The sequence below is a fragment of the Salminus brasiliensis genome, chromosome 19, assembly GCF_030463535.1.
Source record: "Salminus brasiliensis chromosome 19, fSalBra1.hap2, whole genome shotgun sequence".
In the NCBI taxonomy this organism is placed as follows: Eukaryota; Metazoa; Chordata; class Actinopteri; order Characiformes; family Bryconidae; genus Salminus; species Salminus brasiliensis.
This window is the reverse complement of record NC_132896.1, coordinates 20,840,844-20,985,022: the sequence shown is the minus strand read 5'-3', so window position 1 is coordinate 20,985,022 and position 144,179 is coordinate 20,840,844. Positions and strand designations below refer to the sequence as shown.

At 40.5% G+C, this 144,179-nt stretch overlaps 7 protein-coding genes and 1 non-coding gene across 15 annotated transcripts; 3 read left to right on the top strand and 5 right to left on the bottom strand.

The window, feature by feature from the left end:
• Positions 1-31,595: 31,595 nt before the first annotated feature.
• On the bottom strand, positions 31,596-47,798 carry cenpi (centromere protein I). Its single transcript, XM_072663421.1, has 20 exons — positions 47,600-47,798; positions 46,723-46,860; positions 46,446-46,564; positions 46,218-46,325; positions 46,077-46,125; positions 45,948-45,994; positions 45,745-45,834; positions 44,660-44,791; positions 43,631-43,756; positions 40,461-40,581; positions 40,212-40,306; positions 39,856-39,973; positions 39,349-39,413; positions 39,006-39,115; positions 37,061-37,196; positions 36,849-36,973; positions 35,765-35,813; positions 34,928-35,146; positions 32,446-32,487; positions 31,596-32,280 (listed from the first exon to the last, which is right to left on the bottom strand). The coding sequence occupies exons 1-20, from the start codon at positions 47,754-47,756 to the stop codon at positions 32,131-32,133; spliced, it is 2,196 nt and encodes a 731-aa protein (XP_072519522.1). The 5' UTR covers positions 47,757-47,798; the 3' UTR covers positions 31,596-32,130.
• Positions 47,799-49,913: 2,115 nt separating this feature from the next.
• tmem35 (transmembrane protein 35) lies at positions 49,914-52,418 on the bottom strand. The gene is made up of 2 exons (XM_072663722.1): positions 52,162-52,418; positions 49,914-51,143 (listed from the first exon to the last, which is right to left on the bottom strand). Exons 1-2 carry the CDS (start codon positions 52,279-52,281, stop codon positions 50,781-50,783), a joined length of 483 nt encoding a protein of 160 aa, XP_072519823.1. The 5' UTR covers positions 52,282-52,418; the 3' UTR covers positions 49,914-50,780.
• Positions 52,419-53,099: 681 nt separating this feature from the next.
• arl13a (ADP-ribosylation factor-like 13A) lies at positions 53,100-58,876 on the bottom strand. Its single transcript, XM_072663777.1, has 10 exons — positions 58,818-58,876; positions 56,473-56,586; positions 56,266-56,336; positions 55,894-56,143; positions 55,668-55,773; positions 55,285-55,490; positions 55,077-55,179; positions 54,702-54,987; positions 53,671-53,787; positions 53,100-53,555 (listed from the first exon to the last, which is right to left on the bottom strand). Exons 1-10 carry the CDS (start codon positions 58,841-58,843, stop codon positions 53,488-53,490), a joined length of 1,347 nt encoding a protein of 448 aa, XP_072519878.1. The 5' UTR covers positions 58,844-58,876; the 3' UTR covers positions 53,100-53,487.
• A 9,073-nt stretch (positions 58,877-67,949) lies between these two features.
• On the top strand, positions 67,950-77,316 carry xkrx (XK related X-linked). Its single transcript, XM_072663253.1, has 4 exons — positions 67,950-68,033; positions 68,463-68,892; positions 74,253-74,518; positions 75,735-77,316. The coding sequence occupies exons 2-4, from the start codon at positions 68,501-68,503 to the stop codon at positions 76,535-76,537; spliced, it is 1,461 nt and encodes a 486-aa protein (XP_072519354.1). The 5' UTR covers positions 67,950-68,033; positions 68,463-68,500; the 3' UTR covers positions 76,538-77,316.
• A 315-nt stretch (positions 77,317-77,631) lies between these two features.
• nox1 (NADPH oxidase 1) lies at positions 77,632-82,670 on the top strand. The gene is made up of 13 exons (XM_072662950.1): positions 77,632-77,711; positions 77,952-78,047; positions 78,333-78,443; positions 78,615-78,699; positions 79,297-79,454; positions 79,903-80,084; positions 80,186-80,312; positions 80,400-80,492; positions 80,574-80,815; positions 80,931-81,093; positions 81,261-81,407; positions 81,536-81,660; positions 81,752-82,670. Exons 1-13 carry the CDS (start codon positions 77,667-77,669, stop codon positions 81,876-81,878), a joined length of 1,701 nt encoding a protein of 566 aa, XP_072519051.1. The 5' UTR covers positions 77,632-77,666; the 3' UTR covers positions 81,879-82,670.
• On the bottom strand, positions 82,331-93,788 carry cstf2 (cleavage stimulation factor, 3' pre-RNA, subunit 2). Of its 2 annotated transcripts, XM_072662951.1 has the most exons (15): positions 93,645-93,788; positions 93,068-93,146; positions 92,810-92,979; positions 92,582-92,718; positions 91,942-92,061; positions 91,590-91,718; positions 91,101-91,275; positions 90,928-90,990; positions 90,466-90,525; positions 89,766-89,910; positions 89,020-89,177; positions 85,231-85,367; positions 85,103-85,141; positions 84,801-84,939; positions 82,331-82,867 (listed from the first exon to the last, which is right to left on the bottom strand). In XM_072662951.1, exons 1-14 carry the CDS (start codon positions 93,721-93,723, stop codon positions 84,817-84,819), a joined length of 1,614 nt encoding a protein of 537 aa, XP_072519052.1. In that variant the 5' UTR covers positions 93,724-93,788; the 3' UTR covers positions 82,331-82,867; positions 84,801-84,816. The 2 variants fall into 2 exon arrangements, with proteins under 2 accessions (XP_072519052.1, XP_072519053.1); XM_072662952.1 differs by lacking the exons at positions 90,466-90,525; positions 90,928-90,990 and having other exon boundaries at positions 82,332-82,867.
• A 3,161-nt stretch (positions 93,789-96,949) lies between these two features.
• On the bottom strand, positions 96,950-97,022 carry trnav-uac (transfer RNA valine (anticodon UAC)). Its single transcript has one exon. It is a non-coding gene; the product is annotated as a tRNA-Val (tRNA).
• Positions 97,023-97,138: 116 nt separating this feature from the next.
• bcorl1 (BCL6 corepressor-like 1) lies at positions 97,139-131,793 on the top strand. Of its 7 annotated transcripts, none has more exons than XM_072663732.1 (12): positions 97,139-97,359; positions 120,515-120,600; positions 120,693-123,338; positions 123,532-123,667; positions 124,614-125,081; positions 125,220-125,428; positions 125,690-125,953; positions 126,176-126,342; positions 127,753-127,898; positions 128,482-128,559; positions 128,804-128,978; positions 129,914-131,793. In XM_072663732.1, the coding sequence occupies exons 2-12, from the start codon at positions 120,595-120,597 to the stop codon at positions 130,227-130,229; spliced, it is 4,611 nt and encodes a 1,536-aa protein (XP_072519833.1). In that variant the 5' UTR covers positions 97,139-97,359; positions 120,515-120,594; the 3' UTR covers positions 130,230-131,793. The 7 variants fall into 7 exon arrangements, 6 of the variants coding, with proteins under 6 accessions (XP_072519833.1, XP_072519831.1, XP_072519829.1 ...); XM_072663730.1 differs by lacking the exon at positions 97,139-97,359 and adding an exon at positions 98,709-99,508; XM_072663728.1 differs by lacking the exon at positions 97,139-97,359 and adding an exon at positions 111,236-111,401.
• Positions 131,794-144,179: the final 12,386 nt, after the last annotated feature.

Here is a 144,179-nt window from a genome sequence, read left to right as displayed (position 1 = left end):
TTTGACTACTTGTCTTGGAAGAATCGGTAGAGTTCAATTCAATTTGACTAATTTTCTAGCATGGGCCCAACTTTTTAATATGTTTCTGATAAGGTTACAGTCTGGGCTTTGGAAAGGCAGTTACAAAACGGTAATCTTAACCTGCCATATCCACTCTACAATCACCTTTGATGTGTGCTGGGGTCACTGTCCTGTTGGACAGCAGGGGTTTTTTTTGCCAGCAGCCTCTTAGGCCCTAGTGATGGCTATAGATGTGACAGGCTTAAGCCTTGATGGTTCTTGGGTTGTTCCTGATCATCCAAACCAATTCTATATTCTAACGGTGACAGTTTGAGTCTTCTGCAAGGCTTTGGCCAAGTGACTACACCTCCAAACTTGTACATACATAGGATTGTTTTGAACTAATGATCTTGGGATGTGTAGTTGTTTTAAAAAATGGCTTCAACATTCCAGAGTGTAAATCTACAGTTATCCTTCTCAGATCACCACTGAGCTTCTTGAACATTCCCATTGTACTATTTGTTAATCCATTGAGTGCTGTCAAGCAAGCCATTGTAATGTGGGCACAGGGATGCTACCAGCTGCAGTAAATCATGATCACTAACAGAAAGTTAAGAATCCTTGGCCTTAGAAAGAATGTATATTTTTGGTCCCTTATGTAAAATTTTCTCTTGTGTTGATTATAAAAACATCCACTTGTGCATCAAATTTTTTTTAAATGAACAATATATGTTGAACACTCATTCTGTTCCATAAAATTCATGTCCATCATGAGTGTACATAAAATGTTAACTATGACTGTATGTACCAAAAACCACATGTTTTTTACACAAACATGATTGGATGCTTAATTCAAAAAGCAGCCCAGGCTAAAACTTTAAGTCATCACTTTATAGCTGCAATGTAAATGAGTGATGATACTTTTATGATACTGTTCCCTTGAACTGGTTGTGCTTCCTACTCCGACTTGCTGTTGCCTTCTATACACGGACCATTTTACTATATGAAACATGGACATGAGTTGTTTTTTAGTGAAACATATATTAAGTTACCAACCCACATCAAGAATGAAGTTACACATAAGCATGTTTATGTTCTCCAGTTTAAGCAGGCTTCTTTGTGGTGTTTACCCCATTATCTGTTGTGCAGAAATGGCTGACTGGTGAAAGGTGCCTTCTCAGAAAGGGCTGACAGTATTCAGTGCACAGATCTCAAGGGCAGAAATTTGAATAACTCTGCTAATGCTCCAACACTTCATGTCTGCTTCCTGTCCACAAATAAGAACGAACAGACTCTGCTCCTTTTTCCTTTAACGCTTCCTGTGCCAAGGCAGCATTACTGCAAGGTCCTTGAAATGCCACTGGGGAACGTTAGGCTAGCTGTGGTGATGCAGGGCTAAGTGTGTGCTGACAGAAACACTCCCTCTCAGAGGGCTCCCTTTCTCCCTCCTCCACCCCCCACCTACATCGAGTGGCATTTCAGAAATGAATGATATTTAGAGTTGATGGAAGTTCATATGAGAAATCAAATTACTCAAGGTTAAAGAAAGAAAGCAAAAAGCAATCATGGTATTGATTTTAATTGATTTTTTCCCCAGACAAGAAAAACATACAGTCCTTGAGAAGAAGTAGCAAGAGTGGTAGAATAAAATGGTATGAAATAGGTTGTGAAGTTTTAGAAATGAATTACAGAAAAATGCCCATAAGCTGGCTTTTATAGAAGCTGAAGGGAATCCAAGCTGGGCTAGAGTAATAAGTGGAAATGTATTTTTTAACTTTTATGCAGAGGTTTCAGAATGTAAGAACTGATTATGATCATAATTATTGTGTGCTTTTTGGCAAAAGAGGCTATTTATAAGTAGAAACATCCATGAAATCCAGATCTACTTTCAAAGATCATCAGATGTGGGGCAGAAACAAACAGAAGGACAAACAGAGGTTAAGCTAGTAATGGCTAACATTAGCTCTTCAGTGTCTAGATTTAGTAAAAACTCAAAATTCAACTAGATTTAGTCAAACAAAATTCAAATATCCACAGTTGTTCTCCAAAATCGTGTCCAGTGCCTTTAAGGCTAGTGTGATTAGACAATCAAAACAAATACACCCCTCCTCTCCATGCTCTTTCAGAAGCTAAGTCAGTGTTATCCACCTATCGAGCAGGAACCGACCACCATCCTCATCCCTTTTTTATTTTGAAGCCCTAGTTTTTCTTGTCAACTGTTCTGTAAACGCTAGTGTGCACTCAGTGTATTTTTAAAAATAATTCTGAATAAAAATCAATGTATTTAAAATGTGAGAGTATCTGAAGAGTAGTTTTGAAGAATATGACATTACTAATGTGTTTAGTGCGTGATTTGTGATGTTTTGTTTTTGTGAAAATGTCTTTAAATATTTTGATAAAGTATTTTTACCATATTGTCCAGCCCTAATTTATAGAAATATATAGTTAGAAAAATTTAATATACAAGAAATCATGTTGAAAATAAGGCCAACGGGTTCAACAGACTTCCAGCCTTAGACAGAAATTACAGGAGCAAAAGTAAGTCAGAGAGAGAGAGAGAGAGAGAGAGAGAGAGAGACAGCATTTTGCTCAGGTCCTGATTGTGATAGCTGTAATCACTCTAAAGCAGCTGATCAAAGAAAGAAGTGAAGGAACACTTTCTACTTGAGTTATTCTGTCCCAAAGTTTGTGAAGAGTCAGGTACTTTCTCAAGTCTTTAGCCATCAGTCTTTCCAAGAGCACAGGACTGGCAATGTTCTCCTACCTGTCACCTCATGAGATCTCACCACCGCTTCCAATCGACACTGTCTCCTCTATCGGTTTCCAGCCTGACAAGCTGTTCTTCCACCCCTAAGCAAATCCATCACAGACAAATGAGCCTTTCCACAAACAAACATTCAGGCAGGTTCCACTACAAATGATGTACAACTGCCAAGGACATAAAAATGATGACCTGAATAGTAGTAAAAAGTTTTTGGGAAAAATTAAAAACAACATGGCTTTTGGCACGCACCTTGCTCGGACCTCTGTGATTTTTATTTTCATGAATTCAGTGAAAAAATCTATCCATCCATCTTCTCAGACTGCTGTGAGTATGGAATGACTGGGCGCAAGGCAAGAATACACCAGGCCATCACAGGGTACCACATACACCCACACCAATTCACCAACCAGTATGTTTTTGGGCGGTGGGGAGGACTCCTCACAGCCAGAGACAGATTTAACCCACAACCTGGGCCTGGAGACCTGGAACTGTGCAGCACAAACACTATTTGCCACTTACTGACAAAAAAAAATGCAAAATACAATATTAAACAAATCACTTGTGGCCTGTTCAAGCATTTAATGAAGTCTCTCTTATATCAAAGTGACCTCTTATCAGCAGGATATAAAATAGACAGTAAGCATAAAAACCCTTCTGGGCCAGAGCCTCATAAGATTCACATCAATGGTCTTTTTCTTTTAAAAAACATATACACTGCTTACAAGTATAAAACTATTGAAAATCTGCACCCAGGAGCCCAGACGCCTTTGAGAAGAATAGAATCTCCACCGCCAATCCCATAAAGCCTGCGCAGCAAATTTCACACAAGCGCTTTGCACTGTGCTGATAAAACACTTTAGGAGCCCAATGACACAGACAATGTACAGAGATGGGGCAGGGGCATGACTGAGTTTCTCTCCACACCTGAATCCTGGGCTGAACAGAACGTAAATGAACAAAGGCACACTTACTCCAGTAGCCAAATCTTCTTTGCCAATGCGTAATACAAATGTACTTGGCTTTAAAAAAAAAAAAAACAACTGCTCTTTAGGTCCAATCTCAAATTATACAACAAAGAAATTGGCACCATGAAAACCAGACACATTAAACAGTGAACCATGAACTGTCGACCAGAAAGTTACAATATGCTGCTGTCTTGTCCTTGCCCCATCTCTTTGTGTTCCTAAATTGCACCTGGTGTGCAAGGCCTTTACTGATGACTGAGAGGACAAGGGTGTGAGTGCTTCTGCTTTTAAAACCTAATGTGAGAGAAAATGAGATAGATTACAGAGTCAGGTTAGTGTAAATCATGTTCACCGTCTGCTTCATTAACTTCGCTCTCCTCAGGAGAAAAAAAAGACCACCCAATAATGAAGACCTTCAGCTCAGATCTCGTCTGCAAAACGTCATGCTTGCAGGCCACTCAACACAGGCGGCAAAGCCGGGGCGTAAACCACAGCGTGAGTATGGCACACAGGAGCTCATTGGATTGCACTACTGATCTGTCTTCAGGGCAGCCACTAAAATCATAACCATACTCCATATCACTAAACTCGCTGGCTCATTTATATTAAAACCAATAAAAACAGAAGAGACTGATTGGACTGAGAGAACTTCCTCCCTGCAAAAGCTGTGGGCTGCACTGCAATTATTGGCAGTGGCATCTGTTATTGCACGTTACAGATGTTCAGGTTTGCATCTTGCAACTGTGCAAATATAAAGACATGACCCGGACCATTGTGCAAGGACACAGGTTATATGCGGAAGCAATGAGTAGTGTTTTTTGATGTTGCTCATGGTGTATTCTCACCTTTTATATTCTCTTATGCTGTATATTTGAATTTACTGTGCCTAACTGACACTACATAACTTTCTAAATCTACATTTCGCAGGACAACGGTATCGCAAATGATGTCTGAAAGGCTTTTCCTTTCCTTTTCCTACCCTAACTACAATGGCCACTCAATATTCAATATTCACAGCAGCTTTCTTCAATAACCGCTTTGCCATGTTTGCTGTGGTGCCGGTTGCTTATTCCTTGCTTGCCTAGAGTTTTGTCTCACACGCTCACAGTCAGTTATTTATTTGTTCCACTACTGTTATTACAACTTGTTCAAGAGAAAAAGTAGGACACTATATCATCACTAAGATTGTTAAACACACTTGAAAATATCAGGTTTTAATTAAAAAGTTAATCGTGAAACCATTCACATTACATGAGTGTCCACAGATGGAGTTGCTGTTCAGTGATAAGAAATATAGATCTGCTATCTGATAAACTATGTAAAACCTTGTTAAAACATCCTAGCTACAGCCAACTACTCATGTTCATTAAAATCAAAATTTTAGTTTTGATTTTGAAAAGTGATTTGAAAATGATCTTAGCATCTTAAATATAATCAAAATAAAACAATGTGTGCTTTCAAACAGTCACGTAAAAAGTACCCTACGCTGTCGAATAGTGTTCTTCTCCAGCGGCACATGAATGACGCATGGCATCATTCAGATTTTTTAATGTTTAGAATTCACAAATCAAAAAGTAGCAGTGACTCATGTGGTTCGAACAAGTATTATTTTAATGTATTATTCTAATTTGAATAATTATTCTAATTAAAAAAAAAATGATTTTATTTATCAAGTCGTATTTTAATGGGTCAGGTAGCGGTATTTTGTTTTTACAGTTATAGCAGAATGCTCTCTGCCGGTGCGAGTTTCATCCGGAAACCGATTTAGTGCACTTCCAATGTGCTCATGTTAGCAGTGCGCACATGCTTAAATATTATTGTATTATAACTGTATCAATGTGTATATTTTCCTTTTGTAAAAGGGTTATCATGTAATTTTGGTATCGCAGTGGCCTTTAGTCAGAGCATGCATCTAACTCTTGTTTAGCACATTTCGAGTTTTTGGTTGCATAGTGTGTTTTTTTGCCCACAGCGACACAGCGATACAGTCTAAACTCACAAGAATTCAGTCCTGGGCGATGCTTTTTAAAACAGGGTTTCTCAGGTACCTAAAACACATGTGCTTGTGTCATTGCTAAAATTATAATTATTGTTTAATATTATCGTTTAGTTTTAAACTTTTAAGAGAAGATAAGAAAAAAAATAATACTCCTTTTAATGAACACAAAGTCTATATACTCCCAAGTTAACCTTAAACACTAGAAATGATCCATACACTGTCATTTACAAGCCCATCACCTTCATAATCAGCATTACCAACCAGGAATACAGAACTAGCCACAGCTGTTCATGGTGCAGACTATTTTAGTTGTCTTAGATGTCTTGTGAGTTGCATTTACATTTTCAGATAGTTAAATGAAAGTTCACACTGAAAGTGATACAAGAGTACAAAAAGTCCAGATGCAGTGTCACAGGCAAACACACTGCAGTCAACAAGGTCTGTATACAAAAATAAGTATACTGGCTAATATTTCAAGCAGTTTTCTTGAGCTCCAACATTTTGTAATGTTATCAAGCAAGCACTATCTCCAGAAACTAAAGCATATCTCAGCTACTACAGACAGCCCACCTCAGCTCTGATTGTTTCTCTTGTACTCTATAGTCAATAGTAAAAATAATGCCAATCTGGATTTGGCACGTGTCAAAAACCTGTCACACTTTGAATCTTACTTGAAATCACCTGATGTTTTGAACACTATATTTTCCTACACTTTATTTTACCTTCTTTCCATTTTAAGGATATTTGGTTTTATTCTATTCTGGACAAAGTCAGTCACCTGATCTGTATCACACTGAGCTGGTTTAAACAAGCAATCTGATAATGTCTCAGTGTCACAAACTTTAAACAAATGGACATGCAAAGGATATGTTACAGACTACAGTAAAAAAGTAAAAACATGACTAATTTACTGCACTTCTCACTGCTATGTCCCAAACATTGCGGTACTTTAGAATGAGAGCAATGTATAAAAAACGTGTAAAACTGCAAAGAAAAATATTAAGAAGGACACTGTAGCAGTATTTTGTTAAGTAAAGAAAAGAGGGGAGTGGAAAAACACATTTGACCTGGTTTGTGCTAAAAGACCAGGCCCTCAGAAACTCCAGATGTTATCAGCAGCTGCTGATGAGTTTTCTTGAAGTCCTGCATTTGCATTTTATATTTTATCAGTTTGCTTGATAATGTTTAATAAAATAAATGGTGTGATCTGGTAGTGCTGATGGTAGCTGAACTAATCTAACGAGTGCCTTGGAAATAAATGTGCCGGATGTACAGAAAATACTGCCTGTCTATTCTCAGCCCCACGCATGGCAACAGGAAATTATAACTTCCACAGGGTAACAATAAATTAGAATGTCCACAGGGCCATAGAATATCAAATAGCTGGAGAGTGGTCAGGCCAGAATAAGAGAGAGCAAATATCAAATATGTGCTAACCACCAAAAGCAATAGCTGAAATGGTGACAGTGAATATATGAAAGTCCTCAGGACAGCTAGCGCAACCTGATAAAAAGCAATACCATTCTTGAGTAGTGCAACTATCCAAGCTTTGTCCATCATTGGAAGATTCCCAGTGATGCAACATCTATTTGGGGCCTGGAGTCCAAAACCCTTCACTCAGCCTCTTAGCCAATATGGGCATTGTTTGCTTACATTAGTGTTCTTCTCCAAGCATGCTGTTGAGTAACATTCCAATACCATTGTGTTAACAGAATCTTTTAAAAGATATGGTGTCTGACTTCTTGTCTGACTGAAACTCTGACTGAAAACATGCATGTGCTAGCAAGTACTTCTTAAGGTGGAATAGAGAGCTTTTGTTTTGGCCACCAACTGGCACATTAGTTAAAATTAAGCTCCGTTTTGTTTTGCTCTTTCTGCTACAGCAAACCTAAAGATTGGAGGTGGATCAGAACCTTAAAAGTCGATACACGTCCATTAAAACTAAGTAAGTTACCTAAGTAGTTACTAAGTTACTAAGACAAATAGAGTCATGAGGAAACCAACAGTGGAGATGCCCCTAAAGGGAAATGCAATATACAAAAAAATTTTATGTATGACTATGTATGTATTTATGTATTTATGTATTTATTTATTTATTTATTTATTGTACAAAACTTGTCATATGTTTGTAATACCATCGAAACAACATTTTCTTTCACACTAAATCTAAAATATTGTACCTTATTCCAGTGTTTTTATTAACTGAAGTGTACTGTATTTGAGATCATTTTTATTTCAACATTTCTAATAGTTCTAAAGGTTATATAGTTATAGTAACTACTGAATATGTAATAGTTTATATCAAGCATGCCCTACAATCTACTACTACTTTTTTTCACATTGTAAAGTATCTTTACAAGCTCCAGTTCCCCTTTAGATTATGGCTTATTGCTATAAAAATAAATAAATGATTAGAATTAGACACATTTTATTTGATGATTTTCTGTTGGATCCATGCTGTACAGCAAATTTGTGAGTGTTAAATTTAACAATATAGCCGTTTTCATATTTTAACAGGTTGATTGAACAGCGCCAATCAACCCAATCTGGGGTGCACTATCTAGGGTGTAGGGATCTAGGGAGCATGGATATATTTGATATGGATATGGATATATATGGATATATAACAGTGGCCAATTTAATAAGGGGTCAAGTTGCCTTCCTATTTTTCTGCTGCACACCACAACTGAGGGAGTGTCATCACAGATAACAGCTCTGATAGACATGCTCCCACTTAGTCTTTTTTCATCACTGATTTTTCACCTTTTCTTCCTTATCAATAGCAAATTATTTATCTAATCTAAGTGGAAAAATATATATATTTTTGCAATATCTGACTATTAAATCCAGTTTCAGGTGCATTTTCAAAATCTACATACGGTGGACAGAAAACCTGCTAATGTCACAGACACTGAGGTAAATTTACTTCAAATCAATAAATAATTGCATCAGAAACACTTGTGTACTTGTGTGTTAGTGTGTTTGCATGTGTTTTAGTATTCTCTCAATATGAACTTGAAACAGACTGAAAATGTGTACTGAAAATCCTTATTCTATCCTTATTCTTCTGTGGGGAATTAAGTGTGTGAATTAGATATTAATTCATTTTTGCTGTTCCTGAAATGTTGTTTCATCAGCTTCAGTAAAAAGAAGGCAAAGTTACATTTATTTATTCATCTATTTATTTATAAATATTGCCTGATTTTTCAGCCACTTTCTCCCCAATTTAGGCCGCCAATTACCAACCCGTACATAATCTGATTCTGATTGTATTTAATAACATCAGAAGAAATCAGAAGTAGGCAAATGTAATGTTAGGAGGTCTTAAACAATGACTTTTACTGGTATCACATGTTGTGCTTGCCCATGTAGGTACTGAAACAGTGTGTCACATGGAGGTCAGTGCAGTGGTGTTCCCCATAACTAGTGCAAATGTGCCCAGTCTTGGTCCTGGAGCTCTACGACCCTGCAGTGTTTAAAACATGCATGTGTGAATCCAACAGGTGTAAGTTACCTCTTTTTCTGTAAAAAATATTTGATAAACTATTTGCTAACAGCTAATAATTTGGACTTGGACTGGGATGTCCGGATCAAGTTTTTTTTTTTACCCTGATCCGAGTGTCTTAATGCTGACTATCGTCCGATACCGATCCAGTCCAATCTATAAATATATATATAATTTAATCTAATAAATATATTATAAATAATACAACCTCACAATTTAGTGCAAATGTGCCCAGTCCTGGTCCTGGAGCTCTACAATCCTGCAGTGTTTAGCTCCAATCACAATCTAACACACCTAATACAGGTAAGGCCTTCAGGGGCATCTGAATATTAGAGCCAAGTGTGTCAGTTCTGGACTCTTCAGGGTGGCAGATTTCCAAGACCAGCATGAGCAACTCTGCTCTACGCAATACCAGTCAACTGTACATCTACAGACATGTTGTGTAAAAACATAAAACTGGTGCAATCAATGATTGAGAGAGAGCACATAGCAATTCAGAGCAGTAAAGTTTCAAACTGAAGCATGCCGCCTTAACCTCTCAGTAATAATACTCCTACCTTCCAAAACCATTCATTTAATTTAAAGAGAAGGAATTTCTACTGACAGAGCTAAACTGCTGTGGCCCAGGAGCATGATTCTGCACACAGTGGGGTGGAGGGTTTTCCGGACCTGGATTTAGCACTGTAATTTTGCTCGATTTTTTACTAGCTGAGAGTGACTTAGTATAGCCAATGACAATGATGACAGGCCATTAGCTGCGAGAGAGTTCCCCTAATGGATTTTGATGGAGTAGACAAGGCTCATGAATTTCCTGATTGAGCTGAGGTTGACTGGGTCAAGTGTACCACTCTGCCTGACAGAGAGTCACGGCAGCAACACACAAACAAAGCCGCTCCCTGTCGCCAAGCCTCATGTTCTTACCTTGCTTCCCAAAAAGCTCTCGGACAATCAAACACGAACATGATGGCAGGATAACAGGACAGCAACAGGAAAGTTGGGATGCTTGGCTGAACAGTACAGCAAAAAGCAATCATTTTAAAATTTCAATCACATAGAAATGCTTAAGTAACTTAAAAATTTAACATTTTGGAATGTGAGTAATGCTTCCTGGCAAGTGCAAACAACTCTGTAATAAAGCACAAATATTTGCTATGTTTTGCAGGAATGTCCTCCAAGAAAACTTTTTTACACTACAGACAAAATATTTCTGTGTCAATGCAGCCAATCACAAATACATGAAAAGACATCACTGCAAACCAATGACATTTCATTTCAAAGCATTAGTAAAGAACGTAGCAGATGTGCACTCATGGCCATTTCTCTAGGAGTAACTCAGTAACTTTCTATCATCTAACATCTTTAAAGCCCAATAAAACCCAATAAAGGCACAGGGAACAGTTCACTGTGGCCTCCATATTTCAGATGAACTCATTTCAAATAATGGTTGCAGTTTCCCAATCAATAGCAACAGGAACCCAGTGTTAAATGACACTTTCCAGGATGACTGTGAAACAAGTGAACAATTGCAAAGCCAATTCTGGAGCATTTACCTTTGATGAGTAGCTATAACTCAAGTCAAAGTCCAATAAAGTAATGAACACTGACCATAACCCACAGACCATGAGGAGTGAATCATAGGAGCCTGTCGGTAGTCCCTGAAAACTTCACACTTTAGGCTGTTTTTCATTCACATATCCGTGAAACGTCAGGCTTTTCAGCAGCTCACAAAAATTGAGCTGCATACTTGTCTTGACCTCGGGCGAGAGCGACAACAAAGTGCCCTGTCATTTTCACACTGCGGCGAGCAGGCGTAATCTGCGGGGAGCGTTAACAGCAGCAAGCGCGGCGCTGGAAGGGCCTACAGAGCACCTGCTCTTATTAAAACTCCACCAACAACTCTTCGACCCCCCACACCACGTTTAATTCCTTTGCACTATCAGACACCGTTTCAGTGTTGAGGAATGGAGGCGGCACAGGAACAAATTGCTTTCATGTTACAGAGAGCATCCCCCTGGATAGAGACGAGAACAAGGCACCTCCTCTAATTAAAATCCCCCCTTGTGTTTAAAATGATAAGATGTAATTAGAATGTTTTAGTTCCATTGAAAATGCTTCATTTCTAGCCTTGTATGGAAAACCAAAAAAAAAATAAAAAAAAAAATAAAAAGTTTTAGCCTGGGTCGATGTTAAGGAAGAAGAGGAGTTGCTATAGAGATGACCATCATGGCAGTGCGAGCCAGAGGATGGTTGCTTTCAGCTGAGCAGCAGCACAAAGACATGCATTCATACTCACACATATGCACACAAGCCACCTCCACCATCCACTATTCCTCGCCTCCTCTCACCACATGATACCACCCCCTCCCTACACACACAAAAAAACACTCTCTTAACTAAAAAAGCTCTCAAAATGTGCATGTCACAAAAAGCTTCACAGGTGTCATCCACACAGAAGCCAGTAATATCTGCATATGGGCTTCTAGGAGAAGCAGCAGCAAAAAACTATGCATCATTTCCTGTAATATTCATCTTAGAGGCTCTGCATTAAACTGACAGATTGATACTTTCTTTAAAACAATCAGCAGAATGATTAATCATGGTTATGATTATGAAATCACAACAGAGCTATTATTGTAATGAAGCATTATTACCAGCGATTTAAAAGGGGGAAATGTACCCCAGCAACAACATTCCCATCATGTGCCTGAAAATGAGTTTGACCAGTCAGAAGAAAATAACTTCTGAATCATATAAAGATTACAACAGGGGTACAACTGCTTAACAGGTCGTCTGATAGAGTGAACATGTGTCCTCTTTTTGGGATGTAAAAAATATATATGCCAATATATATGCCTGGACGAACTTTCCTAAATTGTGTAAAATATCCAAGTTTTTGCATTAAATTCATGTCAGCATTTGCTTCTACAGTCATCAAATGTTCTATATACGGATCTTTACAGTGTAAAACATGGTTCATCCCACCTTCTTGCCCGCCGCTACTTATACACTACATATATCTACGCAATCATTGGGCAAACTGCCTCCCAGAGAGAGAGATCAGGAGATTCATCAACAAGAGCAGAAAAAGGTTCTAAACGCAAATGTAAAACATATTTACAGAAAAAGAAATCCTGTGGTTTTGTCTCAATGGAACAAAGTGAAGCAAATGATCTATAATACAAAAGGTACAAATCAATGTCACACACACACAGTTACAGTCTGCTGGACACACGCAGATATGAATCCCATGCAGATATTATTTATATAAGGGAGAAAATAAAAAACAGCATCATACTGTTGAAGATTACCTAACATAAGATACATAAAATCAGCTAGCTTAGGGTAGATGTGTCCATGTTGTTGAAAGTAAAAATAGAGAGCTGCATGCAAGAAGAACAGGATCCTGAGGCAACATAAATAATGCACACTGAGCAGGCATGGTCGTAATTTAGCTACAATGTACCTGTAATCCCAATTTAGGATCTGCCTTTGTGGATTCATTCATAACATAGCAGTAGACACAGTAGAGGTCAGAATTAAGAAATGAATGGAATTATCAAATTATCAATTATCAAACTCTATAATAACAGAGGATCCACTGATGTACAGGAGGAAAATGTATAAATGTATAGTGTTCTGAATGGGGCTGGGCAATTAATCAGAAAGTAATCAAAACCTTCAGACATGTAGGATCTCTAATCAATGCACTCTCACCCATAGTGATCTTTTTTTTTGTTTTATTTTATGTTACATTTTTTTATGTTATTACTTTCCTCACTGTGTATGTTCATGTACTCTCCCCTTAAAAACATTGCACTGCTTGTGTAGTCATGTGACTCTGCCCTGTCCAATCTGCAACATGGAGGTAACACTAGCAGCTTATATAATAATTTATTTATCATAATTACAGTGTAATGCAATCGTCATGGTAGGGGGGTCAAGGCTCCGTGAATGCAGAGGAACAGAGAAAATGGTAATTTCATGAGCATGCGTGGCACCTGGAAACCTTAAGCTGTAAGCCGTTGGATTTGCATGATACTGTGGGAAATGTAGTGGTTTAGGAGTACTGCTATAGTAACCACTGTCTTGTTTGTCTGCCTGCCCCTCCTCCTCCTCCCTCTCATCACTCTGCCTCTCGCCTTGTTTAAAGTAAGAGCGAGAGAGATTCAGATGCTCATTTTTCTCTCTCTTTATTCTTTATCTCTCACTATGTAATCTTTGGATTTAATACGCCTGAAAACAAATAGTTTGCTAAAATTCAGAAATTTACCAACTTATGTCAACTCATCATCATGGTGGACTGGACGAGGACTGCATGACAGCGTTTTTGGGTGCGTGTGTGGAAACACATCGAACATGGTAATTGTCACACATTACTGTTTCTTTTACCCACTACAGGCTGTATGAACTATGTTTGTGGTTTTTCCATTATACCGTCATTTTTTGAAACCTCAATTACTTTTTGCATAATATAGGCATAACACTCACTAAAGAACGACATAGAACTTCAGCAGCATACTGTGTTTTCTGTCAACTCCTCATACCATGCAAACTAACTCTAACTTTCCTGGTTCAGGTCCAACCTTGAGAATTATGCTCATTCACAGGAAACGAGGATGAATGTGACCTCCCAAGTGGTGTTGGACCAATTTAAAATTCACAGAATGTTGCTGAGCAATAAATAAAAAAGAAATACATAAAAAACTCAACAGACGTTTTAACATAGCTTTTTTAAACACTGGATGGATGTCTGTAATGGCTGATTTGGTCATTAGTAAAAGGGGAAAAGTCAAACGTTTAGCCTTTATTACAGCTGCTTGAACACATTTTGATCAATTATTCATTAATCTAAAGGCTCTTTTTGCAAAAGCTCAGAACTGTCTCCACATTTTAATTTGCCATGTGAAATTGATGAAAAAGCAAGCATCGTTACAGGAGATGTGTGCTGTTTGATAGGTTTGGAAATGCCTGCAAATAGAAAGTGTGTTAATAAAGTTATTTGAATGAAGAGACTAATGAGCTTGCCCTTGTTCAGAGCTAATGTTTGCCCTGACCATGTGTGTGCAATGGCTATGTGAAGTTCGAAAAGAGAACTACAACACAGCTGGTGTACTTTCAGATTATAATGGGGATATTACATAAATAAAACATGCTTTGTAAAAGTTGATATTCAGCTCATTAGTGCACGCCAGTGGACAGATGTGTGTGTGTGTGTGTTTTCACATGCAAATGCACTTGCATTGGCAAGGAACATGCTGGTGTGAGTAGGCGTCGTGCTAGATGCTGACTAGCTGCTGTTTAAATCCTCCTCTTTTCTGTTAGGCTGTCAGGACATTCCTGGATTAAATTCAAGTTGTCGCCATCATCCCGCCACCCAGGCAGGGGAAGCGGTTCAGGTGGCTTTGACATAGGAACATCTCTCCTCTGGAGCGGAGACACGCAGTAGTAAGCAGAGCCTTGAGGCCGTCTCCCATCAGGGATGCCTGGAGCCCACAGATTCACACTTAATAGAGGGGAAGCAACTGCTCACAGGCTTCCCCTTTTAAACACAAAGTACAAGCCATCACTGGTGAAGCAATCCGTGAGGGCTTTCTGCAGTCATCCGCAAAACACGCCCCCTTGAGTCATCCTGCTCCGGCTTCTGTCTGAAACCACAATGGTGAAACAACTCCTGTTACCTGCGCATTTAACTGTACCCTGTCATAGCCCACGAGCCCTTACTTGGTCATTTCTACTTAAGCCTTACGTTTGAATGCTCACTCTGAGTGAAAAACTAAACAGTGTATCAAACAACAAAAGCTAACTTTGGAAAAACAACAAACATGACAAACCATATTACACACTTGATACTTTACTGGACCATAGACCAAGCCATGCCCAAGCTTCCACCCAACTCAGAAAGTGAATTACAAACTGTATTGCAACTTTTACTTATACAGTTGTTGAAAACGAGGGTTTCCACGCTGTGTGGCGCATTTTGGACCTGAGATACAACAGCGTCCCATCTTGAAGAGACACATGATGTGCAGACATCCATTACCACAGACTCTTTTGTCACCATAACTACGCATTTTATCACCAATGATCGGCAGCTAGCTATCTCATGTGCTCTAAAACAAGAGCAGTGAATGGGAGCCGTAGCAGAATGTAGCAGAGGAACGAGTTTAGTTTCTGTTACTGATAACGTTCCAACATGGTTATTTCTGCTGAACTAGGTAAATTAATACATGTTAAATGCTATCCCCACACGCTAAACCTGGCCTCTCAGTGAGCACTCAAGTTGCGCACTTTGTTGAGGCATTTTTCCACTGCATCCTCACTGATTCTCAGCAGATTTAAACCAGATTTAGTTGGAGGAATGGCCACTGCAGGCCACTACCTGTAGAAAGAGGATGGGAGGTCAAACTGGGTTCCTTCTGGGCTACAGCTCTGCAGTGTTTACTGTTTTAAACAACTAACAATTATTTATGTTTTTATTATTAGTTTATGTTTAATAATAATATAGAGCTGCATAATAAAATCTGATGAAATCAAGCCCTTAAATTGGTTACTCAAATGCAGCTTAAGTACAGTGTCGATTCTGCAGTAACAAAGAAAAATCTGAGTGACAACCTTTCTCAGCATCCAGTGTTGCCCAAACGAGGACCAAATGAACACACGAACACCACTCACAAATCTCACAAATTTTATTTGGGCTATGCGCCACTACAAGCTGCACAACATACTCCTGAAGCACTGGCCACATATTCTGCTTTGCTACTGTGCACATTGCTTTTGGTATAACAGTGAGCAGGTAAGGGCAACCTGGACCTGCCAATGGGTCCTTAGGGTTGAAGCGGTTGCATTAATGTTTTGATTATGCTACTTTTACGACAGGGGTATGACGAGCTGCCGCTCCAGGAAAAGAAGCATGAGACTGCAACACAGATGGCTAGGTCAGTCCGACTGGCGGGATGCAGGCAAGCTGTGCAGGTTGTGGGGTAATGTCGAGTTTAATCAGTCAGCAGGGCCTGCGGCCTCATTACTCAGCGAGCAGGAGAAGCGATTCGCTCCACTTCGGTCCCAGAGTGCTGCAGCAGGACTTTGATAAGGGCACACCTACCCCCTAGTGATAACTCCCCCCCCCCCTTTTTTTTAAACCCCTACTCACTCACTCTTGTCCCCTCCATATCCCCCACCTCTTCCCCAATCACCTCACAGCCAGAGATCTGAGGGGCGATGATGATAAAGAAGGTCTTCTTGTTAGAGCTGACCCCGGTTCCACAGACGGCTCTCACGCTTTGCTCAATCGATACTATTTCGCTTGATATCTCTGATCCATGGTGCAGCAATTAAGAACCTGCTTCAGTAGTCCTGCCACAGACTTCCAGCACATCGACGCTCCAGGCTTTCATTAGACAGCGACATGGTCAAATCAGACCTATTAATAGCGTAAACTGCGATGACAGGGTAATGTAGTGTAAATGTGTGGGGGATGCCATTAAGAAATCCTTTGCATGCCCGATGACACCAGCAGCCTTTACATAAAACTGCCAAGCATAAACCTGTAACATACTATCAGTCAACTCATGGCAACTACTTTTAATGAACTGAAGAAAGGCATTACACCAGCCATAAAGAGTTTATTGTTATCAGAGCAAGCTCAGCGGGAATTGTATCCCTCTAATGAGCAAACACTGGTACACAAATGAATCTTTGATTTACATGAAACAGTGGCACAGCAGAATGACAAATGACCTCAGTAAATCAGTCGTTTGTCTTTGCTATTGCCTGTTTACTTAGGTTCATCAGGTATGTGATAATGTTATTAGAGAACACCTACACATAAATCATGGATCCACAAAAGTAATTACAGAACAATGAATCATGTCCACACACAGGAAGAGGATGTGACATACTGAAAAGCCCTTTTTTTTGGTAATAATCTCTGAGTGCTTCAAAACTGGATGAAAGAAAGGAAAATAAGCATTACTACCCTCTTTGATACATGTCTCGCAGGTCTTTGTTCTTCAGTCCAATTTTAGCATTCACATTTCACTCACGCAATTTTCTTTTAAGACTTGTTTGAAAAGCAGCACTTACGCCAACGTAAAACACCCCACCTAAACAGGAAAGTCGCCCATTTTGAGCTGTCTGCTCGTAAGCAGTCCGCCCCCATAATCATGCTCCAGCAAAGGACACTCCATTACTCATGTTGTTTAGTGCCACCTATGAGTAGGCCTCCTTAGGATGGTCCCCTCTCTCACCACACCAGCCCTTCCCCTTCAATGCTGCAGGTGCCGGGGACACCTGCTCGCTCTGGCCAGCACCTGGCTATCCTTGGGGACCATCACTGCACAAACAAACTCCAGCTCACGCTGGTTCATCAATGTCGAGCCAGCAAGCAGGCGGGCAAATGCGAAGAGACACACACACACGCCTTCTGCCTTCTTTAAATCTATATCTGCTCCACATTAGAGTGCCACTGTGAAGCAAGAACTGCCAAGGCTCTGAACTGTATTATTGCATGAAAGGCGACAGATAAGGGCTGACAGGCTGAATTTCAGAGATAAGTTTTGATGCATGGTCTGTGTCTAAGGGTGATGCAATCAAAGCAGGGTGAAATGGCATGGAAACAAGGCCGGTGTTTAAAAAAAACGCATTGGGAATGAACAAATCCAACCTCAGCAATGATACCTGTACCGTCACTTATGCTACAGGCATAATTATTATTTGTACTACCACAGCTGTTCTACAAATAGAAGACTAATTTGGAAGCAGGTTATCTAAGGTAGTTATTTGCATTTAAATTCAGGTTAAATGCTAAAAGCGTATCGGTCTGATGCTCCTAAAGGCTAGAATAAATGTGAAACCTCGAATAATTCTGCAGAATGTTGCACACTGTTTTACATAATGTTTGGAATGGATGGTACATATCCAGTGATAAGCCAAAAAAGCTCCCTTTACAAGACCCTCTGAAGGTCACCTGTGGTATCTGGAACCAAGACACTTAAATTAGCAGACCATAAAGCCAAGTACCCTAAGTTGTGAGGTGGAGATGCCACAAGTTGACTCATTCTAGCACATCTCACAGCCGTCCACATGATGCAAAAGGAAACTTGTTGGACAAGGCAATCTTCTTCCATTGCCCCAAGGTCCACTCAGCATGGCCACACTGACCAGTCTGCAGCGACACAGCCCCTATGCAGCATTGTGCAAGTCACTGTGGTTGTTGTAGCATGACCAAGATAAAGGCTTCAGCCAAATGCTGTAAATGTAAAAGCTTGAAACATTCCTCTTGTGATAATTCTTAATCATTTCTAAAAATCTGTTCCTCAAAGCCCTGCCACCGGTTAGACATTTCACCCTTGTCAAAGTCCCTCAGATATTTGCATATTCTCCTGTACTCAACGTGTCTATTACAATAATAAATTGACCTCATGTCACCCTGTTCTATAATAGTCAGGTCTTCACAGGGCCATTACTGACCATGTATTATTTGCGTGGTAGGTCATTCTCAGCACTGTAGTGCTGGAGTTTTTAAACAACTCATCATCACTGCTAACCACCAACCAGCGCAACACAAACTAACACGGCATCACCATGTCAGTGTCACTGCAGTGCTGAGAATGACCCACCATCCAAATGATACCTGCTCTGTGAGAACAAGGTGAAAAGAGGCTAACAAAGTATGCAAAGAAACAGGTGGGCTACAATGTGGAATTATAGATCTACAAAATGCTCCTATATGGGAAGTGGAGCTGATTTAATGGGCTGAGATAATTTCAAACCAGGGGTGGTCAGACTGTTCTGATATGACTGACAGTTGTGTTGTTATGAGATAATAATGTGCTTCACTTCACCTATCTAATGTGTGTAAGTTAATATCACAATGTTTTGGCTTATTGATGTAACAACAGTACAAGCCAAAACATAGAAAAAGTTAAACCTTCTGCTCTGTATTGCTGATCTTCACTCACAGTAGAAATGACAAAAACAGGACTGTCAAATGCCCTGAAAATGACTGCCAAGCATTAGCTTATGAATCCTGCAAATGTCAGTGTTCATTTAGCATGTACTGCAACTGCTGGCAAACCCAATACATAATGATAAGCAGCAGTTAAGTGGACATAATTGATCAATTATATAGCCTACGGCCGATCAAAGGTACCCTTGCAGCACATTCAGTTCAGTTAAAGTTTCTAATTAAACAAGCTCAAATGTACAAAATCCCTCCTGAGTCTTGCACTGTCATGCCCCCAAGATGTGGGGATCTAGTCAGAATGATGAAGTAGAAAGCATGTTCAGAAGTGTTCCCTCTATGAGGCAAAGGCAGGCATATTTGATTCAATTTGAACATCAGATATAAAAACAGATAATGTGTCAACTTGTCCCACAGAATCACAATATACACTGCTCAAAAAAATAAAGGGAGCACTCAAATAACACATCCTAAATCTGAATGAATGAAATATTCTCATTGAATACTTTGTTCTGTACAAAGTTGAATGTGTTGACAACAAAATCACACAAAAATCATCAATGGAAATCAAGTTTATTAACCAATGGAGGCCTGGATTTGGATTCACACACAAAATGAAAGTGGAAAAACACACCACAGGCTGATCCAACTTTGATGTAATGTCCTTAAAACAAGTCAAAATGAGGCTCATTGTTGTGTATGGCCTCCACATGCCTGTATGAACGCCTGGGCATGCTCCTGATGAGGATCTCCTCCCAGACCTGGACTAAAGCATCCACCAACTCCTGGACAGTCTGTGGTGCAACGTGGCGTTGGTGGATGGAGCGAGACATGATGTCCCAGATGTACTCAATCGGATTCAGGTCTGGGGAACGGGCGGGCCAGTCCATAGCTTCAATGCCTTCAGGAACTGCTTACACACTCCAGCCACATGAGGTCTAGCATTGTCCTGCATTAGGAGGAACCCAGGGCCAACCGCACCAGCATATGGTCTCACAAGGGGTCTGAGGATCTCATCTCGGTACCTAATGGCAGTCAGGCTACCTCTGGCAAGCACATGGAGGGCTGTGCGGCCCTCCAAAGAAATGCCACCCCACACTATTACTGACCCACTGCCAAACCGGTCATGCTGAAGGATGTTGCAGGCAGCAGATCGCTCTCCACAGCGTCTCCAGACTCCGTCACGTCTGTCACATGTGCTCAGTGTGAACCTGCTTTCATCTGTGAAGAGCACAGGGGCCAGTGGCGAATTTGCCAATCCTGGTGTTCTCTGGCAAATGCCAAGCATCCTGCACGGTGTTGAGCTGTGAGCACAACCCCAATCTGTGGACGTCGGTTTCTAACCGTTTGTGCAGACACATGCACATTTGTGGCCTGCTGGAGGTCATTTTGCAGGGCTCTGGCAGTGCTCCTCCTGTTCCTCCTTGCACAAAGGCGGAGGTAGCGGTCCTGCTGCTGGGTTGTCCTCCTACGGCCTCCTCCACGTCTCCTGGTGTACTGACAGACACAGCAAACCTTCTTGCCACAGCTCACATTGATGTGCCATCCTGGATGAGCTGCACTACCTGAGTCAATTGTGTGGGTTGTAGAGTCTCATGCTACCACAAGTGTGAAAGCACCACCAACATTCAAAAGTAATCAAAATATCAGCCAGAAAGCATAGGTACTGAGAAGTGGTCTGTGGTCCCCACCTGCAGAACCACTTCCTTTTTTTTTTCTTTTTTTTTGCTAATTGCAAATAATTTCCACCTGTTGTCTATTCCATTTGCACAACAGCATGTGAAATTGATTGTCAATCAGTGTTGCTTCCTAAATGGACAGTTTGATTTCACAGAAGTTTGATTTCCTTGGAGTTATATTGTGTTGTTTAAGTGTTCCCTTTATTTTTTTGAGCAGTGTATAAAGCAACCATTTTGAGAGAGAGAGGCATTTGTCATGGATGTTGAAAATCTTTTCATTGCATTGAAAATATTAGTATTAAAAGAGTTGGTAAGGTGTATTTGTAGTGAGTGTTTTACCCAGGAGACTGACAACAGGGGTTTGCTAGAACTAGTCGTTCTAACACCAATGTCCCGGTGAACATATTCTCAACAGGGGCAAAAACAGCGGTTCTGGTAAGAAACACATCAAGCTGGGTTTCGTCTAATGGAAGAAACACACATACCACAAAGACACTAGATTTGATGCACTGTACTCTTCTGCCAGGTTCACATTATTCCACTTCCTGTGACTCACTGCTTCCTCTTCGAAAGGAGAGAGACCGGGAGCGCAAGAGAGGGAGAGACTCTGAGGGGATCAGCTCTAAAAATAAAGTGGACGAGGCTTGATTAGCATACCTTCACATACTGTACTTCCTGCCCTCGCTGATGCCAATGTCTCAGCAGACAGAAGGTGGCAGATTGTTGAAAATCCCCACCCTATCTGAAGCGCCGCAGTCTGTGGCAAAATGTGGCACTGCCCTCCATGTCCTCCACATGATCTGAGCTGTGACCTCGCAAAAGTCATTCTAGGTGTTTGGGAGAGAAACTTTGTGTAGGAGAGGGGGAAAAAGGGCTTTGTTCCACATTATCGAGGCTCTTTATTTTAAGCCAACTTCCATCATCCACAGGCATTTGAAAAGGTCAAAGTCATTCCAACAAAAAAAAGGTCAGCCTTTGACATAATCACACAGCTGAATCATTTGGATCAGGTCCAGCAAACAGCTCACAGGCTTTCTGAATCAAAACCCCAGGCAAAAAGGGAGAAGGTCAGAGCCCTGTGCCACAGAAGAAAACCCAAGGTTTAACCAGAACACTATCTGCAAGTGGAAAGATTGTGCAGTCTAAAATTCCTTGTACAATTGAACTGGCCAGAATAATGATTAGCTTGAACCCTTGTGCGCACACTGTTTCCATAGGAACAATATCTAACAAGGCGGATATCATACTTCTCATGCAGCAGTGATGTGAAAGACAGGAACATCCAACAGGATATAATGAAAACACAATGTTCTGAATGAAGAAAACGAATAATTTTTTACTGAGTCAGTGTAACACAGAGCAAATGGCTCACAACCTAATGCGTTTTGTGGGTAACTGTGAGATATTCTTAATGTTCCTTTAGTATTCTTTATAGCAGGTGCAGAATATGAAATATAATCACACATGATAAAAGCAAAAAAAGTGAAATGAGCAGTGGTATAAGCATAACACATCAATCAGCCATACCATTAAAACCACTGATAAGTTAATGTGTTGAAATCAGGATATTAGCGACATTCACAAGGACCAAATTGTGAAGGCTAAGTTTTATTGGGGGTCCCTGGGAAGCAGTGGTTAGTACCTACCAAGTTCCAAGTAAGAACAACCTCTAAACCGGCGACAGGGTCATGAGCACCCAAGGCTTACTGATGCGATCCATGGAGGCCCCACTTCACAGCACAAAGATCTGCTGTTGCATATTGGTGCCATATACCACAGAACACTTTCAGAGGTCTTGTGAAATCCCCTTTGACTATGTGAACAAACTGCATGAGCAAAGACTGATGCTTCAGGTTAATTGACAATTTTCTAGCACTGACCATATAGGCCAAAAACAGAAAACAAAGATCAAATGCCCCTGACAAATGCATTCCACCTTACAGAGGGAAGAGTTCTTCTCATTGTACTATAGTCTCTATTTCTAGACTTGTATGGACACAAATGGAATCAATTGTTCTGTATAAGTAGGAATAACTGTCAAACCATAATTACCTTTGCAAACAAAATGCTGCAATCTCATGTTGAAAAAGATCTGATACAGGCTGATTAGAGAGGACAGATTAACCTCTACAGTCTGCTAAACAACAGTAGCACCTACATCACCTATGGACATGTGCTCCATAAGAGGTTGTATTGCCCTTGGATTTCTGCACAAGCCTCCACACTAAAAAGAAAACAGCGGCATGTGCCACTAATGGAGAAGACACTCCCATGCAGAGCCCTGAACAAAACAAGACAGAATTAATTACAGCAGGGCAGAGTGACCTTTTTAACTTGATAAATCATAAAGCCGGGGAGAGCGGCGTTAGGCCAGCGGATGTGAGATGTCTTGGTTTGATAAACGATCTTTTCCCGGACTCTGGAGGTACATTGACCCCTCGGGAGTGTGCGGCATACACATCAGCAAACAGAACTCTGTTTGAGAGCTGCTGTCTATCCTGACCCACCGACAGAATCCTTTCTTTGAGCTGGTCAAACATTTCATCCCAGACAGAAAAGTGCTTCCCTGGACCGCTCAATGAAGCTATCGCTCTTCCCCACACCCGCAATAAAGCGTTAACCTCTTCTCTTTGGCAAATGTGCATTGCAGAGGAGGAGTACACTACGAAGGAGAGCCATCAAACAGTCAAAAGTCCTTACAAAGTACTCTTACAAAGGCAGAATGTTCTGCATGTCTCCTCATTACAGTTGGCCTTTGAATAAAACATTTCAATCACCAACCTATTCAGTGAAGTGATAATAGACTAGAATGGAAGAGAGTCTAGACACTTGACACTCGGCTAGATGAGTTTTTAATAATCCAAAAGTACAGAAGTTGCAAAAATGCCAGTTATTGTCAATAACCTTTAAATGGTGGTAATAGGGGTGCAACAACTGATCCACTTAGTTGACTTAAACCGACAACCAAATTACTAATTTAACTCATTTACTAATTTAATAGTTGATTAATTAGTGACGGCTAAATAGGAATGGTTCTGGGCGTACATGGACTGTGGATTAAAATTACATTACATTACATTACAATAACAGTGTGTAATTCAGTTTTATTGTCACTGTTACTTTTTACAGTAATAATTCCCTCAATCTGGATACAGACTGAGCAGCTGTCTGTCATATGAATGGAGCGTGTGGATAAAACTGTTATGGAGCCAAATCACTTTGGTGTGTGAGTGAAGAGTAGAAGTACATCTGTGAGGTGTGGGAGTCTCATGTAAACACGGGCTGAGTGTAAAAGGCAATAATTTACGGTTAATTTACTGTTAGAGATGAATAGACAATCACTGATGGAAATATAAATGGCAACATGGCATCTGTTTATGGCTAAAGTCTCGCTCTTTACAATACAGAGTCAGCTTACTGGTTACAGATAAAGCCCTGTCCTTCAACAAAAAGAGACAATCATCTTACTGGTTATGAGCAGAGGAGGGTCAACAATATTGTGGCTCTGGCCAGATAATGTCATAAAATAAAAGTCACTAATACAAATGATGCAGGAACACAAAATACTTTTAAACTGAAAGCTAAAATGACTCTCATATATGTTTTCATTTTTCTTTTTTATCTTTTATATTTGCAGCAAAGTTCATTAAAACACATTTCTGAACAGGTTTGTCTTCATTGTTTCTTAACAAATTTGGATTTTTTCTAGCAATTCATAATCCGAATAATCGATTATTCACTTCATGGATTAAAAAATTTAAATAAAATAAAAACAGTTGTTTGTTTCAGTCCTAGTGGCATATATTTGGTATGACATGCATTGTCATCCATCACCATCAGATTTAGTTAAAGTAAAGCTCTTAGTAAACTAAACTAAAGCTCTTACTGTCTTAAGACAACAACTGTTCTGCCAAGTTTCAATTCAATATCATTTCATCCTACTAACCTAAAAACCTGAACGAATGCTTTAGAACAAACTCTCACTACCTGTCAGTAAGGACACATTTCTATCAGGAATTTCTACAAGATATTTGTCTTTCACATTAACAGGAATGTGCTTTTTGAGCATTAACAGGAATGTGCCGCTGGTCATTGAAGCAGCTTTAGACCAAAAGTCAGCAATTGTTTCCTCCTTGCAATTTATTAAAAAAAAAAAAAAAAAAAAAAAAAAAACATTTACCCTGAGAACAAAGCCAAAGGGAAGATACATATTAATTTAGTCCAGCACTCCCCCACACAGAGCAAACCCTGCATATTACTTAACTGTGCAATATGCATATGACAGGCAGGGAGGGGTGGTTACTAAATGCGTTAAAATATGTGGAGGATGAAGAAAAGGCAGACACCGCTGTAACCATTATACTGCAGTGTGTTGTGTAAAGCTGTTGAAAAATGATCCCTTCCAGACATGCCCCCCCCAACACATACACATCCCAGTGGTTTCTTTAACTATTCATATGCGTTTGTGCATTAATAGATTGATATATATATATATATATATATATATAAATAAATAAAAGAATTTGAGCATTCGAGGGACCATTAAGACAAATCAAAAGCAAGAGACATCAGGCTGCCATAATGCATTAATACCATTGATTCCAAGTCCAGCTGTAAAAAGTAATGGACCACATGTACTTTAGTTACTGGATTTATTTAATCTCTGCTTTTAGTTTAATGTCTTTTTCAAGGGTATTTAAAAAGCAGTGATTCTGCTGACGTTTGCTGCTTTTTATAGATCACAACATTTTCTCTTACTGTATAACATCAGTAAGTGTACAGGTGATATTCCAGTTTTAAAGATGGCAATTTTCATATCATTTTGACATTTTGTATGCTGTCCCTTGATCTACCAGCAAACGCAAGACAGTAAGGTTCATTTTGAGTACTTGCGTCGTTTCACAGCAACGTAGTGCTAAATGATTCATTCTTAAACTGAACTCATTTTCCTCTTTCTTTACTTCTGCATACACTACCATAATGGCTGCAGCCACAGATCTAAACAGAGGCATTTACATAAGCTATGAGGAAGGAACTGACATCAAAATATGTTGTAAGGGGTTCTGACATTTTTGGTGCATTAATCAAAGAACACAATATAATCACAAGTAAAAGATGCCCAACTTAACTGGCTCATTTAGCATCCAAGCACGAGAACATCTGCAGTTATCATTCATGCTCTTCATGCACAATCAGTTCTAGGTTTAATCTGCCTGGCTTTCCAAAGGATTGTTTTAACAAACATTCACTCAAGGATAAGAGACAATACTTTTTCTCCGCCGTGTTCAGGTAATGTCTGACAAACCAGAAGACCAAAGACGCATGCAGGCATCTCTGTATGTCAGAATGACAGGAAAAAACAACTGTAGCTGCTCTTCAGTGAAATACAAAGACCTTCAGGCTGACAGGCTGTTCTGAACGTGCGACCTCTTTCGGAGCACACACCCGTAACACAGAGAGACAGTGCTACCTTACTGCACAGACACAGAAGATAAAAGAGAAAAAATCACCAGTATGTGGGCAGAGCCAGCCAATGGAACAAACACTTCCCTTAAATCAGCTTCATCCGTGAACTATTAACCTTGACATCTGCTTTTTTCCTTTGTTGGACAGAATTAAACAAGGCAGCGCTTTCTGTCTACAGCCTTGTGGGCATTTCACAAAGACTCTGTCGTTTAAGGAAGGGCAGCATATGACTTAACAAAGATCGATGCGGAGGTGGGACTCTGGCCATGTAGCAGCTTCCAAACGTTTAAAAAAGAACTGAACACCTGCTGACTGAAAGCACAGACTGGTGTCTTTCCTGCTCAAACAACCCTGATTCAACTCATCTGTTATTTACCAGCTGTGGTTGACGTGTTTGAGCAGAGATATCACCAAATCCACAGAACCAGAATGCTGCTGTCATTGCTATGATGCCCTTGAGTGGGGTGCTTATTACTACGCTGCAAACATTTTACATACAAGTCACTAAATGACATTCTCCAACACAGACTCAATAGTTTCCACAATGGCTCTTTAAAAGTCAAATCTAGTCAAGTCTTGTCATTTCTCAAAAGACTAATTATGTAGGATATAATTTGCAAACTGCCAAGGTTACTAATATGTTGACATACAATTTTTTTAACAGTTTTGTCAGGCGATGTTGAAGGAGTGCTGCAAAATAGCCTCAAAAGCAGAGACTACTCCATAGATGTCCCCATCAGTGGCCCCATCACAAAGAAAGCATCTTAGAGCTGAACTGTAATGACCCAACTAACAGAACATTACGAACCAATCACAATCACACCTCCTTAATACAGAATATTTTCCTTCATATGAAACCAATCAGCGTTATCTTTGCTCTCACATTCGGAGTGTAGATGAGCTAGATATGGTCTCAAGCTCGTGCAAGCTGTGTAATTACACTCTAATTATATAACTAAAGCTCCTGCAAGAAATCGGTTTTATGATTCTTTACATTTCAGTTCATTAAAACTTGATGATTAATGATGAGATAATGAATTCATAATCTACTGACCTGAAGTACACTGAAAGCAGATTAACCAACCATTAGTGAATCCCCCTTCAGCATATTTAGAGAACAGCACATAGCATAAGCAAGAACATAAACTAAACTTTCTCTGTGACAGGACCCCCCCCCCAATGTACTTTTGATAAATTGTGACTTTATCAATCCACAGCACTTGTTTCCAACAAGTAGGTTATCTAGGTGTTCTGTAACATAATTACTGTTGAGTTTTGGGACACAGTTCACAGTATTCTTTTTTTTATTGAATCCTTTGAATCCTGGAGGCCAAGGGAGTCCAAACTTGCATGTATATAGAAAGTGTATTAGCATATTTAACAGGAAATATTGTAAAATAAATGTCACCAAAAAAATGAACCTCGATATGGAAATTCTGTCATTTGAAAAGCTGCTTAGGTAGGAGTGAAAGGCTTAGAAAGGGGCTCACAGAGCCCAGCACTAGTAAAGACAACAAGCAGCTCAAACCATTATACTGGCACCTACAAGAGTGAAGATTGAAAATGTAAAACAAGTGTAGGAAAACAAAGCCATGTGAAAATGTAGTGCAAAACAATAGCTAAGAAACACAAAAGGCACACAAAATGAGGTCAAATTAAACCAAATTCCAGGTGGGAAGTTAAGTAACCAAGTTCAAAACACAAAAGTGCAACAGCCTTGTGAGCACTGGCTCCTCTTCTTCCAATTCAAGCATCTCAAAAACTGAGTCACACAGGCACACCTTATTAATCCCTGCAACAGCAAGGCTGTGTCTGCGCTCAGCATCATTCTGCCCTGGCTTCATGGGCTCGGAGAGCAAGGCCCCGCTGTGCCACGCTGTAAATAAACCACATAAACGTGTCACCATAGACAACCAGCAGACAACAACCTATTCAATGTTAATAGGAAAGCATCGGTTACCGGATTTTAAATAACGGTCCCCAGCCTCCATTTCTGGGGTCAGGGACCCTGACTGGCTGGATTTATAGAGTTAGCAAATTGCTTTTCTATCCTGGTTCTTTTCCCCCTCTTTCTCTCAATTCTGTCCCTCTTTCAACACAGTGAGTGGATGATGGAAAGGGCAGGGGGTGATTGCCCCCTTTTTTCGCAGATGCCGAGAGCAGCACCTGTCTCTAGGCAAGTAAAAAGCACAGAAGGACGCTCATCAAAGCCAGGAAGCTCCCAACACGTTCCATTAGTGTGGCGTTTTCTTACGCTGTCTTGACACTGCATTATCACGCTTCACACTGCCACGGCCGGTCTGCAAGTACGTCGGTGCCCGCTCTGTCAGTCAGACTGATTATGATGACTAAGAAATGTGGCTCAGCCTCCTCTCCAGGGGCTCGGGGCCTGTTTGGCATTCCCTGTTTGACTACTGCTTTACAAAGGCAGCATGCACACAGACCACGACAAACCTACAGGGGAGGGGGATTAAGGGAGGGAGACAGAGAGAAAGAAACAGAGCACATCACTAGCTCATGATTGAGATTCATCACCAATGATCCAGGCTCCGTCTAGGGCTCTGATCAAAAGGTACCATCTCAAGAGAAGAGACAACATCATTTAATGTTCTGGCTTATTCCCATCAGCAGGTAGACACCCCTGATTAAAGAAGGGCAGTGTTCCATCTGACTAACACTGTTTGATATGTCCACATAACTATCTACCCCATGCTTACCACTATACCAGATAAGCATACGCTCACAAGACCAGGAGGCAGCGAGCGCTGACATTTTTAGATCGCTGCTCTCAGTGAAGTGTGAGAAAACAAACAGGGTAAACTTCCCCAGACGTTCCCATGTGTACACACTGCAGACACAAAGATGTGCTGTATTAAGACGCCAGCCAAAAAGGGGGTGTATTTGTGATCAGATGATGAGCACAGAGCAAAGGGAACAGGTTAACATCCAGAGGTAAAAATGGCACACAGTGTAAAACAGTCCTGTCACAACAGCACTGGAATCATGAGACAGCAGTGTCAGCGGGTAACACACTGAATTATAAGTATTTGTGTGTGTGTGTGTGTGTGTTCAAATTAGGCTAAATGAGAGGAAAATATTCAAGATCGGCTCATCAAAATGGTGACTGCAGGGAGATGAGCTTGGGGGGGGGGCACAATGACAAAGTTTGAACACACATGGGTGTAGTGAATATTAAAAAGCCAGAAGAAAAAAGGAGGGGGGGGGGTGTGTTCTGAACGGAATGGAAATGAGGAGGCGGTGTTTAAAGTGTCGTACAGGTTCATTTCTGTTGCTCTTCTCAGTCCTCACACCCTTTCTCACGGCGGTTCTCAACTGGCAAGCTGGCGCTAGCGGAGGGGTCATAGGGAGCGACACTGATTATTAGTTTAACAGAAAAAAAAAATACCAGCAAACCACCAGCGCCAAACCTCAAAACTGTGAACAACTCGGAACAACTATAAACACACAAGAGATTTTTCTGTTTGTCTATAAATCTGCAAAGCCCTTTTTGAATGTGCTGAGGAGAGTTTGGGCCGTATATCTGAAGGCGGACTGAAGTAGCCTCAGCCTCCTCCAGTCACGCTACTGTGTCCTACAGTCACATCATCACTCTTTGAACAGCCCACAGTTCACAAAGACACGAGGAGAGCAGCCTGAATGTCCATTTACATTGTCCAATATAGTGCCAGAATATACTGGGGTTAATATGGCGACACACTGTGACACACACTGCAGGGGAGACCCGGCTTGGTGACAATTTCCCCGAAGAGGATGCTAAATAAACACAGAGGCGGTTCTCTCCGGCAGTGATGAAGCTCAGTGTCTTCAGAGCACTCGCGAATACGAACACGGCCAGCACGTAGAGGGGTTTAACGTCTCGGTCTAGTTCAACATAACGACACACTTGTCATTTAAAGTCTTACCTTTTTCTCCCACTGTGAGAAACAGCCCCGGAGAAAAGCGCTTGAACCGTCCACGGAATTGCCGATGGCTCAGCGGAGACGTCGTCCGAGCCGGGCGAAGAATCGAGTAATGAGGGGCGACAGAACCGAGCAGCTTTCAGCTGTGAGGAGCGCAGACTCTCCGGAGAGCCTCTCACACACTGACGCTGCCATCGGCCACTGGAGGTGCTGGGCAGCTGAGACAGCCGCGCTGCTCTGTGGGTTTGGGTTTGGATTAAAACGCGCCTGAGAGAAAACACGAGCGACCATCCAACCGTTACTGAGAGAGGAGCGCGCGCAAAACCGCTCCACACTGAGGGGGGGGAAGCGCGAAAAACAAATAGCGTGAGATGAGCGGACCCCCTCCACCCGCACATACACTCGCCCCTCATCGCCCCTAACCCCAACAAGTTCGGACACACACTAAATAAAAAGGTCCATCACAAATGTCCGCGTGTGGCTTTATAACACGTGACAGCTCGACAATGGAAGTAATTCCCGCCAGGCAGGAGAAACCACCATTCCCAATATTTTGATCTAGTAGCAGCGCATCAAACGTCAGACTTAATGTAATGTATTTTCTCATATTACCATGGCATAATTACATGCTAACTCAAATCTTTGAGATGCTGGTATGCAAAATGTTGCCTATTGTCCTAAAATGTGCGATCACAACAACAAACAATATATAAATTTAAATCAAATTGATTTCTTATAGATGCAGTCAAATTCACTGATGCAATGCCTCAAAAATAAAGGTATGTGTGAAATTTACTTTGCATCTTAACATTTCGGTTTCAAGTGAATATTTCAAGAAAGGCCACAAGAAGCCAACATTTAAACATTTGTTTCCAGGCACAGAGAAAGAAAAGTAACAGGCATTTTTTTGTCCAGGCTGGTGAGAATAGGTATCCATAAGTTTCAGACTTTGGGACACATTAAAAAAAATAGTTTTTTTTAACATTCCTTACTGACATCAAATCTAATCCACATTGAAGTCTTACAAAGGTGATAGTTTACAAGGTGTGTCACTCTTATCTCTACCCCTCTAGCTGAAGAGCTACTTTCCTGTGGTTTCAACTCCAAAATCTAACACACCCCATTCATAAAATCAAGGTCATCTAAAGGCAGTAAGTAGTTTGATAAGGTAGGGTGGATTAGGGTTGGATCTAAAGTCTGTGAAAAGGTAGCACTCCAAGAGCAGGATTTGAAACCACTTCTGTAGAATAAAATGGTTAGTGACCTAGAGCACAACAGAATAACTTATAGCTGGGTAAGGGAGCTCAGACAGCTTTCCACAGAATTTTAATGGGAAATAAAGATAAAAACACTGTTTGAGGGACGTTAAAAAAGACAAAACTGGATAAGCCCTTTTATACTTGTACTAGTGCATTACTTATGTAAGTATTTAAAAATAATAATAAAATTGAGAATGTGAGAAGATTGATCATAATTATTTTGAAAACAAAATACAAAAAAAAAAGAAAAAAGTCTTTCTATCCAGCGCTGTGTAATCATCAAATGCATTACACTTGTCAGGGTCCAAAACATTAGCAATACTTGAAAGCCAAGATGCATTATGTAAAAATCACACAAAAGAAATTAAATTAACTAAGCAACAGTTTAAAAGGAGCATAATGAACAAAAGAAGCACAACCCAAGCAGAAATGGCATACTTGGACACAGACAAGTAATATACAGTTCTATTTACAAATTTACTACGGTTTCCTCTGAAAGTCCTTTCAGAGGAGATTATAAAATATGTACAAGACCACTGAAACAAGGAGCCACACGTGCAGCCAATGGAGTGTCTTTGCAGCCTTTCCAGGTAATGCAAGGTCTCCCAACAATCAGCTGGGCTGGTTCCTTTGATGACCACCACCTTGGCCACTAGAGCCGGAGGAGCTGCTGTGGCCAGTGTTAATCTGGATGAAGTCACTGAGACCATCAAAGCCCTGGCTGAAGAGGAATTCCACATACCAGTTCCAGTATTTCCCAACCTGATGACAGAATATATGCAAAAGTTATGTATTTTCATGAACAATTCAGGACACTCTGGAGAAAAGGGAGAAAGAGGGGCCTTGCAGTGCAATCCGGTGACATTAAGGTGATAAACACTTCAACAGGCATCAGTGCTCTTGTTAATAAAATGGAAATTGTATTACCTTTATGGAGGCCAGGTCCACAGCATTCCTCGCTGGCCAGCACTGATAAAGAGAAAGCATAAATATTTATAATTTCTTCTTTAAATCTCAGAAAAACAGAGCTGGTTGGTGGAGTTGGACCAAAAAGTTACTTGTATTATTAAACATGATTAGAAGTCTCATACCGCTCACATAAAGAACAAAATGTGATTCTGTATTAACGGATCTTACATAAAAGATGCATACATATTATATTCATCTCCTTGTTCAACCTTAAAGGAACAAGCATTTATGCTTTGCATTCACATTTGCATACCAGCACAACTAACAAAACTAACAAAAAAACAGCGATATCCAGCAAGTACCTTGCATTGCCAGAGACCACTGTGTACATTATTTCTATTTATTTTTATTTATTTATTTAAAAAAAAAACTCAACAAGAAACATGCTAAAACAAGAGCTAGCCAACGACCTAACTAACTAGTAACCAACTACCTAATTAACTACCTAGTAGTTACAAACTCATAAGGCTCCTTTGAAGAAACCTATTCAACAGCAAATACACTTTACCATTCTCACTGGGGGGGGGGGTGTAAAGATGCACATAGTCATGGTTTGGTGCATGCAGTCCCACTGAGAATATGTAGTACACTGAAAGCTCTGAGCATAGCATTTAGGGGTGGATGAGGATTGGCAAATTTAATGTGTTACTAAAAGTCACAAGCACAAGTTCCACTAGGAAACCTTAAGCTGTCTATCCCCTGCCCTCTCTTTTGTACTGGTCGTTACACACAAGGGAAACTATTCTGAAAATATTCTGTCCTTTTTCCATAGTACTATTTTTTAAATCAAATTTAAATTAAATTAAATTAATGAAATCAAGGTGGATCAGACGAAGACTGTATCTGCACCCTCGATTATTGTAAGGTGTGCAAACATAACACATTACATGCTGTTTGTGTACCTCAGGGGAGATTGAGTCACTAGGTGTTAAAAACTGTTATTGCTGCTTAAGGAAAAGAAACCAAGCCTTTTGCCTTTGGGAGGCTGCTGCCTTTTTTTGCTTGCTGTACCAAACTCATATTGCAACACTACATATCAAGGTACTATCACATATCACTTATACAGTTTTAGTGGTTTGAGACTGGGATGGAGGGTAACCTTCCAACAAGATGATGACCCAAAGCATACTGCTAAAGCAACACTTGAGTGGTTTAAGGCAAAACATCTAAACGTATTGGAATGGCTGAGTCAGTGCCCAGTCCTTAATACAACTGAGTGGACTTCTGTGGTCAGACTTTCTGTTCACTAGCGGAAACCATCTAACTTGAAGGAGGAATGGGCAAAAATCCCAGTGGCAAGATGTGGCAAGCTCATCCAAAGATGAAAAACAAATCATTCATGGCTGTTGGCTTACTTAACTGTTAGAACTAATGTTTATTAAATAATGCACCTTTATCTTTTTAGTACAGTAGAGAGAAGTAAAAGAGAATAAAGCAGACACTGCAGTCAAGGCTCTACAAAGATTAGTCAAAGGACAATCTTAGCAGCATTATGCAAGAATTGGGATTTCTTGTTCCTGGGCTCCCTCTAAAGTAGGGAAGTGGAGTTCGCACTTTGAGTCACCACTAATTGGCACACAGTTCTGGACAAGCTGAGAGATACACAACAGTCACAGAGAGTGAAAGAAGCATGAAAAGTAATATCCAGACTTTATAGTAAGATGTCTCCGGCCTACGAGTTTCATAGTGTACTTTCTGTTATTTGGAGCTCAGAGCAGCAACAGGGCGCTGCTCTCCCTATTTTTAACATCCGTGTTCATGTAAAAGAATAAACAAGAGAAGAGGGATGCTTTGCTGCCTCAATCCATAGCATTGACCAAATTCCAATTGTACAAGAGAATGTCAAGGCACCTGTGAGATATATACAGCTATATCAAAATAATGCAAAACACAAAAACAACTTAAAGGCACTGCAATAGTCTTGTATAGAATAGGTAAATATCTCTGACCACTGTAGTTTATCAATTATCTTGTGTACATTGTTGACAACTAACACCAGAAGGCATTAAAGGCATTAAATGTGAACCAGAAATCCTCCGTAAAAGTGTTTCTTGCTTTTGACATTTAAAACCATACTCTCAATTAATCAGAGTGGAGAGAGAAGGCATTAGTGCAAATTCTATAATGCAGGCCAATTTACTACATTAGTGTATATAAAGATTTCATCCTAAGTCAAGGGGTTTCCTTCAAAGGGTAGGGGTAGAGTTACTCATTTGTTCTACATTCTGTAGCTAAAGTGTACTGGGCCATTGGGCCTCCAAGATTAAGAAGGGCCAAGTCTGTGCTTTTGATCGAACACTGTGGCCTCATATCTCCAGAGATGAAGACTTAAAGTCACTGTAATTTAAGTGACTGACAGTTAAACCATGATCCCTGACCCTCCATGATGTTAATTCTAATAAAGCAATTACAAGTTCACAAAACTCAATCTCACACTCACCTTCTGGTGAAATTCAATGGCGTACTTGAAGAAGGCTGGATGGTGAACAAGGTCAAAATGCCTCCAGTGCTCAGGCACTTTGGTCTGCATGAGCATGTGCTCATCAATCTCAATGCCTGTGCCAGGCAAGAATGACTTGGAGTTCCACAGACAGCTCACCATGGCCACTAGGTGCTGGTTGAACTCTTTGTATGTATTTCGGCTTATGTGAAATGTTTGCTGAAATTTAAGCAGAGCAGACCAATTAAAACTTCTTTGTTCCTCTCATTGTACTATATTGCAAGCCGATCTAGATTTATATCATCCTTAGGTCTTCAGAGTATTTCTGTTGATGAAGGGACTTGATAGCAACGTACCAGCGTAGAGAATGAATAATCAATTAATGAAAATGATACTGAACTAGGAAACTTATTTGACAACTTGATTTCATTTGTTAGAGACAGGTTAGTCAGGCAACAGTGTGAAAGAATAAACTACTCTTGGCTTGACACTTGACATTGCATTGACATTGACTAAGAGGAACCTGGATAATGTAAAACGTTCTTCAACACAACACAAAATGACCTGGTGCCATTTTATTCACTGGGATGAACATGCTATGCCCCAAGGACTCTCTGGGACACTATCTGGTGCTTTTACTCCTTTTATCATCACCAGGAAGAACAGCAACTATATCAACAGCCTGAAATACATTTATTACAGACTCTTAAAACACAGCTTGAAGGTCTTTCTAATTCTCCCATTATTAGCAAATTATTCAAAAACAAAACCCTTGCAGTCACACGACTTTGTATTCACTGCATAACTCCACATTGCTTTTAACACATCTTTTATTACCTCACTCTGCTGCTCCTGTTTTTTAGCCAAGGTCAGATTTTTCCGGTATCTATAAAAATAAAACGAGGTGAGTCTTGTAAGAAAAACAAACAAAGTGCTTTTGTTAAAAAACAAAGCAAAACCCATATGTACTGTTGTGAAATATTGAAATTGCTAGTGAATCCTGGTTATTAATGGATATGGTAAAGCCTATTTAATGCCTGATTCTTTCACACTCAAACATAAAAAATAAAGGTGCCACAAATGGTTCTTTGAGGGATGCCGTAGAAGAATGTTTGTCATGAAGACGTGACCTTTAAATTGATTAAAAATTCTTTACAATCACATATTTGACAAACCTGGTCCTTAATAAAACAAACATTGGTTCTTCTTTGGCACTCAAAGAACCATTTGCAGCACCATTATTTTATTTATTTTTTTAAGAGTGTACCATAAACCTCAAACATTGCTGTCTTCACAGAACAAATCTAGCATAACCATAACAGGGCAGTTAAACAGACAAATTCCCCCAAAAAAGATATGGTATTTTTGACTAGTTATAGTCAATTTTCTGATACAAGCAGCACATCACCACCAGTGACTCCATCAGCGTGTTTCTTTTAGAAGCTGTTTTCACACTGAATGCGGTATGCACAGCACTTGCCGCTTAGGTACACAGATGATGTGGTCAACAATACTTGAGATACATGCAACACGTGCCGGTGGGGCACATAAGTAGGACGCGCTCTCTGAAGCGAAAAAAAGAAAGAGGGATTTGTTTTTACAAAACAATTTGAAAAAAGGTTTTCAGACTGCCCTCAGCTCCCAGTGTTCAGCAACAGATAAAACTAGCTTTTCCTTAATGTTGGAGGGAACTACCAAGCACACGCTCTCCGACTGGACACACCGAGACTCCACTATGAGCAGGCATATAAAATCTTTTTTTCCCCTCACTCCAACCAAAGTCACATATTTACTATATAAATATACATTAAAAATGACTTCAAATACTGAGTCAACCAATTTTATGGCACATTGAAATAAAACGCCCTGTTTTGAGCTTTTGCCAGTTTATTTGGACTCAATGTAAGCTTTTTATATTTACCTGTACATGATGTATCCGAGCCGATCCACAGACAGCGAGTCTGTTGCAAGGAGAGCAGGATAAAACACACCAGCCGGGGGCATGATGACCAGAGGCAAGCCATATTTCACAAACATATCACACACCTAGATACAAGAAAACACACACACGCACACAATAAATACAACTCAACTGAGAATCCTGACTGTATAGGTAAAAAGGCACTGGCCTACCGTCTCATAGAAGGTGAGCGTTTGGCTGAGAAGCAGAACATGGCAGTTCTCCAGCCGCAGACCCTCAGAAGCCAGACGTCCAGCAAACCGCACAAGCTCTATGACTGTATCCATAAAGCCAGACAGGGTCATAGTACTGGAGAAGAGAAAAGGTATGTAGATATTAATACTTTCATAATCTAGTTAAAGTGACTGTGCATATCTGCCTCATCACAAACTTGTGTGGTTTAGAGAGGACCTGACGGGGTAACAATATGCCGAACTGCACCAAACACTCTCCGATGGTGCTCCGAGTGGTCCGCACAGGCTCTCTAGGGTATGAAGGCAGAGGTTGTTTCTGCCAAAGACCGTTTTGGGGTTTTTTGGGGGTTTTTTTGGTGGTGCCGATGCATTCGCTCGTTCTATCTTTCACTACCAGCATCTCTTTGAGTGCGTAGTTTCGTCTACTCATTGACATGACTCCATGTTTTTATTTGTCTTTTAAGGGAGACTCCCTTGTCAGAAAGCTAATCTTGATTTTTATTCCTCCGTCTGAAGTGCACCTCAGTAATGTAATAAAAAAAACTAAACTAAAATCAGCAGGCAGTGTCAGGCAATACACTGAGGCAAAGGAAACATCCACCACACTTCATTACACACAATTCCACAGAATAATATGTAGAGATAGAAAGTTCAGACAGGCCTTGACCATGACTCATACTGACTACTTTAGAGGTGATGATAATAGAGAAAAATACTAAAGTCAAAGACAACCCTGACTAAAAGGCTTAAAAGAACAATCAAAAATGTCCTAAAGCTTCAAAACTATTAACATGACATTAGGCATGTCCCAATGGGATCCAGTGCATCAGTGCCAATACAGGCATATTTTAATGAATGAAGTATCTGCTATTTTAATCTCAACCACGCTCAGAACACTTTCTGGTCTTTTCAAGGCACCATTAACGAATCATTGTTGCCCAGCTGGCAGCACAAGAGAGCATTCTCAGAAGGTAAATAAAACGTATAGTAGTTGGAGTCTGCAGTGTGAAACTATTTTACAGTGGAACATGACAACATAATATCTGAAACTATATAAAACCATTTTACTGGCAGGAAAACTATGCGCCTGAACAAGTCAAGTCAGATTTATTTGTATAGCGCTTTTTACAACTGTTGTCGTCACAAAGCCGCTTTACATAAATAATGATTAATAAAAGACAGAGACAAAGAAGAAAGAAGAAATAACGTAAGAACAGTGTGTTCAAAACTGAGTGGAAGCTAATACTAATGCACACTATATAAACCCAAATCACAGCACATTCCCCCCACTATAAAACAGTTATTTCACATCAGTAGTCGACAAAGAACAATGGATATAAGCCAGTGTTGTACCACATCCCCACCCCAATGTCTACATGACAACATTGCGATAAATATCATACCGTAAAAAAATCTTTAAATATCAGGATATGATTGTTTTCTATATCGTCCAGCTTTAGTAGCACATTTTATCTAAACTGTGTGGATGTTTTATTTATACAAATACAAAGACCAGATTGGTATCTGCTGATATTTAGCATTTAGAGACTTTGATCAGATCGGGGGAGAGGGGGATGCAGAATAATGTAATCGACATCCCTACATAACATTTCAAGCAATTTTCAACAGTAGTAAATATTTCCTTTACAAACTCGATTTCTGTGACATCATGATTAATTTCAGCACATCACCAAATCAGTTTGAACCCTGCAGTGCCCCCAGATTTTTTTTGTAATCCAAGCAGATAAGAGATTCATTTGACAGCTTGACAATGTTAATTCTGTTGACAGAATGCTCCTTTAACTAAACTTAGGTTATTATAGCGCTAGCGCCATTTAGTCCTTATTTGAGGACTGTGCAGTGTGAATGGAAGCAATATCGAACAGGACAAAACAGGAGTAGAAATAATGTAAAAGATACTCACACTGTTCCATTGCTGTTGAGGCTAATGTCCAGGCCGTCCTCTAGAGCGTTGACGGAATGCCAGGTCAGCCACTTCACCAGCATGTTATTGAGACACTCAATAACACTACACTGAAGAGTACAATGAAGATTAGCACACTTAGATAAAGGCTGGAGAATGGCATACATGCAACATAAGAAACACGTAAAAATGCTGCAGCCTCTGCAAGTGTGTTTGTAACACCAACACTTGCATAGCTACCAAAAGAAGAGTATATACTGTCTGCCATCTGTACAAGTATTGGCATTAGGCCTGATAACAGATGCTACATATAAGTATGAAAACAAAAAGAACAGACACATACCTTAAAGAACACAGCAGAGGTGAAGTAGAGTTGCATCAGTGGCTCAAAAACAAGAATTTTGATATCTGCAAGCAATGGGCAGAAAAAAAAAATTGTAGGTAAACCAAAACTGCATTAAACAGATATTTTGAAGTTAGACAGATCTACAGGACTCAACACATACTTAGGAAACTTCACTTGGATAGTTGCCCAGCATTTGTTCCAACCCAGCCAACAACAATGATGGATTGCTATATTCTGCCAAAGTTGATTTTTCAAGTCAAGCATCATAAATTTCATTTAATCATTTCAAATCAAATCATTTAAATTTGATTTATTGGAGATATTACACAGATCCCGTAAACATCCTCTTTTTAAGGCTGCCTAAAAAATTTACCCAAATAAAATGCTGAAATTATCTAAACCCTGCAGCATAGTTACAGAACATGCCCTGCAGTGAAGAGCAAAAGGCCATACGACAATACTTGAGGAGAGTATGCTTTGAAAGAACAGCGAGGTTGTACTCACAGTGGCTGGGCATCAAAGGAATGTGACTAAGCAGATCCAAGACTTGGGTACGCAGCAGCGAGCCATCCCACACACTCAGGAACTTATAGAGGAAGCTCTCAGTGCTGAAGAAACCCTCCTGAGAACCAAACATAGTATACAGACACCTCAGAAGTCTGGAATATATTTTATTAATTAAAAAAGGGAGCAGAGGTATGTGTGTTAAGATCTGACAGAAGCACCAAGAGAAAAGAAAAGGGGGGGGGAATGATGGAGAGGAAACACCTTAGGAGCGCACAGTGGTTTTTAACAGATTTCATTTAGAAGAACAGCTCTTATAACATAGCTGTGCCACTGCTGTGCCACTGCAGTCTCACCTGGAGGAACTGTTGTGAAGAGAGGACAGTACTTAGAAATCGTGAGGCTTCAGCTAAGCTGTCCGAGCTCCCATCAGCAGGACACAGAAGGAATTCTGCCCAAAAACAGAAAGCCTGCATTTGTACAACCAACGGGTGAAAACATTGGCTAGAGCACAGCACAATGAGCGCAGAAGACAGCACAAAACTATTGAGTGTTGAAAGATATGCTCATCTGAACAAGCTTGGGTCAAAAGGTCAATTTTTTACCCTCCTGTAGTGAGTGTCCCAGCCAGAAGTTGAGGCGCAAGAAAGCAGACTCATCTTGTACACAGTCCAGAAAGTGGAGGGCTAGAGAGGATCCCAGGAGAGAACCCATTTGGGCTGGCAGCTGTAACGAAAGGCATGCCCTGAACTGTGTGACTGAATCTCTACATTTCCACTGCAGTGCACTCAACAACGGTATCACTACCAAAAGATGTCACAAAGTAAATCAATCAATCAATGACTAGCTTAATTACAGCAAGATATTAACAGAAATGTTAACTACAATTTCCACATTCCGTAACGTTCAGAAATTATTCCTTGCTTTGTCATTTCTGTCATGTGGACAGCTGCTTCTCAATATGGAGACTTGAGCACATAAATAAATAATATGCAGTGACAGATTGTCAACGGACATGGCTCAGTCTTTCTATAATTAAGGAGCAAATGTATCATTTATCAGAAAAATGACAAGTTTTAATGATTGGGAGCTTTAGCAAGAAGAAATCAATGATCCTTTGCTGTGGCAATTGCAGATTTGGCTTAATTGTGTCAAGGCTAGTTTTTAGGGTTTTGTCACACTTGCCTTGCTAAACTGCAGCACCAACCAATTTATAAAAGTCAGGTCAGAACACCTTGTCGCACATGTTGGCTAGGCACACTGAGGGCAAATGTTATCTACCATAACATGTAACCATCCACAGACTGTTTAGAAAGATTTACACTATCGCGTTTTACCAGGTCAGTGGATCTGCCAGACAGACACTATTTGTGAACAACTAGCTGTAACTGTGCACTTCAAGGTATGTTTAGTAGGAGGTTGGTGATTCCCATGGCCTTGTTGCAAATGATCTCCTAAGCTTAAGTACAACAAATCAAATAAAAAAAAAAGGAGGAAAACCAGCCAAAAACAAAAATGAAAAGGCTGAAATGTTCCAACACAGTCACACCTCATACGTATAGACACAACAGCATGGTTGTGCAGCTGTCTATACACTGCAGTGATGACAGAGCTCCACCATGAGACCAAAGAACAAAACTGCAGAACACATCTCATCCTTTGACCTGCTGTGGGTAAGACAGTCTTTTGTTTCCATAGCTTTCCACAGCTTAAATGCTCAGATGATTTCTGAATTCCTCCTCGCTCATTTCAATTCAAATTGACTGGTGTACCTAGAGTTGGCAAAATTCCTGGTCACTGCCTGCCTTTGTGACCACCATAACTGCATCTGGGATACCTCACTTTACACAAGAAAGGTCAGCTGCAATAACATCTGTAAATCACCATGCTGTATGTATTAGTCAATATAAACCAGAAATAATTTCCCTTCTGTATTACGACAGTAATAAAACCTTTAAACAGAAACCAATTTAGCTGCACAAAACCAAGAACTGGGACCTGGTATTGTAATATTTGTAACAACAGATTTTCCAAGTACAGAAATATTTTCCAATGCAAGTGTGTAACTCTTGATGGCTGCTAATACTTTTTTTTAGCTATATAACATTCTCTGCTCTAAAACATCAAACTAACTCTTGGCTAAAAGCGAACACTAGCCAGACAGCTTTTACTGAGTTTTTAAAACAAAGCTAACCTTACAGCTAGGAAGCACCAGTTTATCAGCAATACTTGAGAAAGCCAACCGCAGAGAAGCAACTTTAAAAGCAGGCTAAGATATCTTTAGTTTGCTAAAAGCACACTGCACCAAGAGGACAACCAGGAAAGCAACACTATCTAAAAAGAGTCAGAAGTAATCAATGTGTTTTTCCAAAACTATGTCATCACATGCTGCTCCTGTGGGCCGCTGCCATAAACCAGACAAATACATAAAAAAAACAGCATTTCATTCTGGGGCAAAATAAGTGTCTAAGGGGTGTAAAGCACAAAATCTCACAGAACTAGAAGCCTGTTGCAAGAAAGAATGGCAGAATTTAGCACCAAGTTTATGAGAGCCAAATGTGAGAGAAATTGTTCCATATACATTTTCCCAGTTAAATTATAAAAAAAAAAAATCATATTAAGAAAACTGTTTTTCACACCGCAGAGAAAGCTTTTTTTGTTTTTTTTTAAACAAGATATGTTCAGTTCATGGAACAGTGAGCAGGTGTTGCACCAAACTGCTCATTGCCACCATGTGGTCAAATTTAAAATTGCATCTTTCAACAGAACCAAACTAAAAGGTACAGACTATAGAAAATCTAAAATCTTTTTTCAAATCAAATCTATTAGAGATAAAATGGTATTTTAAGGAACACAACAGACAATATTATTTATTATTTATTATTATTAATTTTCGGCAAGTTTGAATTATAAATTTAGTGACTATTTAGTCACTATGTAAAAGCTTCATTCAGTATGACCTTTACCGTTACATAATTGGAGACCTGTTAAGTAGAAATCACTAATACCTGCATTGTAAGCTGCAATAATGCAGCATAAACACTTAAGATTTATGCAAGCTAGACATGAATTCTTACATTTACAGGTCATTAGTGTATTAGTAATTGGAAGCACTCTGATTTGTGTGTGTTCTAGGTATTGCCTTATTCATCATGGCTTTACATCTAACAGGAGTCTAAAAACTCACTAATACATCAAGACAAGCTCTGTATTCTAAAGTTCCTCATCACTAATGGAAGACTAATATGCACTAAATAAGTATTCAATGCATTAGTATTGCATTACATATTAAGTATCTATTCATATTACCATTAATATTTCAGTTACACACAAAAAAAACACTACAAATCTGTTTGTATAATAATCGATTTTAGGAGCTAGAGGTTATACTCCTCAGTATTGCATAACAGGGTCTTAAAGAACTTATTTGAAAACCTTTTTTTTTGTTCTGAGAATGCAAAATAACACACCTCCAGTTATGTACCTTTAAAATGTTAGCACGAATAAAACTGTGCATAGTTTTACTCAACAGAACATTTCATGTTTCATTAGGCAAGAGTTGACCTTTCTTGCTTCTGGGCCCAGGTATTACAGGTCAGTGTAGCATCAACATGATTTCGAAGCAGTCATTTTAACTACATACTGCTAAATAATGCTGTTTTAAAATACTAACGGGGAAAAAATAACCTTTTATAATAAGGGAAAAGAAACCTTAAACCCATATCCTAGGCGTGATAAATATTTCACATGAAAAGGGCTGTTTATCTAGCATTACCTCTATGTTGTGGATGTTCTGCAAAAGCCCTTTAAAGGAGCGCAGTTCCTGCAGACGGAAGACTTTCCTCTCAGAGTTGGTATCAAAGGCAGAGCTCAGAGCAGGCACCTCCAGGTGATGCAGTTTCTGTGATTAGTCATACAAAAAGTGAGTTAGTCCACAGTCTTACAAAGTTAAGGCCGCCTTTGCCAAAGAATACATGGTAGATTTTTATTTGTTTTGTTTTTAAATTCAGTGTAAACAAGAGTGTAACTAAAATATAGTTCACAAGAAGAAAAAATTGTCCATCTGAGAAAGAGAGTCCATAAAAGTTATTTAATAGAATAACTAAAAAAAAAAACTGCATTTCAGGTGGCGATCTAGCTCTAACAGGTGATATTGATCAGGGGTGGATCTGGGTACCACATTAAGGTTTCTTTATAATGCATTAATGGCTTTAATGGGTGTCTGCAGCTGTGAGTGGGCTCTATAATGCCATCTAGTGTGTGCATGAGGAACTGCATGGTGCCGTGACCATAAAAAAATGGAAACATATGAATCATATGATCTGATCAGCTCTCAGGATCGAAGATTTGGACTGAAAATCTGGCATTACCGATACCCAGAGATTAAGTCTGCCATCTCTAGAATAAACCCAAGTACACAATACACTGTGGTTTGATGTGACTATGTCAGTATAACCCTTTTTAAATTTCTCCCTAACCTAATTAACCAATAGCCTAACTGGGTTTAGGCCCTACATTTAGATGTACAAAGATTATTGCTGAATCACAGCTTCTAGCTTAGACAAGTACACAAACATGTAATAGTAGCATTTTTCTAGTGGAAAATTCTGTACCCACTCTCTGGGCTAGCTAGGTATGGTTTATTCTTCAGCTGGCATTTCTAAAAAAAAAAAAATGTCCAGACACTGCAGCAATGTACCACTAACCTTTACTGTAGGGGCACTGCCAAAGCACCAGGGGAGCTACACCAGTTTGAACCTTCAACTGTAAAGAACTATTTCACAAAGTGTTGAACACATCTTACCCTCTTTCTGGAAGTGGATTTTTCTTTTAACTCTGTAGTGAGGCTATGGTCAGCAATTAATTCAGCTCTGTTTATCCGCTGTACAGCAGTAAGTGCTGCTTTCCAGGTGGAATTATAGTTCTTGAATCCAGCCTGAAATAACCCAGAAAGCCCAGTAGGTCCATCAGACATCATTAAATACACATGCAAAATACTCTAAATCCACTTTATTACTCTAAATCCAAGTCTAACTGCACCAAACCAAGATGTTTATAAGGGTGGTGTAAACGCGTATATGAAGTCAATCACAGTCTGACTTTCTAATGTGAATATCCCCTCCTTAATGGTGCACCCACATGAGTTTTCTCATGCTTAAAATCGCTGCCTATTCCCCATTCCACACACATATCCAATGATGACCATCCCTGACAAAATGTTTAACATGAACATCACTTTTTCATTCTGCAAAAGTACAAACCATTTTTTTGGATAGTATTGCAGACAGTACTGCAGAATGCACAAAAACTTGGAGTGATCTCCAAACATACACTCAAACGGTCCAGTCAATAAAATTCAGGACCACATTTTAATCATAAAGCTCGAACAAAAACGTTGGGAAAACCATGATGCCTGCATTAGGGCTGCACAATATTGGAAAAAAACACTGACATTGCACCCCCACCCTCCCTTTTTGATATATAACTCCAGATTTCACCAGAAGTCAACAATCAAACATGTCATGATATTAATACTGTGTATCCAATATTGGATTTAAATAAGTGATATTGGAGATATAATCTATTAGATATGGCAAGGAAAATGAGTCACATATTTTCCTTTTATATTGAGCAGCAATAAAGTTGTTGGATGATGTGTCTGATAGAATAGAACGACACTGCACATCCTGCAATCTGACTATAGCACATGCGCACATTGTGATGGCAATGCAGTAACAATATATTGTGCAGCCCTAGCCTGCATGACTAAAACATGGATAATAAGTAAGTGTAATATTAAATCATCAACCATGGCAAAACACATGGTATCTGAGAATGCCACAGTAAACAGAGTCAGTAAATATCACTACTGAAGATTTATGCATTTACCCTCATTCTTGATGGCACTGAGAGCGACACCAGTTCGGGCCGGAAGACTTTGTACAAAGCCAGCAGCTGCATCAGGTAAGGCTGTCTGCCCTTTTAGATTACAAAACATATAACATTCTCAAAATAATACAGGGAACAAAACAATATAAAATAATTACCCCAAGTGAAAAAAATGACACAATTCACAGGAGATGTGTCTTTACCATTTTAGCCTGAATATCCAACAGCTTTCTCACTCTGTATGGCTGGACTGTGGAAAAAGCTAAATCAGTTTAATCACTGAAAAGACATCAGCAATAAGACATTTCATTAATGAAAAGAAAAAAACATACCATGCTCCCTCATTGTAAGAAGGTACAACAGGTGACAGATGAAAGGACACTGAAATAAACAAATAAATTATGTACCTCAAACATATTTGTGAGATTATGATAAAGACAGTTTGATATGGTAGAAAACAAAAGTGAACACACCAGATTTTCTTCAGTCACAAAGCTGAAAATAAATCCATAGATGGCTCTCAAGTGGTCTTTGCAATCAATAAGATCAAACACAGTGAGAACCCAGCGAAGAAAGAGAACCTTGAAATGAAGAGAAGAAGAATAACTTGAATAAAGAATAACTTGAATAAACATGTTATCTGGGGAAAAAGAACCATGTAAAAATAGGACTGACATGCACATCTCTTAGAAGCTTAGTACCTGAGTATTTATTGGCATTTTCCCCACACAGAGCCATGACACTCCTCTTACAATGGCCTCCTGAGGCACTACCGAAGCAGGTATTAGAAACTTCAAAACTCGTGCACAAGTCACGTTGCCTGTGTACCAAAAAGAAAAGTTTTCAGACAATACTGCAATTACGATGCTTTGGAGAATGCTTGATTGCTTAATTGTTAATTACCTTTTCAAAAACAGGTTGGGTTTCAAATACAAATACATATTGCACAAAACCAGCATTATGGCACAATGCCATTACCTGCACGGACACTTAGTGCCAAGTCCAGAAGCAACGAAACAGCCTCTGGAGGAAGACCCCGGCTTAGGGCAACAGTCTCCACCACCACCAGATTCTTCTCCAGCTGGTCATTTCCTTTTACAACAGTGCCTTCTTGCACTGGGGATCAGAAACAGATGCCACTGAGGATTCACAACGTACTTTAAGACAATAACTAGCTAAATAACTGAACAATAACATGAACCGAGACCAACTACATGGTACATTACTATTTCCTGTGATTACAGAAAGGCGTTGTTAGTCCTAGTGCTCATGCGCACAACTCTCACATGGACTGACCCGTGTCAGTCAACTGTGAAAAGTTATTTTGTGGTCGCGACAAGGACTGCAAATACAGCTGGATATAAAAGGGCCCCAGTAAAAGACTTTGCGACTAGTGCTAGCCAGTTCATTTAATAAACTGGGGCAAACAAGCAAGCAAAACACCACATATGCAGAACAAGGGAAATTCAGCATCAAAGCTGGGAACCACTGATCCAGCTAGCTAACATTTTACATTTTGGTACACTTCAAGCCCTAAACTCTAGCTAAATCAACATAATAATGCAGTAAATAGTCGCCATTTACAGTTAGCTAGCACTAGTAACTAGCGATCAACGAAGTCAGTTAGCCTAAGTTGTCTCGCTAGCTTGTGCTAGCTAACGTTAGCAAACAGTCATGGCCCCCAATAACAAAAAGCTCCTTTGTCTTTACATAAGTTAACTTTTTTAGCTAGCGCTAACAACCAAACCGTGGTCAGTTATTCTGGGCGACTTTGTTTACTTTGTTAGCCAGCAAAATCCGGCGATTTAACGTTACTTTGGCGATGGCCGTGGCTATCTTACTTTAGCTCTCTTACCCTGCGAGAGATAATCCAGTGCAAACCGAAACGGGTCTCTTTCGCCTTTCTTCTTGACATTTTCAGCCACTCGTAAACTTTTGTTGTTAAAACCAGAACCCGAGGAATCTCTGGATGTGTCCAAAGCCACCTCGGACAGGTTAGACGTATCTGCCATCGTAAAGGCTACATAATTCTCTTCTTTATGATATTCTGGTGTTTCGCTTCACACCCAAAAACGATTCAAATCAAACTCGAATCATCCGCGCGACCGTTTGGACATGCGCATTAGAGCCCTGTCTGCTTCGCGGCGGTTCGCCACCATGTGGGCAAACCGCTTGATTACACAAAGACTTTGACACAAATAGTGAAATGCATACAGTAGTATAGTTGCTGCCATGAGAAAATATATAATAAATACATATATCATATCATATGTATCATATATATATATATGCAAGAAAATGTATGTGAACCCCTCAGAATTTTCTTTAATTAGTCATAAAATGAGACCTGATCCTCATCCAAGTCAAGCATATTGACAAATATAATGTGCCTAAATTAATAACAAATATATATATATATATATATAGTATAATATATTGTACCAATGACACCTTCAAATCTTTGGCTGTCTGTTGGGATTGTTTCTTTACCTCATTAGTGAGTCTCACTGTGCTCTTGGGCAACCACTTTTAGCCAGAGTAGCCACAGTCCCAAATTTGTAACCCTTTCCAGCTTTATGTAAATCAACAAATTTTTTAACGTAGATCTTCCGAAACCCTTTTTTTGGCAACGCATGGCTGACATACACATATCCTTACTGTGCGGCGCAAACTCAAAGTATTTGAGTGGTTTTTATTAGTCAGTTCTAGTCCACACCTCCAAACTCATTTTCTTAAAAGTTCAAATTAGCTTTTTTGAGATCATTAACTCAAGTTCACATACTTTATTCACTAGTATTATACATTTTTTATGGTTGTTCTTAATGAAGACATGAATGATCAGATTTTTTTATGTTATTATTTTAGGCATATTATAAACACTATATTGCAAAAGTATTCACTCATCCATCTAAATCATTGAATTCAGGTGTTCCAATCAATTGGTGTATAAAACCAAGCACCTAGGCATGCTTTTAGGTATATGGTATATGATAGGAAGCCACCTGTGCAATTCCAGTCCTAAAATTTCCTCGCTATTAAATATTCCACAGCCAACTTTCAGTGGTATTATAACATAATGGAATCGATTGGGAACGGCAGCAACTCAGCCGCAAAGTGGTAGGCCACATAAAATGACAGAGTGGGGTCAGCGGATGCTGAGGCGCATTGTGTGCAGAGGTCACCAGCTATATGATTAGTGATGTGGCCATTAGATTAGCTCAAGAACAGTGAGAGAGCTTCATGGAATGGGTTTCCACGGTTGAGCAGCTGCATCCAAGCCTTACATCACCAAGCGCAGTGCAAAGCGTCAGATTCATTAAAGCATGCCGCCACTAGACTCTAAAGCAGTGGAGACGTGTTCTCTGGAGTGATGAATCACGCTTCTCTGTCTGGCAATCCGATTGCCAGGAGAACGGTACTTGTCTGATTGCATCGTGCCAAGTGTAAAGTTTGGTGGAGTTGGGATTATGGTGTGGGGTTGTTTTTCAGGAGTTGGGCTCGGCCCCTTAGTTCCAGTGAAAGGAACTCTTAATGCTTCAGCATACCAAGAGATTTTGGTCAATTTCTTTTCAAAAAAGAAAGCCTTCCCGAAAGAGTTGAAGCTGTTATAGCTGCAACGGGTGGCCCGAAATCATATTAATCCCTATTCTAATTAAGAATTGGATGTCACTCAAGTTCATTTGCATGTGAAGGCAGGCGAGTGAATACTTTTGGAAAATATAGTGTATGTCAATATGCTTATCTTGGATAAGGATCAGATCACATTTTATGACAAATTAATGCAGAAAACCATAAAATTCCAAAGCGTTCACATACATTTTCCTACCACTGTGTATATATAATGATCTGAAGCTGCTGGACAGTAACTGCATGATTTTGTGCATTGCACTGCCGCCACACAATTACATATTTCTATGAGTAGGTGAACAGGTCTTCTAAATAAATTGCTCAGTAAGTGAGTGTATAAAAGATACATATAATCACATCACCATCAAGCAAAAACCTTGTATCTCCAAAATCGCAACTTCACAGAGAAGAAAAAAAAACACTTTCTTTCTCCTTTCAGTGGAAATCAATGTAAAAACAAATTGTTAGTCATTTTAGACCATTTGCGTAATAAATGAACAGTATTTGCAAGAAATATTGATAATGAATCAACTGCAACAGTCTAAGGGTCAGGAATTCTTTATTGGACAATCCTTTACAAGTGACAACAAATAAATGTGGTAACAGAAACATAGAGGCAGCAATGGTGAAACTGCCTGTTTAACATGAAAAATAGTAATAGTAAAAAACAATACCTGTACTAACAAAGACAAAGAAAATATCTTGCAGACAAAACATATCACAGGGAGATGAACACACAAGATTACATTTTTATCATACAGTGATTTACCTGGATTAGAGTAACCACTGGATTATCATGCACTGAAATAGTCTGATGGACTGCAGGCAGCTTATTGTTTGATACTCGAAGAAAAAAACTCAGAAATCAAAGACCTTTTCTTGCACAACCTTAAACACTGTTAAAAAGTCTTTCAGGATGTGAAAAGAGTGTTTTTTCTGGTGATAAAACCATTATGTACTGTTTACAAAGGATTGCCAGTACAGAGTGCTGAAAACAGAAATCACAAATAACTAAGCCAATAAAAACAAATCAGCATTTACAGCTGATATTGCTGTCACATTAACAATGGCATTTCACAGATCATTGTTCATTTATTATTAATGTAAATTATTGTACAAAAAAAACATAAAATGACAGCAGGGCTAAGAAGGGCAATCAGTGCCGCTGAGCTCAACAACAGCTGCAATGATGGAGATAATTCATTGATGGGGTTCGTTTTTAGAAAGTTTTTTTTTTTTTTAAGGAAGGCTAAAAATCGAGATCATACTGTGGGACGGATTGTTTGTGGTATGAAGGATGGAAAACCCTCTTCGTGGCTGTTTTTTTTTTTTGTGTGTCACCATATCTGCTAATCAGAAAACGTTCACGCCCCTTCATGCAGCTACTGCAGTCAGAAACAGGTAAATAGCTAAGAAACTTTGACTTTATTCTTTTCCTGGGCATTGATCTGCTCCTCTCTTCTCTCCTCCCTCTCAGGCCGGTCCTCGCTCTGGCGTGCGATCAGCAGTCGGCAGGTCAGCAGAATTCCAAAGACAAGGGCATGGGCATAGCGTTTCAGAGGATCTCCAACCAGTTGGTGGAAGAAGAGTACAGCCAGCATGACTAGCAGCAGCAGGAAGTTGGCCACGTCCTTTGGTTTTCCTGGTACGAGTGTCAGAACCACACCACATCCCACCTCGAGGGTACCAATGATTTTGCGGAGGAGCACTGAGGTTATGCCCATCTTTTTCAAGCCTGGCAGGGCCTTTGCATAACTCTTATATGCCCTTTTCTGAAAAGTGAGCAGAAGCACAGAATTTATTCATCATAACACCAGCAGCAGAAAAGCCTACAGGTCTTAAATACAAATATGTGTTTTAAAACATATTAGCTAGTCTTGCTTACAGCTGGAGGCGAGTGAGGCTAATGCCACAGCACACTAAAAGAAGTTCTAAGAATATATACTTTACACTTAATCTCGTCCATTTCAAACAAGACCAGGCCTTTCAGTAGCGACCAACACACCTGTGTAACATGTCCGTTTTTTCCCCGAAAGTACTAGATCGTGGTTCCAAAATGTAGCTAAATATCTGATATGAGGTAAAGCCAGACTCTGAGGCTACATCTGCTCTGCACCAACATCAGCAGGTGCACCACAGAATGTGCTCGAAAGTACCGCCATTGCTACAAACCATAAACCGTCCATATATGGTTACTGAGGGGCGAAACCTGTTTTTTGCTGATACATATGAGACAATGTTGATGAGAACAATGGTATTTAAATAGTAATAGACTATAACTGGTGGTCGTCATATTGAATAGTATCTGTATAAGACGAGGCTAATGGATGTAGCACTTGGCCTAGCAGTGGTCTAATCAAAATATTCATCACAGCCTAGAAGAACTCACACCGTATAAGAGCTACAGAGCTGCCTTATAGGCTATTATTAGGCTGTAGCATTTCTTCCGTTTCCATATTCGGGTACCTCGATAGGATAGCTAGCTATAAGTTAGCTGGCACTACGTTAGTTAGCGGTTTCATTCCTGACATCCCAGCCCCCATCCAACAAACATGAATGAAAAAGATAATCCTCACTCCCAAACCACAGACATATGATGTTAGCTATATAAAATATTTCTTTAACACACAAAACACTAGCGCTGTATCTTTTAAGATACAGAATCCGATAGAAAATCATAACCGCATTCATGACTGTAACAAAGCCTGTGCTTTCCAGGTGCAGGTTTCTTCTGAGCCCCTTAAACCACGAAAACCACACACACACACACACACACACACACATACTCACCATCTCACTGTAGGCATCTTTACTCAGCCTCGGAGTCAGTTTGATCGTACCCATGAAAACAAAAAAGAGGCCGAGCGCAAAAGAAAGAGCAACGATGGTTACTGTCCTTGGCGAGGCCATCTTGGGTCAGGACTGACTAAAAGTCCTCGTTCTGACTACCATCCGCTGTCTCCTCTCTTCCTCCTCGGTGTCCTGCTGAAGATGCTGAGGGGGGATGGGAGGGAAAACTCAAACATGGCGACACGCCATCCCGTTCCCGAGCTCCAGATCGACAAGCCCCAGCGCGCGGCCTCCAGAGGGCGCTGCTGCAGACATGATCAAGTTCGTTCAACCGAAAATAAGACGTTTGTGAATTTCTCTGGGGTTTAAAAAGTCGTTAGTTGCTGAGTAGATCGTGTTTGACTTAGCATTGTTACTGTTAGGCTTTACACTAGTCCTGAATTTATGATTTTGGAAGAGCACCGTAAAATGTCACTGCTAAAAACAGCGTAGGTCATCGTATGTTGTGTTTTTAACGGTGCCGTGATTAACTGGCACCAGGTGAGGAAAACAGCCTATCATACACATCTCAGGAATTCAAATAAGATTTTATTACATTCTCTTTTTTATGAATGAATGATGTTAAAGAAAATTATTTCAAAGCTTAAATGCATTTATTTACATCATCATTGTGAACACAGGAAACAAAAGCTGGGTTAATAATGGCACACAGTCAAGATGGGAACATCGGATCAGGAAATGCGTTTATCTACATGTCCCGTCAAGCAACATTTCCCATTTCACTAAAACCTACAAAATCAATTATTTTAATGAAAACGTTATATAAATATATATAAAACAACTTTACACTAAACTACACTGGTTTAGAAACAACAATAAAAGTTTTAAAGTAAAAGGGATTCATATCACTCATTTTCTAGTCTACAAATATTTGTTCTCATAGGCCATGTTAAAATCACTGTAATATAAGCATATTTTATACTATTACAAAAAAAACCCAATAATAATTACAATAAACAGCACATAAATCCTCATTCAAAGAAAGACACTGCACAAAATATGTATATACATTTCTTTAAATCCATCCCACTGAAAACATCAGTTATAAGCCAGTTACAACTCCATGTACTGTGTTCTGCAACACGTATTGCTGGTTATTTTGAAAAGCCTCTTTTATTCTTGTTTTCCAACTCATTGGTGATGGCCACGTCAGAAAAAAACAGCTCAGGTATGAAGCTGGGGTAATGCAACATGTTCAGCTACCGGTGGTTCTGCAGATGTATTTTTGCTGTCATCATACAAGACTGCCCTCACAGTCCAGTCTTGTCATTGTTCTGGCACCAACTCTTGATCCTGTCTGGCTTTCAGAGCCAAAATTGCTTTTCTGTAAAGATCTGTCAAGAAACAATGAAACAATTTCACCTGAAGCTCTAGATCAGGGCTGTCTATCCTGGACAATGTCGTAATATCATTTTTAGGTTTATAGTGTATTGGTCTAGTGAGACTCACCAAATGTGGCAGACAGGTCAGCTGGTTGTGTATAAGCTGCTGGTATCCTTTCTGTATTTATCTTGTTCTTCCTTTTTCCTTTTACCACTTTTTTCTTTTTCTTCTTTTCTCCTTTCCCTGTGATAAAGTCACAGTGAATTGGTGCTATTATGCCAATCATCTACTTCATCTACCACAGCATTACCCAAAACCTTGGAAATGTAAAACAGAGTTAGCTTATGTAGAAATTTATTCCCCATGATATTTTTGTACTATATATCATTTTAATACCTACAAAAAATAGTATATATATATATATATTAGTATAAATAAGTTCCCTCTTCCTAATTCTATTTTTGAGTCGCTCGCTGTCTTCAAACGCAGACTGTAGACTCACCTTCTTCCGAGGGTACTTGGATGAAGTGTAGAGTATTATGGTCTCCATATTGACTTGTGTTTAGTAGTATCTAAGCTTAGAGGTATCTTTGTATTTTTAGTCTATTCATGAGGTTATTCTTAAGTAAATAGCAAAGCAACTTTGTAAGTCGCTCTGGATAAGAGCATCTGCTAAATGCCATAAATGTAAATATAGTATGAACTGTCTGTTTAAGGTCTTGGAGGCAACAGCATCCCAAGGGGATTCAAATCAGGATTTTGACTTGGCCACTCCAAAACCATTTTGTTTTCTTTGAGCCTTTTAGAGGTGATTGTGTACTTTGTATCATTGTCATGCTACATAACCCAACTGCACTTGAGCTTTAGGTCATGAACTGGCGGACGGACATTATTCTTCAGGATTTCTGATAGAGAGCAAAATTGTCTTCCAAAACAAGAATCTTGGAGTTATCCAGATGTTTTTTTGGCAAAGTCAAGATGAGCATGATTTTGGACGGCAGTTGTTTGCACCTTGCAACTTTTTAATTTCTTTGTGTGGAACAAAGTACATTAACTTTAACTGAGGCAAGTGCAGCCTGCAATTCTTTAAATGTTTTTTTCTTCCCCCGCCAAGAGAAATTGTTTGTCTACTCTTTGATTTACTGAGAGAAAAATACCGTTGGTGGGTTTGGAGTCATCATTTTCTGTTGAATTTGCATGATTTAACATCTCCTCCTTCACTTTTACTTTGCGTTTAAGCTTCCCACGTCTCCGTGGCAACAGGGCACTGCTGGCTTTCTCTTTTTGACCATTGTGGTCGTGTTCTGCCTCATTTCCATCTGCTTCTTCTTCCTCTTGTCCTGCCTCTTCGTCATCATTATTGCCTTCTTTTTGTACAGTTTTCCTTTTCATCTTAACTTTGACCTTCTTCTTTTTCTTCAGTTTCTTTGTAAATGAGTTCTCCTAGAATCAGAGCGCACCATTCAGTTTAGTGCAAAAAATGCAAATTATGAAACTGAATTTAAGAGAAACTGCATGCAGCTTTCTTTCACCTTTTTCAGAATGTTTCTGATTGGATGTAGAGAGCTCCCACTTTTCATCTCCTTCTCCAAAGGGTCCTGTACTTGGCGGATATCTGTTTTACTGGATCTTATTCTGCAGATACAAATGCTCATACTTACTCTACCAGCCATGTGTTTGTATATAGAATAGATAACAATAAGACACATTCTACTCTGTGTACACAAAGGGGACCCGTACCTTTCGTCTTTGTTTTTCTTCCGACTCTTCTCCCCTTTCCCCTTCCTCTCTTTCTCCTCTGGTCCCAGTGGCCTTCTTCCATCTCTGATTATCCGGGCACAGAGCTCTGGGTAGTCCAGGCACACAGCCCGCAGAAGCCACCGGAGGCCACGCAGTGTCTTCCTGTCTGACCATCGACGCAGGTCCATTAAGGCTGAGCATGGCTCCTTCATCACACAGACAGCTTCTTTATTATTCAGACATCTATTCATGCAATTATTCATGTAACCAAAACCAAGAACAGTAAAATCTGGTTTCACCATGGTATTCACAGTGCAGGGGAATTTTTGAATATATTCCCTGGGCAGTGCTAATATAAGCCACTAATGCAGTTTACTACTCACAATGTGGCACAGAGACCGGCTCTGATTGACGAGCTTCTCCAGGGACAGAACCTCAATCAGTTCACTTCCCAGCAAGGCATTCATTTTATCCTGTTTGTTGGCCAGTCTGGAAACAAATAACAAATAGTAGAAATGCTTTGGTGTGCACATAGTGTAAAGCACTGATATCTCATTAAACCACTGATATTAGAAAAATGTTTAGGAGGTTAGAAAAATGATTTCTTACACTAATAGAGGCTTTCCAGCAACTCTGGGCTGTCTCAGCATATCTGTGAGGAGCTCTTTGACTTCTTTTATTCTCTGTCTGTCACTGGAATCCACAACAAAGATGATTCCATGGGCCTCGCCATAATATTCTCTCCATGAGCCCCGAACCTCAGGACTCCCACCCATGTCTAGCAAGTTTACCAGAAAGGTCTCTACCCTCAGCTCATTGCGAACGCAGCTGTGGGTAGGGACCACTTCTCCCATAGGAGCTAGACAAAGATAAAGAGCATACCTCAGAGTGTAAAAAGTACAAAGAAACTGTCCCTAGGGTGAAATCGTACTATAAAGTTAAAGTGGAAGTAATACTTGGGTAAAAGTGGTGGGTGCTTACCTCTCAACATCCCTCTGACACATGAAGTTTTTCCAGCCTTGTCAAGACCAACCACTAGCACTGTAACTTTCCTGAAGGAATACAAGAGGTATATATTAACGGTCCTCTGTGGTCATTTTTTTTCCATTCAACATATTTACATGCTTAATGGACCATCTAGTGAACCCAGGAACACTGCGTACGGTGCTTAGAGCTGCTGACTTGTACCTCAGAGGCTGCTGGAGCTTGGAGACCCAGTTGCAACAGTTGCTTATCAGATTGAACATGTTGATCTGAGGAGGAGAGCACCAGGGGGAGCACCATTTTCTCCTTAATTCAAACCTGCATGCAAATGACATGATAGGGTCACACCCAGCACAGTATCAGCTTACTTAGCCTTTGCCAAGAACTGTCCCAAGCTGTGATGTCAGTGTGTCTCATAAGAGCATTAATAATGTGATTCACACTCTCTGCAGACCGAACTATTTACTTAGTATATTTTTCATTTACCCTTTGAACACTTTTTCTGAACTTTCTGATCCCACACAGTGCTTAATGGCTGGTCATAATATTTTAAGAAAGGCAGATACATGCAGTAAGTGTTTATTTGCCCATACCAATGTTGTAGAATAAATACAAGTAACTTTAAAGTAGCATTACATAGCATTTTGTTTTAAAATAACAGCTTCAAAATCATTGACCCGTAATAGGGAGAATAGCCTCGCTACTGAGAACTTCATAATGCTATATATAATGAGTATATTTGTGTAAAATACGGTAATATTACTCTACTGCCTTGGTCCACATGCTTTGTTCGCTGTAAGTGACGGTTCTGTATCTCTCAGCTCATCCAGAAATGCATAAAAGCAAGTCCTTTAGTGGTGAATCAGTGCAAAAATTACACTTCCCGACTGTAGAGGGAGCTTAGGAGCTAGAAATGCCAATTCTCGCATCATGCTGCTTTAATATATAAAATAGCTACTGCCGTCTTCAGATTTCATTTATTTCCCCCCAGAAAAGTCTACTCCTTGCTGTGGAGTATTAAAAAAAATGATAACTAATAATATAAACATATATAAACTAAAAGTAGAAACTATTTTTATATATTTCTGTTTTTGCTCTGTTGTCCTTTGTTGTTCTCCACACATTACTCGATACACATTATGCAAGAAAAACACATTTGTGTATTTATTAGCCTAAAATAGCTGGTACCTAAATGCCTGGTAGAAACAGAGAACACACACAGTGTTGTCTCTGAGCACCTTCACTAAATGTGATGAAATTTCTTAACATTACCATACCAGTCCTACCATTACCATACCAGTCTTACCATACTGTACCAACTCTTACCATTAAGCTGGTAATTGTAATTAGATGGAAAATTAAACAATCATCACTGCTTTTTTACTGTCCTGTAAAGCATAGTGTACCTCTTTGCAGCGGCACATAGATTAAAGTTTAAACTCTAAACTATTAATAACAGAGTTAACCGAATTAATAACAGACAAACAGACAAAACAAACTCCACTTTTTTTTTACCACTTTAAGCAGAAATCACCACTACAGAGCACAGACGCTACATGCTGCCTGTTTTTGTCTAGTCACCACTTAACCTGGATCTTGGCTTTGTTTTGATCATGTTAAGGCAGTCTGCCCTATGACCACTGTGCCAGCAATAGACCTAATCGCAACACCAGGTGCCTTATTTAGGGTACGGCCACAAGTCAAGTAAAGCATTCCTGGTGCTCCATGCCCCCGGGTGCATCTGTTCAGTCGCAGTAAGCTCCTAAAGACCAGTCTGAGACCATTATGCTGTCCCATTTCTCCTCACACTGACCCCTTCTCAACACCCACATGCCCTTGTAATGGAACACAGCTTACCGTACAAAGTAAAAAGTGTTTGATATAGTCCTGAGAAAGGGTCTCATAATAACAGTGAAACCCTTTTTGGTGCTATAGGGAACAAAGTTAAAACAATTCTTTAAAGTGCCATAAACAAGAGGTTTGTTAATAGAAAGAACATTAATCTGGCAAAAGTCTACTACCTTAAAATCAACAAATCAACCAGCAATTTGTTAGTTCTTCATAAACAAGAAGACCTTCCTGTTGGCTCTAAAACGGTTAAATGGTTTTATAAATATAAAACATTTTTATATTTGCTGTTGTTATGAGAACCATTTCTTCTCAGACTGTATACATTAAGATATTAGCTGCATAATAAACCAGATCTAAAGATTTAGAATTACTGACAACACAAACTGAGGGTTCAGGCCCAGTGGTCATATTACTGATATGACGAGGTGTGTGTGACGAGCTAAACCTTCACACGTGTGTAAACAACAATCTGGGAAAAGAAATCTCACACCATAAATTTTAACACCACGTTGTGTTTTTAAACAAGTAATCAGAGTAATCTGGTCCTCTACATCTGCCGTAAAAACAGCAACCTCTTAAAGCCTACAGTGGTTTTCAGGAAACATGCAGAAGAGACAACATTTAATAAGAGTTACAAAATAACATGAAAGCTGAAATCAGACTAATTTTTTTAAGAAAAGAAATCCCAGTTTACTTACAGAAGTATGTCCGAATCTACTTGCATGCTTGCGTTTGCCTCCCCTGTGACATTTTGCACAGTCCAGCGAAATACTAATCAGGCTCAAATTATTCCTCTAATCCTGTCACCTCATGTGGGAGGAGCCCTGTGGGAATCACAGGCTTACACTCCTCGCCAATCACATGAGCTATGGTGACATCTGCTCCCCTTATTAGCTGTTAAAGGTTTGTTTATTTAGACTTGTCTTGCTCTGAATAAATAGTAAATGCAGATCTAATTTAGAGAAGATATCCTCATCTGTGCAGTGTTTTACGTGATACTCCTATGAATGTTTACGTAGCACACCTTTCATTGCTAATTTGATGTGAGTCTTAGGCTATGGATTATATCACACGTGTCATCATCCTCGATTACAGTGCTGTCATATGGAGCTGTCAGATAAAGTGACGTAATAACGGGAAACAAAGACTCAGTGGAAAAGCTGGCACCTGACACGTGTATCTACTATACAGTACATAGGCACATGCAAAAAAATGTGTGCAAGTTTTCTTTAAATTTTATTTCTGTCCATTTAAGATCTTTGGTCTTTAAATAAATATTGGATTTCTTTCTCTCTACAGCAACAGAGGAGAGGCTTTCAGTCCTAAGACTCATATTGTACATTCCACAAAGTTTCATATTTCCAAATGTCCATTAACCCAAAGTACCGTCTTCTTTGCTGCAGCCTCTATTTTTCTGAGGAGGCTTTATTCTAGATTTTGGAACACTGGTGTGAGGATTTGATTGCAAGCGCATTTGTGGCTGAGCATTTGACAGCGCACAGAGTTTCACTTCTCCATAACTCAATGCTTTGGGGCGTTATGCCCCTGTACCCAGCGCTTGGCATTGGGTATAGGGCCATAGGGCCATAGGCAGATGCTCCAGAGCACCTCCTGAGATTAGGAGATTCTGATCCAGTGGAATCTGGCAGATCCAGACATAGTTTAATTAGGAATCAGCCATTTTAAGCTCAATAAAGTTGGAATCCTCCGGCTCCGAAGCACCATTAATGGACATCATCCACAGCCCACAGCAGTGAGAAGTGTTCTCAGAAAGTAGTGAAACACTTCAGAGTCAGCAGTGTGGAACTAGTTTACAGTGGATACATGAAAAATTTGTGTCATACCTGGAAGGCTTTGTTTGGATTTTGCTGCTTTTCTTCTAGATGTTTGTGTATTTTCTGACATTTTTGCCCATGCTGCCACAATTTCACTGCAGTTTCATTTTCATGTATGTTCTATGTTAGGGAAATGCACTAGTTAGAATAGAAGTGAAATTGCAGAAATGGCAAGAGTACTGTGTGCCTTTCTTTGGTTATAAACCAGCACTAAACAACACATTCAAAACCGAGAAGAGTAGACTAATGCACACACATTTAAAAAAAACCAAAGTGTATTGTACTCTATAGAGTTTACATCAGTCGTCGACAAAAAACAAAATGTAGGTATAATATACCACTATACAAATATCAAACCTGAAGTGATTTCAGTGTGGCCTTTTAAAGTATCAGGGAATACTTTTGGAAGCTAAGAGAAAGTCCTCCCACATCTGGTACCTGCTCAATGAGGACTGTAAGTCTGATTCTGATTGGCAGTGCATCTTCTATATCCCCCCTGTGTATATTTCTGACCACTAGAGGTCCCTAAAATCAGTTCCGGTAAAAAAAAAAAAACATATTCTGTGTTTTCTATCATCAGTGTTTATAATCCAAATTGTACAAGGCAATGTCATACCCAAACTGCTGCATCTGGCATGCATCCAAATGTATCTCTCAGCCCTGGCTGTAATCATATAATGCCTGGAAATAACCCCTGCCTGCTACTGGCTTTCAAGTCTGATTAAATTACAGAAGATCCATTTCGTATCATGAACTGCTGGATGTGTGGAGCCACAAAAATAAAAAATTAAAACACATCAGCTTTTCCTTCTTTCTCTCTGTGGTCTCATCACATTAAGTCAGTATTTGAGGGCACAATCTCAGAGCTGTTTTACCTGCTGACTGAACATAACAGGAATGTAAACAGCTTTCTAGCCATGTTCCCCTAGCATACATCATATCTGTTTCACAGTTCTCCTTGGACACCGATCCGCCACACCTTTGACCACCGTGTTTGTGGTGGTATACCCCAGGAAAACTCATTTAAATTCACTTAAATAATTACCATAGTCCCCAATTACTTGGATGAGGATTTATTGCTGGAGGATGCTTTAAATATTCTGCCTCTAATCCTGGGAAGTGCCTCTAAGCCTTTTTGTTTGGTGACCACTCTTCTGCATTATATTGAACGTTTGTTCAATATAATGCAACACAATAAAGTAAAGCAACTATGGGGGAAAATATATAGATAGATATATAGATAGATATATAGATAGATAGATACATTCAGGCAATAATCTAATCAGCCAAATGTGTGACAGCAGTGCAGTGCATAAAATCGTACAAATACAGGTCAGCTGCTTCAGCTTCATGGTTCCCATCAACCATTAAAATGAGGAAAAATGTGATCTTAGTCATTTTAAGTGTGGCATGATTGTTGGTGACAGGTGGGCTGGTTTGGAGTCACCTGATTTGTTTGAGCTGACAAAAGGCTACAAAAAAGTTGTTCCTCTCATAATGTCATGGTTTTTGTGGAAATAGAGCAACTCCTGGGCTAGTTTCAACACATTATGTACAGTTTGACAACAGCAATACCAAGGTTTCTTACAGCTTCACTTAAGGCAACTGATACGTTGTCGATATTTAAAATGTATTCAATTAGGATATTCATAGAGGCATTTAGATTAAGTAGTAGTATTTTTTTCTAAGTTAAGTCTGAGGAAGTTACAAGCCTTGATTTACTTTACACAATTTCTGCTATCTTCTGTGCAATTGTCTGCTAGAGAAATGGCACCAACACCAACACACAGGTTGTAGCAGAATAAAGCACTCTCAATAAGCTGTAGACCAATTTGGACAAAACCACACATTCCTTGCACTCAAAAAAACAGAGAAGCACATTTAGTGGACTGGTAAACCTATGGTATGTTAAGGTATGTCATATACAGTAGGGGCAGCACTGATCTGCACAACTTATTGTAAAACAGTATGTGCACATGCCTGTTGTATTGCATATGCTACAAATGGACATTCTGCAAGTTTCCTGTAGAGTTTCCTGCAAATAAAACTACCTCTTGCTATCCAGCACAATGCATACTGCTGCTTCCATGTATTGCTACTTTAATGCTGCAATTTCCTTTGAGATCAATAAAGTACTTAGAATCTATTCTACAGATATATATACACTTACTTTGATTATTACTTATTACTCACTCTCTGAAAGCTGAAAGCTTTTAACTGACCAAGGCCTCTTAGCTTCCTATTAGTGATCACGATTGACTATAGCTGGTAGCTTCTCAGTGGCCATTTAGAAAAGGTTTGTTTGACAGCACGCATTGAATTCATCTGGCACAGGCCTGCCATGACCTGGATACAGCTGGAACACGAGTGGAACTAATCTAATCTACAGTGATTCATTAAATGGTCGTTGGTGTGGCGCAACAGATAACACCACTACCTGCCACTGAGCTACCACACCATGTGGGAGACTGGGGTTCGATTCCTGGTCTGGGTGACTATGCTGCGCTACACCAATAAGAGTCCTTGGGCAAGACTCCTAACACTACACTGACCCACCTCTGTAATACGAGTTACCTTGTAAGTCGCTCTGGATAAGAGCGTCTGCTAAATGTCGTAAATGTAAATCACTATGAATTGAGAGGCTGCTATTTCTGCTTCAAACTCAACATCCTGAAGGTTCAGGTGGGTGTGGCTAGTGAAGCTGAACACAATTGTTAAATGGTTCATTTAGTAGCGAAGGGGACTATTACTGTTTCCTATGGGTGACAAATATAATAATTAATAAATGAAATGATAAATCAACCGTAAATTTACTTCATGTAAATGTGACACTTTATGGTTCATTAAAAGGGCCTCGTAGATGCTCATCTGACATTCAATAAACATTCATCTGAATATGCATTAAATGTAATCCTGCACCTAATGCCAACCCTAACATTACCTTTAACCTTGAATCCTAACTGTGACTCTACCCTTAAACTAAACCTTAACTCTAACTCTAAATCCTAAATCTAAAACGGTAGGGTTAAGATTAGGGTTAGGGTTAGGTGTAGTGTCACATTCAATTGACAACGACTTACATTCAGCTTCAGTTCAATTCCATTTAAGGGACATTTAGCTTAATGTTCATTGAATGTCAGGTGAGCATCTACGAGGCATCTACAATGGACCATGCAATTCATTTTGTGGAGTTTTTGTGGGACCCCCCAGGACTGAATTGAACCTTAATGAATAAATGTAAATTGTGGATATGTTTATTTAAAAACCTACTCTGGTGCTCTATGACTGGTGTGTTCCATTTTACGTATATTCATGCTATACATAGTATAAATATATTGCATACATTTGAATACAAATGTATTTGTATTACTTAATAAAGAGTACCATGCAGTAAAATATAAGACGTTTGTTGCCCTCTTCATATCCCCATATTAAAAGAAAAATCTTAATCATTAAATGCATTAGCTTGCAACTTGACGTGACTCAGCCTTGAACAGCTCTTTTAAAGCTAATCAGTTATTGATAGCTGACAGGAAAACAAATGTGCTTGTTTGCATTTTAACTGAATACGCTGGGAATCAGAACAGATGTGGAGCTAAATCTTTTTTTTCTTCTTTTGTGTGTCAAATCAAGAGAAAAAGAATCACTATTTGTTTTCAACAAAGAAAAAATTTACTAACATAGTCTGTAGGTCCATAGTCCAAAGAATAATGACATATCTTTATAAATCTAAAGTAAATACGTTATGCCATTCTTGAAGTCCAATCTTTGCTGTTGCTAAGGAAGTAAATTGCCTTAATTTTCCAGCCATGGATGAAGGAACTGATGTTGATTATTTCTTGACCTTTTATAAGTTGCGTGTGCAATATATACAGTCATGTCATCTCCACTCACCATACAGGAGCACTCTGTAGTTCTATGATTACAGACTTCTACTTCACCTGTTTCTCTGCATACATTGTTAGTCTTCTTTTATCCTGTTCTTAAATGGCCAGGACCCCACAGGACCACCACAGAGCAGGTATTATTATTTGGGTAGTGGGTCATTCTTAGCTTTGGGATGACATTGACATGGTAGTGGTGTGTTGGTGTGTGTTGTGCTTATGACCAGAGGTGGTCTTAATATTCTGATATGATTGTGTATATAAAATATATAAAAATGCCCACGACTATGTTACTAAACATATTCACTGTAAACAGCACAGTCTACACATACTAGAGTCATCCCCTTGCTAAAATACTTTCCCTTATATAGAGAATGGGCTGGAAGTCAAAGCAGGCAGTGCTGATCCAAATATAAAGCTGTGCTTGCAATCCGGTGACAATGAATCTGCAGCAGGGAAGTGGAAAACAGGAAGTAGATGATAAAACAATTGTAAATTTTGTTGTATATCTGCACACGACTCAACCCGGTAAACCTGAAAACTCATTGTTTCAGAACAGTGCCACTGTGTATAATCAGCATAGCAATGGAAGTTGAAGAAATATATAATTATATAGAGGCAGATGGTTTTCAGCTTCTGTTCACTGCCTAACTTAAAGTCCATGACAAGGGCTATCATTTAATATCCTACTTTTTCCATATCCATATCCTACTTTTAAAAAACAATCCTTCATGAAGTTCACTTATGCCTGTGTTGATTAATCAATTTTGTAGCATCAGTGCAGCAAATCCTGCAGATACTGATCAGCAGCTTCAATGTGATCTCATTGGTTTTGAGTATGGCACCATTGTTGCAAACAGACTGGTTAGAGTGTTTCTATAACTTGATCTCCTGGGATCAGAATAGTGAACAGAAAGAAATGTATAATTATATAAAACTAAAACAACACTATTTAAGCCATGCAAGTCTTAACAGTTAGGGTTCTCTTTAAATAGTAGTTTAAAAATTAACCAGATGCATTATAACTTGATCACCCTGTCACAATTGCTTAATGCAATGCTGCTGTTACAGGTTACACTAAACAGTCTTTACGTCTTCTGCAAATTTATTGTGTTGTATTTTTGGTTGGATCTTGGGCCAAGTTGTTTACCACTGGAGAAGACTGTATTATAATTTGTAGAGTGTCACTGTCTCGTCTAATTGCAGTATAGAGTCATGTGAAAAAGTTAGGACACCCCATGAAAACAATTTTCCTGTGAGGAAAAGAGTAATACTTCCACACATGTATTACTAATTCAAATGCCTAAAATTTGAATTAGCTCTGCAGATGATTAGAACATTCTTTAAGAGGATTTTGGAGAGGAGCCTGTCTTTTTAAAACATCAGACATTTAGTTTGGTTTGCTCTTGATTGTTGAGGTGAGTGGTATCACCATGGCAGAAAAGTGTAGATGCTTATGAGTCTGGAAACGGGGTTGAAAATATACACTGTCAAATAAGTAATTTGCATTCAAAACAACTTCCAGCATGGCTAGGTAAGGCTTTTCTAGCAAGAGCAGACTGCACAATGCATAAAGATTTTCTCCTACAATCCTACAATTTCATCATGGTACCTACAGGAAACACTTGATATCACAGTTGCCACAGTTGATATCAAAGTACAAGCATCTACCATCAGAAAGACAGTGGAAGTTTACTTATCATGAAAGGTTTGCAAATAGGAAACCCTAACTGTCAATCAGGGCATCACAATAACAGAACATGTTTGGCGTAAACCAATCACATGACTTTAAGGTGGAAAGATCATAGTTTGGGGCTGCTTTGCTACAGCAGGGCCTGGTAAGCTCTTTATCACAGAATTCACTATGAATTCTTGCTATGTTCAAAAACTGAACTCAAACATCACATTGCTGAAAAAATGCTGCATGGAGAAGTGGGAACATTTTTCTCCTAGTTGATGTCAGAGACTGGTGGCAGTTAAAGGAAACATTTAATTAGTTATTTCAGCCAAATGTGGGAAATACTAACTATTAGAGCATAGGGTTTCTGAGCTTTGTCCTCATAAGAAAGATGCCTTTCTATTAATTACATTAGCTTAAAGACCTTTCATCAGTTTTATGTGTTTAGTTGTATTATCCCCTTCTTTCAATATTGTTAAAATGAAGATCCAGTGAAGACCATATATTCAAATATGCTAAAAAGGATTTTCAGAAAAGTTTTAATGGGGTGTACTAAATTGTTTACATACCCATATGTAGTCTTCTGATTTGTTCTGTGTGGTCCTGGAAAAATAGGCATACATGTGTCTTGCACCAAGGCCCCGAAGTAATATGTATAATTGCATATGATTGGAACAACCATAATGTTCTTCTAGATCTTCTTGTTTACTCCAGCAATTCCAACTGTACAGACGGGTGTGGCTTCTGTCAACAATAGGAAAACTGCAGATGTAGGTGAATTCATTTACAACCATGAGTCTTTACAGCTAGATTTATTGTAATTATTACTGCATCTTATATGGGAATAAGAATAATACTTACTACTCTTATAAATATATGTATACAAGCAGGAGACAAGAAAATATGTGTGTACTTTGCAGACTACTTGATTAAGTAAGCAGGAGACCAGTAAAACTATTACTGTGAATGAGAATTAGCACTTATTTAGTAGTGCCTATCCAAAGGGGCACTGCCAGGGATTTTGGGTCCCATGAAAAGATATTACACTGGGCCCCACACCTCTAACAATTCTGTTAATTATTAGAAATGTTAATACTCAGTGAATACATTTTAGGGCCCCTGTCAGTCACAGGCTCTTAGAATGATCCTAAATCAAGCCCAGATTGAGGCAGTAGAAATATACAGGCAACAGAACTATAACCTCCTCTGTAAACAAGCTTGAAATACTTGAAAATCTGATTATTTTAAAAGACAAAAATCCAATTGCTGTCTCTTTGCTGTAAGGACTGAACTGGAGATCTGAATTTATAATGTAAAAGTGGCAAAATAATGTAAAGTACAACATCTTTACAACTTCTTACTAAATTATAGATATTCTTTTTTCTGTTATATTTCTGCTGAGTGTAATACACTTTAAATCAGTTTCTATCCAGTTTATTAGGAGTAGTTTTTACTTATTATCAATAATTAGACCACTGTCTGCACAGTCATCATCCAGTTTCAGTGAGTTTTCCCTTTTCCCAGTGCAACTTATCCAGCTCATCAGCTAATTGGCAAGCCCTTTTTGAGTTGGATCGGGTAGACTGGGATCAGACTGTATTGGGCAGGGGGTCTTTGTGCCAGTCCCATTTTCTTCTCTCCGTTGAGATTTCTCACTTATATTACCATCAGACTGCAATGAAACTGATGCACAAGGTTGGAGAGGGACAAGCATTTATCTACATCTACTACATCTAGTGACGCCATATGGCATCACAAAGACTTGTGAAATATTATTTCTTAACAACAAGTAAGTTCATTTATGAACAATTGAGATCTAATATAACAGTAAAAAACATAAAACCATTAACACGTATATATTTACCAATATAATATCAATCAATTATTTCAACATCAACACTAGATATCACATTATCACCAGGCTGTTTTAGAGAATTCCTGAAATACGATATGAGGAAAGACAGTCACTTCCATTCCCTCAATATTTTGTCAGTCTTAGATTTCACCATGGCTTGGCATGACGTGTAACCAATTAAAAAAGGAAGTGTAACTTCCCAAAGACACACTGGGGTTGGATTCCTCAGCTGGGCAAGCACACCATGCTACACAAATAAGATTCCTTGAGCAAGACTCAAGACTCTCACACTACATTCTCCTTGCTTTGGCCAAACACCTAAAATTATGCCAACCTTGTAACTTGTGATAGAAACTTGAAAATTTGTAATTGATTACTTTGATTCCTATATAAGTGGTTCTCATACAATGTAATGATTTCTTTATTACTATAGCTTATAGCCAGAGGACAAAGAAAGAAAATTCATTAAGAGAAATGTGTGTCCCTAGTAGACCATTCGGTTTTGGACGAGCCCTGAGCGAGGACAGGCGCTAGGACCCGTGGGAACGCAGGGCAGAGCAGCAGCGCTGTCAGTTAAACTGCATGTTGGGACACACCTGGCAGTTCTGATCACAGAGGGAGCTACAGCAGGCTTTTCGGCGCAGCTGCTGATGGAATGCTGGGTGAGACACTTCTTCACCACGTTGGTTTGGGCTCGTCGAGCCAACGTCAACCTCGAACGACGTTTTGAGTTACAAAACCAGGTTTCCTCCAGCTAACCGGACGATTTCTAGCATGGTTTTAGAGTAGTGAGGAAGACGCCTGGTTGCTTTGAGCTAGGAAAGTGGGTTGTTGTTGAGGGGGGTTCTCTATTCTCAGCGGACGGAGGGAGGGGGGGCTCTTGGCTCAGAGCACGCAGGCCAACTCAGCAGTCTGTTAACTTGGATTTGATCAATGAAACTGCATGAAATCGCATAAGTATTACGTAGTTATGAAAACACCGATCATGTGAGTGGGCTTGGACGATGGCAGCAGCTATCGCTTCTGTTAGGGTGGGTGAGCTTTGGTGCGCCAGTGTTGTTTTGTGTTTTGAAAAACTTTGTTGTTTACAGCAGGGGCAAACGACCGCCTGCCATGAAGACTAACCCGGATGACCATCAGGTCGACGCTGTGGGGCCGTGGGGGTGAGATGGAGGAGGCGGCGGTGGTGGTGGACAGCGGCATCACGGAGCTGCCGCAGAGCGCCGTGGGGTCCGGCGAGAACGGCGGCGTGGTGCTGGTCATCAACCACAGCAAGGCCACGCCGCCCCTCAGCGTGCTGTGGGCCACCGTCCTCTACTGCGCCGAGTTCATCTGCGCTGCCCTGCTCTGCAGCATTTACCACAACAACGACGACAAAATATGGATGGGCTTGACCATCACCTTCGTGCTGGTGCCGTCCGTGCTCACCCAGCTGACCCTTACCTTCATCCACCGGGACCTGGGCAGAGACCGGCCGCTAGTGTTGTTCATGCATCTGCTTCTGTTGGGGCCGCTAATCAGGTTAGTTATGGTGTCCGTTAGCCAGTTGATGCTTAATCTTTTGGGGTGTTTTCACAGCTTAACGCTGTGGCTAAATGTGAAGGCTGGGTAGTTCTGGTTACACCTCTCTAACTGTCACTGTATCGACCGCAGTGTTTAATTGCTGTGGCCTTTGACAAAAGATGCCTACACAAGAGTACAAAAGGTTTACAGTCATCTATGTGTTTTTCTGTACATTCTTTCTCATTTTACCTAAAACCTAAAGGGTTTTGTAAGAGACTGGGATCTTCAGTAGTCTTACACACGTGCCAATCTCCCTTGTTATCCTTTGGAATGTCCTGTAATGAAGTAAAGTAATGTGAAGTATTTCCCTCCATCCTTACAGACGTCTTACACTTTCATTTTATTAGGACATATCCTGTGGGCAACAGACAGTTTCTGCACACCCAGGGCAACACAAACCAATCTCTATTATGGAATGTCACCATAGACACATACATGCATATATAATTATCTATTTTTGATCAAATCTGTGTGTGTGTGTGTGTGTGTGTGTGTGTGTGTGTGGCACCTTGTTGAAAAACCAGACGTGACTCATTTTCAGGTTAACGGCTTGGTTGCAAGGTGTAGTCTAGGTAGATATTCAACACTCTTGTCAACATTTCCCCAGGGGATTTTACTGGTTGTGTGAAATTCAGTGAATGCATGTACAGGAACAAAGTATCTAGGACAATATCAAGTGTATATAGGAGAAAAAGATAATGTATTAGTGCAAATGGTGACGTAGCTACAGTTGCAAGGAAGTTGTTTAAAAAAAGCTGGGACCTTCAGTAGTTTTGGTAAACCAGGAGCAGCATGAAGTAGGTTACCCTCGTGCTTGGTGGGGTCTATATAAGAGGAATGTTGAAAGCCAACTCTTGTGTATTGTACAGCTACTGACTCACTAGTCATTTGAATGTGCAGAGCACAGGAAGTCAAGAGTTCACTAGTGTGAGCTCTATAAATGTAGTCCCAAGAATCTGTCTGGAGATGTCCTTGTCTGCTGGAAAAGCCAAGTCAGATAATGCACAGTCCCTCTTAATCATAAGTTTGTTTTTGTTTTGTTTTTTCCATTCGGGCATAAACAGCCCTTTAGTGTTTGTTAGTGTAGTCAAATACATTTGGCTAACAAAGTGTTAACAAGCACCACCAATGATTTACATTTGGCTGTATAAGCCATATATAGTCATTGGGCTGCCAGTTGTCTTTATTGAGAACATACCAACTGTGCAATGTTGGCTTAGAAACTTGTTTGACCTCCTCAGAAAAAGAACCCATTCAAATGGAAGAGAGTAAACATCAGGGCAAATTTACTTATTTACTTTATGCCAGTAATTTCTATTTCATATTACTCCAGGTTATCTAATTTGTGAATACTTCTGATGGTTCCCATAGTTTGGTTGTGGTTGAATCAGGTGTTAAAATCTGTGTGTCTGTCTCTGTGTGTCTGTCTCTGTGTGTGTTTTTTCTCAGTGTACCATGACATTTTTGACATCTTTTCTTTTTTTTCTTTTCTTTTTTTCTCAACTGCAGTTTCACTTTTCGAAGCTTTTTGATTTCCTTGAATTGAGAAGTTCAGCTAGCTCTTTTTGCCCTATCTTCAGTCTGTGATTCATTTATCTATTGCTCATCATCTTTCATCATTCCTCAGATTAAGGGCTGCGCACAAAATGTTGTTTACCAGAGAAACCTGCCCCCGCCCATTTCATGTGCATTCCCATCACTTCGTCCAGCCCCAGCACATTTGTGTTAATTTCCATTGAAATGTGATTACAGAGACTCTGAACTAATTTGAGAGCTCCTACTGTCTGCCGTCATAGCTGTGACTCATCAATCCTGCAGTTTATGATTACAATTCTAATGATCAGTGCTGTGCTTCTGCTCGGCACGTGACTGTGGCTGCTTGCAATAACCTAAATGTGGCACTGCTGTTGGCAGGCCTTGCCTTGCAGAGATTAGAGCTTGTCATAACTGTCATCTGACAAGGTTCACAATCATGCCATGGTTATATAGCTCACACTCACTTTATCAGATTTCCTCTGCACCCAGAATTCGGTTGCTCAGCTTTCCTAGAAGTTCAGTATAACCTGTAAACATCATATTGTTGCGGTCAAATGAAGACCATGTATCTCTAAAAATGGTGACTTTACAGGAGAAGGCAAATGTTGCTCTTAACACCGAATGGAAGTGAAGGTAAAATAATAATAAAGAATATAATAATAAAAATAAATAAATAAAACAAAGGTTTTCCAGTTATAGCATTTCTGTTGATTTCTTCATCCAAAATTACTGACGCAGTGTACAGGGCAGCTACAGGGTATAAACAATGGATAAAACTAAAAATGGACATTCAGAGATGCATGTTTTTCATTACAGAGCAGCAATATATATATTCTGTGATTTTAGTTTAACCCTTTTTTGTTTTTGTTTTTTTAGCATAACTGTTAAGACTAATCAATAAAGTATCCTAAATAAAGTTTCTGCTGGGGACTACTGTAGCTGCAGGAAACTGGCTAGAAAAACAGGATCCTTGAACTTAAACTCCCTTAAGAATTTAAGGTCTTATTTTAGGAATGTGTGTGTGTGTGTGTGTGTGTGTGTGTGTGTGTGTGTGTGTGTGTGTGTGTGTGTGTGTGTGTGTGTGTGTTTCCCATAAACATAAATGAGTTTTGTCTCATTTACATGCTAATTATGTTTTGAAACCATTTAGAGGAGGGGGGGGGCATTCCGTTCATAATACTGCTGCTATATGTTAGTTCTGTAGTACTGACAGTATAACATGATATGGTATGATGACCATCTCAGAAAAATCAGTTTCACATTTGCTTCTTCTTCTAATGAAAAAAATTTTTTTTTGTTTAACAAAAGCTTTACTATACTTAAAACTTCCACAAAAACGAGTGCTAGGAATTAAATGTAAAATGTCTTTTGAAAGCTGCATTTGAAGTGAAGCTATTTTTGTAGCTAATGGAGCAGTGGTGGTTCAGCGGTTAGAGTGCCGGTAGCAGGGTTGTGGGTTCGATTCCCGGGCTCGGCAAGCTGCCACTGTTGGGTCCTTGAGCAAGGCCCTTTACCCTCTCTGCTCCCCGGGCGCTGGAGTTGGCTGCCCACCGCTCTGGGTGTGTGTGCCCCTAGTTCACTAGTGTGTGTGTGTGTGTGTGTGTGTGTGTGTGTGTGTGTGTTCACTACCACAGATGGGTTAAATGCCACATTAAATGACACATTTTGCTGTATAGTGTACACTGTACAGTGACTAATATGTGCACTTTAAGTCAAGTGGGTTTATTGTCATTTCAACTACATACAGAGTACACAGTGAAACGAAACAACGTTCCTCCAGGACCATGGTGCAACATAGACGGTGCATACAAAACACAAGTGCAACACAAACAAGTGCGGACAGACAACACAACACAGTACAGACAGAGAATAATAAATAATTGCCGGTGGTGTGCAAATTCTGCAGTGTGTAATAAATATTGAGTCCAGTGAGGTAGTAAAGTTATTAGTGCAAATGCTTTGTGCAAAAAAATGCTTCCCATTTTATCTGGGGTAAATGGTTGGAGAGAGAGAGAGTGTGTGTGTGTGTGTGTGTGTGCATGTAGCAGAAAAGACATCAGTTCAGAAGTTGAGTTGAGAAGTCTGATGGCTTGGGGGAAGAGGCTATTGCAGAGTCTGGTCATGTTGGACCGGATGCTGCGGTACCTTCTTCCTGATGGCAGGAGGGAGAACAGTCTGTGTGAAGGGTGGGTGGAGTCATCCACAATGCTGGTTGCTTTGCGGATGCAGCGGGCAGTGTAAATGTCCATGACGGAGGGGAGAGAGACTCCGATGATCCTCTCAGCTGTCCTCACAATGCGTTGGAGGGTCTTGCGGTCGGAGGCTGTGCAGGTCCCAAACCAGGCAGTGATTCAGCTGCTTAGGATGCTCTCTATGGTTCCCCTATAGAAGAGGGTGAGGATGGGTGGAGGGAGACGGGCCTTTCTTAGCTTCCGGAGGAAGTAGAGACGCTGCTGGGCTTTCTTGGCTGTAGAGCTGGTGTTCAGGGACCAGGTGAGGTTCTCCGCTAGGTGGACACCAAGGAACTTTACCTTTACATAATAATAAACCCTTTTGATTGTACTGGTATTGAGAAATGAAAACATTTAATAGTGCAATCATCTAGGAGCACACTGACATCAGCTACAGTAGTAAATATCTGTTGGCCAGCTGGAGTAGCTATAGCCAAATTATAGCCTTGAAGACACTGTAACAAAAACAGTATGTTTAATTATAAGGGACCAAGACCGTTTGGACAATAGCCATGCAAAAATAAATGATAACTGTTTTTGCACATAATCATAAGAGGATTATATGGGAGAAATGAAATGCAAACAAAATGCAGGCTATAGACCTTATAGTTTACCAGTCAGCTTTCTTGGTTTAGTTGTTTTTGTTCAGAACTGAAACTGTACATTTGTCCTGAGTCTTTACTGATCTTAAACTGGACTACCTTCAGCTGCATTCTCTGCAGATTAGGCTACAAAGTTGCTTGAAACATTCTCTTCATTTACTCTTGACCAGGATCTCACCCTTCTGAAAGTATTTGGCTGTGAGGTGGAACAGTCCTGCACATTTAGAGATAAGAAACTTCTGGAGAAGGAGTTAAACGGTTGCCCCGCCCTCTGCCTTTCTTTGGTTTGGACTTTCTGGCAGCCGAAACTGAGTGATCCTGTCTTGCAACAGCTGAGAAAACATCGGTTGGGTGTTCAAGTGCTTATTATGTCAGTGGGCCGGCCGATTGGCCTACAGTGCAGCAGTGTGATGTCACCATAGCACAACTGCAGACTGAAACCCCACACACTGGAATGTTTTGTTCTTTCATTAGACTTCGGCCATTCAGAGCACTGTACAATCACTGTGGTTTGACTCTTCACACCAAGCCTAGAACTGTCAAACTCTTCTGTGTGGCTAGCACACATGCGCTACTAGGGCTGCCCTACCCTGTAAGTGACACAAGGCAGTGTTTCACCAAGCAGAAACACCCCCTTCTCCTATTTCATTGAAGTCTGGATACTGGATACTTGCTGACTGGAGCCCTCGTGTGGAAGTAAAGAGCAGTGACAATAACAGAACTATTGCAAACATAGACATTCTGTCACATAGACACCTTGCGTCTTTATTATTATTATTATTATTATTATTATTATTTATTTTTTTATTTAAGCTCACATCCATATCTTTTATAAATTATACATCAATATGGAATGCATTTGCATACCAATGATCCCTGACTGGACTCCCTGACTGGATCCCTGACTGCTCCATTGACTGGGTTATTTCTGTGTCTTCTTACCCTACAGGTGTGTAGAAGCTTTGATCATTTACTGTAGGGCTGGAGGAAAGGAGGAGCCGTATGTTACAATCACAAGGAAACGAAAGCTGAAGAATGGCAAAGCTATCGGCTCCCCTATGGAATGGGAGATTGGACACTCTGAACGCAAGCTGGCTGTACACCGCAATGCCTTTAAACGGACAGCTGTAATCCAAGCTTTTCTTGGCTCCACCCCTCAGTTAACACTACAGCTGTATGCTTCCATTCAGGAGAAGTACTTCCTTCCTGTCCGAGGTGAGTTAACCCGAGCAGTGTATTTTGTTTATGTACTCTGAATACATTTATCATTAGATTCTTGCACTCATTGGTCATATGTGCAGGTACACCTCCTGTTCACCTCCAGAAGTGATGTAAAATATTTTCAAATGTTTGCTTAACATTTATCTACTTTAAAAAATCCTACAAAATGGATGTTTTAAGTATCGCCTTCAGGAACATCTTTGTCATTGACAATTTCCTGTATCCCTGGGGTATATTTACAAATCAAAGAGCTGTCAGAAGTGTGAAGACCTGCACAGATTAGTAAATTATTAATAGTAAAGTACCATTAGGCACAATCAGGGCAATAAGATAAGGGTTACAGTGAAACAACTTACAGTTGCCAGGGAAAGAATGCATGACCATACTGTCCCCATGTATAGTGAGGAGGATGGTAGGAGAGACAAAGATGAACCCAAAGATCACAGTTTCTGTATTGGGATTGTCAAATTTCAAAATCAGCTGTCAGAAGCTTTTTGTAAGATCATGAAATAAGTATTTTCCTAAGAGCAGACCACAAAATGCACAACTGTAATGTGGTTAGGTGAGCACAATTCCACATCGTCATGTTTGGAAATCAGTGGCATAATTAATTTTACTATACACAAGAAAATTTGGCCCCAAATGAGGCAAGATGATCCCAAATGCACATCAAATTCCACAAAGAAATCATTGCAGGAACATAAATTAAAGTCTTGCAATGGTGCTCTCAGTCTCCAGATTTGCACCCAAATGAAAAAAGGCAGGCCATCCTTTTTAAGGGAAAAAGTAAAGATTAAATGTCATTACTCAAAGATGCTTTTGCTTAAGATGCTTATATTACTAAGTATATTTAATCAGAAAGGCAAAACTACAAAAAGACTGGGTTAAAACAGCAATTCAGACAAGCTTACAGCAAACAATCGAGATGACTGGGAGCGCTGCGGCTCTTGCAAGACATGATTTCACTTACCACTTATATAGTATATAAATACTGAATATGGTCTTTTGCACTGAAAGTAGCTGATAAGTTATGAAGATGGACTACAGTCGATAATTGTATACATAATGCACCTAAGGTGCCTCATAAAATATCCAATGGTGTAGTGTAGCTGAAACTGAATATGAATACATGACTGTAGGACATGTATGTTCTAAAATTAATATATCCTCATTTTGTGTATTTTTTTTTTTTTTTTTTCTCTCCATACAGTGGCTTTAATGGTCATTTCCCTGATCTCGATCACTTATGGAGCACTGGTCTGCAGTGTGCTGGCTATTCAGATCCGGTATGATGACTACAAAGTGAGGTTGAAACCTGGAGCCTACCTCTGCATGGTACTGTGGCGTGGTTTGGAGATTACCACCCGTGTTGCCTCCCTGGTGCTCTTTAGCACTGCCCTCACCTTCTGGGTGATACCAGTGGGCCTCGCCAACCTGCTCATATTCTTCTTCCAGCCCTGGGTGGAGTTCTGGGCTAGGAAGGCCTCGTTGCCCGAGAACGTGGAGAAGAACTTCAGCAAACTTGGCACCACTGTGGTGCTATGCATGGTCACCCTCCTCTATGCGTGCATCAACATCTTCTGCTGGTCAGCTGTGCAGCTCAACCTGGCCGATCACGACCTCATTGAGAAGCAGCCTCGCTGGAGCCGCCTGGCCATCTACTATACGCTTCGCTTTGTTGAAAACATTGTGCTTATCATGTTGTGGTATTACTTTCAGTCAGACTTTTATTCCTATGTCTGTGTGCCGCTGCTGGTGGTGCAGCTGATTGTCTGCTACAGCCTGGCAGTGCTCTTCATGCTGCTCTTTCATCAGTTCTGCCACCCGGCCCGCAAGCTCTTCAAACACAACGTTGAGGACTGCCTGCGCTGCGTGTGCTGCTACAGGAAAGGCCAGTCGCAGCCTCAGAAAGATGGCGTACTAGTTACAGAGAACTCGCCACCCCCAGACCTCACGGCCCAGCTAGGGGAACGAGAAACAGATATTCTAGAGGACACAATGGAGGCAGCTTGACCAGGTTGTGCCATTTGTTTGGTACCATTCAGGGCCAGACCTAGCATATTTGCACTGATCCATGCTCAGGACCGTCAGATTTGGTAACGACAAGGTGATCTATACTGAAATTGCAGTTCATTACATGAACAATTTCTGTCATTTCAGTATTATCAGCATGAGGATCTAAAATGAAGCTATGAAAACATAAAGGTACTTTTAATTTTAGACCCGACTGCTTTGGCATGAAAATGAAAGAGGTTCATTGATCGATTGCCTGCTTGATTCCAGAGAATGTCTTTTGACATTGTTCACAAAGGCAGCCTTCAGGACAGGACTGTCCACCAGCGTGTTGTCCAGGTGTGCTGGCAACACGCCAAGTGTCTGGCTCTGAGCAGAGAAACCTGATCATTTAGGGCATCCCCTGCCTTACTGCCTTGTAGGTCAAGTATAACAGACAAGAAAAAAAAAAAAACAGGTGATCCAGTAGTTTGTTGCCTTCAAGTGCACTTTGAAACTCTTGCATACATGAGAAAGTTGGGAAGCCTTCTTCAAGTTCCATTTCCAGTAACAGTTGGAGGAAGTCAAACACTGAAGGTCTTTGTAGAGTGAGACACACCTCGGTTTGTAGGACACACAATCAGAAAGAAATGTTGAAATAAATGGCATTGATTTTAACAGCCAAACATGTCTTAATTTGCTACAATATGTTTTTGTTTGTTTGGATGATTTTGTGCCTGAATTATGTGCCTCCAATCTACTGTACCTTTAAATATTAATAAAATATGTGGAACGTTTGACCCAAGTGTTTTGTGGTGTTTTGTGGCGAGCACTTCTCTGTTCGTGAGACCTGTTCAGGCAGTACGCTGGACTGTGGGACTTCTGCTCCTCACAATAAAGCTGTGCCCTTCGCCGCTTCCTGGAGTGAATAAATGGGTTATCTAGAAGCTGGCACGTTTATACAATATATGACGCCAGTCTCCAATTTCTGCGCCAAAGTTCTTCCTCCTCAGTTTCCTGCATGTCATTCTTTTTGAGCGGCTGGTTTCCTTGTGGCTGCCCGAGATGAAGGCGGAGTCTCAACTGAGGACTCGAGGATAAAACCGCTCGCCGGAAAAAATCCACCAGACCTGAATTCCAACGAGCGAAGATGGGGAACTGGATTGTAAACCATGGACTGGACACCTTTATTTTGGTAAGAACAAATGGATGGGGAAGCTTTTTACTTACTACTACTACTACTACTACTAATAATAATAATAATAATAATAATTAACATTTTGGACATTTATAAGACGAGTGTGTTCCTACATAAGACAGAAAGCACAATATTTAGACAGAATAAAGATCACTGTAATTATTAGTTATTTCACCCACAGCTGCATTCACTTTAATTTGGATAAAATGGAGTACTGAATAGTACATTTGTTCCTAGGTGGTCTGGATGGGCATCAATATATTCTTGTTTGTTCGCTTCTATCTGTTCTACGACCTGGGCCCTCAATTCTTCTACACTCGTCAGCTGCTAGGGGTGAGCATCTCCGCCTGCCTTGACAATTTTTTTTTTTTTTTGGCAAAATATTGTGTGTGAAACATGTGGAGTAAGACATTTAGTGAAGTTGTATCAGCAGCTTAACCACTTTTAAAATATAAAGAACGTGGACTAACTTAAACCCAGTAAATAAATAGAGGAGCTGGGGTATACAGGCCCTTTATTTACATCGTGAGGGTTCATGTGCCAGTGGTGGAAGAGACCGTGACCGAAATAGATAGACTAAGTGAACTCAATCTTAAAATGATGTCTGCTGGTTTCCAGTCTGCGCTGGCCTGGGCCAGAGCTCCTGCTGCCGTCCTCAACTTTAATTGCATGCTCATCCTCCTGCCAGTGTGCCGTAACCTCCTCTCTCTGATCCGCGGCTCATTTGTGGTGAGTTGGTGTAGTGATACAAGTAGATTGTGTGTGTGTGTGTGTGTGTGTGTGAGAGAGAGAGAGAGAGAGCACAATTGCATGAGATACAACCAGGAATGTAGCCTGATGGCTTTTTCTTTTTCTTTTTTTTTTTTTTTTTACAAAAATCTTCTTTTGTTCACATTTCAGTGCTGTGGACGAACTATGCGGAAACAGCTGGACAAAAACCTCACATTCCACAAGCTGGTTGCCTACATGATTGCCCTAATGACCGGTAAACCATATACAAGTGTCCTATATAGATAAATGACAGGAAACGTTAGGTTAGTCAGGTGTTTGTAGAGATCACCAAGCATTTACGTGAAGTCATTAATCATACAGTTATTACCACAGTAAAGATGTTTCTTCTGAGAATTATGCCATAGTTATCAGTTGGAATGGCTGTGTAAATAGTGTCTACACCTATCTGGGGGGCACTACGTGGAAGAGGACAATAGATTCTTTTCTGGTATGTTGCTAAATATTTACCAAGGGTGGACTTTCCTGAAATCAGTCCACATGAATAATCTTTCTTTGGCATTCTGAAGAATTTTATTTAATAGAAGTGCCATTTCCTTAAACAACTCCCATCACCTTTTAATGTAACAGTCACGCGCACGCACACACAAACACACAATTCTGTTAGTGATGTTAGTCATGCTTTATAGTTCAAAAATGCCTCACAAAATAATCCAAATTTCTACCAATTTAGTGACCACCAACCTGTAGTATTAACACCAACACAACACACATACTCATGTTCTCAAGGGGTTAAGTTAACTTAGGAAAGACCCAACTCATTAGGATTCACAGAATTTTCTTCTCTTTCTAGCTGTTCACACTGTTGCTCATTTGCTAAATGTGGAATGGTACATAAACAGCCGACATGGACGATATGGTCCCCTTCCTGGTAATCTCTCTATGCTTGAAGATGAAGAAGAAGACGATGAGAAGACAACGTTCCTGAATCCTGTCCAGTCTGACACTACAGTGAGTTTCACCTTCTTAAATGTTATATTAAGTGTATATACTACTTGTTGATGTGGCAACGTTCAGTAAAATTTACAGTAAATACTAAGTAAATGTGTCCATTTTCGTTGGACAAACTGCTTTTCCACTAAAGATTTTAGCGATGGCTGCACCTTCATATTTGTTGTTAAAGGTTGCAGTGCCAGTGTGCTACCAAAGCTCTACCACCTGGCCTGAAATACAATAAATATAGGGAATCCAAAAGCATGATACTCAACAAAACTGTTAAACTAGATTCCAGAAATAATTGAAGACTGAACTGTTCCTTCAGGGGCCTTCAGGGACATTTTTTTCCCAAAACATAACCACTAACCCATTTCTGTGTTAATAAATAAAATTACATTTAGAATACATGTATACTTATGATTATGAAATTATATTTATTTCTGACAATATGCTTGTACACCAGACTCCAACCATATTTGCGTTCACCACCATTGCTGGCCTCACAGGAGTTGTGATAACCCTGGCTCTCATCCTCATGATCACATCATCGATGGAAGTCATTCGCCGAAGTTACTTTGAGGTCTTCTGGTACACCCATCACCTCTTCATCATTTTCTTCGCAGGCCTGGTCTTTCATGGTGCAGGGTGAGCCATTCAAGTCTAGGACTGCCATTGCTTGATTGGATTTATTGTACATTTTTTGGCAAAGAATATTGCATTTAAAAGGACATTTACTTCTGAAACAGGCGCATTGTGCGAGGTCAGGTAACAACTGACCCACCTCACAACACCACCTTCTGCAAAGATCAGCCAGAGAACTGGGGTGTGATTCCTCAATGTCCCATTCCTCAGTTTGCTGGAGGGTTTCCTCAGGTAAGAGTTAAAGCAAATGGGTGCCTAATGGACAGAGTTCTCCTAAATTTTGTATTCCGGTTGTATAATGTCCATTTCCTTTTCTAGACCTGGATGTGGGTGATTGGCCCCATGGTAATCTACTTGTGTGAGAGATTGCTGCGCTTTATCCGCTACATGCAGACTGTGAGATACAAAAAGGTAGGCCCTACCTAAATCTCACAAAAAAGGAAAAGATGTTGTTTCTGACAATTAACAACTAACCTGTCTTCACGTGTCTAGATCGTCATGCATCCGTCCAATGTTCTGGAGCTACAGTTGCTGAAGTCTGGTTTCAAAATGGACGTTGGACAGTATGTCTTTCTTAACTGTCCTGACATCTCCCAACTGGAATGGCACCCGTTTACAATGACGTCAGCCCCCGAGGAAGATTTTTTCACTGTTCACATCCGCAAAGCTGGGGACTGGACAGACCAACTCATCAGGATGGTAGAAAACTTACCAGAAGGGAGTCAAGGACCCAAGTAAGATGGAACCCAATTTTGGTCCACATTAGAATTTCTCTTACCCACCAATACCTTCATAAGTACCATATCTCAGGAGGAAAGGTCTCATCCTGTGGTTTTACTTCTCATTTAGAATAGGTGTGGATGGTCCATTTGGCACGGCCAGTGAGGACGTGTTTGACTATGAGGTCAGCATGTTGGTGGGCGCTGGAATTGGAGTGACCCCCTTCGCCTCCATCCTGAAATCTATCTGGTATAAGTTCAAAGATTCCAACCCCAAACTGCGCACTAGGAAGGTAAAGAATGTAAAAGCTTGCCAAAGCAGCCAAGGTGTTTATTGTTCATTTCATATCAGAGGAGTTTTATTCTCTGGGTTCTTGCAACAAAATTTGAGTTGCAGACTGCTGTCAGCATGGCATATTTCTCAGGTTAGGTTTTCTTTTTGCTTCTTTTTTGTATATAGATTTACTTCTACTGGTTGTGTAGGGAGACTCATGCCTTTGAGTGGTTTGCAGACCTGCTCCAGGTACTTGAGAAGGAAATGGAAGAGAGAGGCATGAGAGATTTCCTGACATATAAGCTCTACCTCACTGGATGGGACCATACTCATGTGAGTTTGCTTGACATGCTGATATAAGCCTTGGAGAATTGTGATCCTGTACTTATAGTAGTACTGTTGTCTAGAGGAAAAAGGGTGTGTATCGTACATTACAGTGTCTGCTCATTTTGTGACTACAGGCAGCCCATGTGATGGTGCATTTCGATAAAGACACTGATGTTATCACTGGACTAAAGCAGAAGACACACTATGGAAGACCCAACTGGGATAAAGAGTTTGAGCAAGTTCGTCAAGAGAATCCCTCGTAAGTTTAAAATTTGTATAAAACATGTTTGTTGTTTGCATCTGACTAAATACAGGAATGTTTACCCCTGTGTCCTTATCCATACCTACAGGTCAGTGGTCGGCACGTTCCTGTGTGGCCCAGCTGCCTTAGCGAAAGACTTGGAAAAGAAATGTGTGAAATATTCAGATGTGGATCCCCGGAAAACCAAGTTTTATTTCAACAAAGAGAACTTTTGAATAAAACAGTCACAGGCAACCGGCTTAATTCAAGGACAAGCATGTTTTGTTCTACCAAGCACTTTCTACTCTGAACTTATGCATGGTCATTGACAATATGAAGGAACTTTTTTTTTGTATTGCTGCCTACATTTGTAGGGAACCCTAAAGTAATCTGCCCCATCAAGAAAATCCTATTTCTGCAATGGGGTTTTTAGAAGGTCTGTCTGATTTATTGCAGATTCACCCTACTCAGCTTGAACCGCACTATGACTGTAGATTCTGCATTGTCCAGCTGTTTTTTGTACTATTGGTGTAGTGGCACTACATCTACATGTTTCTATTGTGGCTCTAACAAGTACCGTGTATTGAACTGTTAATATGGGTGTGGCTTTCATTGTTACTGATGAATCATTTGGCAAGAAGGAAATAACTGATGCTTGTGCTTCAACACAGTTTCACAAAGGGGGGATTTATTAACAAAATGTGATAGTCTCATCATACATGTAACAATGTCTACTGTAGAAAGTGTCTCATTATGGAATTATGTAGGATTTTTAGAAGGGCATTCCATAATATAAAGTGTCCTGAAAACTTGTGGCATTTCATTGCCACCAGACTCATCACACTAAATTAACCACTTACTTAATGTTAATTTCACAATTAACTAATTTACTAATGTTAAATATTAATTTCACAAAGATGAACTATTGTGCTTGTAAAAAGAGGGTTCTGACATTTTATTCATTTATTTTTTTATTGAAAAAATCTTTAGACAGGCAATAAAGCTTCGACAATGAAACAATGAACAAAGTTGTCTTTTTTTGTCTTAAAGTGAGATCGCAAGCAAATGTGTTTGCCATTAAGGTCAACAGTCAACCTTGGTGCTATACAGTTACTACTTAAATGCTCAACAAGAAATGAACAAAAACTGTTTAAAATTGGATTTGAAGTTTCTTTGTGGACCAAAAAAAAAAAAAAAATGTGGGGGTTGTATGCAAACCTCGTTCCTATTAAGAAAAAGAAAAAAGTTATTTTCCACGTGCAAAAATATCACTTACATGTGAAAATACACCAGGTTTAGAATAGTTTAGGTGTAGTAATCACTTACCTGGAAGGTACACCCTTCGGGCATTTTATGGGTACCATGCAAGTGCTCTTTTTAGATTTATGATTACTGACTATTGCTCATCCAGCAAAACAGTTGCAGTATAGCAATGACTAAAACATGACACCAGCATGTGTGTTGCACTGGTACAAGTTTATCAGGCAGAGCAGCATTGCTGGAATTTTTATACCCTTGCAACCCGTACTGTCTGCCAACCAAAAGGGTTTCTGTGGTGGGGTGGGTCTAGCATTTACTTAATGCTCCTGGCATTAGCACACCCACTATATCTGAAGAATCACCTACATCTGGACTAAAGAAAGAATGACCAACCACACATCTATACAAGTGTTTCAACAATGTAAAGTCATTGCCAAAATATTGGCACCCCTACACTTCATTCAGTGAAGTGAATAAAGTAGTGAATCTCAAATTGTGAATTTTCTTTAAGCAGTGCAGGAGTCACAGCAGTGCCAATATTTTACAATGACTGTAGGTGTATCTAGCACATGTACAGTCTACAGATAGGTAGAGAGTAGCAAACAATTTGAGCAGCAACAGATGGGCTACAGTCAGTAACTAAACCTACAAAGAGCACATATGGCCATGGTAGGTGTACCCAATAAAAAAAAAATAAAAATTAAAAAAAATAATAATAATAATTAGCGTAGGTACTTACGATTCTTACCCCTTTCACATTTTGTCACTTTATAACCACAAACTTGCATGTATTCTACTGAGATTTTAAGTGATAAACCAACACGAAGTAGCACATAATTATGAAGTGAAACGAAAATCATACATGCATCCAGAGACTGAAATTTTTGTTCATTCGTCTTTGCAAAATAGCTCTGGTTGAGCCAGTTTGGATGGAGAGTGTTTGAACAGCATTTTCTGTGTCTTGCCACAGACACTCAATGGGATTTCGGTCAGGACATTGACTGTGCCATTCTAAACACATGAAAAGTCTTTGATCTAAACCATTCCACTGTTTTACTATTTCTGGCTGTATGTTTAGGGTCATTGTCATGCTGGAAGAAGAATCTCTTTCCCAGTCACAAGTCTTTTGCAGCCTCCAACAGGTTTTCTTCCAGGATTGCCCTGTAATTAGCTCCATCCATCTTCGTATCAACTCTAACCAGCTTCCCAGTCCCTGCTGAAGAAAAACATCCCCACAGCATGATGCTGGTACCACAATGCACAAGGGGGAGTGGTGTGTTCAGGGTGATGAGCAGTGTTATTTTTCCACCACACATGGTGCTTTGCGTGGGCAGTGGTGGCTCAGCGGTTAGAGCTCCGCGCTATTATGGGTTATGGGTTCAATACCCGGGCTCGGCAAGCTGACACTGCTCCCCGGGCAGTCTGAGGAGTTCCTTGGTTTTCATGTTGCTGTTTGTTCACTATTAATCTCTTAACAACCCACTGAAGCCCACACAGAACAGGTGTATTTATACTGAGACTAAATTACACAAAGCTGGACTCTTAACTAATTGTGACATCTGATAGCAATTGATTGTGCTGGATTGTATTTAGGGATATCAGAGTAAAGGGGGCTAAATACTTTTGCATGTCACATCTTTCAGATTTCAACATTTTTATTCCACTTCACAATTATGTGCTACTTTGTGTTAGACTATCACTTGACATCTCAATAAAATACATTTTACATTTACAAGTTCATGAAGTCAGTACAAGTAAATACTTTTGTAAGCCACTGTATCTTGATAAACAGGGAACGTTGTGTCTTCTCATACCACAAGAAAGAATGTTACGCTGTCAGCTCCAAGTCATAACATGGTTTCTTGGACGGTCAAATACTCAAAACCTGAGAAACTCACAGCATTCATGGAATCCTCAGGGTGCACCAGCAGTCTTCTGGATCTGCTCTTTCAGGATGAGGATACTCTGTCTCTGCTCTGGTGGCAGCATGGCAATCTGCTCTGGAGTCAGCTGTAGCACTTGCATAATCAGAGCAGCCTGGACAAAACATGGTCACAGTACTTCAGATCAGTTAAACAAGTACTGCAAAAAAACTGCAAAAAACAAAACAAAAAACAAACAAACAAACAAAAAACCCTGTAAACTAATGAATTAGGGCAATTTGCCAAGGTTCTACAAAACAAGGCAGCGGACGCATTACCTTTTCATGATCCTGAGACGTTACATCAGATGCAGGGCCCTGGTGAAAAAAGGACAATCTTGTTTTACTATTCAGAGTTTGTGCATAGTGTACAAAATAATTTGCGTGTGAAACAGGTCAGCACATACAGGTCGAGCAGATGGTGGCGCACTTGATCCCATTGCGTGAGGAGGACCCTGCATTCCACCTGCTACCGGAACCCTCTGGCCTGCTACAGGACCCCGCGTGTCTACAGCTCGAGGATCGCGACCTTGAGGAATGGGAGCTTGTAAAATGAAAAATAAATGAATTAATTTAAAAAAAACAAACAAACAAAAAAAAGTAATACCTACACACACACAGTGCCCTCCATAATTATTGGCACCCCTGGTTAAGATGTGTTCTTTAGCTTCTAATAAATTGATTATTACCACGATGGAAAAAAGAGTAAAATCCAACCTTTAACTCAAGTGAATTTTAAGGGAAAAAAAAAAAAAATCCCTGACTAAGAAATAATTATTCTTCATAAAATCACCTGTTCCACAATTATTGGCACCCCTAACATTTCTTAGGAAATAAATGTAATTAAAGTATTTCTGTCTATTCTACAGTAGTTTACAAAGTTGATCAGAGTATGTAGGAACATTTAATTAGTAATTCACAACTTCCTGTTTCCCTGGGGTATAAATATGACGTGACACAGAGGCCATTTCTCTTCAACATGGGAAAGACAAAGGAACATACCATTCAAGTAAGGCAGATGTGTGTTGACCTCCACAAGTCAGGCAATGGCTACAAGAAAATAGCCACTCACCTACACCTGTCCATATCTACTGTCAGAGGAATTATTAAGAAGTTTAAAACAACTGGAACAATGGTAAACAAGCCTGGATGAGGACGCAAGTTTATTTTGCCACCACGCACAGTGAGGAGGATGATAAGAGAAATAAAAAGGTCTCCAAAGCTCACTGTTACAGAATTGCAACAAATGGTAGCTTCTTGGGGTCACAAAGTCTCCAAAACAACCATCAGGCGCTATCTGCATGCCAACAAGCTGTTTGGGAGGCATGCACGGAAAAAAAACTTTTGGAGTTTGCTAAGCAGTACTGGAACTTCAACTGGGACCGTGTGCTTTGGTCAGATGAAACTAAGATAGAGCTTTTTGGCAACAAACGCTCTAAGTGGGTCTGGCGTAACACAAGAGCTGAGTATGCAGAAAAGCACCTCATGCCCACTGTGAAATATGGGGGAGGATCAGTGATGCTGTGGGCCTGTTTCTCTTCCAAAGGCCCTGGGAACCTTGTTGGGGTGCATGGCATCATGAATGCTTTGAAATACCAGAACATTTTAAAACAAAATCTGGTGGCTTCTGCCCAAAAGCTGAAGATGGGTCGTCAATGGGTCTTTCAGCAAGATAATGACCCAAAACATATGGCCAAATCTACACAGAAATGGTTCACCACACACAGAATCAAGCTCCTACCATGGCCATCTCAGTCCCCAGACCTCAACACCATTGAAAACCTGTGGGGTAAGCTGAAGACGAGAGTGCAGAGGAGAGGACCCAGGTCGCTGGATGATTTAGAGAGATTGTGCAAAGAGGAATGGTCAAAGATCCCTCTATCTGTATTCTCCCATCTTGTGAAACATTATAAGAGAAGATTAGGTGCTGTTTTGTTGGCAAAAGGGGGTTGTACAAAGTATTAACATCAGGGGTGCCAATAATTGTGGCACACATGATTTGATGTTAAAAAAAAATGATTTGATGTTTGATGTTAAATTCACTTGAGTTAAAGGTTGGATATTATTATTTTTATATTATTTAGAAAAATACTCAATTTATTAGAAGCTAAAGAACACATCTTAACCAGGGGTGCCAATAATTATGGAGGGCACTTATATACAGTGAGTCCAAGAAGTATTTGATCCCTTGCTGATTTTCTTCGTTGGCCCACTAATAAAGACATGATCATTCTATACTTTTAATGGTAGATGTATTCTTACATGGAGAGACAGAATATTAAAAAGAAAATCCAGAAAATAAATCTAAGGAATATATATTAATTGATTTGTATTTCATGGAGTGAAATAAGTATTTGATCCCTTAGTATTCATTAGCAGTTCTGGCTTTTACAGACCAGTTAGACACTCCCAATCAACTTGTTACCTGACCTGAAGCCACCTGTTCTCACTAATCACTTGTGTGAAAAACACCTGTCCACAGAATCAGACAGATCACACAGATTTCAAGTCTCCAACATGGGTAAAACCAAAGAGCTGTCACAGGACCTCAGAGTCAGAATTGTTGACCTTCACAAAGCTGGAATGGGCTACAAAAAGATTAGTAAGGTGTTGGATGTGAAAGTAACAACTATTGGTGCAATTATCAGAAAGTTTAAAGAGTATAACATGACAATCAACAGACCTCGGCCCGGTGCTCCAAAGAAGATTTCGCCTCGTGGGGTGGCAATGATGCTGAGAACAGTCAGAAATCGTCCTGCAACCACTCGGCAGGAGTTAGCAAATGACCTGAAGGCAGCTGGGACCACAGTTTGCAAGGAAACAATTGGCAACACTTTGCGCAACAATGGATTCACATCCTGCAGTGCCCGAAAGGTACCCCTGCTGAAGAGAGCACATGTGGAGGCGCGCCTCAAGTATGCCAATGATCATTTGAAAGATGAACCAAGTTATTGGGAGAAGGTTTTGTGGTCAGACGAGACCAAAATTGAACTTTTTGGCCTCAACTCCACCCGCCATGTGTGGAGGAAGAAAAATGCTGCCTATGACCCCAAGAACACTGTGCCCACCGTCAAGCATGGAGGTGGAAGCATAATGTTTTGGGGGTGTTTCTCTGCCAAGGGTACAGGGCTACTTCACCGCATCACTGGGAAGATGGATGGAGCCATGTACCGCACAATCCTGAGGGACAACCTCCTCCCCTCTGCCAGGGATCTGAAAATGGGCCGTGGTTGGGTCTTCCAACATGATAACGACCCTAAACATACAGCAAAGGCAACAAAGGATTGGCTCAAGAAAAATCACATTAAGGTCATGGAGTGGCCCAGCCAGTCGCCAGACCTCAATCCGATCGAAAATCTATGGAGGGAGCTGAAGGTCAGAGTTGCCAAGCGACAGCCCACCAACCTTCATGATTTAGAGAGGATCTGCAAAGAAGAGTGGGCCAAAATTCCCCCTGGTGTGTGTGCTAAACTTGTGGTTAACTACAACAAACGTCTCACCGCTGTGCTTGCAAACAAAGGCTTTGCCACTAAGTATTGAGTGTGTTTGGCAAGAGGGATCAAATACTTATTTTCCTCATTGAAATACAAATTAATTAAAATATATTCTTTAAAATTATATTCTGGATTTTTGTCTTGATATTCTGTCTCTCCATGTTAGAATATATCTACCATTAAAAGTGCAGAAGGATAGTGTCTTTATTAGTGGGCAAACAAAGAAAATCAGCAAGGGATCAAATACTTCTTGGACTCACTGTATATATATATATTTATTTATTTATTGACAACACACAAGCTAGTCTAATTTAAATGAAGTTGTATATATATTAAAAAATGGAAAATATCACTAAAACTTCATTTAAATCAGACTAGGTTGTGTGTTGTGTCAATAAATTAATAGCAAAGCCAAAACCAACAGTAAATCGGGCCAGTCCTCTTTGTTTATGAATTAACAGAACACCATTTGTTCCTGCAGCCACATTAAATTAATATTGACTCTGACTCAAGATCCTTTCGGGAGATACTTCAGGAGTATCCTTTCTGACCAAAAAGGTGACGTGAAATGAAATTTAAACAAACACTTCAGTGAAAGCAACTATACTCGAGATTCCAAACACAATAGATCATAATAGATAGATATTAATTGAACCAGGTGTAATTTTTGACCGTTGCTGTAGGTCACATTTTACATAGTACCTCTAGAGTCCATGGGTGGGCCGCGCTGCTCCATCATTGGAACTCTGGGCTCACCCATCATCGGAGCTCCTCTCATGTCATGTGGTCCACGCATGTCTGGAGGTGCCATGTGCATGGGAGGCCCCTGGTGTGGTGGGGGGCCTCCAATGTACCCCCGACTGAGAGAACGAACACGAACACGAACACACACACACACACACACACACACACACACACACACACACACATTAAATATAGACAGCAAAATTGAAGAGTCTGAACTGAAACTAAAATTAAAATTGTCTGTCATAAGAAAAATCAAGAGAGCAGGTCTCAAGCAAGACGTGCACACTCTCCAATATCTTGATTGGACTGCCACCATGGCATTTGTTCAATAACCGTATGCAATGGCACAATACCTACATCCAGATTTGCATTCATTTTTGACCGGGATCTACATTTGAGGATAAGAGAGTAAAACCACTTTGTAAATTACTCCCCAGCACACCCCAAAAACTTTTAATAGGGTTATGGCTAGGGCTCTGTGGTGGCCAATTAATGTGTGAAAATTTCTCATGCACCCAGAACCACTCTTTCACAACTTAAGCATGATAAATCTTGTCATTGCGGGACTGAAATATGCCTGCGCAATCAGGTAGATGTACCTAAATGCAGTAATGTCTAACCATCAAAAGAAAAAAAGTAACCATATATATATATATATATATATATATATATATATTATTTTTTTATTATGCTCTGCTCACCCTGGTTCCACTACATCCCCAGTGACATTGACTAGCGAGCCACCTCGTGGGTCATTAGGACCATCACCCAGCAAGCCTCTTGGTGGAATCCCTTGTGGTCCTGGTGGTGCTCCTCGCATAGGAGCCCGCGGGTCTACCATGGGCACTACAAAAAACAAAACAAAAAAAACAACACATAATTTAAAATAAAGTACTAATCTTGAGGATGTCACCTTCAACATAGACCAGAAATCATACAGGCGACTAAGTGAAATGGGAAAAAGTGTCATAACACATGGAAGAGGTGTGAACAGATACAAATTAAAGGTGGCATTTAAGATTGAGGAAGTCTTCTCGTGAACACAATGATACATTTGTCAATCTCAAACAGAACTTGTCTGACAACAATGTCATGGAAACTTAAACACAAAGTGAATTCATGCTGAAAAGTTTAAACCACTCCTTTGTGATTACAGCTTACTTGCACCATCAATCATGACAATACATTTTCTTTGTACTGACTGATACAGAAAATCCAACCAGATCTCAACACTGGTCAAAACACTGGAGAAACTCAGACTTGCATGAGAATGAAGAACCAGTATGGAAAAACAGCAAACAATGAAGCGTTGTCATGCAAGAGGGCATCTCCAAATGTTTCGATGTGATCACAGAACCCAGATATCACTTCTCTGAGCTCATCATGGTGAACCACTAATACCTTGCGGCCGCTCGATAGCAGCCTGCCCAGATGATCCTACAGGAGAGTCCTGAAGGCTTCCTGGGTCAGCATTAAATAAAGGGAACAGGAAAAAGGACTGAGAAAGTATACAGCATCCCCTGCAAATTCCACCTAGGAGCAAGTCTAAACTACAACACCTCATACTGGTACTGTTTTAAAAGAGGCAAACTGATTATGATAAAAACACTGCAATACTAAAGGTGTGCAATTCTTGAATGAATCAGATACAGAGTGTCTGATGTCCATGCAGGAATAGCTTATGTTCCTTAGAGGATGTACTATAACCATACGTATAAAGTTTGCACACAATGTTGAAGAAAGTTAGGAAGCAATTTTGAGTAAAGTAAATATCCATGTAAATACAATGAACATACAGAGTTTATGTTGTATGTTTTGCAATAAAGGACAACATCTGAGCTGCTCTCTGCCTAAAATCAGTACCTGGTCCCCTATCCATGGGAACAGGACCTCCTTGGGGCATCCCTATCTGAGGCTGCATCCCACCTGCAGGCAAGGGACCAGAGGAAAATAGCTCTGGTCACGTCAAACAAACAAACAAACAAAAAAAAACTGCACACAGGCACACCCACATACAAGAAGGTCACTGAATTTACCTCCTGGCCCTAAAGGCCCCTGTCCAGGCATGGGCCCTTGTCCTGGCATTGGTCCCTGTCCTGGCATAGGCCCTTGTCCTGGTATAGGCCCTTGTCCTGGCATAGGCCCGGGCACACCTCCTGCCATCTGAGCAGGCTGCAGCATTTGGGGTGCTCCGTTAACATGCATTCCTGGCTGAAATGAATAAAGAGGAGATTATGAACGCAATATAATACAGCTACATTGTATGATTTTTTTTACATTGTATGATTTTTTTTTTTTCAGAGTTTTACTCCATATGTAGATCACTTTGAGCACAATAGCAAAAAAAAACATTAAAAGACAATAGAAGTACAGTCAACCCAAAGCCTTTTTAATGATTCTACCCATTTCCAGAAATTTGTACATGTTAAAGTCTGAAACCAACCAAACTGACAGGATGTTAGTGATCTATGTGATGAAGAAATAGGCAACATCAAACTTTTTATTTATTTATTTATTTTTTTTACCATAGCTTGTGGCTGGGACACTGGAGCATTGGGCTGAGCAAGAGGCTGGTTAGATACCGGCACTGGGCCCGGGCCTGGCTGGCTGACTGGGTTTAGAGGCTGCACAGCAGCTTGCCGATGGAGCATTTTCTGAAAGAAGAGTAGAAGTTTTTTCCCCAACAAGGGCGCGAGGACAATTCAAAATCCTTAGTCATTGCTACTGTCTTTACATACATATTTGAAAGCATACAGGTATAGCATTTAATGTATTCCCTCTATTATACTCAGTTCTCTAACCAGTTCTGTAAACTGTTGAAGTGTCCGTTTACGATGGTGCCCATAAATAACTATGCCATCTCCCTGAAACTCTTACCAAGGCTATCTCAGGGTCTACAATCCTCATGACGACCTGGGCCTGTAGTAACGCATAGGCAAGCTGGGGATTCTGTAAGAGCATGTTCCTTGCCTCCTGAGGACTGTTCTGGACACACAGCTGCAGAATAAAGAGTAGAGAGTGGTAAACACAACAAAATCCAGATTTTGTACAAACAAAACAATGGTTTTGGTTTCCTAGATAGGTAGTATGCCTAGCCCACGACCACATGCAGATTCCTAATTGAAATAAATAAATAACCAAGGACCACGCTCAACTGCGTAAAATCCAGAAAATAGCACCATGATCTATTAACAAAAACATCAGAACTTGACCTCACTAACATTTATGGTTGGATGTAAAAGAAGCCTCAGAGTAATCTTCCAATATCTAGTGCAAAGGTTTCTCTGTTACTGCAGAATGTTACTGCAAAATGTGCCCATTTTGTGCTGGCTTCCCAGACCAGGATGAAGCCTAGTTCTGGAATACACTGTATTCTGAATGCATGTGCCAAGAGGCTGGACACTATTAGGCATGGCAGTGGACCCAAATAGTAGGTAATTATAACCAGGAAGAAAAAAATAAAAAATAGGCCATGGTATCTTGTGACAGTTGGAATGCCAGTTTCCCCTCTACTCACTTTCATTTGCTTCATGAGCTCAAACATCTGTTCAGGGGGCAGGCTAGCCACAGCTCTACTGATAGACTCTGGAGCCTCCTCCGTTGGACAGCTGTCTCCATACGGGGACTCAATAATTGGTGCCCCTGTGCCCAAACCTTAGGATACAAGCAAATAACATACCAGGTGTGCGTAACAGGCAAGTCCAGAACAAAAATGTATCCTTCCTGATAGGGCTAAATTACTCACTCTTCAGCTCCTCCTTGTTCTTCTCACTGGCAGCATTGTCCACACGCAAGGCTCTGCCACTGAACTCTCTACCGTTCAGGTTGCGCATGGCACTGAGGGCCGTCTCTTGGTCCTGGTACTCACAGAAGCCATAACCCTTTGGTTTTCCAGTTTCTCTGTCATATACCAATCTGCAAAACATGTTTCGTTTTAGTCACTCAAATGTCCCCTAATGTTTATATCGCACAATGCGCACTGTATACGGCTTGAGGCGCATACCTGAAACTGACGACAAGCCCAACTTCTGAAAAGATGTCTTTTAGTTGTTCCTCTGTTGCTTCATATGGGATGTTTCCCACTAGTACAACAAAAGCAGATGCATGAGGATTGCACACCGTGCTTCGTTAGCTAGTGCTACAGAACATAGCTACAGTGAAATGTTGTCTTGGCTCAAAGTCGCTGACGTTAAATGTTAAATTGTCCAGCTATCGGACACAAGCAACACGAACACGGAAATCACTCAATTCTACTGTAAACAGCAACTGAATTAAGAGTGGGATTAAAAAAATATCTTAATGTTCATTTTAATCCCGAAACATCCGTAGCTAGCTATGTAGCTAGCTAAACCCTCACTAATAAAACATGATTCACTCCTCAACGAAACACTATCTAAACAAAAAGGCATTTGCAAAGCGGTTGCATGGACCAGTTTTAACGGTTTAACAGCTAGCTAGTTAGCTAGCACTCAGCTGGGTGGTTTATTAGCTTAGCTGGCTAATGTGAACTCCTCAATGAAACTAACACGGTGAAGGCAACATCTACTAATGATAAGAACCAAAGAGAAGCGGATCTTTACCAAAGACTGAACGCAAGGAACGATCAACGGCGGGATCCCTCCCTGCCGCCGCGGCCACAGCAGCAGCGAGATTTGCCATGTTTTTTTGTTTTACAGCAAGTTATTTCATTTACAACCAACTTGCTAACATATAGCTAGCAACAGCAAGAGTGAAGCAAGCAGTAAAAACCTTATTCCAAATTCAAAATGGCCTCTGAGCTCAGGAGTTCCAAATTAAAAGTCCTTTGGCTGTTTTGTTTTCTCGGACTGTGAACGGAGCTTAAATCACAGAAGCACTCCGCCCCCTGTCGCGAGAGGAGCTCACAACTACGATCTCCAAACACTAACAGCCAACAAAACAAAAACTACCACGCTTAACTGCTGCGAACTGCAGCTGAAGTGCTACTTCAAATGAATGCTAAGCTAACTATGCTAATAGCTAACTAGAAATCTTTTTTTTATGGCGTGACACAAACATATTTCTGATTTAAGAAAACGTAAAATATTCTAAAAATATTTATGCTCTAAAAAAGATAGATATTATTTAAAAATTAATAACAAGCAATAAGGCATTTAAATAAATAGAATAAATATATTTAAAAATATAAGGTGTAAAGCATTTCGAACTTATGCAGTGTCTGAAATTTTTTTCTGGAAAAAAAAACAATTGCAAACAGCATGGCTGTTCTTACAGTGTCATCTGAAGTGAGGTAGACATTTCTTAAACAGCTTCAAAGAAATGGTAATTCTTTCAACCAATATGTGTGAACAAACCAATGGATGAATCATTGCGTCTAATAAAGAAAGAAAAATCAATAAAGGAACATTTAAAACCACCTTGAACAGAAAGTTGTTCAAAGGTTTTGTGGTTCATAATTTTTTTCTATGATTTAAGAATAAACATAAAGTACTTCTGCTATTTCTCTTGTAATGATTCAATTATGGAACATTGTTACAATATAGAAAATTTGGGTCATTGTGTTTTTGCTCAAAATATTTTTTGCTTAAAGTATCCTGTCATCTTCCCCTCTGAGTGATCTTTTTCAACTTTTCAAACAGTAATAGATGTATGTTGTTAAAATATGTGTTGCATCATATCAGGCTTTGGGGTTTATTTCCAGTTCAACACAAAATTACAGATGTAATATATGTATATTGCTTCTATTTTCAACAGTAGGAAGCTATTTAAATTGTTAAACATAGACACTTCAGAACCCTGGACAGCTCCAACACAGTGTAAGAAATAATATTAAACAATGAGCAAACTCTTTAAATCACTGGAAAGTAAACAAGGTCTTACTTGGTCTGGGCCTAAATCAAAAGAGAATAAAATCTAACACGATTCAAGGTTATGAAACAGGGTCGATCATATGTAGAAACCAGCTCTCTCAAAAACAATCTCAAAAAAGCATTCAGCAGACCTGCTGCAGCACAGAAGTGTGTCTTCCCAAATGAATAATGGACTTCATGTCATGACATGGAAAACTGATACTGTCATAAAAGTCTGATACTGTTTTGGACAATTGTTTGTATAGTAAAATTCTCATTTACAATAAACCTTTACAGTGGTCAGAGAGGTATTCATAGTCTTAAGTTGGCTCAATGGGTTTGGTGTGAGCTAGCTTTTATGTAAATGTCACAAAAATTCAGCTAAAATGCTCATACCCTGGGTTAATCAAACATTAAGATAAACCATGCATTAACTTCTAAAAACATCTATCAAACATTAGGTATACACACTCAGAAAGGCAGAAGCAGAAAAGGCATGACCACAGATAAACTGAGAGAAGTCAACACAGAGTGAGCAGACAGAAAAGCTACAGTAACTTAAATAGACACTGTACAATTTTAGTAAGCATGAAACAATTTCAGAACGCACAATACGTCAAAGCTTGAGGCTGATGGGCTACAACAGCAGAAGACCACATCGGGTTACACTTCTGTCAGCCAAGAACAGAAAGCTGAGGCTGCATTGGGCACGAGCTCACCAAAAATGAACAATGGAGAAATGTAGCCTGGTCTGATAATCTCATATTCTGCTGAGATGCACTGATAGTAGGCTCAGTGCCAACTGCATGAATCCATCCTAGTGCAAGGCGGTGTGGGGAATGTTGGGGACAGGTTATTTAAGCATTGTTGATGACCACATGCATCTTCTAACAGCTACTTCCAGAACGATAATGCTCCATGTAACAAGGCAAAAGTCACCTCAAACTAGTGGATGAATGAACATATCAATGAGTTCAGTGTTCATCAGTGGCCTTCTTCCTAAATCCAATAGAAAACTTTAGGGATGTGGTGGAACAAAAGATTTACAGCCTGAAAGTGCTACTAAGAAATCTGTAGGAATTGCATGCTGCAATCATGACAACTTGGACTACAATTTCATCTTAAAGAAATGTGGAATCTGTACCACGAAGAATTAAAGCTGTTCTGGCAGCAAAGGGGGGTCCTACCCAGTATTAGTATAGCATTCTGAATTTCTTTCATCACAAATGTATTTTTAAAGTAAAAATATCCATTTGGAAATACTCGTCATCATATAAATCTTTGAGTAACTGAGTAAATAGAGCCCAACTAGTTATTACACACCTCTGAAAATTAGAACTCAGTGCTTTAGCCTTGACTGGCCTTGAAATACGTTTTATACACCCCAGTAATTTACAATCATCGATTTGATGGGAAATCTCATTATTGTGTATTATTATTATTATTGATCAACAAATTATTGTGGATCGACACAAAGTGAACAGTAGATGTCGCTAAGACATCACTGACTCAACACCGCCGGCAGTCATCATCATTTATAATTCACTGCATTACGTCTTCACTTCTCTTTTGGCGCCGTGAATGGGCAAGGATTCGTGTTTAAACCCCTCTGAAAGTGTTTCTCGATTCACCAGAGTTTCACTGCAGCTAATGAGGCTGTGGAGTTAGGGCTGCTTAGGGCCGCGTCCAGGTCTCAGCTCTAATCACCGGTGCGGGGAGTAACGCAATACATGTAACGGGATTAGGCCTACGTGTTTAAAACGGGGCCACTAAAACAGGGTGACAGCTTCAGTTTCACATTTTCACATAGAATTGTGCTAAATTGAACGCTGAATAACTGAAAAAGTAGTAAAAGTTTTTAATGCAAGCCTGAAGACCTTCTTCAGCTCGGGGACGGGCGGAGGGGCTGTGTCTGCTGCTGTGCTCTGTTCACACTGCTTCTCCTGCTTTCATGAGCTTTTTGTTTTCACAGATATTTCCTGAAGTATTGAAATAGAGAATGGTCATTTGTCAAGAGAGGTGTAGATTTAAAGAGAGTTTTAATTCTCAAAAACACTTGGTTCCACTGGGGCTCGAACCCAGGACCTTCTGCGTGTAAAGCAGACGTGATAACCACTACACTATGGAACCACACGAAGCAGCGGCGCGCAAGCGTCTTTCAACCAAGCGCGTAGACGCCTGACAGTGAGCTAATCGATGAATTTGTATATATATGTGGGACGGATTTAGTTGTGCCTGTGTGTAAATGCAGTTTACACTCAGCCGTTTTATTCGCTTCGACAGTGACAAACACAGACCCGCTGAAGTTGCACGTGACAAGGCAGGGATCCAGTGAGGCAGTGCTCAGTTCATGACCGCAGTGTAAACGAAACACAGCGAACACGCACGACATGATTCCTGTTTTTTTGTGCTACGATTTAACCGATCGCACTGGAGGAGTCCTGTTTTCACCCTGATCTCCTGATCGGTGAGCACACCTACATCTCTGACTGGTTTAGGCCTAAATCGGAGTGTCCGAGTTCGCTGTTTGTTTAGAGTTACTCTGAGCTCTTTATGAGGGTTAATGAGGCAGGAAGAGGGAATCGATGTGATTGTAGTAACGACTGTAATCGGGATTAGTGAAAGAGTTAGAACCAGTTTAACGCCTCAGTCAGGGATTTTAGATAAACAATGGGACATCACTGCGTTACATTTTCTGCGCTGCTAAGTGGGGGAAGCGTAGGCGACCACTGTGTCGTAACTACTGGCAGTGCAGGCTGGACAATCGTACCGGGGGCACGTGTCGATCAGGGGGGCCCTAGCACAGGGATGTGCCATCATATCCGCTAAGGGCCGATATGGCTGAAGGGTTTAATTTAAGCAAAAACACAGATCAGTTGTTTGAAGACTGAGATTAAACTGATTATCCAGGTGGAACCAGGCGCTTGAGGATGAAAACCTGCAGCCACACCGGCCATTTGCAGATCAGATGCACGCTGCCCTAGCACCTATATTCAACCAATTACATAGCTGTAGATTTACACCCAGCAGTCGCTTGTATATATACTCACACAAAGGGGAGTTCTATGATTTTATTTCTACACTTTTTGCCAAAATCGATTTTTAAGATGTAAACAAAGTCTTTCATCGTGGTTTGATGGGGAATGCACCGGAGTCAGAACTGCTTAGAATACATAAGATCCACACGTCCAAAAGCTACACCACTATGTCTAATTATTTTAAATGTGTTTTTTAAATATGTTTTAAATATAGTTTTTAATATATACATGGGAGAGAGGTACATATAAATGCTTGGTATTTTAAGGGGGGAAAAGCTTTTTTCCGATTTTCCACAGTTTTGTACTGATCAATATTACATTGTTGTTTCAGGTTGGTTCACCCATCATTGTGGATTAGAAATAAAATGGCAATACATACACTATATTGCCAAGAGTATTTGCCCGTCTGCCTTCGCATGCATGAACCTGAGTGACATCCCATACTTAATCCATATGGTTTAATATGATGTTGAACATAGCTGTCACCCTTTGCAGCTATAACAGCTTCAACACCTCTGGGAAGGTTTTCCACAAGGTTTAGAATTGTGTTCATGGGAATCTTTTACCATTCTTCCAGACGTTCATTTGTGAGGTCAGACACTGATGTTGGACGAGAAGGCCTGGCTCCCAGTCTCCGCTCTAATTCATCCCAAAGGTGTTCTAACGGTTTGAGGTCTGGAGGCCAGTCAAGTTCTACTACAACAAACTCGCTCATCCATGTCTTTATGGACCTTGCTTTATGCACTGGTGTGCCAACATGTTGGAACAGAAAGGAGTCTCCCCAAACTGTTCACACAAAATTGGGAGCATGAAATTGACCAAAATCTCTTGGTCTGCTGAAGCATTATGAGTTCCTTTTACTGGAACTGGAACTCATGAAAAACAACCCCACACCATAATCCCCCCTCCACCAAACTTAACACTTGGTACAATGCAGTCAGACAAGTACAGTTCTCTTGGCAACCGCCAAACCCAGACTCGTCCATCGGATTGTCAGACAGAGAAGCGTGATTTGTCACTCCAGAGAACACGTGTCTGCTGCTCTAGAGTCCAGTGGCGGCATTCTTTACACCATTGCATACAGCGCTTTGCATTGCGCTTGATAATGTAAGGCTTGCAGCTGCTCAGCCATGGAAACCCATTCCATGAAGCTTTCTACACACTGTTCTTGAGCTAACCTGATGGCCACATGAAGTTTGGAGGTCTGTAGCGATTGACTCTGCAGATAGCTGGCGACCTCTGTGCACATTGCGCCTCAGCATCCGCTGACCCCGCTCCGTCATTTTACATGGCCTACCACTTCATGGCTGAGTTGCTATCATTCCCAATTGCTTCCACTTTGTTATAATACCACTGACAGTTGACTATGGAATATTTAATAGTGAGGAAATTTCACGACTAGACTTGTTGCACAGGTGGCTTCCTATCACGGTACCATGCTGGAATTCACTAAGCTCCTGAGAGTGACCCATTGTTTCACAAATGCTTGTAGAAGCAGCCTGCATGCCTAGGTGCTTGGTTTTATACACCGGTGGCCATGGGATTGATTTGACCACCTGAACTCAATGATTTGGATGGGTGAGTGAATACTTTTGGCAATATAATGTATATTGTTGACATTACAACACATGGTTCCTATCACCATCACTGTAAATAAATCTGACTCGCCAAGTTTTCACATCAAGCCACTCCTTTTAGCAGCTCCATGATTTTTTTAGAATGTGATGGAATTTCCCTTTTAATGCTTTAGTCATTATCGTTCATTAATGTTTTTATCTTCTTATTGTTGATGCAATCCAATTATCAGTTTTACACTGGACCCTGAATAGACACTGAATAGAACAGGGCAGATGTTGATTTTAGTTGTTTTAGTTAATTGAACTGTATTTTATTTACAATGTTTCATTCAAAGTACAATAAAACCAGTTCATTTGCTTGATTAAGGTTAGGTTAAACATTAAGGTCATTTCTAATATTTAACTGACAAACCATTTTTCGTACAATGTAGTTAGAACACTGGGTGGCCTATGGGGGATTTGTTGCCCTGCTGAAAGACACAGAAAGAATGCACAGAAGGACACTTTCAAACATCAAACTTTCAAATGAAGTGCTTGTGTAGTGCAAGTTGAAACTTACGTTATGCAGAAAATGCAGTTCCAGGATCATAAGCCAGAGCTCCAAGCACAGTAACACAGTATTTTAAGGTACAACTGGCTTTGTTTTATGACAGGGTACAAAATGTGTCTAAAATACGCTATATTTGGACATTGTTTGTGGACACCCCTTCTAATAAATGCAATCAGCTACTTTAAGTTGCACCCATTGCTGACACAGATATGCAAATACACACACACAGCGTGTCTAGTCCCTGTAGCGAAGTATTGGCAAAGAGATAATGTGAACATATTGATACCATGCCTAATGCCAGGCGTGGGCTAAAGGGGTGTAACGTCACAGCATTGATCTGTGGAACTGTGCTCTTTGGAAAGATTAATTAACTCTTTTATTTTGGTCAAAATTGGTCATCCAGCATGATCAGTATTTAGTAACACCCCCTTTGGCATGTATCACAGCTTGTAGATGCTTTTTGTAGCAGTTAAGAATCTTTCAGGTCATGTTTGGGGGCTTTTCACCCATTCTTCTGTGTAAAAAGCTTATAGTTCTGTGAGTTTCTTGTGCCGTCGTGCATGCACTACTCTGTTGCACAAGTTTTTTATGATGTTTAGGTCAGGGGATTGTGAAGGACTGGGCACTGTGAGGAACAGTGTGGATTTTGAGGTATGTAGGATTATTATACTGCTGTAGAAGCCATCTACCTAAAAACGCTTTCTTCTTATAATCACCACCTACTTTGTAGGCATTGATTATTTAAATATATTAGACATCTGCTTTGACGAGCCCATGCTGATTGTTGGCAGAAGGTTTGAGGAGTATTTATAAAGCATTGACAATTTCTATTAGGCTCCTACACTTAAGTTGTAGTATCCCCTTTTACACCACTGTAGTAAATACAAATCCTGCTTTGGATGCACCCCCATTGACAGCTGTACATATGCATCTGGTGACAAGCTGAAGGATACAGAACTGTAAAAGAAACATGTCAACTGACAAGGTAGAGTAGATATTCCAGGATTTTACAGAAATATGCCACGGGTTATGTAGCAGCATGCAGTTCTTGCAAGAGATCTTGTCCACTCTCCACTGAAGTTGCATAGTGCAGTTGCAGATATTCCTGGCCTGGAGAACAATAGTCTCCCTATTACAATCAGTGTACCATCAAAACTGTTGACGCTGTTACATTGCTGTGAAAAAATGTATGCCCCATTCCCAGTACCTTCTGTTTTTGCATATTTGTCATATTTAAATATTTTAGATCATGCAACTAATTTTAATTTTAGTAGGATAAGTAAATACACAATGCAGCTTTTAATGATTGTTCTAATTATTGATAATAAAGATTTATTCAAAACCTAAAAAGTAATTGCCCCATACTAAATAAACCAGTTAACCAAATTCAATTGACAGTTGGGCTACCAAGATTTCACCAAGAGCACACCGACAACTCATCCAGAGGGCCACAAAAGATACCAGATGAATATCTAAATAACTGCAGGCCTGCCTACCTGCCTCAGTTAAGGCCAATGTACACAAACAGAAAATGATACTGGGCAAATATGGCATCTATGGGAGAACTGCAAGGCACAAACCTCTGCTGACAAAACAGAACTCAAGGGCTTGTCTTGAATTTGCCAAAACAATCTACATGACATTTGGTATAATATTATATGAACTGATGAGTCAAAGGTGGACGTTTTGGAAGACATTAGTCCCACTACATATGGTGTAAGACATTAAACAGGTAGTTCATACTAAAACCCTCCTACCCTTACAAAATTCTGCCAAAAAAGAATGGGCCACAATTTCTCCACAGAGATGTTAAAGACTCAAAGTTATCACAAATGTTTGATTGCAGTTGTCACTGCCAAGGGTGGCACAACCAGTTATTAATTGTAGAGAGGCAACTACTTCCACAAGTTTGGAAAATATCTGTATCATTAACACATACTTTTTCACAGCACTGTATATTTAGCGTGTTGCTTTACTTTATTGTAACATTCCACTATAAATGTAATACATGGAATGACAGTTACAATGGCATAAAAACAGGGAGCCTACCATAACAACTGGGGGGAAAAAACATATTCCACTCCTCTGCGAAGATGTTTTATTTTGGAGTTTATTTGGAGTGTTTGAGTTTTGCCCATATATCTAGAAGAGCATTTGTGAGGTCAGACACTGATGTTGGGCGAGAGGGCCTGGCTCGCAATCTCTGTTCTTGTTCATCTCAAAGGTGTTAGATGGTGTGAAGGGCTCTGTTTCCACAAAGTGGTTAGCATACATTTGTCTAAAATGTCTTGGTATGCTGAAATGTTAAGAGTTCTTCTGACTAGATTTAAGGGCCCTAGGCATTGTCCAAGCATTATCCCTCCTCCTACTTTTGCTATTACCGCCAGGCAGTATAGCAACATCCTAACTAGAACAAAACATGTAATCACATTTTGCTAAAGCAGTAAGGGTCATCTCTATTAAACAAGTTTTAAACTTTCTTTAAAACTTTAAAGCTTTTATGCTTTTTTTCTCATTTTCATGTTTAGTCATTTCATGTCTAGACTGCCTTTTATCTGACTGTTTTGGTACCATTGTGATAAAGGGTGGTCTAATGTTTAATTAGATCTGCATGCAACATAATTCCACTTAATTGTTTATTATTATAAAACATGTAGGCCTACATTTTACCCAATTAAAATGCAGGCTGCTCTACACCACATCACACCCCAAAGATTCATCATAACTTATACACTGGCAAGTTTTTATACTATCTGAATTTTTGAATGTTTGCACATTTCAGACACTGTATGACATAACTTTTTCCCTTCCCAATTTTAGGTATACATTTACCTGTCCCACTAGTTAGTACCCCCATTTAATGCCTCTGACACATGTGCAACCAGCCACCGCTTCTTTTCACACTACCACCGATGTCACCAGGCAACCAATGCTCTTGGAGGAAAGTGCCAGAACTGCTGCATCTCAGTGCCATTTGGATGTCTTTGAACATCAATTGCATGTTTCAGGCCATGCCACAAACTTTCAATTGTGTTTATGACGAAGCCATTAGAACATTTACATTTCTTATTTTTACCCACTGTGAGGTAAACCTGCTTGTGTCCTTTAGATCATTGTCTTGAATCCCCGAATTGTGATTCAGCTCAACAAACAGTTGACCTCACACTCTCTTTAAGATTCTCTGTTACAAATCATCAAGAATACAACAAAGAACAACCTCTATGGAACAGCAGGCCTCTCTTGCCATATCTAAGGTCAGAGTTCATGACTCAACACAATGGGCAAGAATAGGATCCATAGCACAATAGCACAGCAGAAACCATTGCTAACTAAGAAGAATATAAGTGCTCTTCTCAAGTTTGCCCAGAAACATCTAGATGATCCTACTGAATTCTGGAACATTTTTTTCTGAGCAGATTCTAAAGTGGTGCTGTTTGGCTAATTAAGGCCTTGTTATGTATGGCAAAAATTTTCAAAGCCTTTCAAAGTAAAAACCTCATACCTGTGAAACATGGAGGTGGTAGCATGATGGTTTTGAGGATGCTTTGCTGAATCCAGATCTGGATGCCTTGATAGCACTGAGGGAACTAACTTTTTCTGTGTCAGAGAATTCTTCAAGAAAATGTCAGTTCATCTGTCCAGGAGCTGAAGTGCAGTTGGATCGTGCAACAAGACAATGATCCAAAGTATAAGCAACTCTACCCCACCATGGTTAAAAATAAGAATTGTAAACTTTCGGAGTCTAAACCTTCCAACCTAAACCCTATTGAAATATTGTGACAGAACTTAAAATTTCTCCATTGTGTGAGACGATAATTAACAACTGCAGAAAATAGGGACACAGGGTGCTGAAAATCTTTTCTGAATGAATATCTAACAGTCTATCACATTCCTTTAATTCTTTTTCCCTCAGGGTCCCGTTTTATGGTGTAATGTCATGTAGTGTTTGAAATGTGTATTTCATATGACAGCCCATTGTCTTAATCACATCTAAATTGATGTCAAAACAAATGCTGAATGACAGCCAGTTATGTAGTAATTATTCATAATAGTTACATTTGACTGGACCTTGAATAAAAACAAAAAGGCATCATAAAAAGCAAATTCCCTTTTCCCCCTGCCTGTCTTTTTACGAATAGATGCGGTGGGAAACTCTGAATCTACAGTCAGTGTAGTACTCAATTAAGATAATTAATATCAGCAATTTAATAGTAGTTTAATAGTAGTTTATGTTTATCTAATGTTGTTATTGCGATGATAAACAGTACCCTTTTCTAAGTATAAATGGATATCATCAGTACCTAAAGTACACTAAACAACTTCATATTGCATTAAAAGGAGCATAATTAGCTCTGTTTATATTGGTCCTGATGTACTGCAGCATATCAGAAATTTGTGTATATCTTGTACATATAATTTGTACATATTGTGTATCATGAAGGGGACTTTAAATATCGCGAAATAAAGATTTTGCAATATTGCCCACGCCAATTTTATTGCATTAGAGAGATTATATAATATATAAGATTAAATTATTAAAGAATAAGTGCCAACTAAAAGTGCAGTGTTGAAAGTAAATTGCAACAGAAACAGTTCTAGAGCTCAGTTTTAGGGTCGTGTGAAAATGTTTTTGCTATATCTGGGGCACATTGAAGATCTTCTAGTTTTTTACAGTTGTATCATAGAAGCTAGATGCTGCTTTATGATGTTTAGTTCTGATAATGGACAGTTATCAACTGCATCTATATTCTTTAAGCGGGAGTGTATTCTTTACCAAAACCAGTCATTTATAAACAACTGGAAGCCAGTTTTGTGATTTTAGAACTTGAGTAAGATGTTCTGGTCTCATGGTTCTAGTTAAAACTCTTGCAGTAGCACTTTTAATCAGCTAGAGCTGTTAAATCCTCTATTTAAAAAGATAAAAGCATGCATGAGTTTCTGTAGATTTTGTTCGGACATGAAACTCTTTATTCTGTCTATATTTGTAAGACGATAAATGGCTGTTTTTAGCTTTGATGTGGCCAGTGAAAGTAAGATCAGTCTATTTGAACGCCTTAATTTTAGACTTGGTCTTTATTGTTTAAAAGTCTAGGCTCAATGTACACAGAGAAATTGAATGGTCCTCTTTCATTGTGGCCAAACACAATTAATATCAGAAGCCAGGTGGTAACATTTTCAGACAACTTGTTGACTATATTGCCAAAAGTATTCACTCACTCATCCAAATGATGAATGAATTCAGGTGTTCCAATTACTTCCATGGCCATGTGTAAAAAAACAAAATGCAGATGTCAGCATGCCACCTGTGCAAGTCCAGTCATGAAATTCCCTCATAACTAAATATTCCGCAGTCAACTGTCAAGCAAACTGTGGAAGCAATTGGGAACGACAGCAACTTAGCCACAAAGTGGTAGGCCATGTGAAATGACAGAGCGGGATCAGCGGACGCTGAGGCGCGTTGTGCACAGAGGTCGCCAACTCTCTGCAGAGCCAATCACTACAGACCTCCAAACTTCATGTGGTCTTCAGATTAGCTCGAGAACAGTGCGTAAAGAGCTTCATTAATTGGGTTTCCATGGCTGTGCAGCTGCATCCAAGCCTTACATCATCAAGCGCAATGCAAAGCTAGAGCAGCAGAGACGCGTTCTCTGGAGTGACATATCATGCTTCTCCGTCTGGCAATCCAATGGAGGAGTCTGGGTTTGGCGGTTGCCAAGACAATGGTACTTGTCTGATTGCATCGTGCCATTATTTGGTGGAGGATGGTGTGGATTGTTTTTCAGGAGTTGGGTTTGGCCCCTTAGTTCCAGTGAAAAAAAACTCTTAATGCTTCAGCATACCAAGAGATTTTGGTAAATTTCATGCTCCCAACTTTGCGGGAATTGTTTGGAGATGGCCCTTACCTGTTCCAACATGACTTCGCACCAGTGCACAAAGCAAGGTCCATGAAGACAGGATGAGCGAGTTTGGTGTAGAAGAACTTGACTGGCCTGCACAGAATCCCGACCTCAACCTGATAAAACACCTTTGGGATAAATTAGAGTGGAAAATCAGGGGCAGAATAAGTGTAACTTTTCAGCACAATGCACACATTTAAAACCAGGTTGATGTCAGGATTTTGGAGAGACCAAATGTTTAATGTTAGCCACCTTTATCCATTCCACAACAACTACTTTTGATGTGTGTTTTGGGTCATTGTCCTGTTGAAACACACAATTAAGTTAACCAACAGTCAAGCTAATGGTTTGAGGTAATGCTGAAGAATTCTTCATTATTCCATTTACTTTGTGCAATATACCAGTTCTACTGTCAGTAAAACCCCCAGAGCATGATGCCACCACCATGATTAATAGTTGGAACAGTGTTCTTGGGGTTGGGGTTTACTCCTCCACATTTTGGTCATTGTGACCAAACAACTCTATCCTTGTTTCATCTGACCCTAAACCTTTCTGCCAGAAGGCTTTTTTGTCCATGTGGTCAGCTGCAAGCCTTAGTCCAGTCTAAAAATGTTGATTTTAGATCATTAGCTCCTTTCTTGGTGAGAGAGCCTGTCAGATCACGATGAAGTAAAACTGTAGAGATTCCAAACCAGTTTCCTCTCAGATGAGGGTTTGGGCCTTAATCCAGACCTTTCCACAATTCCCAATAACTGTTTATGTATGTAAATAAGTACAAGTGATTTGGATCACTGTTCTAGTGCTGTCAAAAAAAACAACATTTAATGTGGTCACATGTGGAGCTAGCGGGTGTAGTCAACCATGATCACTAACAGGGAGTTAAGAGACCACGGCAAGTTAAAAAACTTTTTTGAAACTTTCAGCACTACTGAATTTATCTTAGTGGATATATGTATGGATATACATATATATATGGATATATGTACCCTGTGTTGATGACAGAAAACTCTGAGAAAGCCCAATACTGCCATGACATTTATGTCTATTATGAGTGTATGTAAACTTCTGACCACAGCTGTATCAGAGATGTGTTTCTTGCAGTATTGTGTAAGCAATCTCTGGGGACCCCTCAGTCACAAAAGGGAGAACACCCCTCACATTTCTGTAAATATTTTATATCTTTTCATGGGGCAACACTATAGAAATAAAACTTGAATATAACTTAGAGTAGGTTGTGTACAGCTTGTATAGCTGTATAGATTTACTGTCTTCTGAAAATAACTCAACACACAGCCATTAATGACCAAGTAGCTGGCAACACAAGTGAGTACACCTCACAATGAACATGTCCTAATTTTGTCCATAGTATCAATATTTTATGTGACCACCGTTATTATAAAGCACTTCTTTAACCCTCTTGTGCATAGAATTCACCAGAGCTGCACAGGTTGGTACTGGAGTCCTCTTCCATTCCTTCACGATAAGAGTGGGTGGATGTTAGACATCTTGTGTTCTTCCACCTTCTGTGTGAGGATGCTCCATAGGAGCTCATTTAGGTTTTGGTCTAGAGACATACCCATTCACACCTGGAACCTTGTAACTCTAATGAGTCACATGACACCAGGGAAGGACAATTACACAATTGGGCACAATTTGAACAAGTTTATAGTGAGGTGTGCTCACAATGTGTTGCCGTCTACACATAATGGCTGTGATTTGAGTTCTTTTCAGAAGACTATACGATATATATAGTATAAATCTTATACTGCTATACAAGCTGTACATTGACTAATCTGTTATATCCAAGTTTGATTTCTATAGTGGTGCCCCATTGAAAGATATAATAAAATATCTGCAGAAATGTGAGGGGTGTACTCACTTCCATTACAATACCGTACATCCTAAAAACAATTATTCAAAGGTTTCCTGAGTAAACACAATTATTATATAGAATGGTGAACACTCAAACATTTAATATTTGGTGATGTGGCATAAGTGTAATAATTGTTTTCATGTTTCAGATATGTCACAATATATATTTTTTCAGAAATCTAACAAGTTGGCATAGGCAATAAGAACCAGCAGTGGCACATTTAAAAATAATACCAAATTGTTTTTTAACATGTCACACACTGCACTGCAGTTCACTGCATCCAATTAAATAACATTAAATATTTTCTCTTTTTTTAAAAACGCAATTGGTCAGTGTTCTCTAAGCATTCAATTAAATTCAACTTTATTGTCATTATACCAATGAACAGTGCAACAAAACACTATTAGGCTACGTCTCCAGTGCAGTAATAAAATGGATAAGAAATAGTGCACAGTCAGTAGTGCAAAGACAATAGGCAAAACACAAAGACAAGGTGCATAATGTACAAAAAACACAAAAAGGTCAGAAAGTCGAGGTTGAATAGTAAATGTAGTGTCCAAGCAGGACACTACATGTGTTTGGAAGTGTACAGTATGTAAGGTAAATCAGGTATAGTAAGCAAAATAACAACAATTGTAAAGATGTCATTAACCGTTAGTAGAGTGTAGAGTGCACTAAGCGCATTAGCCGATTAGTGTTCAATCTAGTTAGAGGTGGACTAACTACTTGGGTAAACTATGGAATACTGTACTGAAGTGCAATGTACATATAGTCCTAAGAGATAGCTTGTGTAGATATCTTGAGTAAACTGGGGGATTAGAGTTGAATCAGTGACCATCCATGGTGCGTGTTTTCAGAATCTTTCAGTTGGTGTTGCTGGCATGACCATTTTAATAGCTCATACGTAAAACACTGTTCTTAAATCTAGTGCTTCTGACTTTAAAGCAGCATTATGGAGAAACAGTATTTCTTGCTCCTGGGTTCCCTCTACAGTCGTGAAGCGTTAACGCTTTGAGCCACCACTTAAGGACACGCATTTCTGGACGAGCTGAGAAATAAGTGTCAATGAACATGAAAGATATTGTGGACTGACGCAGTAGATTAATATTAGCGGAGTGTACACAAATGACTTGCATTACACAACGTTAAGCAGTTTTTGTTTATTAGGTCCTGTATGGGTGGAAGGGCAGCTACGGTTATGTACTGGGCAATTTTTACCACTGTCTTAATAGCAGTGGCACTGCCATACCAGACCGTAATGCAGCTTGTCATGATGCTTTCCACAGTGGACCGGTAGAAGTTGCAGAGCAGCTGTTGTGGCAGGTTGACTCTCCTCAACTTTTGGAGGAAGTGGAAGCATAGTCTGGCCTTTCTGGCAGTGTGTGATGGGTTGAGTGACAAGTGAGATCCTCAGCTGGACACAGAGTAACTTGAAGCTGCTCACCTTTTCCACCATAGTCCCCTTGATGTTAAGGGTTTTGCTAACATTGAGGGAAAGGTTGATGTACAGTCCCTCATCGTCATTGGTGTTGCCGATTATTGTTTTTCATGCATAAACTGCCAGTTTGAGGTCTTTCCACAGAACCTTTTGTCAACTAAAAAACTTCTTTTGTGACCCTTCTGGACAAGTCATTGATGCATTCTTGGTGAAATTTTGCTAGGTCAATTACTGTGAAGGTTCACCACTTTTGCTGTGTATAATCACTGTTGTTCACTGGAGTCCCAGAGCTTAAGCAATGGCTTTGTAACATAACTCTTTCTAGAGTTATCTTGGTTTTTGCTTTAGAATGTGGCTTCATGTGCTCCTTTAGAAGATTTTCTAGCCTGCTCCACATTGCCACAATGTGATCTCAGTGTAGGTGTTGTGTTGGTGCCACATGGGCTGGTTTAAGTGTTTTAGAGTTGCTGATCTTCTTGGACTTTAAGCACAGCAGCCTCTAGACTTTACTCAGAATGGTGTAATAAAGAAAAAACATCCAGTGAGTGGCAGTTCTGTGGACAGAAACGCTTTGTTGTGGAGAGAGGTCAACAGACAAGGGCCAGACTGGCTTATGCTGACATAAAGGCTATGATAACTCAGATAACCACTCTGTTCAATTGTGGTGAGTAGAAAAGCGCCTCAGAATACACTTGCAAACACTGAGGTGGATGGACCACAACAACAGAAGGTTGTGTCAGGTTCCACTTCTGTCAGCCAAGAACAGAAAACTGAGGCTGTGGTGGACACAGGCTCATCAAAACTGGACTGTTGAAGACTGAAAAAAAAAAAGCGTAGCATGGTCTGATGAATTCCAGTTTCTGCTAAGGCACACAGATGGCAGGGTCAGAATTTGGCATAAACAGCTTGAATCCATGGACCCAACCCAACCCTGGTTAAACAGTCCAGGCGGGTGGAAGAGGTGTAATGGTGTGGGGAATGTTTTCCTGGCACATTTGACCTATTAGTACCAATCATTGCTTAAATGCCACAGCCTATTTGAGTATTGTTGCTGACCATGTTCATCCATTACCACAATTTCCCTGATGGCCAAACGCCTACTTCCAGAATGATATTGCACCATGGCACAAAGCAAAAGTTGTTTCAAACTGGTTTTATAAACATGGCAATGAGTTTCGTGTTCTTCAGTGGCCTTCCCAGTCACAGCTGAACAATCACACACATTTGAACAGGAGATTGAGTGAATCTAGATTTATTTATAGTTATTATCCAACTTCTGCTTTGGCAATCGAGTTCTTAATTTTGTTAAATCAGGTGTGCTGGAAATAGAATATAACAGTAATCAGGCTTGGGCACCCAGGAGAAATCATAAGATATCTATATCAACGGTTTTGTTAATTGTGTGATTTCGGAATCAATTTATTGTGTTTATCTTGGCATTTATTACAATTATTCTTTCATTCTTTACAAAATAATGTGATTTTCATCACACAAAACTACACACCCGTGGTGGGTAGATTAGGGCCCCCAAATGTTTAGAAACAGCTCTGGATATAGCATTACCATCTGGTCAATGTGCACAAAGTTCTACTATAATATTAGATTATTATACTCGAATCACTTTTTATACACATTTTAAATGCCAGAAACTGCACATGCTGCACCAGCTGGAACTCTCCGGTGTACATGCTTTTGGTCCAGAACCAAACCAGACTGTACAAACCACACAGACCTCGTGGCCTGTTGAGTGAAACCTTTAATAAACAAAGACATAAACAAGAAATCTCCGTTCTATTAAAGGGGACAGAATACACAATCACCGTACTCTACATGACGGCGGGTACACGAATGAATGGAGTGTATTCCACAAGCATCAGTCCATAGGCTCTGCTCACCTGTTTGAAGCGGGCGAGCTTTAGGACCCTGGGTGCGCGACTTTCTTCTCCAGCTGCTGCGGTCGAAAACTGGCGATGAGGGAAGATCGCGGGGAGAAGCCCGAAATCCTCACTGGCTTCAAATCTGCGCTCGATTGCTGTGCTGAACCGAAGCGAAAGCCACAGGCACCCGCACGTTTGGGTGGTCTCTTCATGAACGCTGCTCGCTGGACGGCGCGCGGGGTCGGCTTGGGGCGGTAAGGTAAGGCGGCGCGGCAGCACGCGATTAACAAAGGCGAGCTGGAACGGCGAACGAGGGGGCATTAAAGGGGACACTGCAACACGCCATGGACAACGATGGCCAACTCCGTAAACTTTGCCGCTGTGTATGAGCGCGTGGAAGTGTCGTTTTAATCCAGTAGAGGGTCCTCAGTCCCCCAGTCGGGAGTAATGGTGGTCGAACACAGCCTTGTGAACTCTGGGACTACCGTTACGTCTCAAATTAGTGAGAGGCTAATGATAAGGGCAACTCGACCGCAGTCTTCGGGCGATCGGGACAGGCTATGACATGTGTTTTAGGCCTACAAAAGTGATGGGAGCAGCGGCCCCGCGGTCAGTGCAGTCTGTGCTTGTCTAATTCCTTTACCGTGCTTTCGCGAGTGTGGCGAGGTTTTGCATCCTCTCTCGCTCTCGCTCTCGCTCTCGCTCGCTGTCACCTCGGAAGGTGCTTGGCCGCGCGTAGACACGGCCCGCCTCAGCCACGCGCTAGCTTAATGTTAAACTGTCCCGTATCGCGCGCGCACACACACACACACACACACACACACACAGGAATCCACCAGCAGCACCAAGTCGAGCCTCCGGTTTTTGCCGTTTTCACGCCACTGGACAGGGGACGTGACACGGGCTCCTTACGGTCCACCGCCTCGATAAAGTCAGGCCCGAACTAACGGCTCAGTCTTTGTGTCTAACTTTTGAATGTCAAAGTCGTGTCGAGACGCAGAGCAGTCGTGCTGTTCTGTATTTCAGGGTTTGAGAGGCATTGAGGCGGGAGAGCAGATAAACATTAGCCTGTCGTTTCGGAACATGCTAGACTGGGTGCTCGGACAGTCCGCGGCAGAGACCGCTCTTCACTCCATAACTGTCTGGGGGGAGCTCCGAGCAGCCCGAATGAGGGCGTGTGGACAAATTCAGTAAGCTAAACTTACCTTTATCAGTCCTGCGGGGTCCGGGCAGCGTGTAGCCTGTCGCCACTTTAGCCACTTATATGAGAAAGACCACAATTCGCAGCATGCTAGGCTGTTAGCAGTGTTTGTGAAACGACTTTGTCGTTTTGGCGGAATTCTCTCTCTCTCTCTCTCTCTCTCTGTGTGTGTGTGTGTCTCTCTCCCACAATAATGGCACATGAGGCAGTGTAAGCTTTATGCACTAAATAGCGGAGGGTGGACTGTCTTCCTTACGTTGGCCGTATTTACAAGTGTAGACGAGTTGTTCGAGCTCGGTTGCTGTTACTGGGGTCCCAAATTTCAGTGTGTGAGCGTGTGAGCTTAATAAAGAGAAATAGGTCATCGTCTAGAAGAAAAATCGTTCATCACATTTCTCAGGCCGTGTTAAAGCGACCGAACTGAGTTTACAATACTTGAAGGCAGCAAACCGCCTCAGTTCTTCTTCATTACAGGTACAACAGCCTGGCAAATGACGTACAAGTATTTTAACACCTATTCGTGTCCAGATATTTGAACCATGTTGCTCATTTCTCTCTGGTAGCAGCGCTGTTTTATTCAGTGTTTGAAGGCGTTTCTGCTTGCCGACTCCAAGGATGTGTTCAATTCGCCGTACGGCTGAGATAAACTGAGGCTAATTACTCCATGCTTCATGTTTGTGGGTCCATCCATTTTCAGAGGTCCAGAATGTGGCGTGTATTAAAGTCCTTTTAAAATTCATCAGTGAATAACCATGGGGACAGAAAAGGCTGGCCATGGCGTGATCTCTGGTCCCAATTGTGGTCTGCCATCTCCACTGCAGCTTCTCTCTCTCTCTCTGTGTGTGTGTGTGTGTGTGTGTGTGTTTAAGAGGACAGTTAAAGTTGTGGTTGTGATGCCACATTGTGTCTGACCAAAGCCCAAAACCTACAGGTTGTTTTAGGGGAAAAAACGGAAGATCAATTGCGAGACAAGGTTGTAACAAAGTGAGGTAGGCTAGTAGAGACAGCAGATTTGTAAAAAGAAAAATTAAAATACATGAATGAATGTTAATGTAAAAAATAAGTACCAGGTCTTTCCTTCATCTAGTATCATCTGATTCACCTTATTAACTAATTATCTTCTCAGGTGTTGGGTCACAGCTATGACACCATTAAAAGCGAGAGTTCTTCAGAGGTTCTTCATTACAAGCAGTGGTTATATACGACTTGAAGAGTATCAGATCAAATCGAATGTATTTGTATAGTGCATTTTATAACTGATTTGTCACAAAGCAGCTTCACAGGAATATTTGGTTTCATTATTCCTCTTATGTGATAAGAACTTTGTTGATGTGTTTTCAGTGTACCTTGGTGTTGCTGGGCCGGTACCCTCTAAGGTTCAGTTAAGGAACATTACTGTACCGTATTCCTGTTTTAAGATCCATTGCCTCATACACCCTGTCTCCACATAGTTTTAATTCCACTTTTCTTTGTAGAAGAAATGAAAAAAGGTGAGAAATTATGCTACTTTTCATCTGGGAGAATGAATGAAAGGTACAGTAAGTGCAGTTTGGATGAAAGCGCTAGAAAGATGGTTTTGGCCCAGCCCATCTGTTGTGAAGCTCACTTAGTCACTGTCCAGTGTGGGTCATTCCCTGATTGCATGATGTACTACCAAAGGCCAAAGGCCAGTAAATATGTCCTCCTTGTTATATGAAGATGGGTTTGAATCTTGTCAAACTTCCATGCCCATAAAGTGTTTATCCCTGCCATTCAATCCTACAAATATCTGAGTATCTGGCAAATAAAGAGACAGAGGGATACTGTTGTTTTGCATCCTTGGGAACCAGCTCCATGGTGTGTGCCTTTTTTAAATTTGAGAAGGCAGTGTCTTTCTTAGATGTGCTTTTGCTTGGTGTGACCTCTGGGGAATGATGTGATCTAACAGTGGTGGAGAGTTGGAAAACTGTCATGATGTTATAACTGTGGCCATAGGCTGAGGAAAAGCCTTTCTTTCCTCAAGCAGATGGGGTGACAGTAGTGGCTACTTCAAATTCAAATTCAGCCATAATAAAATATGTGCATAGATGTGAATCAGAAGTATGCTAGCATAAAAAACAAATATTTAATTCTTAATGATCATGAGCGAATCAAGAAACATACAGGCATCCCTGCCACTTCAGCATGTTGATGCTGCTGTGAATATGGGCATTATGAACTTGTTGTAACGTCTATTTTTTTAGGAACTTCGTGCCTATTGCTTATTTAGCCTTCACTGCATTATTGTGGCTCTTGGACTCATGCTGGAAGGTGACACTCATTATAGTGGTGAAATGTGTAGATATCAAAATAGATTAAAAAAAACAGTGGTGTTTAGTTTTGTGGTTTTAAATGGGAATGCTCATTCACAGACAGGTTACACTTTGAAATGAGAAAAATATAAAGCAGTTCGAGTTAACATGATGAAGAATAATACTTTTTCTAAGCACAACATACTTCTGCTTTGACCTTGAGGTGTGGCACCTGAACTCATTATAAACTCTCTGCGCTGGCTAACTTTGTCTCTGTACAAATTACTCATCATAAACACAAGGATTTAACATGTTGTTCATTTCAGGTACAGGCTCATATTGGGTGGATGTGGAACTGTGGATTATTTAAATTTATAGGGTTGTACTTTCGTGGGCCTCACCTAGGATATGGCTGTTCTTTTAAACGGACTGTGTGGTTTGTGTTGTGTTTGTTATAGGCTACAATCCACATTAAATTATTAATAATAGTGTTTAAGTCAAACGTAGGAACGACCGTTACAGAGGCTGTTGTTGCGGTTTGTGAAGCTCACGTTGGTGAGTTCAATGAGACATTTTCTGAAAGCGAGTCTACGAAATGATAACGACGATATGTTACGGGATAATTTGGTTCACTGTTGGCGGTGTGAAGGTGAAACTAGGTCTGTCGCTCAGTCCCGCAGACCCGAGTCTCATGGCCGTGCTGGACTAGCCCTCAGCCCCGCGTGTTCATTCCGCCGCTCTGCTAGAGCCGACCAGCACCTTCTCCAACTCTTTTTTTTTTTGTTGGTGCCTGTCCGCCTTGAATAGACCTCACAAACGCGAACTGTAATCTCAAGAGAAATCCTCGTCGACCACCTACTTTCATTTTATCACACACGGACTACGAGGGGCCGTAACGTGCTCGTTATCAGGCGCTGTGTTTTCACTTTGTTACTTGGGTAAGGGTTTTTTTTTTTTCAGTTTAGCGCACCGTTGCGATCCCCCCCTTTTCCCCCCTCGAGCGGCTGGACTCCCGCGTTGCATGCCGGTACCTGCAGTCCCCGCTCCTCCCTGCTCGGGGTTGACACGGCGAGGGCGTGGGTTTAGAAACACTACAACTCCCAGCGTCAGTGCGTCTCCATCTGCCCCTCTCTCTCTCCCACCAGAGCAGTGGCTCAGCTACGCTACGGGGTTGTCTTGACGAACCCCCGGACTTTCAGAACCGGAAAAAAAAAATCGTCGAGATTAGTGAGCTGCGACCGACGGATATCGAGACGACGGGAGGAAAGCCTGTCTATCGATGCGCCAACATCCCCCAAATGTCGGTCAGACGGGTTGGTGAATGTTTGTACCTCCTGCCATCGCTCTCTCGCTGGCTTAAATGGTGTTTTCGGAATTATTCAGGGCTGTAGACGGAGGCTCGGTTCGGGGGGCTGTGTCACGTTTCTGAACCTTTTAGGTCCCGGAGCGGCCCGACGAAAACACTGTTTCGGAGCATTTTCTCCCCTCGTCCGCGGTCAGACGGCTAGTCTTTAACGTGTTCGCAGGCGGCGGTAACACACGGATAGTTGCTTCGAGGAGACTTCGCTGCGCAAGGAGCTGAAAATTGCTGCTTCAATTTAGAACACCTTGCTAAGTGCGAACATGGCTCTTTCTCCGTCGTGCAGTCCGAGGAACACGCGGCGTGTGGCGATACCTAAACGTGTTCGCCGTCCGTAAACGTTCAGTTATTTTGTTTTTTCTTTCTTCAGCTGCCCGTGGGGGAATGTGCAGAGACAGCCAGCGCGAAGTACGATGTTTGCTCATGTAGGTGATATCACCCTCTAAATGTTGTTGTCTCTCCCTCGCTTTATTTCAGCGAGCCCTTATTGGGAAAAGACGTCATGCTCGGGCTACTTCGTCGTGGTCAGTGGCGAGCACGGCCAGGCTTTTCACAGTTCGGGAGGATCTGGGGGTTTTTGGGCTCTGTGTGATAGCGGGCTACACGGGGAAGGAACGTGTCGTTAGTTTGTGGCCGCGTTGTGGCCACACGAGTGCATCAACAGTGTGGCTCCGGCTCTCACAGCAAATTCTCTCTCGGATAATCCCCGCGCGGGAGACCTACATTGTGCTTGTGCACCTCGCCCTTTCAGGCGTGTGTGGATATCTGGGAGTTGTTGTGGTGTTTTAGTCTATTTTTAACAGACAGAACATTACGGACCCCCTCCTCCATCTCCCCTGTATTGTGTGTGTGTATGTGTGTGCCTGCGATTGTTCACCAGCTCGATCGACAGACCGGGCTGGTCAGAGTTGGAGCAGTAGGAGATAATTTTTCTTGCAGAGAAGCTGTTTTTTTTTTTTACCCTAGAATAGGCGTGATCACCTGTCTTCATCGCCCCCCCCCCCCTCCACGCTGCTTTTGGTCACTCGGATGGTCTCCTTTGTGCCTGTGAGAGCCTCGGGGCTGCGCAGCCCGCGGACCCGGAGCGAGGGGCTCCAGACTGCTGGAAAGGCGGGGACGGGCTGTTGTTGCCGTGCCCTTCCTTCGCTTTTTCGGCGCCGTGCAAGTCCGTACCAGCCCACTATAGTCACCCTGCGAGACCTGGGCACCGTATCCCTAGTGCATCACTCGAGCTTGTGCTTCTGTGCTTCTGTTTGGGGTCTTTCACGTGAAGTGTGTCACCGAGGGTCGTGGTGGTTGGTGGGGGCGGGGTGTGGGGTGTGGGGTGGGGGCGAGACGGCGTTACCGTAGCGCTGAAAACGACACCCAAACCAGCTCATAGAGACGGCAGAGCTTGAACTTTACATTTGTAAGCACCGCTGCCACTGACGTCCAGACATGGCTCCGTTCCGTCTGACCTGAAGAGAGCGGTGTGGAAATGAACGGCTCCGCTGACCGGCCGCCCGGGCTGTCTGCTGCTCGTTTGAGTGGTTCGGTGAACACGGCGAAATAAAACGGACTCAGGTGTCCGTAGTCAGGATTCAGCTTTCATCAGAATTAGTTGTGGTCACTTCAGATCTGAGGATTCTGTCATAAGGCTGTTGTCATCCTCTTGGCTTTAAATGAACAGTTTAGTACATTTTGTTTTGAAGACAACCTCTGTGACTTTACTTTTCCTTGTCACCCGCTGGACGACTTTACTGCCTTTTTCGGATGGGTACCTTAGAGCACTGGTTTGCAACCCCGGCCCTGCACATTTTAGTGTGTATCCAGTTTATCCAAGGCTTTTCTGAGTTGAAGGTAGTGTTGGAGCAGGAAACTACTAAAATGTGCAGGGTAGTGGGTCCTGTAGAATTAGTAGATTGCCTTAGAGGAATACTCTGTTATTAAAAGAATCCTCAATTATAAACAGAAACTCTTTCCAGTCAGGTTCAGCTTCGGAAAATCTCACCAGTCGACATGTTGCATGCTTTTTCTAATCAAGGATTGATTGACAATTTTTTCCCCTTATAAAAACAAAGAAACCTGTGATGGCAAAGCTCTTTTTTAGTTGTTTATGCGCTCAAACCTTTATCAGGACTTTATCAGAATTAGGTGGCATTAGGTGGTGCGATAGGATGCTACTCCCTTCTGTGAAGAATGGTGACCGAAACAATCCATCTTCCTGTGTAAAACTGCCATCTTCCTATCACATCCCCTTTTGGATTAATGGCGGTATGTGCATTGCAATGAACACCGGTCTGTCATAACATTAGCACCACCTCCCTAATACTGAAACCGATTGAACATTTGAGGCATGGACTCCACAAGACCCATAAAAGCATCCTGTGGTATCTGGCACCAAAACGTTAGCCGCAGATCCTTTAAATCCTTTAAGATTTTGTAAGGTGGGGCCTCCATGGATCACCTCAATGAGCCTTAGAAGTCCATGACCCTGTCGCTCGTTCATACCAGAAAGATTCCACAGGACCTGCCTGATGTTTTGGAGATGTTCTGACCCAGTTGTCTAGCTATCAAAATTTGGCTTTTGTCGAAGTGGCTCTGATTCTTATCCTTGCCCATTTTTCCTCCTTTTTCACCTTAAGGAATTGACTGTTGCCTATTACATCCACCCCTTGACAGATGCCACTGTAGATGATGGCAATCAATGTTCAACACTTCACCGGTCATTTGTGCTAATGTTCTGTCTGATTGTGCTAATGTTATGCCCCCCCCCTCCAGTTTGTTGATAATTTGACCGCTAGATATAATTATCATTTTTCTATCAAAATGGGTTGTGTATTGTTTTTTTTTTTAATAAGCAAGCTTAGGAATTGCCATATCTTTTTTTGTTTACACAAAAAAACTATATGAGTATTACAAAGACGGCATTATTATATTGTGGGTGCGGCAATCAAACAAGTGAAATCTGATGGAAGAATAGAGAGGTAAAAGGAACATAAAGAGGTATACTACAATGTACCAAGAAGAAGCACTGTACAGCACCCACCATCACTGCTGCATGGCCCGACCAGTGGTGTTCAAAGCTAGGTCACTGTTTATCGTGTTTTCTTTAAGGAGACCAGCAAAAGACGCCGTCATGCAAATGCAGGTTGGGTTATGGGCATGTTGGAGTGCTGACTCTGTGCCTCTTTGACAGATTTCTGCTTACTATACATGAGTTTTTCTGTAATTTCTGGCAGATTCAACCGCTTTAGTCCCCATTCCTAAAATTAAAATTTTAGAGCAAGGCAAAAGTTTTTTTTCATGCCACTTGAGGACTTCTCAACTAAGAGACACTGGCTAGTCAGTTAAACTATTGTCTGCTGTGAGGTATGTTGTTGTTATGGCCGAGTGTTACCGTAGTCCTTTCTCTGGTGTAACCCTCACTGAGCAGCCCTTCTAGCCCAGGATGTAGCCACTTGCCTTTCATCTGAGTTCTGGTCAAAACTGGCACATGGCGCTCCACAGAATACAACTTAATGATAGCACATCACTTTGAAATGCATTATTTAAGAGTATTCAATGTTTCCAGACATATATGAGTACAGAGCAGAAGTCACAGTTCAGATGGAATATGTGTTAAAATGAACAGCCTTTTAATGATACGTGGTTATGCAGGGTTACTGACTTGACCATGGGGTTAAAAATGATTATTTTCCCAATGGAGAGAAAAGTATTATTTTGTTGGATTCTTTATAAACAGGATGTTAATTTATGTTGAGACAGAAATCTTCATTCCTGCTTAAGTCTAAAGTTAAAGGAAATTGTGACATCTTCTGAAAGGAACCTCTCTTACAGGAAGTTTCCGGCTAGTCTCTTAGCCTGACTCTGTACACCACACACAAGAGAATGAGCAAATACAAGGAGTACGATTTTTGCAACTGCTGGCCTCCTAGCTGCAGTGTTCTGCTTGTATGCTTGGAAAGAACATATTATGCAATATTCTTAAGTACTTAGGAGTTGTTCTCATTATAAACGTTAATGATTTGTGTATTCCTGAGTTAATTTAAAAGTATTTATAGTGAATAATTTAATGTGTATGAATGTCCTAACTAAAGCCATGTTATCCATTACATTTCTTTATATGCTATTAAATATGTACTCTAGGGTTGGCAGTTTGCTTTACGTTTACATTTTATTCTAAAAAATACAAGCACTACTGCTTAGTTAAAAAATCTGAAAACATATATTTCTTTGTAAGTTTAGGAAGATTTCTGTTGTAGTTATTTGTGGTTTGTTTACTTCATTTGTGTAGGTCAGCTGATAAAAAGAACCTGTGAATCTGTAAATAAATTAAAATGAATTGAATGTCTTAAAAAAAATAGTCAAAAATAACATTGAAAAAATTTTATGTTTTTCACAATATAAAGTGTAAAGCATGTTTAGGTTAAAATACAAAGATGGGATGTAAAAATTACCAATATGGATTGATAAGTCTTGTACTTGTACATTTAAAAAAAAGCCAGGGTTGCTGTGATTAAGGATGTTTCTTATGCCTGGTATTTTCCTTTCTTCTGTAGCTCCGTGCCATATTCAGAAAATCTTGTAAACACTCACCTGTCAACACACCCTGAAGAATGCTGTGTTGAAACAAACGCCTATGCAGGTGAAATTTTATGTATTATTAGATGAGCACCCTTTTTTGTCTTGTAAGACTGTTTATTTATTGAATTCCACAATTCTTTCCCGCTTGTCCAGGTGGACCCCTCGCCAATGAATGTGGGGGATGGAGGCACAGTAAGCAGAGAGAGCAGTGCCCCTGCCCAGGACACCGAGAGCATGGTGGGGAATCCACAGCAGACACTGCCTCCTGAACTCAGAGGAGACGTGCCTCACAGTCAGCAGAACAAGTTGAGGACATCCACAGACTGCAAAACGCCTGGTGTCTGCTCGGAGGCCAGCAAGGCTAGCAAGGCCAGCAATTCAAACCATTGTCCTGAAGTCCCTCCCTCCCAACCTCACAACAATGCTCCTGTGTTCAGCACTGATCCTTTGAGCACGCCGTTGCCCGAAAGGACAGAGGTTCCTAAAGCCAAGGCTGATGGTTCTGGTATTTACTCGACTCACCACTGGCCTTGTGGTAAAAAAGTTGCCGCAGAGGACTCCGTGAACTCTGTTCACAGCGGTATCACCTCAAATAAAAAAACTTCTCAAAGCCCTGGCCACACCCAGCCTGTGATTAGCCTTCCCCCAGGATTCCAGTGTTCAACACTCTTTAAAACAGGTCAACCTGTTGCTTTCCTGCCCTCCCCTAACTTTTCCTCTCCTTTATGTAAGATCACCTTGCCTCCAGGATTAGGCCAGATTGCTGCCCTAAGAGAAGCTACAGCTAGTCAATTTCAAAAGGACTGTGCAGCACCGAGTTCTGGCTCGAGTATGACTCCGAGGCTCAAAACATACCCTTATCACTTCTCTGTGGGTAAAGGTCTTGCTCCTGAGAAGAAGCCATTGTCACCGGCATCTAAAGGAAGAAGTGACTCTTTGTCTAATGCTAAGGGCTGCAAAGGTGTCGGAGAGCACAAATCCACAGCGTCCTCTGCTGCTAACCCAGCTATTGTTCCCCCAGTGCAACAGTCCTCACAGAGCTCAGCCCCACCGACTCGTTACACCATCTCTCCCACCGCTGCCATCTGCTGTAGCTCAGCACTAGCCAACATTAGCACTCAGAGCAGGTTGCTTAGCCTTGTGGAGAAATGCCCACCATACAGAGGGATTGAAAAGACCATGGCATATTTGAAACCCAAGACTTCATCATCTACCGAGGAGCACAACACTTCTTGTTCTCCAGAGGAAAGGGATGTACCCCTTGATCTGTCTTCAAAATCTAAACGTCAAAAAAGCGCCAAGGATGCTCAAAACACCTCAAATGCAACAGAGCATCTTTCCCCTGAGCCTCAACAGAAAAACATTCATGCCTCCAAAAGAGCTCAGAGTGCCACTTTTGGTACTGCCACTACATACGCTCTTCTACCAGACACACAACGAAATGGTGCTGCCCAGAGATCCTCTTCAAAACTCAGCAATCACCACAATCTGGAACCCAGTGCATCATGGGGCAAAGGCTCTTCTCCGTGTCTCCCAGGTACATATGTAGGTGTGGCTAGCCCCATACTAGCATCAACCCTGCGTAGCAAAGATGGAAAAAGTGCTGCTTTTGTTGATGATCTCCAGACTTTCGCTAAGCAGGAGACCATTTCAATTATTGATCAAGGAGAACAGTTGGTCTCTAGGGGTAAGAAGGCACCAGACACAGGTAAAGCTACTCAACAAAATAAAGGCATCAAACACTCTACAAGTACTTCTTCACTTGGAACACAGGAGCTTTCATCGACACCGCTATTCAGTACAGCAAACTCGCAATCTCCTCGGAAATCTTTGGGAGGAAAGACAGGGATTCCTTATACACCTCCAGTTATTAAACCATCGTGGCAACAACCTAATGTCCTCTCCCAGGAGATGCCAGCACAGAAGCAGCCGAGTCAGACACAAGCCCCATCTAAAATCAGAGGCAACATGGCTTGCGAGACTCCCCTGTTCCATAGCTCTGAATTAAGCCCTACTAAAGTGGTGGAGGAAAAATGGGAGAAAACCAAGTCCCCTTTGTCCAATCTAGAGTCAATAGTTAAGCAGAAAGCTCTCGAGACAACTGCACTGACTGGCGAAAACTACTGTAATCTGACTGTTGTAGGGTCCAGGAAGCCTGAGGTGGTTAGCTTGCTCAACAGATGTCAGAACCCTCCACTGCTGCAGAATGTTACGAAGAGCTTCACACCGCCCATAATCTCAGAATCGCAAGAGTCCAGATCAGACCGACCCCCCCCACCCACAGATGTCACCCCACCAATCAACAGACAGAAGGCCACAACTGTTACGGTTTCCAAAGAAAAGAAACGTGACAAACAGGCAAAGCAGTTAGAAAATGTGACAGGTGATGATGGCCAAAGGTCAAAGCTCAGCACCCCCAAGAAAAAGTGTGCATCCAGTATTAAAGCTGGCAGGAAGGAGAGTAAACTGGCCCAAGACCATGAGCAGGACATAATAAGAAAAGAGCCCACTTCACAGATGGAGTCTACTGCTCATTCTAAACTGGAGGGGATTGCTCTATCTGTTCTTCACTCTCAGACTGCAACAGGGGTAGAAGAAGAGAGTAAAACAAACGGTGCCAAAGAGGATAGCCCTTCCAAAGGAAAAGTACCAGCCACCAAACAGAAGAAAGCAAGAAAGCTTGCTAAGGAGAAAATGTCTCCCACTAATGAGAAGATGCAGAAGAAGACTGCAACACTAATGAAAAAACAGCAGGAGAAGGAGAGTGCCACAGTAACACTAGAATCTACCTCTAAAAAAGTGGGTTGTATTTATTACCTTCATGCTATATTTAATATTTCTTTGATATTCTCTTATTTATTTTAGATATGCATGAATTCCTTTTAGGTTGCTTAACTATATGTTAACAGATATTTTACTAATATTAATAAAAGTTTTGTTAAATAAATTTAAATAAGATATGGTGATGGTCTTTTTTTCTTTTTTGTAACAGAAGAAAGATGCATCACCTCCAGTGGAAAAGAGTCCACGGAAGGAGAGCACATGTCCATCTCCTGAAGTGGTGGGAAAGATTCGCAAAGGGAAGAGCAGTTCTGTTAAACCGGAGCGCCCCATCCCAAACAAATCTGGTAATGTTTGTATTTGCTAATTCAGCTCATAATATTACTTATTATTCCCTTTGATTCATTTGTGTCTTGTGAGTTACTACCATTAGACATTCCCAGAGACATTTCAGTTATCTGACCTTAATAAGCTTGTTAGAGCTGTGGCCTGTTTATAGTCATTGTTTAGAAAGGCTGGTAATGCAAATTTTAAAGCTTTATAAATAATTTGACTTAAATCTTGTCCCAACAATCATCAAACATTAAATCTTGTCCCAACAATCAGCAGCCATGGGCTCTTCTAAGAAACTGCCTGTCTATTAACATAATTGAGACCACAAAGCAGGAGAAGGCTATTAGAAGACAGCAAAGTGTTTTCAGGTAGCCATTCACTTTTCACAAAAGAAATATCAGTTAATAGAAGTGGTGGAGTTTTAAGTTTAAATAAAAAAGAAAACTTTCATAGCAAAGAAGTGCTAGAAAGGCAGATCAAAACATACAAACAATGCAGATGTTTTTTTGTGGACTTCAGATGTTAAGAGAACGGTTTGGTCATCATGAGCAAAAAGTATGTTTTGGAGAAAAAAGTGCAGAATTTTATTAAAAGAACACCTCTCCAACTGATAAGCATAGGGTGCCTTGATCATGCTTTGGGCTTGTGTTACAGCTGGTGGCCCAGGGAGCATTTTGCAGGTAGAGGGATGAATTAATTCAGTTAAATACCTGCAAATTCCGAAAGCAAAAGCTAACCATGAAAAGAGTATGGATTTTACAAAAGGATAATGATCTAAGAAATATGTCCTTTGTGCTATATAACCTTTTTTGCCCATTTGTAAATCAAGGTATCTTGCTAAGCTTGCTAAGCTATTTACAGTAACAAAAATTTTGACCAAGAGTTTGCATGAGTTAGCATTTGCATGCTACTATATGCTGTGGGAAGCTTGACTATGTTTGTCTCTGTTCTTTCCCCCAGGTTGCGAGAGCAGCCCAGTCACCAGTGTTCAGGGTGAGGATGACCCCAGCTCCCTCAGCAGCCCTGGCCGACCCAGCAAAGATTCTGAATCCCAAGAGGAGGCTTCTCCACGGCTAAGACGTGGTCGTCGCCGCACCGACGAAGCTTTGCTAAAAGACTGGAGCTTCGCTTCTCCACCTACTCCTCCTCCTCCTGATTCCCCTGCTTCCCCAACTCAGTTGAGTCACACACCGGTTGCCCCGCTGCGTCGGCCAAGGGGAAGGCCTCGGCTCAATCCCCGGCGCGAGGAGAGTGATGCATACAAGGCCCGGCCTGCTCATGGAGCAGACGGAGGAGACACAGCATCAGTGAAAAAGAGGAAGCGCTGCAGGAATCGCAAGTACCAGAATGGGGAGTACATTACAGAGAAGGACAAGGTGGCAGAGGGCGAGAAAGAACAGGGGCTTGGTGGAGATGATGAAACCACAGGTGAATGACGGGAGGGCGGATGTTAATTGTAATTCTTAGTTAGGAAGGTTCTTACCTGGTTTTTGAACATTCTTTACCATGCTGTCCAACCTGTTGGTAAATTAAAGTATTGGTTTTTTTTTGTTGACATTGATGCAGATGAGAAGTTGGATCTTTGCCCCCGTCTGAATGCCTCTTTGACATGCAGCTCACCCAGTCCTGATCTTAGCCCCAAGAGGTCCCTTTACACGCGTTCAGGGTCCACACGACGGCAAGAGAGCCCCACCACCCCAGAATTCAATGACAAACCTCCTGGAAAGAGGAAATTTAAGAGCAAGCATTTGTGTGATACAGAGGAGCAGAAAAAGGTTGGTTTAATAAATGTTAACTTTTATTGTGATGAACGAACTCCAAAAAGTGTGATTAATGGCCGGTGATGGCTCTCAGAGAAGGTTTAGCCAATAGTTGGTATTATAGTGCCCCCTTCTGGCAGATAAAGTTCCTGCAAAGCCATTAGTTCCCCTTTCACATGCGGTAGCTGGGCTTTTCCGTGCTGTGCACGAAGCAGCTGCTGTCCTTTCAATGTCATGTCCTTCTCATGAATATCTCCTTTATTAACTTTGTTCCAGCTTAAGACCAAACGAAGCCTTCTTGGGAAGCGTTCTTCATCACTCTCTGCAGATGAAGACAGTCCCACCACCAAGAAGCCTTCTTCTTCTTTTGCTGTACCCAAGGGCCCTTCATCCCCTGTGCTCAAGAAGAAAGCGCCTGGAAAAAGTGGGACTTCTGAATCTACCCCATGCCGTCCTGTACCTCCAGAGGTCCGCAGATTGATTGTGAACAAAAACGCTGGAGAGACACTGTTGCAAAGAGCTGCTAGACTTGGATACCAGGTATAGAACTTTATCAACATTATATTATGTTTAATTTGTATTTTATTTATATATGTGTTATATATTTTTTACATATCCTAAAAGTACTGATTATTTTACTTGTTAGTGGTAGTGGAGGAGAGGCAAGAAATTGAAGATGTCTGGTAAACAAATTCCTTGTAATGTATTTGTGGGATATTTTGAACAAGATTTTAAATGTTCCTACATGCTCTCGTTCCAAAGGAAGTGGTGCTGTATTGCCTGGAGAAGGATGTGCGAGAAGTAAACCGCCGGGACAATGCAGGCTACACAGCACTGCATGAAGCATGTGCTCGTGGCTGGACGCACATTGTGCAGGTACTACTGAAGCATGGGGCAGATGTCAACTGCAGTGCCCAGGATGGGACACGGTGAGTCAGTGGCATTTACGAGAGACCTAGAGCAACCATTTTGAAAGCACACTTTTGCAGTTGTCATCATGACCATGAAATGTAATGCAACATGGGGCTTTTGTTGTTTATTTTAGTAGAAAAAAATGTTTTAATTTTGAATTGAATTATCAAATGCAGGATCAAAATTATTCATACAGGATCAAAAAGTAAAAAATATGGTCAAAAGTACGGGGACACATGCTTATTCATTGTTTCTTTCCAATTCAAGAATTTTAAAAACAGTTACTTCAGCTTTTGTTGGAGTAAGTGTATCTACTGTCCTGGGAAGACAGTGCTATGAGGATTTGATTGCATTCAGTGACTAGGTGGGAGGTGTAGCCACTTTGTCAAGGTTGTCAGATTTGTCAATGAAAAGAAGAGACACTCAGCTGAAAGGAACTTGGATGGCCCGGAACAACCCATGGACTATTAAGCACATGCTTGCCATGTGAACTCAAAACTGCTGGATCACCAGTGTCACAGTCTACAGAATTACCAAGCCCCTGTTCCAAAATCGACAACTTCAAGGCTTGACTGAAGTTTGCAGCTGACCACATGGACAAAGAAAAAAGTCTTCTGGTGGAAAGTTTTAAGCCTGGTGGTGGCGACCACCACCATGCTCTGGGGCATGGGGTTTGCTGCTTGTATCTTGCAAAAAGTAAATAAAGTGATAAGAAATGACTACTTTAGACTTCTTCAGCACAACCACAAACCATCAGCTTGGTAGTAACTTTGATATAGTTGTAGGGTGTTCCAACAAGACAGTAACCCCAAACACATATCAAAGGTGGTTGTAGGACGGATTATGCAGGCTAATATTAAACTTTTAGAATGGCCTTCACAAAGTCTTCACAAAAGAAATATGTTCACAGTGCTTAAAAGTGTGGTCTGTGACAGAAAACAAATGGATCTAATTGAACTCTCCAATTCTGCCAATAAGATTTGTTAAATATCCAGCCAGAATTCTATTGTTGTTGAATTCTAATGTTGTTGATGGCTCTGGTCAAGGTGCAACTTGCTAAGGGACATTTAACCAAATATTAGTTATGCTGTATTGAAAGTAAATGCCCATAAGGATAGTCTTTTATTTTTTATTTTTTCAAAGATTTTATTAACATACTACCATGAGCATAAACTCCACACTGTCCAGTCTGCAACATGGGGGAGACCTTAAACACCTACCCGATTGAGCAACACGAGCAGCTTGTACTAAAATTAAAAGCTGTGTCCATCGTTCATTTAAAAAAAAAGTTTGTTTATTGTAATTGGTCATATCGACCATATTGGTCATATGTGTGTTTTTGACCCTATATATATACTTTTTACCCTGTGTTTATTTAAAAGGCTGTATGCAGTGTATAAACTCCTATTAATGTTAAATCTCTGCAGCCCTATTCACGATGCCGTGGCAGCTGACAACCTGGCATCAGTGTGGATGCTGTTAAATCATGGGGCAGATCCGACACTGGCCACCTACTCTGGCCAGACAGCTGTTAAACTGGCCCAAAGCCCCAGCATGAAAACTTTCCTTAAAGGTAACATTCATTCATTGCTAATCTTCTGGTCAGGGTATCACAGCAGGCACCTGATTACAAATATACACAGCAAACTATAATGCTTTTTAAATCATGATTTATTACATTAATTCACATCTTTAAGTAAGCTTACTTGATTATTACATTTCTTCATAATTTTCAGAAGTGAAGTTTTCTACTTTAGAACAACTTTAAAGAGCAACAATGATTTACTCAACATTCACAATTTTGTTACTGACGTTTGAACATGGCAAGTACGTTTGTCGCATCTTTAAAATTTGAGATTTTGAAGTGCCACTTTAGAAACAACAGGGTCTTGGCAGTGGTAGTGCATAAGTTGGCAACTGATGTTATGATTTTAATAGTTGTGCTAATTTGTGTAAAAAAAAAAAAAAAAAAAATTGATTGTACATATGCATAGATATTTTATGAAAAACAGTTTAATTTCTTGTAGTTAAAGGTGTCTTCAAATATCAATTACCTCCTGATAGCAGTATGATTTCAGATATTATGTGTCCTGTCTTATAACAGTTACATATGTAATAACTTGAATGTACTTATCTCTTATCTATCTTGTTTTCAGAATATTTTACTGACCTGGAGGGACGCACTGATCAGGATCCAAGTCTGCCGTGGGATTTTTATAGCAGCTCTGTGTTTGGTAAGAATCTTTAAAGAGCAATTTTGTTGCTAACTGTCTTCTAACTTTTTCCCTAAGAAACCTAACTGCTACACTGCTAAACCTAGACCTAAACCTATCTTTAGAGTTCCTTTCCCAATTAGTGTATGGAGTGGTCTAGTGCATTAGTTCAATGACTTTCCACTAGAGGGTAGCACAGGCATATTAAAATCACAAGGGTCAGCTGACCATCCTTCAATTTGCATCTTCACCTTATTTTTCACAGAGACTGATCAGGAGGCCTGCTGGGACTTTCTGCTGTCTCAGCCTGAAGAGAAAGATGGGGAAGAATGTAGGGGGCAGGGAAAGGAGAGAGACTCTGATATGGACTGCCTTCTGTTTGAGTTCTCCTCTGAACCCCTCTTACCATGCTACCATGTTCAAGTATCACTAACACAGGGGTGAGTGCCCACATTAACCCAATTACACATGTACACTATATGTCAATGTTTGTGGACACCAATTCTAATGAATGCAAGTTGCACCCATTGCTAACACAGGTGTGCAAATGTGCACACACAGCTTGTCTAGTCTCTGTATAGACGTATTGTCAATAGAATAGAACTCTTTGGAACAGAAAAACATGAACCTATGTGTACTATGCCTGGGCTAGATGGGTATAAAGCCCCAACACTGAGATGTGGAGCAATGGAACAGTGTTCTCTGGAATGATGGTGCTCCATCCAAAACTTTTGAGATTAGTTGGGGAGTTGGGGAGGGGGAAGGGTGTAGCTTGTCCAACATTATGACCTCATTAAGGCTTTTGTCGCTAAAACCAATCAAATTGGTTGGTTAAAAGCAGGAAAAATGGGCAGCCATAAAAATCTGAGCCAAAAAAAAAACTGTGGTAGCTAGATTTGGTCAGAGCGTCACCAAAACATCAGACAGATCTTGTGGGGTACTCTGATGTGCAGTGGTCAATACCTACCAAAAGTGGCTCAAGAAAGGTCAACCGGTGAACTGGCGAACGGGTCATGGGCACCTAAGGCTGATTAAGGCAATACATAGAGGCATCTGCTGCTAACACATTGGTGCCAGATACCACAGGATGCCTTCAGGGGTGTTGTGGAGTCCATGCCTTGAATAGTTGTGCCACAAGGGGGACCTACTCAATATTAAGCAGGTTATATTAATGTTATGACTGATCGGTGTATGTGTGAAATGAGAAGGATCAGTGTTATTTCAGTCTAATTCAGATTTCTCCATCGCACAGTAAAGTTTGACCTTATCTAAAGGTAAAGGGTCTTCCTAGTTACATTGCCTTTTAAATTCTTTCTAGAGTTTTAAATTCCATTGGGTTAAAACTATTTCTGACTCTCTGTATTTACCATAACAGTTTTTGCAACTGGTTTTTGCTGATGGACGTACTGAAGCGGCTAAAGGTCTCCGCTCGGATATTCCGTGCAAGGTATCCTCAGTTTGAGGTGGCAAGCATTGCAAAGGCAGAGCTGTGGAAGCAGATGACTGTCAGTCAAACATGCATAGTCCCTGAAGAATTCCGCCCAACAGAAGAAGAAGAGGAGGACGAAGAAGCAGTGGAGCTTGTGCGTTGTGTGCCAGAGCTTCAGGGACTGCTGGGTTCTTCTATACAGCTCCTAAAGGAGGATGAGGATGAGACGTCGGAGGCACCAGCCAGGCTCTGCAGCCGATAGCGAACGCTTCCCCATCGACTCCTCGCCCTTCTGCACTCCCTCCAAGCCACGTCCATAGATGGGTTAGGAGCCGTCCACAGGTGCAGAGGACTTCCTTGGCGATTGATGCCCTCTCACCAGTACCAGCACTTTGTTCATTCAGCGTCCGCCAGAAAGGCTCCGTTCCTCATCGAAGATACCCATCTCCCAGATCACCTTCCTTCACAATAGCCGAAGGGGACCTAGTAGACTGACCTGCTTTGGAATCACCCCCAGGAGAATGGCTAGGGAATGCTAACAAAGCAACTTTCAGGTCCTGATCTGTAGGTATTTTTCACTATCCAATAATTTTTTATATATATATATATATATATATATATATATATATATAATAACCTATAAGTATCTGTAAATATATATGTATATCTTGACATCAGGGTGAACATGTTTGGTTGTAACTTTTCATGTGAATAATTTTGAGAGAGTTTCAGTCCAAGGCATTTTCTTTTATCGTTTATCTCTGCGAACTGTTGCGCGTAGCTAAGAGGCTTATACCCAGCTAATTGTGGCAGGAAGGCCTCTGGGCCAGATGGTTCCTCTGTAAACCTGCGAGAGGCTCGCTCTCTTTGTGAGGACCCCTAACCCAGAGCATATGTCCCTCAGCCCTGCCCTCTTTACCTCACCTTACCTCAGCTCACCTCACCACCGCAGCTCCACTTCAAGCACCTCCTTTACCAACATGTCTTTCTTTGGTTTGTCTTTTTTGCAGTGTAAAAAGCAAAAGGGGGTTCTCTTAAGTTTATTAAACCTTTCCCCCCCTCCACAGTATCATCAATGAATCAGTAGTTTCATTTTCTCCAAAAGTAATCATGTTTACAAAACCTGAAAAGATTGTTGGGCATCAACCCTGATGAAGGTTCTCATGTAAGGCATGCAAAAGCTTTGGAATGCTTTCCATTTTTTTCTTTTTTTTTTTTTGTTGGAGGTATTTCAAGACTTTGTTCTGAAAACTGTCAAGCATCTTGCCTCTTTCAAGGAGTCCTCTCCTACATCATTCTTCATTTTCCTGGTGTACCTGATTCCAGCAAGCTTTGTGGTGCGTGGTGTGTTTTATTTACATATTTGATTCTTGTTTGTGCTTAATTTAATAGTCATTAATATATTTGACTTTTTTGTGCGTCAGACAAATGATATATGGACATTTTCTTTGTATGGTTGGTGCTTTATTTGAAATGTACAATTAATGATCCCTTTACCCTAAGGATGTTCTGTTCTCCCTCACTGCAAACAGTATTTTAACAAGCAAAAGTACAGTTTTATTGTACTGGTGCTAAGCTAGATTTTGTGTTGACAATCAATGACATTTTTTTGAATTGAAACCAATAAACGCTATTTAACTGAATAGAGAGAAATGTAAAGAGAGAGTTTAGTTTCATTACCTATGGAAATACACCAAGCCATGAAGAGAGCGAGAGTACCTGGTTTTGAAGGATTACTGCTTGTGTGATCTCTGTTAAAGAGGATACATTTATTTGATTCCTTTTTAAAAGAAATCGACCAGAATAAAGCATGATTGTCAAGTCTTGTTTGTGCTTTTAGTGCTTTGCCTTAATGAGTTTCACCAGCACAAATCATTCGTCATGTCTTCTGTTGTATGCAAGTAAGCCCCCAGACATAGAAAGTATGGATGATGGTGAATTGCATTCTTGCATTAGTTGACATTGTTTTTGAGAGCTAAACTCCCAAGCCACACATACCTTTGAAGACTTGCACAAATGTAGACCTCAAGGAGTGTTGTTCGTTGATGTGTATTATTATTATTTTTTTTATTTATTTATTTATTTATTTATTTATTTATTTATTTATTAACTGTTCATGTTAAAAGGACAAAAGAGTGTATAGCCACTTAGTGGTTGTGTAAAACAGTAGTCCACAAGGGGGCAGTACTCACTAACTATGATGCACATTTGAAATCTGATGAAAGTGGCATGTATGGGTCGGTCAAAGTTAGTGACGACATAAGAGAGAACAGTTTCTTCACCGTTTGACGCACAAAAAGTTAAGGAAAGGGGCCAGTGAGCCAAGGCAGCAGGTCATTCAGATAGCCTGGTGCCCTTTTAGGGAAACAAGCACTCGGGCATTGAGAAAGCACTTGCCTGTGGGAGAGGACAGAGATGGCTCAGGGTTAGGAAACTGGAGGTGTCTGCCCAAGCTAATGTCTCTAGAGATGGAGGTCAGCCACAGTAGGGTGTTTGGAGGGGTGAAGGTTCACGACAGAACTGACTCTGTCATTTCTGTAGGGGCACATATCAGGACCCTGCTGTTATAACATGTATTGGTTCCAGAGAATATTTTTCTTCTCTGTGTTTGTTTACACATGGAGAAGCTTACATTTGCAGGTTATAAAGATATTGCCATCCTCTTTATGAGTGACTTTTACACGGCTACAATGGGCCAAAGTTGTCTGAGAGGGGAAAATGTTGTAAGAAAATGTGCACAAGCACCAGAAAGGACTGAGGCCTTGAGATGGCTGTTCAGGAAACATTGATTGATTAAAGAATTTAAAAAGGAGTGAGGCCGGTGTCAGTGCATCAAGAGCCACCACACAGACGTCTCAAGGAAGGGGGCCACAACTGCTGCATTCCTAAAATAAAGCCACAGTGGTCCAAATTCAAATTTCCTCTGAAAATCAACTCCAAAGTCATCGCAGGAGTCTACCAGGAGATTTTACAGCAATTCATGCTTCCTTTCCAGCAGGATTTAGCACCTGTCCACATAGCCAAAACATCTACCAAATGGTTTGCTGAGCATAATATTACTGTGCTTGATTGGCCAGCCATCCGGACCTGAACCCTAGAAAGAATCTATAGAGTATAAAATATGAGGAAAATGAGAAACATCCAACCCAGCAATACAGATTAGCTTAAGGTCACTATCATAGCAACCTGCCTTCATGCCATTCTGCACTGATGGAGTAATGTGCAGTAAGGGAACCCTAAACAAGTATGGAGTGTATCAATGTAATAACATCTTTGTCAGAAGTTGGACATTTCTGTATTGTACATCCTTTTCTGTTTGATTTGAATATTAAAATAATGATTTTCATGAGCTATAAGACATAGATTTTTTACAAATTTCTATTTTTGGCCTGCACTAGTAGAGCATTGCCATTGCTTGTTGACCAATTTCTGACCACAGGACTACTTCTGGCCATTAACAACAAACTAGTGACACTGACATTGCAGAAACTGCCCACTGATGAAGGCCTGTGGATACTGTGCATTGAAATATCAATAAGGTGGACAATGGAGATCAATCTTCTGAATCTGACATATAAGGTTAATTGAAATAGGTGTGTGTGTGTGTGTGTGTGTGTGTGTGTGTGTGTGTGTGTGTGTGTGTGTGTGTGTGTGAGAGCTGGCTATTTTTTGTAAACCATGCTGGACACTGGCCAGGAACTGAGAAACGGATATAGGTGTTTCCTTTAGTGTGTCTGTTTAGATGAGTGTAGGTAAGTGCAAATGCAGCAGTGAATATAAACCTCTGCAGAGTTTTGATATGAAATATAATAAAAGCTTTGATATCCCACAGTTCAGTCTTTACTCAAAAATTTTGCAACACTTCACCCAAGCTCTGTTTCACAAAGTGTTGAGTCGGTTTCTGGTGCTGGACTGAACCGGTAGTCTTCGAAAGAATGCCTTAGGCTCTCAACATGTAGAAGGACTTTGTGCAGTGCTTTAAGATAAGAATAGCTGAGCTTGTGTCGCAAAGATTTGAGCAGGCCTGGCTAGGTGAGTTAATGAAGTCATGAGGACAGCCTCACAGAGGCCAAATCACAGAGCGCTAAATCAAGACATGCTTTTCTTAGTACTTTGACACGCACTGTGTAACAAGATAATAGTACAAATACCTAATTTCTTAAGAGGTGTACACAGATGATGTACACAGAGATACTAGACTTCTTTATTGTGACCTGAGTTTGGAGTGGCCTGACAAGAGCAGCTGCCATCGTAAGCTACCAGTATTCTCCACAGTGCTATGAGTAGATTAATATTTAACTGTCATTAAGGCAGGGGACCTTTTACAGTTGGCTGTCTAGGAGTGCAGGCTTGTGCTTTAGACATCCGTTTACTCTATGTATGGGTACTTTTGAGGTTACTGCAGTTCATCTGTCTGTGTAAAGTAGAGTTGGTAGCTTCTCCCAAGCATCTTAAATACCACAGATTAGTAGCAATCGGTAATTCTATTGAAAAAAAAAAGGTTACATAAGCTGTCATTCTTTTTCTGCACCCTACAGAGCTTTTTGATTTTGATATGTGTAACAGAAAAGTGTCAAAAGTCTCTATTCACTGACATGGTTCCAACATTTATGGGCGCCAGTATGGGCTTTGCAGAGTTGAATGCAGTGTCATCATCCACGGCTTCAGGTTTCAAAGACACTCCTTCACCAAACCCCTGAGACCTGGCTGTACTCATTGGCTGGCTTTTGTACAGCAGCCGCCTTCCGATTGGTCTAAAACGGGGGCAAGTCTCAACGTGACTGACTGGCAATGCAGACATCCAGCACTAATCTAAGAAGGTGGCCATTAATAGTTACGAATAGTTGTGAGCCAGGAAGACAGTCTTAGGGAGAACATTAAGCAACACAGTGCTAATAGAACAAACGTTTTCAAAATGTAGTGAAGATCTTTAGAACAGTTTGAAAAATACAGTGAATTCCTCCTATGAAGAATAATAGCTATAGGGATACTGGAGTAGTCCTCTTGGAACTAGTTGGGTGTGCTGAGATTGAAACATTTCTGGCACTGCTCTCACTCCTCATAGGCATAGGTGGTATGGACCAAAAATATATCATTATACCTGAAGACATTTTCAAAGATACATTACAGATCCGGTACATGCATCTGTTTTGTGTTCCTCTCTGATTTATTACTTTTTCATAGCAAACTACTATTATTTAGGTTTGAGAATCTGAAACAGAAACAGTCACATTTACAAAATCCTACCAAAAACTAAATCTGTCTAAGAATGGACAAAAATGGTTTCTATCTGTCCCTCAAGCTTCTGCTGCTGCAAAGTTCAGGGAGTACAACCACTTTTTTTCTTTTTGTCAAAAGTAGGATTATGTAAGAGCTTTCTTTCAAAGCTTGCAAAAAGGGGAGGTCCTGTGAACCTGCCCTTTTTCTTTAACTAGGCCCAGACAGACGCTTCCTCTTCTGCTAGTTCCCATTTAAAAGCCTCTATTCTAAGGTGAGGGAAAGCTTCTCACAGCTTGAACAAACCATGACTTACATGTTAACTAGGTTTCTGTTTTGGTACTGGAATTGCTTAGTCCAGATTTTCTCACAGTGGTGAATCAGGCCACACTACACTGAACTTGATGACATTTTGATCGTTGAGGCCTTAAAGCAGTTTTAATAGATCTCTTTTTTAGGTACCCATGGTGCTTTCCATGAGTCATGCTTTAGCCAACCATGCTTAGTAATGATAGAACACAGCTGTCAGTGTTTAATGCTCCTCTAAAAAAAAAAAATACTATAAACCAGCATTTCAATAGCCAGATATTCTCGGATGCTAAATATAGGTGGATTTAGAATGACTGTCAAGTAGCCAATGCCATATGTCATGCTGTATTTGACAAGCCAGGGAGAGAGCACTGGCACGTAACCATGATAATCACAGCTGACCAGTGCAGTGGGTTGAGCTGAGGCATAGGTTGGCCTTTTCTTAACTGAGAACATTTATTTGAGAACTGAGAACTTCCACTTCTCTCCTGCATCATTGTATAACTGTTGACTGACCATTGTTGAGTGCATTACAATTGTCCTTACCTTTTCCACCAGATGAGATTAATTACATGGGAAGGCAGCAATTCTACCAGCAGAGCAGGTAGAGAGGTTTGCCCCACTTTCTTTAAACACATATATTTGTATATGTGGTGTTTCTCTGCTTTAATTTTTTTTTTTCGTTAATTATTGAAAAAACTTTGACCTTTCTGAAATCTCACATAGATATGAAGTGTTGCTGTTGCGTTGGAACTACGTCTTTACTGCGTAAGCTTCAGTAATACATAACAAAACATCAATGAAATATCAATGCATGCTTTCTGTTTTGTTTTACAACTTGACCAAAGTCGCTCTGAGGATATCAATCATGCTGTTAAAGTACCGCACATTACTGAACATATTAAAGTTTTTGAAGTAGTATATTAGTTATACTAATATACTTCTATTATTATAGTACTACATAAACATTTTATATTATCTGCGGAATTGAATTTTATGTTTTTATAAAATAATAACAGTTTCCAGATTTTCACTTCTACAAAATCTACAAAACAGGCAAGTTGACCAGGGCCGCCAAAACATATGCATGCAATTATGATGTAAAAAAATTTACGATTTTTAATATGAACTTGCTAATTTGACGTATATATTAAATATGTCCAATATTACAATTACATTGCACATTGTAGTACATCTACAAATATCACATTTTAAACAATTGTGTACATGTTACAGTACATTTAAAACTAGCACATATTAAATATGAACCAAAATGATCTGAATCAACAAAAATGTGCATTTTCTTCATTGCGTCACCTACTGAATTATTCTAAGCGTCATACTTTTACAGAACAGTACATTATTTTGGCCTATTCCATATGTCTGTAAAAGAAATATCATTGAAAGTGAGTCAGAGTAAATAGGAAAGCGTATCATGTAGACACTGGACTGGGCAGAACTAGATAAGACCGGTCATGAGGTGATGAGATAAAACTATGATCATACTGAGCGGCCTGGGTGACCGCTGGGGGCACTAAACACTGAATGGAGGGAACCAAGGCGACCATATGTGTGTCAGGCCTTAAACAGCTCCCACTCAGTTATGTAACCTCAGTGCACTCCACCAGCTACACGTTTTGCATGGAGGACCGATCTCATACTCTGTCTGTGCTGATCCTGAAATTCTAAATTCTGCGTACCATACCTTATACAAAAGAGGACAGAATGTGTACAAAATAACAGAAACACAGGTACATGTTCATAATACACAATATTCTGAAAACCAAAATACATGAGTAAAGAAATGACAAATATGGATATTACTGGACAGGTATAGTTGCACTCAAAATTAACCCCCCAAATTAGGGTTATTAACTACATTTACAATGTTTCAGCTGTTTCAGCAAGTCCATTTCTCATGGGCAGTGGCCTCCAGTTCATTCATTTTCTTTGTGCACTGCAGCCAGCTTCTTCAAATCCCACCAAAGATTTTATGTGGGGTTCAAGTCAGGTGACTGTGACGACCGCTCCAGAATATTCCAGAACTTCTTCTGAAACCAAGCCTTGGTGGACCTTGAGGCTTGGGATCATTGTCCTGTTGAAAGGTCCAATAAATTCCTGATACTTGATTGAATCCATCTTGCCCTCCACAGGACAAGATACAGGTACACTGAAGCATAGTGGTTCTGTGATGCTCTGGGGTTACCTAGCTTCATCTAGCACTGGAAACCTGCAGCGGCAAATCTCGAAATGGTCGAGATTTATTTCATCATTCCACAGAACAGAATTCCAAAACCTCTGTGACTTTGAGCAAAGACCTCTTGTGGTTTTGAGCAAATTGGACTTTCATCTTTCATTTTCACTTTTCATAGATGTACAGACATGGAGCCCTTTAACATTTACAATGCACCTTGCTGTGCAACCTGGGGCCTCTGTGCCTGCTGCCACCAAATCTCACTGTATGTCTGCTGCAGTCATTCAAAGGTTTTTGACCGCCTGCCTCCTCAGGAATATAAAGGATAAAGGATAAAGGTGCACGTATTCATCACTGTACAGTGTGGACTGTACAGCGAAATGTGTCCTCCGCATTTAACCCATCTGGTAGTGAACACACACTCACACGTGTTAGGGGCAGTGAGTACACACACACACCCAGAGCGGTGGGCAGCCAACTCCAGCGCCCGGGGAGCAGAGAGGGTAAAGGGCCTTGCTCAAGGGCCCAACAGTGGCAGCTTGCCGAGCCCGGGAATCGAACCCACAACCCTGTTATCGATATCCCGGCGCTCTAACCGCTGAGCCACCACTGCGCTACCACTGGTGATAGCTTCCTCTTTCTGACACATCCAGGTAGTGTAGTGTAGCCAGTCTTCCTTTAACTTTGGACTTGAGAACTATGATTCCAGCTGTATCCCTAGGATCATTTAGTGCCTTTGAAAACCTTTTTTTGGTTTTCATTCCCTTGTTTGTGCAAGGAAATGATCTCCTCTCTGAATGCTTTGGACAACACTCTTGACTGTTGCCATATTTCTAACATACAATTAAACATCAATTAAACATCAACAAACCCCTTTCCAGGCAAGATATTTGATGTATTTTATCTTAATCACAGCTGATATAATTAATGAAGCACTTGAGTTGTCACCTGATGTGTAAATGTATGCTCTTACAAGGGATTCTATTTGGGGAGTTGAATAATTATGAGACTGCAGTCATCATTAAACGTGACATTTTTGTGAATTTGGAGAATGCACTTGCGATATTAGTGATGTTGAGCTTTTTAAATTGGTCTTGTTTGATTGATTTATTGCAAAACAGTTTGTAGGTTTTGCTAATAAACTAAACATAGTTTATTAGCATAACATGCATACATAGCATAACATGCTATTGCATGATACAACAAAGCAATTGACATCCTGCCATGCTCTGCAGCATTTGTAAAAATGCTGAGCAAGACCAGTTCACCTCAAGATGGAAACAGTAAAATATCTATATTGACAGATGGTTTATTATTGATAGGAGCTTTAGTCACAAAGACTACTCAGGTGTTTCAAATAATGAAACATTTCTATCCTGATGAGAGTGATCTCTTCCAGGGTGACAATGCCCCCATCCACGGCAGGTGCAAGAGGTAACTTAATGGGTTGATGAGCATGAAAATGATTTTGTACTCAACACACTCAAACACCAATTGTGTGAATTCCACCACCATCACCACAAAACCACTTAAAGGAATATATTTTGGAAGAACCGTGTTTCACCAGGAATGTTTCATAGACTTGTAGAATCTGTGTCAAGGTGCACTGCTGCTGTTTTGTTGGCTTGTGGTGACCTTAGTAAGACCAGTAATGTGTTTTCTTTCAATCTGTCACTGACCTATAGGTGTACTTTGTACAATAACTTAGTGTGGCCCATCACTTGCTGCACTTTATTGACTGCCCTCTACTCCAATCAATAGAAAGGGACTACTATAGGACCATCACTGAACAGACACGGCTGCAAAAAAGTGAGTGAACACTTTGTCACCTTTGTGATCACAATTATAGACAAACACAATCTAACTAAAAACATAATACAAACAGATGCATTTTATTAAGTACATTGAGTAGACATTCACAGTGCAGGTTAGACAATGTAAGTGAACTTCTGTGTTAATGACTTCTCCAAGCGCTAACTGGCAAAAAGGGGTTTCAATTAAGGAGATGAGACTGGAAGTGTGAGTTTCACATGTGGTTTGCCCATTAAATAAAGGCATACAAAGCCTGGTAACTGACAAATCTGTTTTTCTCAGATTAGTTACTTTGAAGCATGCCTTGAAGCAGAAGACTTTGTAAGATGCACAATGTTGGAAAAGGCTACAAAAGCATTGTGAAAGACCTGGGTGTGCATCAGACAGTTTGAGAAACTTCAGAACTGTTGCTACTGTTAAGATCACTTCAAGAGCACAACAGGCACTCCTAAAAGATGTGAGAAAGAACGAATGGAGGGAGTATCATGGTGGCCTCTAGGCCTGGAGGTCCTGCAATCATTGTGGGAACAATTAATCTAAAAGTGTGTCAAAATATTTTTAGGAGAATGTAAAGGCAGCAGTCCATGACCTCAAGCTAAAGAGACATTGGGTGATGCAACAAGACAATGACACAAAGCACACAAGTAAATCAACTAAAGAACTGTTGTGAAAGTCCTGATCTTAATCCTATCAAGTTGCTGTGATGTCCTAAAGAGGGCTGTGTACTCAAGGCATCCCAGAAAAATTTAACTGTAAAACATTTGCTGGAAGGGATGGTCCAAATCTTATTGCAGCTACAGGAAACATTTGGTGCGGGTGATTGCTACGAAACAGGGGCTCTACAGCTTATATTAAATTCAAGGGTCACTTACTTTTTCTAGCCTGCACTGTGGTCATGAGGACATGAACAGTACAACTGTTTGTGTGTTATTAGCTTAGTTATTTTACAGGTGGATTGTTGTCAAAAACCGACCTCTGATGAAGGCTAGAGAAAAAACAAATTGTATATAAAGAAAGATGGCCAACAGTCACTCATCGCTCTATCCTAAATGGTGCACTTGCAGTCCTGCAGTCCTATCTGTGAGTGTGTGACCACAAGGACTGTAAGGCCATTTCTCATTTTGGCATTCAAAGGGGTACTCATGAGCTCCACGTATGTCCACTTGTTACAGCTGTTGCCAAGGAACGTATCAATACCGGCTCAGCTGCAGTGGCCTCACCCAAAATTAGAGCCAATCAGAGTGCAAGACTTTGTTTCCAGCTGTGTGAGCAACATGACTGTGAATATTCATGTGTGAATTAAAATGCATTAATGTAAGCTGGCACTGTAGAGAAGCATATTTGCTTACTCATAAAAACAAGTCCAACTGATAACATGTGGCTGGGTACGGCACATGCACAGCTTGCATGTTGCACAAGTCTCAAATGCTCAGTTTTTACTTAGAGCATCTCCTATCGCATCGTCTTGGGTTAGGGTTAGGGTTAGGGATTACAGAACTTTGAGCACCTTCCCAGCACATATGCTCATGTGGGGTTCACATGGTGGAAACGTGGGCTAGGTGGGTTCCAGGTGGGCATTGGCTCTGAGTGAGTGATTAGGCCCCGTTGTTACAGCCCATGTTAATCTCACACGGGTCCCATCTAGGCCCCATGTGCAATGTACAGCCCAGATGGGTCCCATCACTGACACTGGTAGGTATCCATGTGTGTGGCCAACATGGAACCTGAGGACATGTTAGCAGTGTACATAGTGCTCTCGCCTGTCCAGAATTTTCCTGGATCATCCTGGATTTTGGGTTGCCTACGTTCCTGAAAACAAAGTGTCTCAGAACCCAAGCATTTCACATGTTAGTGTTTAAAGTGCTTCTTAAACTCACATTAACTGTTAACCTACAAGATGCACATGTATAGTTGGTATACCAGACAAAACAGGAAACAAATGGGAAAATTTCATGTGATGCTTGAATTTGTAAACCTACTTTATGTCAGGAAATTTCATCATAATATAAGTATGACTTTAATTATTTTTTTGTCTTTAAAATCACCATTTCTTTGTGCCCCTGTTCATGGGTAAACATTTTGCAAATGTCAATAACAAGGCTTGTTGCAAAGACTCCTATGACACATTACAGAGAGGAAGGCGTGTCTGTAAACTTGCAGCGTGCAGCAGGAGCATGGTAGGAAGGCCTTCTGCATAAAAGGGGAACACAGTGTTCTTGATCTCTGACCAGATGTCTTTGTGGGGAAGAGCTTTGTGCATAAACAACAGCATGAGTGCACTCTACAAATATTTTTGAAGCAGAATAGCATGAATTTGCCATATAATTTGGAAAGGCCTACACCATTTGCAAACCAGCTGCCCTTTACACTATGGGAACATTTTATGAATTATTCAAAATTGTCCAAAAGTACCTGGAATAAAGTTAAAAGCTTTAACTTGAAAAGCTGACTTTTACCATTTATGAGATACAAGGTTTTATTACAACAGCGAAGACATGGGCTTTCAAAGGTTGCTGACATGTGTGGTATATCTTTTGGCAAAGGTGATCCCTCCAGCAATTACAATACTTTCCCTAATGCTTCACTGTTACCAAATGACCTGTTTCACATCCATCACATTTGCATAAATCATGTAAATGATTGCATTTCAACATATTAATCTGCTCGCATTCCAGTACAGTGTCACACAAATCACACGTGAAATATGTACTTATTCAGTGATATTGTTCTATATTTTTTACATTAGCAAGTCTACAGGTCTGGAGCCAGACACTGGTTATTGATGCCTATCACAAAAATACAATCCACAGTAAAAAGTTATCAGTTTAATTGCTGTGTGGTGTAATTCAGATGTCTGCCTTGCTCTTTGGAGGGTGGTTCAGTGGCTGGACCATCTGGGCAACTCGACATCTGGGAAATTTCAGGCCTCTGTAAGACATCCTGCGCTCACTGGGGTTTTGTATGCAAAAGTGGAACGCCTCTTTCACTATTGTGAAGGCTGTGCCGAGGGAGAGAGGCAGTGCTGTAATGGAGCATACAGGCTTTGATTATATGGCACAAGGCTGGGTATTGTACGGCTGAGTGGGGTGAGCATCGCCTTATCCTTACCAGCTGATCCTCCAAGCTAACACTTGTAAGAAAGTCGAGATTACAACGAATAGTGGTGGACCTCCCCAGTAGCCCCCCTTGATTTCTAATGTTGTTTATACATACAAAAAATCTTTGGTTACTTGTACTAGGAAACAATGTGTCAAACTATTCTAAACGTAGCATCTATTCTAAACAGGCCATAACAAACCTGAAAACCTGAAACCAGAATATACAGGTGGAGAGCGGTCCAGCTGAATACACAAACTTCAAAAACTTAAAGTTAAAAAAAAAAGAATGAAACCTTTCTTGATAAAAATGATTTTATGAAAAAGTTGGTTCAGCTCGTTTGGTCCTTTGTAAATTTCTACATTCATGATCCCACCAATGAACACAAGCTCACTGACACCAGTGGAAAGAGCCCTAGATTTGTTTTTATGTCTGTACTTTACAACAGATTTGGGCCCTGTTTACGCCAGCCATTAGCATGTGTCCTGGGTGATCTGATACCAAATGATTGCTAACACGTATAGCACTTCACACCTGGCATTTGTGATCATGTTTCTCACATCATTTCCAATGGAGGAGGGGCATGGCACATTAATGCTGTCACTCTATGGTTGCTTTTTTACAACGAAATGGCTAGTGATTCCTAGGTATTGTGGTTGGTGTGGCACAACATTACACACCATTACATGCCAATAAGCTACTACACCATGTGGGAGACTGGGGTTTGATACGAACTCCAGAGAAGTGTCCCTGACGCATTGTATCTTATTAACACCTGTGCTACACAATGTTTTTTTGAGTGTGTCATGTATATTGTCAGTGCAAAAATCTGCTAATACTAGTACTGTATCATGATAATGTCTTTAAATATTATGATCTGTTTTGACATATTAGTTCCCTTAGTTCTATATAGGACTGATTGGACTATGAGGATATTTTATTATATTTTGTGATATTATAGTACATATCTGATTTAAATCTGAATCTGAATTTCATACATTTGATATACCCTTACATATCTCATCAGGTATGACTACATTTTTTAAATATACCCAAATATAATATACAAAACATGATGACGTGAGAATATTCTCTCTCTTTGAAATGTGACTATGGTGCTGTTTCAGCAATTTCTCATTGGACTTCAATGCCAGGCCTACAAATGCCACCCATAGATGACAACCTAAATTCTAGACTTGCATTTGGGTAATAAGACAGTGTTGGAGGCTGGCACAGCCCGCAAATCCATGCAAGTCATTTACTTTTATGGCTGTTGAGAAAGTCTCTCTGGCGAATGTCAGAGGACATAGCTCTGCACGGCCCAGGCAGCTGTCTGTGAGGCCTGTCGACTACGCGCACCCTGCCAAGTCTCGTCTGCCTGATCACGCAGTCACGCCGTGCTCTGCTGCGTGCGCCTGTGACTCAGACACTGCAATGCTTTTGAACAGCTTCATGTGTACCCTAGTTTTCCTTCCTGCGCCTGTCTGTCACAGTAAAGTGTCCCGGCATCAATTACTCACTGAAAACAGGATCATGCTGGGATGACCTTTTCATGGAAGTCTGAGACATGCAGAGATGGGGGTA

Excerpts from the sequence above, each read along its gene's own strand:
- tmem35 (XM_072663722.1), bottom strand. The coding sequence starts at position 52,281 with ATGGCCTCGCCAAGGACAGTAACCATCGTTGCTCTTTCTTTTGCGCTC. Across the intron at positions 51,144-52,161 it reads AAGATGCCTACAGTGAGATG|AAAAGGGCATATAAGAGTTA; the intron begins GTGAGTATGTGT and ends CTCACTTTTCAG.
- nox1 (XM_072662950.1), top strand. The coding sequence starts at position 77,667 with ATGGGGAACTGGATTGTAAACCATGGACTGGACACCTTTATTTTG. Across the intron at positions 80,085-80,185 it reads CTGGTCTTTCATGGTGCAGG|GCGCATTGTGCGAGGTCAGG; the intron begins GTGAGCCATTCA and ends CTTCTGAAACAG. Across the intron at positions 80,313-80,399 it reads TTGCTGGAGGGTTTCCTCAG|ACCTGGATGTGGGTGATTGG; the intron begins GTAAGAGTTAAA and ends TTCCTTTTCTAG.
- bcorl1 (XM_072663732.1), top strand. Across the intron at positions 123,668-124,613 it reads CCCCATCCCAAACAAATCTG|GTTGCGAGAGCAGCCCAGTC; the intron begins GTAATGTTTGTA and ends TCTTTCCCCCAG. Across the intron at positions 128,979-129,913 it reads CAAGTATCACTAACACAGGG|TTTTTGCAACTGGTTTTTGC; the intron begins GTGAGTGCCCAC and ends TTACCATAACAG.
- arl13a (XM_072663777.1), bottom strand. The coding sequence starts at position 58,843 with ATGCAAGTAGATTCGGACATACTTCT. Across the intron at positions 55,491-55,667 it reads GCCGGTCTCTGTGCCACATT|GAGCCATGCTCAGCCTTAAT; the intron begins GTGAGTAGTAAA and ends TGTGTGATGAAG. Across the intron at positions 55,180-55,284 it reads AAGAAAAACAAAGACGAAAG|AATAAGATCCAGTAAAACAG; the intron begins GTACGGGTCCCC and ends TTGTATCTGCAG.
- xkrx (XM_072663253.1), top strand. The coding sequence starts at position 68,501 with ATGACCATCAGGTCGACGCTGTGGGGCCGTGGGGGTGAGATGGAGGAG. Across the intron at positions 68,893-74,252 it reads CTGTTGGGGCCGCTAATCAG|GTGTGTAGAAGCTTTGATCA; the intron begins GTTAGTTATGGT and ends CTTACCCTACAG. Across the intron at positions 74,519-75,734 it reads GTACTTCCTTCCTGTCCGAG|TGGCTTTAATGGTCATTTCC; the intron begins GTGAGTTAACCC and ends CTCTCCATACAG.
- cstf2 (XM_072662951.1), bottom strand. The coding sequence starts at position 93,723 with ATGGCAAATCTCGCTGCTGCTGTGGCCGCGGCGGCAGGGAGGGATCCC. Across the intron at positions 91,719-91,941 it reads TAGACCCTGAGATAGCCTTG|AAAATGCTCCATCGGCAAGC; the intron begins GTAAGAGTTTCA and ends CTCTTCTTTCAG. Across the intron at positions 89,178-89,765 it reads GGGGATGTAGTGGAACCAGG|TCGGGGGTACATTGGAGGCC; the intron begins GTGAGCAGAGCA and ends TCGTTCTCTCAG.
- cenpi (XM_072663421.1), bottom strand. The coding sequence starts at position 47,756 with ATGGCAGATACGTCTAACCTGTCCGAGGTGGCTTTGGACACATCCAGA. Across the intron at positions 39,414-39,855 it reads TCCTTTGATGCCCAGCCACT|ATATCAAAATTCTTGTTTTT; the intron begins GTGAGTACAACC and ends CATTGCTTGCAG. Across the intron at positions 35,147-35,764 it reads AACAGGAGCAGCAGAGTGAG|CAAACATTTCACATAAGCCG; the intron begins GTAATAAAAGAT and ends CTTAAATTTCAG.